The sequence below is a fragment of the Amblyomma americanum genome, chromosome 2 (genome assembly GCF_052857255.1).
Source record: "Amblyomma americanum isolate KBUSLIRL-KWMA chromosome 2, ASM5285725v1, whole genome shotgun sequence".
Taxonomy (NCBI): Eukaryota; Metazoa; Arthropoda; class Arachnida; order Ixodida; family Ixodidae; genus Amblyomma; species Amblyomma americanum.
The window spans coordinates 40,716,631-40,858,352 of NC_135498.1; the positions used below are offsets into that span (position 1 = coordinate 40,716,631).

General features: G+C 46.9%; 5 protein-coding genes, 2 long non-coding RNA genes, 6 other non-coding genes and 2 pseudogenes across 18 annotated transcripts in view; 9 read left to right on the forward strand and 6 right to left on the reverse strand.

The window, feature by feature from the left end:
- The first annotated feature begins 2,452 nt into the window (after positions 1 to 2,452).
- On the forward strand, positions 2,453 to 3,943 carry LOC144119641 (high-affinity choline transporter 1 pseudogene; annotated as a pseudogene). Its single transcript, XR_013312400.1, has 3 exons — positions 2,453 to 2,642; positions 3,240 to 3,347; positions 3,777 to 3,943. The product of XR_013312400.1 is annotated as a high-affinity choline transporter 1 pseudogene (transcript).
- A 1,315-nt stretch (positions 3,944 to 5,258) lies between these two features.
- LOC144118500 (high-affinity choline transporter 1-like) lies at positions 5,259 to 15,701 on the forward strand. The gene is made up of 5 exons (XM_077651423.1): positions 5,259 to 5,381; positions 6,161 to 6,290; positions 7,525 to 7,742; positions 9,311 to 9,509; positions 14,539 to 15,701. The coding sequence occupies exons 1-5, from the start codon at positions 5,352 to 5,354 to the stop codon at positions 15,348 to 15,350; spliced, it is 1,389 nt and encodes a 462-aa protein (XP_077507549.1). The 5' UTR covers positions 5,259 to 5,351; the 3' UTR covers positions 15,351 to 15,701.
- Positions 15,702 to 20,473: 4,772 nt separating this feature from the next.
- On the forward strand, positions 20,474 to 20,545 carry TRNAE-CUC (transfer RNA glutamic acid (anticodon CUC)). The gene has a single exon. It is a non-coding gene; the product is annotated as a tRNA-Glu (tRNA).
- A 6-nt stretch (positions 20,546 to 20,551) lies between these two features.
- On the forward strand, positions 20,552 to 20,623 carry TRNAQ-UUG (transfer RNA glutamine (anticodon UUG)). Its single transcript has one exon. It is a non-coding gene; the product is annotated as a tRNA-Gln (tRNA).
- A 1,385-nt stretch (positions 20,624 to 22,008) lies between these two features.
- LOC144118502 (high-affinity choline transporter 1-like) lies at positions 22,009 to 31,576 on the reverse strand. Its single transcript, XM_077651424.1, has 6 exons — positions 31,444 to 31,576; positions 28,285 to 28,434; positions 26,975 to 27,104; positions 25,231 to 25,448; positions 23,952 to 24,150; positions 22,009 to 23,577 (listed from the first exon to the last, which is right to left on the reverse strand). Exons 1-6 carry the CDS (start codon positions 31,558 to 31,560, stop codon positions 22,652 to 22,654), a joined length of 1,740 nt encoding a protein of 579 aa, XP_077507550.1. The 5' UTR covers positions 31,561 to 31,576; the 3' UTR covers positions 22,009 to 22,651.
- A 645-nt stretch (positions 31,577 to 32,221) lies between these two features.
- On the reverse strand, positions 32,222 to 33,845 carry LOC144119643 (high-affinity choline transporter 1 pseudogene; annotated as a pseudogene). The gene is made up of 3 exons (XR_013312401.1): positions 33,620 to 33,845; positions 32,900 to 33,007; positions 32,222 to 32,424 (listed from the first exon to the last, which is right to left on the reverse strand). The product of XR_013312401.1 is annotated as a high-affinity choline transporter 1 pseudogene (transcript).
- Positions 33,846 to 35,255: 1,410 nt separating this feature from the next.
- Positions 35,256 to 35,327, forward strand: TRNAE-CUC (transfer RNA glutamic acid (anticodon CUC)). Its single transcript has one exon. It is a non-coding gene; the product is annotated as a tRNA-Glu (tRNA).
- A 6-nt stretch (positions 35,328 to 35,333) lies between these two features.
- TRNAQ-UUG (transfer RNA glutamine (anticodon UUG)) lies at positions 35,334 to 35,405 on the forward strand. Its single transcript has one exon. It is a non-coding gene; the product is annotated as a tRNA-Gln (tRNA).
- Positions 35,406 to 37,028: 1,623 nt separating this feature from the next.
- On the reverse strand, positions 37,029 to 38,938 carry LOC144118503 (uncharacterized). The gene is made up of 2 exons (XR_013312040.1): positions 38,760 to 38,938; positions 37,029 to 37,222 (listed from the first exon to the last, which is right to left on the reverse strand). It is a non-coding gene; the product is annotated as an uncharacterized LOC144118503 (long non-coding RNA).
- A 14-nt stretch (positions 38,939 to 38,952) lies between these two features.
- LOC144119644 (uncharacterized) lies at positions 38,953 to 63,043 on the reverse strand. The gene is made up of 16 exons (XM_077652211.1): positions 62,927 to 63,043; positions 62,117 to 62,266; positions 58,491 to 58,793; positions 57,393 to 57,533; positions 56,630 to 56,730; positions 53,754 to 53,996; positions 52,453 to 52,615; positions 50,927 to 51,161; positions 49,486 to 49,546; positions 47,981 to 48,106; positions 46,663 to 46,767; positions 44,865 to 44,945; positions 42,618 to 42,695; positions 40,428 to 40,680; positions 39,141 to 39,299; positions 38,953 to 38,991 (listed from the first exon to the last, which is right to left on the reverse strand). Exons 1-16 carry the CDS (start codon positions 63,041 to 63,043, stop codon positions 38,953 to 38,955), a joined length of 2,355 nt encoding a protein of 784 aa, XP_077508337.1.
- A 15,995-nt stretch (positions 63,044 to 79,038) lies between these two features.
- Positions 79,039 to 79,110, forward strand: TRNAE-CUC (transfer RNA glutamic acid (anticodon CUC)). The gene has a single exon. It is a non-coding gene; the product is annotated as a tRNA-Glu (tRNA).
- Positions 79,111 to 79,116: 6 nt separating this feature from the next.
- Positions 79,117 to 79,188, forward strand: TRNAQ-UUG (transfer RNA glutamine (anticodon UUG)). Its single transcript has one exon. It is a non-coding gene; the product is annotated as a tRNA-Gln (tRNA).
- Positions 79,189 to 81,561: 2,373 nt separating this feature from the next.
- Fbxo42 (F-box protein 42) lies at positions 81,562 to 114,939 on the reverse strand. 4 transcript variants are annotated; one of them, XR_013312522.1, is made up of 14 exons: positions 114,708 to 114,939; positions 113,690 to 113,926; positions 109,445 to 109,548; positions 107,910 to 108,085; positions 101,481 to 101,577; positions 100,729 to 100,785; positions 99,954 to 100,079; positions 96,890 to 97,026; positions 95,741 to 95,913; positions 91,824 to 92,034; positions 89,535 to 89,742; positions 87,128 to 88,435; positions 85,856 to 86,305; positions 81,562 to 85,804 (listed from the first exon to the last, which is right to left on the reverse strand). XR_013312522.1 is itself a non-coding variant. In XM_077654019.1 (12 exons), exons 1-12 carry the CDS (start codon positions 114,832 to 114,834, stop codon positions 88,340 to 88,342), a joined length of 1,749 nt encoding a protein of 582 aa, XP_077510145.1. In that variant the 5' UTR covers positions 114,835 to 114,939; the 3' UTR covers positions 85,855 to 88,339. The 4 variants fall into 4 exon arrangements, 1 of the variants encoding a protein (XP_077510145.1); XR_013312521.1 differs by lacking the exon at positions 81,562 to 85,804 and having other exon boundaries at positions 85,855 to 86,305; XR_013312520.1 differs by lacking the exon at positions 81,562 to 85,804 and having other exon boundaries at positions 85,855 to 86,305; positions 86,853 to 88,435.
- An 835-nt stretch (positions 114,940 to 115,774) lies between these two features.
- Positions 115,775 to 117,331, forward strand: LOC144121078 (uncharacterized). The gene is made up of 2 exons (XR_013312523.1): positions 115,775 to 116,014; positions 116,826 to 117,331. It is a non-coding gene; the product is annotated as an uncharacterized LOC144121078 (long non-coding RNA).
- Positions 117,332 to 124,745: 7,414 nt separating this feature from the next.
- The window catches only part of Cpr (Cytochrome P450 reductase), a 38,425-nt gene continuing 21,448 nt past the window's right edge, over positions 124,746 to 141,722 (reverse strand). The window contains exons 7-15 of the mRNA XM_077654020.1: positions 137,870 to 137,994; positions 136,637 to 136,825; positions 135,911 to 136,024; positions 135,518 to 135,636; positions 134,913 to 135,094; positions 130,733 to 130,882; positions 129,237 to 129,501; positions 128,269 to 128,500; positions 124,746 to 128,122 (exon numbers count right to left, since the gene is read on the reverse strand). Coding sequence (XP_077510146.1) covers positions 127,978 to 128,122; positions 128,269 to 128,500; positions 129,237 to 129,501; positions 130,733 to 130,882; positions 134,913 to 135,094; positions 135,518 to 135,636; positions 135,911 to 136,024; positions 136,637 to 136,825; positions 137,870 to 137,994 — 1,521 coding nt within the window. The 3' untranslated portion in view covers positions 124,746 to 127,977. The remainder of the gene's footprint in view (positions 128,123 to 128,268; positions 128,501 to 129,236; positions 129,502 to 130,732; positions 130,883 to 134,912; positions 135,095 to 135,517; positions 135,637 to 135,910; positions 136,025 to 136,636; positions 136,826 to 137,869; positions 137,995 to 141,722) is intronic.

Here is a 141,722-nt window from a genome sequence, read left to right on the forward strand (position 1 = left end):
TCAAATTAATAGAAAAAATAGTGCACAGTCGCCTCACAAAACATGTTTATGACGTGAACGGTTTCAGTTCAGCCCAGATTGGCTTTCGTCGCGGATGATCTATATGGTCCGCGCATGGGGATCTAGAGAGTAGAATCCGGCTCTCGCTACGCAGAAGGTAAATTTCAGCCTTGGTGACTCTTGATGTAGCAAAGGCCTATGACAGCGTAGAACATACTATTTTACTTAACAGACTTGCTCTGTTACATCCTCCAACCTACAATTATGCGTGGATGTCTGAATTTCTGAAGGACAGATACTTTTACACAGAGGGAACCTTATGTTCTAATACATATTATCAATCAAGAAGTGTGCCGCAAGGATCGGTGCTATCCCCGCTCCTTTTTAATGTTTTGGTCAGTGGCATCCCCATTCGTCCTGATATAACAGTTTTTGTGCATGCAGATGACATAGCTTTTTTCGCCTCGGCCAGGGATATCCACTCCCTTTACCAGATTCTGCAGGGATATTTGGATGCTCTTGGAGTATGGTTGCACGTTATTAATTTATCTCTGAATGTCGACAAATGCGGCGTTTTGGTATTTCCTCCAGACACGCCTTTGCACATTTCATTAGTCCATCGCGCTAACCAGATTCCACAAGTGGAATCCGTTAAATACCTAGGTGTTACTAATCACCCAACATTAGATTGGAGCCTTCATATAAAGAACAATGTGTTTAAAGGAAAACGCGCTCTAGGCCGGCTGACAAGAATCGCCAACAAAAAGTTTGGGATGCGCCGCGACACATTATTGTTACTATGCAAAGCCTATGTAAGACCTATACTTGAATTTGGTAGCATTTTGTTCCCTGGTAGCCCAAACTATAAGATTCAACCCTGAATCTTACCGGAAAGGCGCGCTCTACTCTATGTCTTGGTCACCCACAATCAGTTTCAAACGCCCTGCTTTATCTGGAAGCCCGTATCCCTGATCTAAATTCCCGCTTTCAAATACTCATGGTGCGGACTTTCTTCAGGTCGTTGAACCCGATGACTGATGTCAGTACTCCTATTTTTGTGTTTCAGCCGGCCTTATTCTTTTCTCATCTTTGGCCACGGTATCAAATGCCACAAATTCCGTTAACGCAGAACCTTTTAACACCGATTGGTGTTGATCTCAGTTCTTTGCAGTGGGTTGATGACACGCCGGCAGCAGTGGAATTACATTTTGACCCCATCTTTTCATTTCATGCGAAACACCTCGCAAACATTCTAAACGGTCTTCTCTCTGATCATATAGAGGAATACCCCCATCATGCGGTGCTTTCTACCGATGCATCCGTCAGCTGCCAAAAAGCTGCAGTTGGCATCTTTTCGCAGGATTTGGCATGGAGCTATTCTGTCCGCATCGCAGATTATATTCCTATATTCTTTGAGGAATTGTTGGCTCTTTGAATGGCCCTGCACAAAATTTCATGTCATGTGTCTCACGTTATTATCCTCGCTGATTGTTTGTCAGTTTTAGTCTCCCTTGAAACTTCACAAAAAAAAAGATTTTTTGAGCCGTTCCCTGCGATTTTTTGTCCCATGCAACTTGAATTAAGGAAGTCCGTTTTGTCTGGGTCCCTGGCCATGCAGGTATTCATTTAAATGAGGTGGCTGATTACTTAGCAAGGTCGGTTCTTGACGGGTCAGTGACACATCCTGTCCCGAATTTCAGCCTGCTGGCGATTTCCAGGTTTCATCGGTTCCTACATATATCAGCCAGGTTACGAGATCCCTTACTAAATACCACTGACTATCAGCACTTAGCATATAATTGGAACATCCGTTCGTGTAAATCCAGGCTGTGTAAGGTAACAATGACGCGGTTGCGGTGCAGGATTCCAAGTTTGAATTTATATCTATGCAGTTGTGGGTTGGCACCGACGAACCTATGTGACGCATGTGGGAAAGTTGAATCTTTAGACCATTTTCTCCTCTACTGCCCAAGGTTCGCACTTCAGAGAAAGATTTACCTGGAGGTCCCTCTCTCCAGGTTAGGGCTCCCTTTATCTTTGCCAGTATTATTATCGTTTGGTGCGAACGCCAAGGGATTTGCATTGGGTTCTATTTGTGGGTTTCTCCACGATTACATAATTGCAACTGGTAGGTTGATGTGCTAATTCTTTTAAAGTTCTACGAGCTCTTCTCTTTTCACCAAAATGCTGTCTGTTATTTAACTGTCAATATTGTTCCGTTGTTTTTATTCATTGATTTTTCAAAATTCACGATTGGTGCTACAATTTTGTCATCATCTTCCATGGAAACTTCTTTGTTTATTCTACTACACCTTGGCCAATCCCCCCGCGTGGGTATGTGCCATGTACCTGGGGCGAAGAAGACGAAGAAGAAGAAGAAGAAGAAGAAGCGAGCAGCGCGCGACGACCCCACGAGAGGAGCGTGCCTTAACCACGTCGCCCCAGTGCTCCGATGGCCGTGAACACCGGGGCCGTGGCGCTCATCTACTGCTACTACGCGGCAGTGATGCTTCTGGCCTTCTGGTCACGCAGCAGAGAGCACTCCGACACCGAGCACGCTACGCGAACAGTCACCGAGGGCCACCGCAGGCATGAGGTCCATAAGAGCCTGCCACTTCTCCTGGGCGTTGGGTCCATGACCGGTGAGCCGACGGAGGAATGACGTAGCCGCTGTGCGGACGTGGTCCTAAGGCGCCTGCATGCCCACGCGTCCGATTGGGACGATGGCTACGGTTGTGTCGAGCCCGAGACGTCACTTTTTTCTCAAAGACTGCGTAAACCTCTGGTATGGACAGGAAGCCGGTAATTGTTGTCGAGGCCCGGTTAGGCCTAGTGGGCTGGATGCGAGGAGACTAGAAGGAGACGGCTCACTCCCACGAGTGACAGACAAGTGACTTTATTTGCACGCTAGCACGATCACACACAGGATACACATAGAGGGCGCTGCCCTACAGACCAGAGGTTGGAAGTCTTTTAGCGACCTCTGCATATGTGTTCCCGATGTAAGACTTCTGTGCTTCCCAGCTCTTCATGAAGGCGCCATGGCCCTTATAGCCGAAATGTGGCCTCTCGAACACTAAGGTGCCGAAAATTGAGACGGGCGGAAAATCTCTCGAGATTTATCGGCCTCTCCGGGCATAATAAGTGGCCACGATAACGGCATAGAAGTACCATGTCCCCCGCTCCGGCTTATGGATGACTTACAGATTATTTTTCTCCCCCTCTGTATTTCTGCCCAGCTACTTGGGTTGGAGGCGGCTACCTCAACGGAACAGCGGAAGCAGTGTTCAAGAACGGCATTCTGTACTGTCATACACCGCTGGGCTACGCAGTCAGTCTGGTTATAGGTAAGCGGGAAGTGTGCTTTGTGGACTGCGTCCGCCAAGGCATGAAGGGGCGGGGCGACTGCGTTTCGATGGAAGCAAAACTTAAAAAGGCGCCCCCGTGCTGTGCTATGTCAGCGCACGTTAAAGATCCCCAGGTGGTCGAAATTTTACCGGAGCCCTCCACTACGGCACCTCTTTCACTTTTTTCGTTCACTCCCACCGGTTCTACCGTTACCTCACGACGGGGCTGTGGTGTCCACCGTAAAGTAGGACAGTTGCAGCGCCTTTAGTTTCCTCAAAACCAATTTGCATTTCTGTCTCCTCTCAGAAGGGAATGTTTATCGCGCATTTCCTTTACTCATAGCCCGCCTTCCACTCCCGAGTGTGATGATGATAATGATGATATATGATGGTGTGTTGAGTGCCTTCATGCTCTTTTCTTTCCTTCAGGTGGAACTTTCTTCACTGACAAGATGCGCGCCCTGAAACCGGTGACCATGCTGGATCCATTCCAGCACCGCTACGGCCGCTGGATGGCGCTGCTGCTCTGCTTCCCAGCCGTCGCCGGAGAGGTCTTATGGACTGCTGCCGTACTGGCTGCGCTAGGTGAGGACTAGGGAGCCTACATGTCGCGCAGGTATGTAGGCTCCCTAGTGAGGACGGTTGGCTGGCGCCACCTTGTGAGCGCAACATGTGTTTGACTGCCGTCAAGTCACTATACGCAGTGCAGTTTTTCTTAGTTCTTGCAAGAAATTGTAGAGGGGAGCTCACTAGTTGTATATGGGCGCTCGGAGTTGCCGTGACCGAAAGAACCAGCGAGCTTTCGGCAGGCGAAGAAATCTGGAGCCTGTAAGGGGTCATAGTAATTAATGGCTTTGTAAACGGTGCGCATTCTTCGCCTCAATCACCGAATTGCAGCAGGCCTGATTGGCAAACTCCGTTATGATATCGTAACGAACGATATTTGGGCAGCCTTCTTCGTTCATAAAAAGCAGTGAGTGTAGCCTTGCTTTGCGCAGAATTATCGGGGGCGTCTGAATAATATGCTCAATGCTGCACTTCCGTGCTGTCACCCCGGAATATCCTCGTTTGTTGAAGTCAGTGACTCGCTCGCAGGCGACACGGCGGCTGTCATCTTGGAAGTGGAGATGCGTTTCTTCGTCGTGACCTCCGCTATGGTCGTCTTCTTCTACACCTCGATGGGCGGCTTCTACGCAGTCGCGCGCACTGACATTCTCCAGATACTCGCCACTGCCGTCTGTCTGGCAAGTGTCTTTCTTCACTGTAACCCAAGCAGCCCTTCAGCATGGCTGCAGCGCAAATGTGTACCGCACTACGGGCATCAAATGAAATGCGAACGGCAGGATTGATTGAGAACTTGCATTATTGATCAGTCATTCCTACAGCGCGGTGAATTCTCCGCAAAAAAATTTGACGCCGCGTTTGTATGTTTAAAAAAAGTTTCTCTAGTTTTTCTTTTTGTTTTTTTTTTCTGGCTCGCTTTGTTCCGAATTCCCAAGTTATTTCAAGCCGATGCACCGTAAATTGCTAAACCACCGGGGATCACTGCGGTGGTTTCGCAGAGTCGCCAAGTAAATGCGATCAAATCATAGTCCAGGCGCCTAGGAGGTTGACGCCTTAGACATTGCGCCATGACTGCTCCATGAATTATTGCGTTTTCTGGTTGTTAGTATCGTGTAACAAAATTTAAAAAAAAAGAGTTGCATGCTATCGATTATGACAGTTCAGCGTGATCTACTTATAGCAAAAAGCGCTGCTAGATTTGCAGGCTTCTTTGTGTCCTAGTTGCTTCTTCGGTCCCGACATAACCTTTGAGTCCACCAGTCGGTATAAATGCTAGGTGCAATGCTTCGCTAAGGCGAAGAGGCCCGCTTTTGTGCGCAGTGGATCTGCGTACCTGTGTGCCTGAGACACAAGGTTGTTGGCATTGTGGGCCCTCCGGACAACGATTGGATCGGAACCACGAGATCCGCCGATCTCAGCCCACTCCTCGACCTCTTCCTGATGACCGCTCTTGGAGGCATCCCCTGGCAGGTGAATGGATGGGTGAATGAATGTATATATGTGTCAAAAAATGAGCAAAATCTCATTCCTCCCCGCCGTTTTCTCTTCCATCAATATTCCACCGACCGATATGAGTGACTGATAGGACATAGCGCAGTCTTCGAAGACTGTGATAGGTAGAGGCACTACTATTTAATGCATCCAGGCTGGATTTGTTAATGTTGAAAGGAAAAAAATTAAACGCGGTTGAAACTATTTTTTGTGCCGGGATTCGCAGCCTGACAACGTCCTAGATAAGAAAAAGTCCAGACCAAACGTTGGCTTTCGAAGATGTTACTTCTCTTCCTGATATGCTTGTTTTTTTTTCTACAACAAAGAAAGAACCTTTAATGGTCAGCATGCTGAAACTCATGGCTGAATCCCCTCCTGGTGTGCGACGATATCCCTAGTCCAGCTTTTTCGGGTAATAATTTCGAAAATTGCAAAATTGTAGGACACTGTTATGGAAATATTGAAGGTAACAGTCCATTATCCTGATATGCAGCCAAATCTTTCTTTTAAAGTGTTTCCAGCGATCCCGTCGAACAGTTAAGACTGCCATAGAAAACCAAAGGGAACGCTTTTGCCGACAGGAAAAACTTTAATCGGGAAAAAATACAAGAGTGCCGTCAGGTGATCTGTGGATATATTGATTGTTACAGTGAAATCTTACATCATGTGCAAAAATTGCTCATAAACGGTTTTCCGCTCAAAAATGCTTTTGTCCAAAATTTGCCGGGTATGTTTCCCACGCTGCACTCGTGACGCAGGTGTACTTCCAGCGCGTGCTTAGCTGCCAAACTGACTTCGACGCCCGCATGCTCTCCTACCTGTCGGCCACGGGATGCATCTTCCTGGCCATCCCACCGGCCGTCATCGGCGCCGCAGCCAAGACTGCTAGTGAGTGCCTTCTGCGTCCACGTAAATGCGGCTGAGCGAAGATTTGCGCCCACATCTTCGCCTTTCGAGTGGGCGTTCGTGCGGCTCCACCCACCGACTGTTGCCTAGCTGAGAGGAGCTAACAATATTTCTCTCGGGTAAACAGCTGACTTGTACACACTCAGATTTCGCACAGGGGCGACATTTTTAGTCAGTTTTGTTTCGCAATACGTCTGGGCGGGGCACCTGCCAGATTTCGGCCAGAAATAACTGGATGCAGTCTGATGAAGATAACGCGTTGACCCCTTTCTTTCTTGTGCTGCGCAACCTTACTGCCTGGTAGATGTTCCCAACGGGACACTGTGGAAGACCCCGTTCAATTGGTTTCAATTGGTTTTCTTGCTCTTTCTGGCTATGCTGACGTTTGTCCAGCAATAAAAAATGAACTTCTCGGTGAGAAAATTTGATTTAAAAATTTTTCTGCCAGTCGATTCAAGCCTAGGACACCCTTACCGAAAAGGACGGGTCTCCAGCGTTTTCAAGTGAATGTCAATGCAGCTTAGCCTCCGGGATCCGTGCCAGAAAATAGATGTCGACGCACGCATTTTAGTTGTGAAATCGGCCGATGGCGGCGACACCTGTGTTTTTTTTCTAGCTTAAAAAAGGTCTTTTCGAGGAAAGTGGTCTCTGATTGGATCGCGGTACCCTGTCGATACCGGTTAACTTCAGTTTGTCGTCCCTTGAGGCACTAGGAGCATAAACTCACAAGGGTGCTTAAGCTGTAAAAGAGTTCGCTACCGCGAAGTTTGCACTATCCTGATGGACCACCCCTGCGTACTTTTTTTCCTCGGGCATGCCACACAGCGAGAACAATGACTGAGACGAGCAACTACTGGCAAGATCGTCTCGTAAATATGTGTGCTATTGACAGATCGCATTATAGCCCCTAATGCACAAATTGTATTCAGAAAGCATTGCTTTTTAATTGTGTTTGCTAGCAAAAAAGTGCCATTACTTTTATAATTAGCCGGCTTACATTCAGCGGGAAACAAAGCCACCAACATCAGCCCCGCCATGAGGCAGCCGTGAAAGTATTTTGCCTGAAAAATTATCGTTAAACTACGAATACCTTTGTCAAGGACAACAATTAAACGTGACGTTAAGCGAACATGATCAGAGCAGCGTGACCAGTCTCTGTACGAAAGCATCCGTGTGTATGTCTCGTAAAGCTTTTTCTATGCACGCTTTTTTTCAGACTTCACAGCAGCTGGCTACCTTGGACCGTACAATCTACGCACCCAGGACACAGTCAGAGTGCTGCCCTACTCCATATACTTTCTGACCTCGGGCCTGGTCTCCATCCTGGGCTTGCTCGGCATCACAGCGGCCATCATGTCCTCCGTGGACTCGTCCATGCTCAGCGCTTCCTTGCTGGTGACCAAGAACATCTACCAGGCCATTGTCCGGCCCACGGTAAGTGTTTTTAGACAGGTACACTCGTTAGAGGCAGGCGCAGATCTGGGGCCGTATTACAGAACTGTGAAATAGCAAAGCTGTCAAAAACGGCTCAATTAACCTCACTCTTGTTGGTAGGCGGTGGCCGGCGGCCATTTTTATTTTTTGCGTCATGGGTGGCTGCAGGCTACGTCATGGATGTGCCAGAAGTGGTGACGTTGCACACCTAATTATGCAGGCGCAAATTGACAGTTTTTTTGTAACAGCCTCAAGGCGGTCAATTTGACCGTTGCGTTTGTGACAGAAAATGGCGGCGGTGTATTGGATGATACGACTGAGGCGACTGTGCCGGCACGAGCAACGGCGAAGGAGGGCGCACGAAGACGCGTCTGACTTGCCGGACGAGCTGTTTCGACGCCTTTTTCAAAAAGACTGGAAAAGCAGACTGTGGAGTGGCTATGCGATGAACTCGCCGATGAACTGGGAGGTTTGCGTGCGAGCGCGCTGTCGGTGCGGCTGCAGGTGCTGTGTACACTGCGGTTCTTTGCTACCGGCGGCTTTCAAGCTGCCGTTGGTAACGAGGCGCACGTCGGCATCGCACAACCGATGGTAAGCAGATGCGTGCGGCAGGTGTTGGAGGCAATCTGCAAAGTTAGCGCGCAGAAGGGGTGGGTTCCCGCGGTCACCTCTGTGCCACAGCTACATATAAATAAAACACGCTTATATTGGCAAAACACTTTTTTTTTTCAGCAGATAGCACTTCGTGGTTGTCTTCTATTTCCCTAGGGAAAAGAAACAGATAACCACATATCACATACTGGAACACCTCGCCTTTTGGCATTTGTCATCGATCGAAAGAGCCGAACAACACAGACTTCAACAAGTTGTCTTCGTCGATTTCGTACCAAGCGCTCCTTGCAAGTTCGCTCGGTAGGCACTTAGCCTTCACTGCATTCGTTCCAATTTTTCTGAGCGCTTAGGTCAACCGCACAGTAGCTTGATTTCAGGCGCCGCGTAAAAAAAAAACAATAACACGGCGTGGAATCGGCTGCTTTCGTGCAAAGCGGCCTGACGTTTTACCGCTGTCAGCGCTTCCCCGCGGCAGCAAAAGTTACCCACCAGCAAATTTAATAGCACAACTTCTAACCCTTTTTTTGTTTTGCTTAATGTTTTCTAACATTAAACACAATGTTTTGGCAAAATAAAATATTAGTTGTTTTCATTGCCGCATATTTCATGTATTTTTTACAAAAATTTAGCAGACGGCCCCTCGCTGTGCAAATAAATGCTCTCTGGGCGCCGCCCTGCTGTAATTGGCTGATTCCTCGTTGCGTCACGCGGCGACGTGTCTTCGTTTCGTCCTTTTTACGTCCCTGCCAATAACTTTTGACAGAATTTGTCACAGTTCCGTAATACGGCCCCTGGTCGTGCGTGGATTGAGCTTGCACCCAGGGAGCATTTGAGTAAAAAAAAGGGGGGGGGGGGGGGCAAAATGGGCCGAGCGAGATACATGTTCACTCATAGCATGCAGCGTGATGATCAGCTGTTGTCCGTCATGGTGCGGTTCTTCCTTGTGCTTATTTCAGGCTTCTGATGCCGAAGTAGCCCTGGTCTTGCGCATGATGGTGTTCTTGATCGGGTCGTGGGCCACGTACCTGGCGCTGTCCGTGGAGTCCGTGTTCGAGGTGTGGTCGCTCTCTTCAGAAGTGGTCTACGTGTTGCTGTTCCCGCAGCTGCTGTGCCTGTTGTACTTCAAGCACAGCAACACGTACGGCTCATTGACCGGTAGGCGAAGACAGCTTGTAGATCTTGTAGAGCTTGCAGACGAGGTCCGGTGCACACAGCCTAGTATGCTGTCAGGAAAAGACTAAACTGCCGTGCTCTTGGCCGGTTTTGTAAATTTGTGCGAGTCGGACTTGACGCGTCGAAGTGTCGGTGTAATATTCTCGTAGTTCAAATAACAGCCGATTTGCACCGGTTGCGTATTTTGTGCAGTCTGAACAATTTTCCATTAAATCAAACTGCTTCACTATCCAGGCGATATTTTACTTGCATTGCCCCATTGTCTGTCATAAACTGTTTTGTTTCGCGCAGATTAGGTAGAATCGTGCTTGTTTTAAAATTTCACGTTAAACACGCGCTTGCTCGTCGATGGTTGGGCCCTCGAGGGAGTCAGTCTTTCGTTGCTGGACGGTGTAAAAGACGAGAGGCAACGAAGAAATCGCTGTCTGGCATTTGAAAACAGCTGGCTTGGATGCGTAGCGGTTCAGGTGGGCGCGGACTTTTTAGAGAAAAAAAATAACATCAACTGGTGACTTGTACAAGCAACGGGTGAATTACAGAAATAGAAGCGCATATTTTTTTTTTTTGCCTATGGCACTGCAGGTGAGAAGACTGGCCCTGTTTTGTCAGAAAGGGACTATCGCCAATTTTTATGTTGCCAGTGCTCACCTAAGGGGCCAGGACATCGAAAGGTAGCAAAAAAAATTTGAAATGAGGCTAGTGGTAAATGGAAATTGCACATGTGCCGTTCTAGAGACTGAAAGAGGAAAAGCGTGGAGAAAAGGACAAATACGTGCTGACATTCGTCTAACGGTGATGCTCCATATATGCGGACACTCACGCGGCGGCGTCAAGCGCTACCAGCGAGCGAGCTGAAGGTCAAGATGAGTGTCGAGGCGCCAGTCGGGCGCTCGATCTACAATATAGAGCCACTGCGCTCCAGCTGTATGTGCAGAATTACTCGCTGCGCATATTCTCACTTCCAGAGTTGCAGTCACCCAATGTAAGGTCAGAAGTCAAAGGTCAACAAATGAAGGTCATGGGTAAAGGGTTCGACATAATTGTACCACATATGGTCATATAAGGCTATCCTTGGTTGGAATGAAAGTCGTTCAAGGTTGTTGTGCTGCCGCCCACTTACTAGGAGATCCAAGGGGAGTTTACGAGAGTTTCTACTAAGCCGCAGTGCGCAGTCACCCAACGGAAGCAGACTTAACTCGTGAATCCGTGCGCGCCGGCTTGGTCATCGCCGCTACCGCCGCCGTAGAGAAAAAAATTGGCAGTGGCTTGGCTAACCCTGGAATTCAGCGAAAAGCAAGTACACTTGCTAAGCGTCTGAGGCTCGTCCATGGCCACTCCGCTACACGCTCGCTACAGCCGTTCTATATATACCCACACGACCACGCGTGATGGCACTCCCATCGGATGCCATCACGTGGCTTCACATCACCCCGTCGGATGTTCTTCGGAAGGTCAAAGGTCAAACCAAAGGTCACATAATGTCCGGTCTGAGGTGAAAGGTCAACTGAAGGTCATGGGTCAAGGGCTCGACACCATAACTGTACCACATATGATCATACACGGCTATCCTTGGTTGGGCTGAAGGTCTTTCAAGGTCGTTGTGCTGCCTACCCGAAGACTGCTTTACCTAGCGTAGTGAAGCTTTTCACTTTAAAAAATTTGCCCTGGCTATGAGACGGTCCCAACGCTATGAGACGGTCGTCGCCGCGCCGCCTCGTCGGTCTTTTTCGCCCACATAGAGCTCACTATTAATGCTAACATGCGGTAATAATGGTCCGTTAGAGTGGGAGAGTTTATAATAATGTTAGACGAACGGAGTCGATAGCATCTGGTAACCAGATGAAGTGATTAGGTTACGGAATTAGCTGGCGTACAGATCGCCTTTAGGGCTTTCTGTGGGCCTGGTTGATACATCACTACTAGGCAATGAAAGCCCAAACGTAGACACTAAAGTAACAAAAATAGCCGGAACATGAGCAATCCTTTATTACTCTCCTCTCTACGTGATGGCTGCACTTGCTCCCACTATCGTTAGCAGTACAGATGGCGCCACAGAAACTGGAGACATGTGAAGCCTTTGCCTCGTAGTGGAGTAATTGGGCGGCTGTTAATTGCTTTGGTGATGAATGCGGACTCACAAATGAGATAAGTTGAAGGCGCACCGTCCGTACTGACCTTTCTCGCATTCGAAATTCTCATGACCTTTTTCCACTGCGCAAGAGAGCATAAAATACGCTACTCTGCATGGCGATCCATAAAGCTCTTACTTTATACAGCAGAGCGAGCCCTCAGTTTTGGTTCATCAGTAATCTTCGTCGGTACATAGGCATGCCAGGAGCTTTGTGTATGTGCCTCGATTTCACCAACAACACAGAAGCCTCATCATATTGCGTTCAGAATGTCTTAGTGTTTGCAAGGCAAAGGGTATTTCATGGCATGGTATGGACCTCCTGCATGTTTGTAAACAAACGAGGTGGCGCTGCAGTCGCTAGCGAGCTCGTGGTAGGCAAAAGGTCGGGGAGTGGCGTCGCGGATAGGTGTGCGCGGGTTTTCAAGGCTTGTAGGCGCGTTTCCGGTTTCTGCGAATCACAGCAATAGTCGATGCTTCCAACTTAGTAATTTGTCGAAGTACACGAGCTCGCGTTGTCCACGTGCGGCCTATAAAGAGAAATAGTTTGCCACTGTGTATTGTATATATGGTTAGTAGTAAACATGTAGAAAGCGTTCCTGCCGTTTATTTACGCGCTAGGCATTGAACAAAACAAGTTTTGACACTCTGCACTAGCCGGAATGATTTTACTTCGGGACAGTAGTGAGGGGAAGTGCTGGCGTTGTTTCGCCGGAGCAGACATGCGCTCATCGTCTGCTGACATACGTACGTGTCGCGCTGCGCGAAAAGTGGGGACAGAGTCGTGTCCCCGATCTCCTGTCTCGCTTAGCGCTGTTTTTAGCCGCATGACCACGCACCAGCCAGGCCGACTTGTCCTCTTGTTAAGCTGGTCGATTTGGTGAAAATTTTTGATTTCTAGAATTATTTCCTTTCCTAGCCCTGAAGTCTAGTTTCGTGACGAAAAAGTATAGCAAAATATTGAGTACAAATTTATAAATTACGCTTTTTAGAAGTGTGGTCGTCAAAAATTGTGAGGTAATTTCTTTGATTTCAGTGCCGCATTTCTTTGACCAAAGCGAAAGCGAAGATGCCATAAACGAGGGAATAAACTTTAAGGTTCGTTTTCTGACCTCTCACATTTTCTGCGACTGGATCACTCACCTTCGTAATTCGCATGAAAATCAAATGATTCCATTTGTCGCAAACTATTCCTGAGACGTTGAGGAGCGTAATAAATCTCTCGATTTTTTCCCTACACGTGCAGTATTGTGTTAGTTATTTTTTGTAAGAAACGTTTTCATGTAACTATCCATGCATAAGTACTGATCATATAGAAAAACAACTAATCGCGTCATCATACAGAACAGGGCTTTATGCACACGCTGGCATAAAAAAAAAAACTGCGCACTATCTACTCAATTATTTGAGACCTAGCTTGGGGGGACTTGACGACGGTGTTAATTATAATTACCCAGAACTGCGCCAGGTATAGGTATAAAGAAAAGGAATGACTGAAACTAGCGTAGGAATTTCATATTTGCACCAAGTTTAGTTACATATCACATGCATGAATAACGAAAACACTTTTCATGCCGCGTCCCCTCAATCTCGCCACGTGTCTGTTAGTAGCACGCCTGCGGCTGCTTCTTTCCAAACAAGCTTCGCGATCATGTATTACCTCATGAAACATGACACATGCATGATGCAATGAAAAAGCATATGGCGTTTAGCACACTTAAGGTACGCTATTCTAAGCACACCAACGCGACCGCGCAAGATTGGCACAACTTACCAGACTTCTTTCTACTCGAACGAAATAATTACGTCGTCATATCAAGAAACAGTTTCAAGTAACTATTAAATGTCGCAAAACGCGCCATTTAAACATGGTGTGCTATTAACAAAAAAACGCATTCCTTGGGGGCGAGTGAACCTGTCGGCGCCCCGTACACTCCGGCTCAAGGTGATAAGTACGTGTGCAGCTACATGTCTTTTTTTTTCCTTGAGCAATTATCAGCCTACTATCCTGAAGTTCAGGTGAATGAACGCAGTAACTTGCATGCATTAAGTGCATTGAGTGGCAGTGCCTATCGACTCCCAGACATCGCGCTTTACTACCGTGGCCCAATGCCTGTTAGCCAGTTTCCGAATGCGGCATTTATGCGCGAGAAACCTATCGAGGCTAATTTAATATTTTTTATGCTACTACGCGGATCCAGCAGTGACGCAGCTGGTCAATATATGCTGCTTCTGCAGTGCACAGGCTTGAAGCAGCCGCCGGTAACTGCGGCAGCTGCGGTAGGCACGGGCAAGCGGAACCTGTTTTGCCTACCATGCGAAAGTCGCTGCTAACATCAGCGCCACCGCATTTTCGTGACGTCGCGGGGTGAAGGAGGTCCATATTATAGTATATGGGGTTGAACGCCCCCTATAGCTCTCTACGTGGAGCATTAAGTGGCGCCGCAGTGGAGTGCTCCAGTCGAATTTAGACAATGATTTTCTGCGCTGGCATCTCACAGCACACTCGGATGAGGGATTTGTTAAGTCATGCATGACAAAGAAGGTAGAGACATTGAAATAAGTTTTTTTTTTCTAGTGATGTCAGCGTAGCCACTCATCGCGGCGGCTGCGTTTTTATGGAGGAAAAACGCTAAGGCGCCCGTGTGCTGTGCGATGTCAGTGCACGTTAAAGATCCCCAGGTGGTCGAAATTATTCCGGAGCCCTCCACTACGGCACCTCCTTCTTCCTTCCTTTTTTCACTCCCTCCTTTATCCCTTCCCTTACGGCGCGATTGAGGTGTCCAACGATATATGAGACAGATACTGCGCCATTTTCTTTCCCCAAAAACCAACTAGAGGACGGTACGCCGCCTTTCCTTTAATATATGCCGACGATTCCAGCCTTCATCGTCGGCTGCTGCTTCCGTTGGCTGTTGGGCGAGCCGTCTCTCGGAGTGCCGATGAGCATCACGCTTCCACTCTACGACGAAGAGCGAGGCCAGGGGTTTCCTTTGCGGCTGACCTGCATGGCGTTCGGCGTGGCAACCATCGTGATCACCTCGTACGGCGCCACGACAGTCTTCGAGAACGGCTGGTTGCCGGCGCACTACGACGTCTTCCACTGCTGCCACCATAAACAGCACGGCAGGATTCACAGTGCAGTTGGAGCCTCCCACGTCCCGGACTCTGCACACGTCCCCGCAGCCGGCCCCGTCCAGAGTGAAGCTCCCAAAGCCGTTCCCGCACCGCAGGCACGGCGGTCAAGCCGAAGTCCCAGGAAAGACTCGAAAGCCGCTGCGGAGGACGAGGCTCCTGACCCGGGCGCCAAGGACGTTGTACCTACGGACCACAAGGCCAGCACAGCTTCCAGCAAGTCCACCGCCGTGGATGCGGAAAAGGCCAGAAAAGTCAGCGGGCAAGCGGACATGGGCAAACACAGGAGAATGGCCTCCCTGGCCTTGAAACACGAGTCCAAAGGAAGCACGAACGTCGATGTGACGTGGCATCCCATGAGAAATGTCAAGTCGGAGCACGAAGCCAAGGATGAGGTCAAAGTAGATGGAAGTCAGGCGAGTGGCAGCGGGTCATCCAGGAGCAGGCGTCACCTGTCCAGGAACCGGAGCAAAACCGAGACAGCGGCAGCAGGTGGCGCCTCGAACAGCATCGCAGCCGCCCCGGAGCCCGAAGACAAGGCGCGTAAGGAACGACGGTGAGAGGTTCCCCGATCGACCACGAGTGAGCCGCGAAGCGCGCCTGTTTGAAAACTTTCTCGTATTTTTAGTTTGCCCCCGTTTCTGCTGTTCAAAGGCAAAAGACGACTTCGATGACTGCTACCAAGTGCGGCTCTGTGCGTGTTCGGCTGCAACGCTGTGAAAGCTGCGCCACGTCTGTGCACGGCCCCATGCTGAGACGATCGGCGCGTTGTGCACACGTGGCGACTAATTTTCCCGTTCAGAAAATAATCCCGTGGACTGAATTTGTCGGCTATCCTGGTACTGACTTACGGTACCTGAAATGAAGAGCAGTGCCTATTTTTCTTCATATGCAATTTCGGATCCCTACATCAGACTCGCCCCCCCCCCCCCCCCCCCCATATTGCGCGTATCCGCTTTGACAGTGTTTTAAATGTGCGTGGTTTGAAGAGCCACATTGTGTCCTACAGTTCATATGCGTATGCCTCATTTGCGTACGGAAAAGGAGAGAGTTACTGTTCAGCGCTGATAGACTCTATGATGCTTACGTGGCTATCTTAAAATTCGACCACGAACGCTGTCTTACCTAGGCAATACATAGCTGCAGGGTGGTGTTGATTCTCGTGGTATTCATTACGATTACAGCACACCCATGAATTTTGAATACTTGGGCGCCTGAGTAAAGTATAACTGCCTTGCGGTAATCGTTTTTATTCGTTTTCAGCGAATACTGGTTTTCCCAGCATCGCTTCGCGTTCGTTTCTTGCACATCGGTGCCATTGTTACAGCGTTGTAAGGTTGTCTATTTAGGTGATTAATGCGCGACCGCTTTTTCTGGCCTCTAAGTGTCACTTGGAAAAGTGAGTTGCATCCTTAGAGGTCTTGTTGCACTGGCCCAAAGTCATCTATCCTCTCAAATTCAACAAACGCGTGCTTTCGTTCTCGTAACTGCCAGCCACTGAGTCTTGGCTGCCTGTGCTAACACCATATTCCTGACATCAAAGTTGAACAGAAATTGTTTAAATCTGAAAGTTTGCGTTTCGTGCATGTTGCCGCTATATGCGGCCTGGCTTGTCTATACCCAGACATTCGAAGATCTGCTGCCACCTGCTTGAAATCCGCTTATTCGATAACGCCATGATGTCGCACAGAAATACCATCAGCACGGGGGAAACTCCAGTTTACCGCCTCAAAACCAGCATTACAGATGCTGTGACTTCTCGCCAATCTCAATAACCCAAATATAAGTACTAAAATGAATCTGCCGCTTTCGGGGCAGATGCTATGGAAAGGAAAATGATAGGTGTAACGTCAAGAGACCGTAAGCAGGCAGAGTGGGTGAGGAAACAAGCACGGGTTAAAGGCACCCTAGAAGAAATCATGAGGAAGAAATTGGAATGGGCAGGGCATGTGATGCGAAGGCGAGATAACCACTGGTCCTTAAGGGTAACGGAGTGGATTCCAAGAGAAAGCAAGCATACCAGGGGGTGACACAAAGTAAGGGTGATTATTATTATTATTATTATTATTATTATTATTATTATTATTATTATTATTATTATTATTATTATTATTATTATTATTATTGCCTATGCATTGCCTGTATATTGTGAATATACGTTGAGTTGTACTGAGTACTACGAATATTATGCACAATAGGTATAGGGCCTCGAAACGGGAAAAGAAGATCGTAAACGGTAAGATTAGAGCTGCTCTACCTGTTCTGGCAGCAGCAGTCGCTGCACATGCTCCCATTCGCAGTTCTAGGCGTCTAAGAAACTCACAGAAATGCGCTACCGGAGAGTTCTGCAAATGTTTGAACACCCCACAACATAGCAGTCTTTTTTTTTTCTTTTGAACCGCATCGATGGCGAAGTCGTTAAGCATCTGCCTCGCATGCGGGAGGTGCGGGGTTCGATTTCCAGTGCCGCCGGGTACCCACCGGTGATACAATGGGTACAAGCTTTCCCCTGCTCTGGTGCTCGGCTTATTTAGGGTGAAATGCTTGGGAGACGGGTCTTTGACCCCACCTTGAGAAACCGAAATTACCTTGTGCCATGGCGCTCATTGGCCATAGATGCCCTTGCGCCATAAAAATCTATAATCGTTATCAGCAGCAGTCTTTTTTTTTTCACAGTTCAGACATCACACGGGACAAGAGCTCCGATCTATCGCGTTTAGCATTCACCGCCCACGCTCAACTGCGAGGAGAGCGGGCGTCGGTAGCGCGGCCCCTACCGCGCTTCGCATTGCAGACGACAGGCGGCGCCACCGGCGCAACTACCGCAATTCTAGGGGCGAGTAGCCGCAAATTTAAAAGCATGAGACGACACCTTAGGGCTTATCTTTCTTTCTTAGGGCTTATCTTCTCTGCAGTCATCGGTTCCGCAGCTTCCATAGCTTCCGAGTCAGGGGAAAAGATCACATTCTGTATCTGATTACCATTTGTATAATTGTTGATCCTTCAAAAGAAGGACGGACCTCTGCCTGGAGAAGAAAATTTTCGACAGGTACTGATGTCCTGGAAACAAAGTGATTCCTACAATAGGCAACTGCATGAAATGGCGGCAATTACAGAACTGCTCCAGCTATTGAACTACAAAAAGCAGTACAGAGAAATTTTCTGTGGACGATCTGCAAGTGTTTGAAGTATGATTGCGTTGTGTCAATTTGACCAGCAGCTATAGAGCTAGCCTATAATAGCGGTCATTTTTTATTTCTTTAGAGCGCCGGTTCTTAATAGATGGCCACAGGAGCGAAAAACCTGTGCTGAGGTCACGAGATTAACATTTCTTCTAAATGCTGCGGAAGCAGCTCTTTCTTTTAAGAGCTGCTCTTACTCATCACGTTTCGAGATTTCGTGGGGTCTGCTGCCACCCTGAGATCACCGCGCCATCTGTGGCGACAACTACTCATCATATTTTGAGATTTCGTGGGGTCTCGTACCACCTTGAGATCACAGCGCCATCTGTGGCAGCAGCTAGAAAACAGCACATCTCGCATTGAGACTTGCAGCGCCATCTACAATAGCATTGTAGAAACAACTACCTGCCGCGTGCCAATGATAACGTCCCTGTCCAATACGGTGGACAGAGGTGGAACTATGCGAGTATGACGTCAGGGGATGAAATGGCGCCATAGTTTCCGTTTCTCAAATCCAAGATGGCGGCCATTAAAATTGGTATTGCCTTCCCATCCCTTTCTCCCCTCACGCCCAAAAATATATCCTATAACGGGTCAGAAAACTGTCCCGTTACGGGACCGCTATGTATGTATGCATCTGTTCCGATATTCATACTCCGACAACAAGGGGCACCCATCCGGGGACAATTGTGTACCAAATTTGGTAGGCAAGTAAAACCCTATGGGTGGTGGTATAGAAATAAAACAACAATTAAATAACAGGTCAATGTTGCATACATGCAATTACTAATTTAAGCGTTACCATATCGCACCGCAAGCCGAATTCTAGGCCCACCTTGACCTCCCAATCAAAGCAAATTCCGTTTGGGACGTATCTTGAGGGGTTGCAACTAGTGACGCAAAACTATCGGAAAATTTGCTATCGATAGATTTTTGAAGATATCGATAGTGTAAAAAAACTATCGATAGTGTTATCGATAGCACTATCGATAGTGTGAAAAACTATTAATAGTACTATCGATAGTGGGACTATTAATAGTGCGACCATCAACAGTAAGACTATCGATAGTAAGGCTGTCGATAGAAACACTATTTATATTCTGCATTCGTTGCCCAGCGATAGTGCCTGAACATTTGCGATACCTTGTTGGTTTCACGGTTTTATGAGGCTTAATGCCCGAAAGAGACTCAAGCTATAAGAGGTGCGTTGTGCAGTTCTCCGAATGATTTCGACCAGCCGTCGCTTTTTAATGTGCAACGAAGAATGCAACAAGACGACGCAAGAAGAAGAACAAACGTTAATTGCTGCGGCCTCATGATAGCATGGCACATGCACTGTGCAAGCCTATAGGGCATTTTTCTTCTACACGCTGAGCTGTATACAAGTTAACCAATTTTAAAGACAACTGTCGGGGTAGTGAGAGCTTGCTAGAGTTAAAATAAAATGACTACCACTGGTAATTTAGATGCAAAAGCAGGGCAATTGATCTTAAAAGGTTGCTGGGACAGTTCGAAAGTACTATAGATAGTATTATCGATATTACTATCGACAGTAGTATCGTACTATCGATAGCACTATCGATACCACAATCGATAGTTTTGTTTAACGATCGATAGTTCGATAGTGACACATCTATCGATAGTCTTGCATCACTTGGTGCAAGTCGACAACGGGTAGATGTGCATCGTAACTTCTCTGATGGATGCCGCTAGGCGTCGATCGCTCCGCTAGGCGGCGTGCGTGCACGCGTAGCCGAGCATGGTGGCAATCCATGCCGTTTCAAAGGGTATTACATTTCGTTTCTCGAGACGAGCGGCGCATTATTCTTCGTTTTCTTCGTCTAGTAAACCGAGCAGCTAACGCTCGTTACTTGAACGTCTTCCAGATGGTGGCGGCCTTTTTTGTGCGGTTGATTGTTTAAAAAAAAAAACTTCGCAAAGTCAGGCAAGTACACCAAAAGTACCGTTTTATGCACTCCGTGTTTTACATGCTCCATAAGTATCAGCAATAGGTATTAACGGCGCATATCAGCGAAATGTAAATATACTACTCTTTCCAAAGAGCTAGAACTTTTCTTTAGAATTTCGGGAAGTTTTCATTCTTTCCACACATGGTATGTTTCCACTCAAACACAACTATAATTCGCGATTTATAATTTGCTTTGTTCTAGTAATGATCCTGTAATCACACCTCTTTTCCTAGTGTTTTCTTGTACACCATTTTCTTTATATTGGATTACTGATATTGTCTCTGTGCACTCCGTCCAATTTACTTTTATTTGTCATTACATCACGCTTGAATCACCCAAATCAGTGCAATGCAAAGCAGCCGTAGAGAAACAGCCACTGCCCCCCGCTCGCCGGCGCGCAACAGCTGCGAGGACCTTACGAGCGAGAGGCCCCGCTCGAATGACGTCACGCCGTCCCTGCGTGCAGCCTGGCTTCCAACGGCCGGACGCACCGACTGAGCGCTTAATTCTCCCGTCTCGACGACGAGTGTCTCCGGCGTGGTCTAGTGGCTAGGATACCTGGCTCTCACCCAGGAGGCCCGGGTTCGATTCCCCGCGTCGGAATAAGTCGGTCTCATGGTGTAATGGTCAGCACTCTGGACTTTGAATCCAGCGATCCGAGTTCGAGTCTCGGTGAGACCTTTGATTTATCCTAACCTTTTATTTAGTAACATGTGTGAAAGTATTATGCGATGCTGTAAGAAGCGTTTGATGTATTTTTCGCAATGGCGCGAGCATCTTGGCAAACATCCAAAACATATTGTGTATTGTTTTAGAGCTTTTAGAGCGATAACTCTACTAATGCAAAAGTCGATCCCCGTGTCGGTGCGATCCTTGTCCTTGACTAACCTTGATAAGCCAGCAAAGCGACAGCATAACAGGTGGGTATAACCTGGTCATCACGATTCACCTTGGCTCGGGTCATTTCCAAAATTTGACCTTGCCAGATTTGTACCAAAATCGATGTCCATCCATTATTTTGCGTGCCCAACACGATGTCGACTCCAAATCTGGCCCGGGTCATTTCCAAAAACTTGGCCCGGGCCGCCTCTGAAATTTGACCCTGTCCGATTTGGACCAAAATCGATGTCCAGCCATAACTGAGCATGCCCGGCACGATGACGACCTCCAAATTTGGCCCGGGCCATTGCCAAAATTTGACCTTGGCGATTGGGAATGTTTTCGAACTGCATTAGGTTTAACAAAGTTAAAACTGTATCGTGTACCATGTCTACCAAAGGTACATCATGGTGCCTCGTGTCCACGATGGTGGCTCGCCCTTTCACCCTTGGCCTCTGACCTACAATATCATTTTAAATGAGTACCGTCGAGGTGGCTCTACTGAGAGGTGACGTGACGTCAACGTATGGCGCGTATATAAACGCCGCTTAGCCGCTGTGGCCTTTAACACTCCTACTTTCAGCACGCGGCCGCGAGCGTGGCTCGGCTTGAGCCAGTAGGCAGGCCCGTGCCCTTTCCTTTTCTTTTTTCCTATCAGCAGCAGCAGCAGCATGCAGCAGCAGCAGCTGGCTCATTAACCATGGAAGAAGTGGAGTCGGCACAGTCTGTCTAGCCATGCCAGAGCTATCACTCATCCTTTGGGTTATTTTCGTTACGAACACTTGAACGCGAGGTGTCATAAAAACTCAAAATTCATCCACCACTATTACCTGCATTTACCTCTTTTGTGGTAAAAGGCAACGTTAATCAAAGACACGCAGCACTATGTTTCCAGACATTCATGTATTTCAGACCGCCATCGGCGGAGAGCAAATTCTGAGAGCGGAACCAGTTCCAAGTACAGCAGAAAATAATCCCAATCCGCAAGTCACAATGTTAAGCCTGGTGAAAAGTCTTACGAGAGGCACAACGGTTAGCCAAAAATTTATTTTTGCTAATAGAGTTCTGATGCAGTCACAGTAAAACGGGGCCTCACAATCTCGCACCTGCTATCGTTACAATTTGAACGGCTATCATTGCCGGGCACACCTGTTTCCACCCTGTTTCGAAGTTTTTTCGTTCTCCGGGGATGGCAAACGAATAGCGCTTATGACCTGCTATAACTATCAAAACGCCACAATTGGCAACAATGTGCAATGTTCAGCGTCCCATCTAATATTCCTTAATTTCTGTTCACCCAGAAATTAGCCACTTCATCCCTGCGTCCTAGTAGAGAGGGACATTAGTACCATTTTTTTCGCTGCGATGAAATTATAATTTTCTTTGAAAGCTGAACAAATTTAAATGCTCAACGCTTTCAAGAACAATTTAGACATAAATGAAGCAGCCTATTTCGAAGTATAATTGGAAGAAACATTACGCACTTAAACATGCAGCCTAATCTGGTACACGGGAAAGAAGGAAAGAAGAAAGGGAAGAGCGACGAAATGTAAAACGAAGAAACATTGATGTTCTATGCAAGCACCATGCAGGAGCTGGATGGTAGCAGGCGAAACGCCGTCGAGTGTCATATCAAAACATCCGGCCTCGTAACTGCTTTCCGAAAAACAAAATGCTCCGCTAGATTTAAAACTTGTCCGTACACAGCCGCTGTTCAGGTAGAGCCACGGCGATGAAGCGGAAGCACACACGTCGCACGTCAAAAAAATTGTGAAATTGTCTTACCGTGCTAGTCCACACAAAACGCAACAGAAAACAAACCATATCGCATCACGAAGTTAACTTCGTGGCTGACTCCTGAGCTGCCGAGGATTTCATTGCCTTTTCTCCCGAGTGCTGGTCGGTGGCGCCGCTTTGCGACGTGCCGCCTACTCCCGCTGCGGAGGTCTTGCTATGGCTCCTGGGCATGTGGCGCCTTTTCTTGGGCGTCTGGCTCACACTCGCCTGACTTCCCTCTGGCTTGACCTCAGCTTTCGCGTCGGGCGGGAGCTCCGATTTGGCGCTTGGCATGGGATGCCACGACAGGTCGGCCTTCGAGTCAGGCTTTGGCTCGAGTTGCAGACTTGCGGAACTGTGCCTCCTGCGCCTTCTCTCGGCAAAAGCGCCCTCCTGTACGGTCCTGCTCAAATCCCCGACGCTGGCGCTCCTCCGCTTGTTCATGTCCGCAACGGAGGAGGCTCTACGGTGTCTGCTCAAGTCCACTGCGCTGCCCCTCGTGGTCGTCATCTTGTCCCCGTTGCTGGACTTCCTGGACAGGCTGCTGGCCTTGCTGCTTGTGGACAAGGGGTCCCTGTTGTCCGCGTTTGGTGCCTCGTCCTCCATGCTTGCCTCTGAACCAATCCTCGAACTGTGGCTCGCCAGGCGTGTATGCGGCGCAGAACCGGTGACGGGAGCTTCGGCCTGAAGGGCAGAACCCATGACGTTCATAGCACTGGCGGCCTGGTACTCCCTGCTGTAGCGCCCGTGTTGGAAGCATCGGAACACGTCCTGGCGTTGTGGCAACCAGCCTTTTTCGAAGGTCTTCTCTGCGGCGTACGAGCCAAGCAGGATGATGACTACGCCGAAACCCATACTGACCAACCGCACGGGGAACCCCTGGCCCAGCTCTTCGTCGTACAACGGAAGCCTTACCATTACCGGCAAGCCCAGCGCCGGCACGCCAAATAACCATCGAAGGCAGCAGCCGACGATGAAGCCTGGAAGCGAGGAACACAGTTTATAACAGACGCTGTCTAGAATCATGTCGCATAATGTTGTTGTCTAGAGCCATGTCGCATAGGGACACTGCTCTGCTGGGCCAGTGCTGGCCTGCAACAAGCGCCACTAGTTGATACCCTAGCTCATGTAAACTCCCCACACGCATTAGGCTGCGCACAGTGCTCGCACTCCAATAGGCATCACAATGCCAAAACTATATGCCACAAACTCTTCTCACGCAATGTTGGCTCTCCGATCATTGCACCATTAACTGAAGCGTAAGGTCATAAAGACATGATGATCGTTAATTCAACAGATTACTGTAAGAGAACTGGTGGCGCGCCTCTGGTATCTTCCTGCTCTCTTTACCTACCCATGAGCGAGCCGTAGGCGTTGGTTTGATTGAAGTACAGTACACACAGCAGTTGGGGGAATAGCAGTACATAGACCGCGTCGGAGCAAAGCGACCACATCTCGAAGACAGACTGCACGGACAGCGCCAAGTATGTAGCCCAGGCCCCGATCAGGAACACCATCATGCGTAAGGTGAAGGCCACTTCGGCGTCAGAGGCCTGTAACAGACACGAGAATGGACCCTGAGAGTTAAGCTCCGGTCGACGACCATAGCTAAAAACAGCAGCACCGTGTCTGAACCTCGTACTGATCGTTTTGTTAGAAGCCAGTTGTGAGTAGTGCTGTAGCGTCAATGCTACACTAAAGGGAAGGGTAGGCCGCCAGACCTGGTGGCACTGCATCGATCTTTCATCTCTTTCGGTGCTAACACAGCAGCCAATGAAGCTATTTGTAGTACTGCCGTCCGCTTTCTCATGACCACTTCATGAATTAGACAACCCTGTTCAACCGCAACAGGGACATGTATAAACGAACGGATACTAATCTACTTCTCCGGATGCGATGCATATGTAAACAAAAACCAATTTATTCACATGCACTACACAGAGGGGTGGCTGAACAGTACGGCGAAGAGTGGCGACTGAAGCGCCCATAGTTAGGACGTCGACTTATCGGACTTGTCCACAATCACGTCTCTCCACTGGTGCTCAACTCTACAGCATTCGCTCATTACGGAAACTGCACCGAATTTCTGATGGAAGAGTTTCGGGAAAAAAACTCCTGATCCTATGATACCGCTAGACGCATCTAACTGCTCTGCTGGGTTTAAATGTATTTTGTGGATAAATATCTAGTGCGTTGATCTTAGCGCGCAGATTAAGCACTCGGGGAGTGGAGGAACAAGTGCATCGAATCAGTCGTGGCGTCCTAGTGAATAACTAATAAGGAGTCACGTTGTCAAAGTGGCTAATGTGCACCAGGCGGTGTATAGGATGTGGGCCAGTTTTCGTAGCATGCGAGCCCGTCTGCAGTTGTCTGGCGCCAGACTAATTGCCGTCTAATACCGCGCAAAGTGTACTCACGGGGAGTACACTTCAAACACTCTCAGGCACTCTTCAAAAGTGATTTTGCGCGCTTGACAGGAGTATAAATTTAGCCCTGTCCACTTCTCAAGACAGCCGTTTACTTTAACAAAGACCACACGCATCTCTGCCCATCATCTGAACCATCTAGAGGAGGCGATGTCTCAACATATGCCTGACCGCGCGTGACGAGTTGATTTGTTGTCACACGCGTACCATGGGCCGAACGACAGACTTGTAAATGTTCTTGGTCACCAGCAGGGAAGCGCTGAGCATGGAAGAGTCCACGGAGGACATGATGGCCGCTGTGATGCCCAGGAGGCCCAGGATGGAGACCAGACCAGAGGTCAGATAGCGGATGGAGAATGGCAGCACTCTGACGCTGTCCTTATCACGCAGATAATACGGCCCCCGGTAGCCAGCCGCTGTGAAGTCTGTGAAGTGTGAACGTATGAAAGAAAAACACGCACGCACGCAAGCACACACGTGAACTCAAGCACAATATCGTGCGCGCAGACCACAAAGCGCTAATGTTACGGATGCCATAATCATGAGCACTGTCGCAAACAGCGAGGCGGTCGTTGCTCAATCAGTAAGTATGATATCTAGAAGCGGAAACGTTCTTGACCGAAGTACACTTAGGGACGGCAGAGGTTTCGCGAGGATTTAAATTCATATTTTTGGTAACCGCACCCGTAGACGCGGGCGTCTCGGTTTTCGTGGAGCTAATAACAATGCACAGCAATGGGACCATGTTGATGTGTTGCATAGCCAAGTGGCAGCAACTGCACAATGCCTTTGGTGCTCCCTGTATAGATGGGGCATTTAATCTACACCACGTCCGGTAAACCACACTCAGCATCTCGGTAGATGTACAACATTAAATGCCAACACTTCGCGCAACTAATCGTGTCATCGTCACTATCGATTGCTCTTTCCTCGTATTCTCCAGTATTATTTTTTGGCCCACCAATACAACACTGTTGTCAGTCTTTTCCTAACTTTTTTTTTCATCTTTCGCGCCCACTTATATAACACTATCGATGGTGCACCTGGTACCAGAACATATCAGAAGACGTTACCTCTGCAAAACAAACAAACAAACAAACTATGAACGATTTATAGCGTGGCTAAGCCAAATGCGAATTAGGCGAGCTAGCACTTCGGTTTTCAGCTCGGTTTAATAATAATAATAATTGGTTTTTTGGGGAAAGGAAATGGCGCAGTATCTGTCTCATACATCTTTGGACACCTGAACCGCGCCGTAAGAGAAGGGATAAAGGAGGGAGTGAAAGAAGAAAGGAAGAAGGAGGTGCCGTAGTGGAGGGCTCCGGAATAATTTCGACCACCTGGGGATCTTTAACGTGCACTGACATCGCACAGCACACGGGCGCCTTAGCGTTTTTCAACTCGGTTTCGCTGTTTCGGTTTCACTGAAGGGGACAATTAAGCTCCTCCTGAAGGATATATGGCGCGATAGAAATAATGGGTTAATGCCCATATATGCGGATTTGGTCACCCTCTAATTAAGATTCATAGATACCCTGGAGTTCTCATACCACTCCTGGCGCAGAGGTGATACGCCACTGCCTTGCGATGGCAGGTACTCCCAGCGGTGGGTCTTGTGCGCCCAAGGTTGCTCTTCGAGAGCGACCAATCATTGATTCAACTGCCAGCTGCCACGGTGGGCAGTTTGCTCACAATACGGTGGGCAAGTTGTGGTGGCACCGCAAGGTCACGTGACCTAGGTGGCCCGCCTGCCTCTTATAGATTGCTCTCTGTGCACCACCTGCCAGAGTCATGCTCGTGATTTTTCACTCACAACGCCGACGACAGGCTTTCTGGCTATCGGGGCCTTTAAACACCATCGTGTTAAAATGACAAAGGCTAAACACACATCCAAGGTGCCGCCTTAGCGATATGCCTCAAAGCCAATACAGAGAGTACAGGAAGCACTTACTGGTACTTTTGGCTGCGGCACCAATGACGACCGGTGGGATGGCCATGGCGATGCATCCCAGAGCGGAAAGGTAGGAGAGCATGCGGGCGTCGAAGTCAGTCTCACAGCCAAGCACTCGGTGGAAGTACACCTGCGTCCCAAAGAGCGACAAGGCTCCTTACCCCGTGGAACCACCCTTTGTTATAACCGGTAAGCATTCCTTTGATGTGATGCACTATCATGAGCAATATGAGCAGGAACATAGGAGCATATGCCCGATAGCCTCGAACCCTACCTGTAGCGATTCGTGGCGCCGCTTTCAGAAACCGAGTGGAGAGGGAGGTGCGTTCTTCCATCAGAAGCAGGCAACGCAGCAGTACCCTTTCCACAGTGTTGCGAAAAGCGGCCGCCGTGCATCGCCACGTGCTGGGTGTGAGGCTATCTGCCACGCGATCCCGTGTTCCCGCTAATATTGCTCTTGATAGTACATGCGTTACGGTTTGTAGAAATCAGGTCACTCCCAGCAGTTTCTTAATTTCAAACAACGAAAAGTAAGGCATAAACGGAAAGACAGCTTCTTTGGAGGCGGAGCGCCTGACGTGGCATTTAAAGCTTAAAGTGTTCATCTCATGAGGAAATTCCTTAACGTGATATTCGAAGATAGGACACTCGAGGTTATTTAGCCAACCGGTGAAGTACCGACACTATTCTCTGGTACGGTACGGTGTGGTGTGGTACGGCGCATAGGGTTTAAGCTCCCAAAGCGACCTACAGGCTAAGAGAGACTCTGCAGTGCAGATTCGGAACGACAACGCTCGATCAATTTCATCTAAAGCTTCACTATACGAGTCTAGTTCTGCGGATGATGTCGATAGCTGTTTTCAGAAAGCAAAAAATAAGAAAAGACGCATTAACTGTCTCACTTTGCATGGGCACCTCAGACATGCCCTGAGTTAATGTATGAAGGAGGGAATGAAAAAAAAAAAGGAAGACAGAAAGAGCACCAGGGATTCTTGAAAACGTATTGATACCGCAAAGCACATGAGCGCCTCTTGCATTTCACCGCTAGAAAAACCCGGCCGCCGCGATCGGGATTTGATCCTGAGCGAGACCGTTATAAGGTACAGTCCGGGTTGGATTGGCTACATCTCTGGAGGAGCAGTGGTGAACTGTAGAGAACTATCGGCATCACGGTGGCCACGCTAGCTGCGCACACGTACAGTAAGCTTAGTGACGTGGGCCTATTCAAGCCAAAACTACTCTGCAAAAGAGCCCCCCCCCCCCCTCCTAGTTTTCTTTCCGGTCAACAGCAATAGCAATCGTTTGTTCACCTGCCACGGGATGCCACCGAGAGCTGTCATCAGGAAGCGGTCGAGAAGCGGGCTGACTTGGGGAAACCCGATGGTGCCGATCCAGTCGTTGAGCGGAGGACCCACCGTGCCAACAGCTTTGTGTATCAGACACGCAGGCACGCAGATCCACTGTGCGCACAAGAGGGTACGGGGGCAAGCATGTGTAAACCGATCAACGCAGAGCTTATGACGGGATAAGTGCAACAGAAAGAAAATGCGCCGAATCGCTAGAAACATTAACGTGCGGTGGAATACGCTCATAACACTACACAACGCCATTTTAAGAAAAGTGAGCCAGAATTGACAGTAATGCACCTATTGCGATAATTTCCGGCTCGGTGCCGAGCATCCGCACAACGCAACACCATCGATAAAGTTAATCTCTTACTCAGATTACCTAGTAGAAGATTCATTATAGTACAACTTGTCTGTGTTCTTTATACCCCGCCTTCTATACCGAACCTTTTCTGCATGACTGAGTCGTCGAGGCTGCGTTTGTGGCCGGATAAAAACTCCCGCTTTCTGCCTGAAGTAAAGATATCTCTCCGCGCCAAACGAAACTGAAGTCAATCGCTATTACGAGCTCTACAAAAAAAAAAAACCGACCACTCTAATATGTCTTCTTGTACCTGTTCCAAGGCTACGGCAGAGCTGGTCCGACGCCATTTCAATTACACCTGACCACTCGGGCTGAATTTAGATCCCAACATCATAAAGGCTGCGCTGCTTAGGACAAGTGGACCGTACCCACTCGCATTCGCACTGCATTGAGCATGGTATGTACCCGTACTACAGCACTTCTTGCTCTTCCCCTTTAACTTTCCGTCATGACCTCTGCTTCCCCCCTCCCCCCCCCCATTACGGCATGGTTGAAGTGTCGACCCTCGCGAGAGTTGGTGCACATTCTTTCCTCCCCATGACCCTTCGCACCGAGGGCACAGAGGAGCCGAAAGCAGCGTTAATTATTAATGTCAAGTATTATTAGAGGACAGGTTGCCACCTGCCATGGTAGGCAGATTATAATTATGTCACTAGGCTCTCAGCCCGTGACGCGTCACTCGTGACGGTCGTGATTTTTGCTTGCGTAGACTCTTATAACGCAAACTCATTAAAAGACCCAAGACCAGCGCTTGACATTGGTGTCGTGCAAGTCAACTGCTCCAAAAAATGGATACAGCCTTCGAGCTACTACGGGTGAGGGCGACGGTTCCTGCAGCTCTCACAGTGCTTATTGCTCGCTTGCGATAGACTACTAAACTTCGTGAATTCCAAAAGCGGTATCGTACGTGAACTGCATCGCCGAGACTTCGATCGACCACATGGCGTGCGTCCACTTACAAACCTTCCGGAATGGGATGAGGTCTGGATCACAGGCCTGAAGAGGAAAGGGAACGTGCAGGTACTCTAGAGCGAGCCTAGATCCTACATAGTGCTAAGAAAAAAAAACAGTGGAAGGACGCCTGTGTCCTGTGTCCCTCTGTGTCTACGTCCTTCCGCTGGTTCTTTTTTTTTCCTAAGAACTATGTACCAACTGGCCCAGCTCTCTACCCTACTAGATCCTACAACCTTGACACCGAAGGCGGCACCGTGGGTGCAATCGGACCCGTCTTGTCCCTTTTTTGTCGCCTGACAGACAGAACAAAGGAAACGAATCTTCTCTCGACGGAGACACAGACGCAGTGCTCCCAGAGAGATTCCCACGTAGCCTGCACAGACGCCTCCCACCAGCACACCATGAGCGGACGTTTCGTTATTCCGCCCAAGAGACTGTCTCCTCTCTCAGGGGAGATGATTTAGTCAGTAGCCACATCCAGTGGCTAAGAGGAGACACATACTGGCTGCTGGCAGCGCAGTGGTGCAGAAATTAAGCAATGCGCTACTGCCTTGCAATGGCAGGTGCTACCACTGGGGATGCTCGCGTGACGTGGGGTGCGAGGATCGCTCTGGTGTGTCTCGGGACTCAGTATGAGTTGGCTTTCGACCGTCCTATTGCCTGGTTAAGCCCGTCTTGTTCCATAACACAACAGCATCGCTCTCCCTATGATGTCACTAAGGGAGAGCGTGTTTCGGCTAGCACGGCGCGCCGCACCTGTTGCCATTCCGTAACAATTTACTCATCGCACTAATTGTGTCGGGAAGCCAGCGATGACGACGCGCAGGCAAGAAAGGCGTTAAGAGCTATCGCTGTAAAAAAAAAAGTCTGCACCTCTCTGCGAAAGAATAACCTTGGCGATCTTAAAATACCCTACACTGTCTCACCAGCCCGCATATCTCACCGCACACGTCATCCACTTCAAGTTTCCTGTACACGTGCCCGCCCGGCCACCCTTCCCGCTTAATTTTTTCCCCGCGCTGCATCAGCCTGGAACGACGTATGCAAAGACATCGTTGTCATCACGTCCTCATCCGCCGAACACATTGCAAATCACCTTTCGTCGTATTAACACTTGGTGATAGCAATGTATGTTCCCACGCCTTATGTAACAGCCGTCAACGGGTCTTTCAGGAAATAAGATGAAATGAAATGAAGAAACTCATCGGTGTCTCGCCTGCTATCTAGACACTTTCAAATGCTAATAATGTTGACAATGATTTTCTATGACGCAATGGCATCTGCGGCCAAAGAGCGCCATGGCACAAGGTAGATTTCATTGCACAAGGTGAAGTCAAAGACCCATTCCTCAGCATTTCACCCTAAAGAAGCCGAGCACCAGATCAGGGGAAAGCTTGTACCCCTTTTGTCGCCGGTGGGTACTCGGCGGCACTGGGATCGAACCCCGCACCTCCCGAATACGAGGCGGATGCTGGACCACTAGGTCACCACTGCGGTAAAACGCTAATGATGATAAAATCGGATAACTAAATCAGGTTTTAAATGCTAATAGCTGTTAAACTGTAAAAGCACAGCAAGCACCCAACTGTTTATGGTCTCTGCAAGGAACTAATGCGTCTTCGAGCAACTTATGCGTTATATTACTGCATGGCATTTAAAATACGTGACGTTGGAAATCGTCTTCACGCAAAAAAAGACTCGTAAATGCAGCGGGTCCTCAACGGCCTCGGAACGTGAACCATAGAGCAGCTGCTCTCCATCCGTCCCCGAACGACTCCTCGCACAAGCCTCAGCAGGGAACTTGCCAGACAGACGGCCGTGACAAATATCTGGAGGGCATCCGTGTACGTGACTGCGTCGAAGCCGCCCAGCGAGGTGTAGGCGAACACGAGCATCGCAGACGCCACCACGAAGAACCTCATGTTCACTTCCAAGATGGCAGCGGCAGTGTCACCTGCAAGCGGGGCTCGATATTGAGCAACTACCGGTTTGTCGGACGAGGCAGTGTGCAAGGGCGCTAATTGCGTAATTAAAATGCGCCGAAGCAGTCTTTCAATGTGCTGTGATTACGAAGCCATATAGAGAGCTAACACTGTTCAACATACTTCCTTCTAGGTCAAATATTTAGAAGAATCCCCTAAGGTGGAGCATGCATTTGTAATAAGGGAGTAATTACTCACTGGCATCCACCCAAACTCAGCCACACGGCTACAAACGAAGACTATACAGCTTCCACAGCTAAACATATAGAGCTAAACATTTGACCAACACTACACTCACTTAGAGTTACTGATCAATTCGCTCTCGCCCAACCGGTAATACGCCAGCTGTCCAGGTTAGCCCAGTTGGTAGAGCGACTGCTCTGGTGAAGAGGTGATCCCGGGTTTGAACTTCGCAACAAGGCGAATTTCTACGAAGTTTCTACCGAAGCTGTGTAGCTTTCCTTTGAAGCCCACGGCTGCTCTTGGGTTGATGTCAGTGATTTATTACAGACTTCCTTCCAAAGCACCGAACAACGCCACTCGTGAATATGTTCATTGCAGTTCTGCGCGCCCTACTGGGAACTTTCAGTAACAAATGACGTCACAGCAGTCTAACACCTTTAGCACACTGTGAAAAACCAGTCGCACCTAGAGCCGCCAGAACGGCGGCCGTCCAGAAGACTTCGCCAGCGACGGCTGGGATGCAGAGCAGCAGCGTCATCCAGCGGCCGTAGCGGTTTTGAAACGGGTCCAGCATGGTCACCGGTTTCAGGGCACGCATCTTGTGCGCGAAGAAAGTGCCGCCTGAAGAAACAAAGGCACAAGCATGCAGTCACATAATGTGTCATCCTTACTGTCATCGCAATCATGAGCACAGTCGATGGTCGGAAACCCACGGCCGACTGCGTTACGAAGACGCCTCCAAGTTCCAACTGAGAAGTCAAGACAGAAATCCTCTTTTTGATGTTACTTCATGGGACGGAGCGAATGAGCAATCTTCTCTTCTTCATAAGACAGGCAGGACAGGATTCTGTAAGGCATACGATTTCTGTGCAAGGACAGAATTCCTCGCGCTGATGCAACTTTGCACTTCCACGCAAGGCTGCTACAGTCTTACAGGGCATTGTTATGTCCAAGCGAAAGGCTGGGCCAGTTGGTCCAATGCACAAATTTAACAACAAGCGAAAAATAGTTTTTACTTATCTCCTGAACACTCGTGCTCGCATTATTAGACGTCACAGCGGATATGCGCTACACGCAGCGCACCGCGCTGGCTTACCTATGACCAGACTGACGGCGTAGCCCACCGGGGTATGGCAGTGCAGGATTCCGTTCTTGTATACCGCCTCCGCAGTTCCGTTGAGGTAGCCGCCACCAACCCAAGTAGCTGTACCACAAACACAGCCGTGAAAAAAAACGTGCCACTGAAGTGAAACACGAACGCAGAAAATTAAAAATCTGCAGTGGAATTGGTTGTGACGCTGCGCCATTTCAAAATACGGAACTGCCCTTCCGGAGTCCGCTCCAGCTACTTTTATTGGGTGCCCTGGAAGTTCGGCAACCCTTTCTCAAATGTTTTTCTATTCTCTCAGCGATTACGGAAAGCGCTCAGGGCATTAGAGGGTTCGGTACGAACGATGGTCGCTCGCGCGATGTGCCTGATTCTTAAACAGGCGAGAGGACACGAAACATTAAATTGTAGCGAAGAGAGTATTCACTACAACGCATAGCAAGGAGTAAAGAAGTCTTGCACAAGCGCAGCTGGTCTTCCAGCCGCTGGTCTATGCTTGGCACTTCTAGTTAGAGGGGTTACGCTATGGGATAACTGAACAGCAACGGGACAGATTTGGCCCTTCCCGTCAGCTTCACTGCTCTCCTTCGTATTCTCCCAGACCTACGCCTCCCAGAGCATCGCCCTGCTTTTGTACCAGGACCGCGACCAGCGCCGTTAAGCCTAAGGCGCCATGTCCCACAGCTGTCGCGTCGTGCATCTACTCACCAGTCATAGATCCTACGCCCAGGGCCAGCGGCAAGCTCCGGTTGGCCATTGCCAGCTTCAAGAAGAAGTTGGGGTCGTCGTGCTTGCGGCGGCTCTCCGTGCTGCTACGCGAGGTCTGCAAGTTGTCGCGCTCCGACTGGACCTTGTTGCGCGACCAGAAGCCCAGCAGCACCACGGCGGAATAGTAGCAGATGATCAGCACTACGGCCAAGGTGTTCGCCGCCATCTCGTCCTCACGGCGGCGTTACCGTCTTCCCTCGCGAGGCCGTCGCGTGATGCTCGCACACGTGCCAACTTCTTCCTCGCACTCGGAGCGTCCGTTCGCGTGTGCATATAATGGGAAATTTTAAGCGGCCGTGACTTAAAACCCAATCAAACTGAGCTACATGTTTCCAAATTCGTACGATCCTCACCGCGCCTTCTGTGGTGAGGTGGCTAAGTTATAACACATGATATGGGCATGCCAGAAGAATACAGCTATACCAAGTAATACTCTTGTATGGGCGAGTTGGTTCATCTTTGAATGGGTGCGTGCTTGCATGAAAAAGACGGGACACAACACACACGACATGTACAGAGCGCAACTTCCAACTAGTTTATTTTCGTAAAAGGCAGATAGAAGGCAGATTGTTTCGTCCCGTCTTCTTCGCGCAAGCACGTACCCTTTCAAAGCTATGCCAAGAATCAATAACACAACAACTGAAGGCTGGAAGGCGACGCTGTCCAGCTCACATTCGGAAGACCAGCTTTCGCTGGAGAACCGGGCAAGAGCGGCGGTAAAAGCCAATGGGCTCCCCGGAATGAGGGCCCACCCGCCTAAATGCGATTTCTTCTATGCATTAAACGTTTTCTCACTCACTCATGGCTGTGGCGAATTTTATGTTGATAATAATGTTCTCGCATGCATCCAAATGTATTAGAAGCAAGGTGAATGACAGAGAAGAAGTTTATACGTACGTTACGCGATGACGTCAAATAATTTTTTTCATTCACATTTTCGGCCCGCCGCGGTGGCTCAGTGGTTATGGTGCTTGGCTACTGACCCGAAACACGCGAGTTGGATCCCGGCAGCGTCGGTCGCATTTCGATAAAGGCAAAATTCCAGAGACCCGTGTACTGTGCGATGGCAGCGGACGTTAACGAACTCTTGGTGGAAATTTCCGGAGCCTTTCACTACGGCGTCCCTCATAGCCCGAGTCGTTTTCGGACTTCAAACCTCGTAAAACCAAACCATCTTCACATTTCTTAACGTTGCTTCCCAGTCGTTGTGGCGTGAACACTCCTTCTCTTGTCCCGTGTCTTTTGAGACTGGTTTTTTTCAAGTTACTATGAACCAACTGGACCGCATTTCAACCCTTCCCTTCAGTTCTTTCCTTTTCCTTCTGCATTATTCCAGAATTACCAAGAGCACCACTACGCAAAGCCTCCGCTGTGCGGCAAGACAGCGACTCGAAGGTCGTATATCTTTGTCACGACGATCGCTTCCCCCCGCTCGCCAGTGCACAACAGCTGCGAGCACGTTACGAGCGAGAGGTCCCGCTCGAATAACGTCACGCCGTCCGAGCGTGCAGCCTGGCTTCCAACGGCCGGACGCAGCGACTGAGCGCTTAATTCTCCCGTCTCGACGGCGAGTGTCTCCGGCGTGGTCTAGTGGCTAGGATACCTGGCTCTCACCCAGGAGGCCCGGGTTCGATTCCCGGCGTCGGAATAAGTCGGTCTCATGGTGTAATGGTCAGCACTCTGGACTTTGAATCCAGCGATCCGAGTTCGAGTCTCGGTGAGACCTTTTTTTTCCTCCCAGTTTTTTTTTCTTTAATTATCCGCCAGTTCTGTGGAAGTGATGATTTATACAAGGCTTTCTACTTTTCCGATGATATCTTGAATACTAACTCGCTGTAATTTGTGCGTGCGTTCGTGCTTGAATGCCCAAAGCATGGGGGAAAAGCAATCAGTATAATTTAAGCCCTTTAACCAGTTCGCATAAAACGCAGGAATTTTTTCATTTTTAGACTGTTCCTGAGATTTTTGTGGGGGACGCGCAAAATTCTCCAGAAATATTCCAGCGATGGCGAGAAGTGCATTCTATGTTTACATTGTTTTTATAACTTCATTAGTATGTCTTCTTATTGTGTCCGATCGTTACCCTAACTTTCTATAGTGTTTTCTATGTATTATATATTTTATGTAGTGCTCCTCCTCCCCCACGTAATATCCACCTTGAATGCTCTTTTGGAGTACATCCTTAGTGGGCGGCTTTCAAAAATTAAATAATGGCAACGCAGGTTGAGGGATGTACAGAGATTGTCTGTATTACGCTCTTTGCGCACATCCATCAACCTGCGTTGCCATTATTTAATTTTTGAAAGCCGCCCACTAAGGATGTTAATCTGTATTACGCTCTTTGCGCACATCCCTCAACCTGCGTTGCCATTATTTAATTTTTGAAAGCCGCCCACTAAGGATGTCATAGAGCAAAAGTAGAATTGGAGTGCCAATAGAAGACGTCATGCATTTTGTACAGTCAGTCTTGACATGCAAACAGGGCACCTTGAATTAATACATGGACTTTTATAAAAATTCGGTGGGAATTCATTTGATGATGATGACTATGGGCGTTTTTAACTATTGATGAATCGCGCATACCGTTATTCTACCGTTGCTTGTACTGGTCAATCGTAACATTTTCTCAGCAGAATGGAATGCCTTGCGTGAATAAGATGTTCTATGCTATTACCTTGAGCGTTTTTTCCTCTCGCATAAAGCTTTCTCCGTCCTTGTTTCCTGCATATGTACTATTTAGTTTGTCCTTTTCTGCCACTGTGAGTCAAAGTATTTAAACACTATGTCCACCTACCCCCCCCCCTTCTAAAAAAAAAGGACGCGCATAGTGTCCCGGAGAAGATTACCTACGGGATTTAGCAGTCTCAGAGCAATAACGGGGGCTAGTTGGTGGTTCACTCCACTGAAACCAAGCCGGATGGATACTTCAACACGTCAAACACAAAGAACGACAGAGAATACCTTGGCGGTAGGCTACTGAGTTGCCAATGGCACATTTTGGATTAATCTGATGAATGTAATGAGTATTGATAGTACTTTCAGGCTTGAAATAAATAACTGCCTTGCATGGAGATGCATGAAGTTACCGTTGCACTCAGTTACCGAACTGAAGCGGTGTGTTTATTATAGAAGACTTTCACGCTAAACAAAGCAATTTGGATCGTTTTCTTCATCATAACACCGGTATAAAAATATGCCATCATTTGGCAGGCAGGTTTCTTTAACTATTGATGAATCGCGCATACCGTCATTCTACCGTTGCTTGTACTGGTCAATCGTAACATCATTTTCTCAGCAGACTGAAATGTCTTGTGTGAATAAGATGCTTTATGATGAATACTTGGCCATGCTTTACCGACAGAGTGCACAGCGCAATAGTATATGCACTATACTTTCTTGATCGTTTCAGCGCAATATAAATGGCGGCAGTGTTTCGGTGCTGTTGAATTGCTTGGTGCTCTGTAAAACAAATTCTCCCGTGGTGTTCATCGAGAGCAGGATGCTGGCCACCACCACGGTCTTGACGAAGGCGCCAGTCAGGATCTGTGGAAAGAAGGAAAGGACTGCGTGAACACATGGGAAACACTCGATGCCATATTCTGCAGAAATGCATGCATTCAGCGCAGCGGTGGCCGACTGGTTAAGCATCCGCCTCGCATGCGGGAGGTGCGGGGTTCGATACACAGCGCCGCCGGGTACCCACCGGCGATACAATGGGTACGAGCTTTCATTTGGCCTGGTGCTCGGCTTATCAGGAGTGAAATGCTTGGAAAATGGGTATTTGACCCCCACCTTGCGTAATGGAAAATACCATGTGCCATGGCTCCCTTTGGCCATAGATGCCCTTGCGCCATAAAAATCCATAGTCATCATCATCAAATGCATTCCCACCGAATTTTTATAAAAGTCCATGTATTAATTCAAGGTGCTCTGTTTACTTCATATAGAACTCCTTTCCGTTTCAAGCCTACCCTACTGAAACGTCCCTATGAGTCACTCGTGCGGAATTATGGGAATATGGAGTCCATATGATGGGGAAAGTACATGGACATCAGTACGTTTTCTGCAGGAGTCTATAAACATTCCATAAAATTTCCATAAAGCTTCCATAAAAAAGGGCATGACGTCATATGGAGTCCGTAAATTTCTATGCGCACTTTCGATAAAGACTATATACTGACGCCACACACTCCATTCTGACTCCATATAATCCACATAGAAATTTATGGAATTATGGGACTCGCCTTATGGAAACTTTCAGTACGGTATGTGCATGGATACCAATAGATGAGCTATATCCCCCCCCCCCCCCCCTACGCGGCCACGTATGCAATGTATAAGCCATGTACTGTACGCGGCGTACGCTTTTAAACGCTTGGTCTTTATTGTTAGCCAGTTGAGCTTTGCGGTACGGGCACAAATCCAGGTGGCGTGTGGGTCCCTAGTGAATTTTCTGCATTAAAAAAAATATTTTTGCATGTGTCGACAAACATCCTGCATTCATTCGGCATTAGGCAGTTTGCATCTCGACACAGTTGCGCCCTTCCCACTACTTCTTCAGCTCTGTGCTTCTGCCCAGGGATGACATCATCATCAGCCTGGCTACGCCCACTGCAGGGCAAAGGCCTCTCCCATGTCTCTCCAATTAACCAAGTCCTGTGCCACCTGCGGCCACCGTATCCCCGCAAACTTCTTAATCTCATCCAACCACGTAACTTTCTGCCTCCCCCTGCTACGCTTGCCTTCTCTTGGAATCTACTCCGTTACCCTTAAGGACCAGCGGTTATCTTGCCTTCGCATCACATGCCCTGCCCAAGCCCATTTCTTCCTCTTGATTTCGACTAGGATGTCATTAACCCGAGTTTGTTCCCTCACCCACTCTGCCCGCTTCCGGTCTCGACGCTACAGCGATCATTTTTCTTTCCATAGCTCGCTGCGCTGTCATTAACTTCAGCTGAACCCAGGAATGTGACACGTTCTGAAGGCACTCTGGCAACACTGTCGGGTACAGATGATGGCTGTGGTGGCGAGAGAGCACGAGCGGCCCACAGTGCGGATGTAAATAAGAACTGCCTCTCACCAACTGCTTTCGCGTGACTGGCGCCATGTCGTGCAGCATGACGAGCGGCAGCGAGACGGGCATGATGGTGTTCACCGAGGCGCCCACCGCCACGGGCAAGCCGAAGTACAACGCGTCGTGCTCCGTGTCCACAGACTGCAAAGGAACGCGTCGATGGTGGCTCACTACGTAGTCATGTCGTCACAGGTACGAATCAAGCCTCGTGCACCGGACAGGCCGTATTTGGGACACACTATTCAAGTCATCGGAAAGGAAAAACAGCAACTATAGATTAAATTTCCTGGACTGTGCACAAACTCGGCCGCAAGTAAGCGCTTTTGCATGCGGTCGTAGCGCCACCGCTGTTTCAGCACCGCATGAGCGGATAGTGCGTATACTCACGAGGTTGGCGACCATGGGCAGGATGGCGTCGCAGAGCGCAGCCGCGTTCATGAACTCGGCCATGACCGATGAGACGACGGTGAGCAGCACCTGCTTAGCCAGATCCGACTGCTGGCTCCAGAACTGGGGGCTGAACGCCACCTTGGCCATGCCCGTCGTCTGCAGCATTGAAAGGGGCGTGCGCAGAGTGTCGCGTGTATAAGTCAGAGCACGGCGGTGGTGTTCCGGTCCAAGAACGATATACTGTCCGTTGAATTAAGGGCGTCGGTTCAATCATAGACTACTTGTTAGTGAAAAAAATTGCAAAGCAGAGAATGTGACACCATTTCATCAAATTTCGAGTTGGTTGACTTAATGGCACTCCACCACTCACTACTCACTCATCATGAAGTTCACGATTAATTTTGATGTATACTTTTTCTGATATGAATGAAATTATTCGAAATCACACCCTCCAAGTGGCTGTTCCAGGGGCGTTCTACCTGCTAATACTCACTACATATTACATTAGTTTCTGCAGACCGGTGCAGCCACAGCGGCGGCTGAATAGCTTTGGTGTATGGCCCCTGTGCTCTTAAGTCTTGGCTTGCAGACTAATCCGTGCTACGCCTGAAATATTCGACTGAATGAAAGCAGCAGGATGCCAATCTATCTCACGTACTCTGGGCTTGCCCTCGGGACTCCCCTCCGCGAGGTTTGCAGCTCTCGAATCCAGACCAGTGGGAGGCCTCACACACAAATCCGGGTTGTGACAAGAGCCCTAGAAGTCGCCGAATGCCGTGGGCTCATGGCCACTTGATGGGGCTATAACCCCGCACCATCTGCTACTCTGGTCGATGAAAATAAAGTTTATCCTCCTCCTCCTTTACGCAGTGGTGTTACTCTCGTTGCACTTTCTCAACAGTGCTGTCATAGAGGTCCGTGCATTCTTCGAGGCTATCATCTAGGCTTGCAAATACATGTTCGTTCATCCGTTGTCCAGGTGAGCTTAGACCTGTGCTGGTGAGGTGGGCTTCCACTCAAGCTCATGTATTACAGGGTTGTTTGCATAAAGGACGCTGACCCCTTTTACTGCATTCGGTGTCCGCACAGGAGCGCAGTGCAAGCACAGGTGCAGAACAAGATCAGACTAACCATTGCCCAGGTGCAATGGTGCGTGCGTTTTAATGTATCTCGAGCTTTAAAACAGCCACGTACATCGTTAAAGAAACTCGTGGGGCTAAAATAAATCTGCAGCCAGGTAGGTTTAAGGTAGACATATGTCTGCCCGAAGAGTGAAGGCTTCACCTGAGCCACGCGAGTGATGACCGATGCGGCGCCGTAGATGACGATGACGCTCCAGGGCAGCCTGGTGGTGAGCGCGGCAATCCCGCTGGCCGCCCTGTCCCGCCCGAAGTCCGGCGCCTCGTCTCCGTCCACGTCCACGTTGGCCAGGAACTGCTTCGGGGTCGTCTTGCTCGCCGGCCGCGCCCCGGACAGCCCCGTCAGCGCCGTCGACGCGAGCAGCACGATGCCACCCAAGAAGCAGGTGGGGAGGTCCCTGAGCGACAACCGTCGACGCTGAGGCTTTTTCTTCTTAGGCGCGCGAAGCATGGGCGTACATTTGCAGTCAACTCTTGCCCATAGCAAAGTTTATTACCCGTCGAATTATGAATACCGATGCTTTGATAGCTAATTTCGACATCTATTGTAATAAATCAAACTGCTTGAAATTAAAGTAAGCCACAAGTCACTGAAACATAAGAAAAAAATATGGGAATGTTTCTTTTTTGTGGTGGTGCGATTAGTAAAGAAAAGTAGTGCGTGATCTGTTGAGATACAAGATAATGGTACAGTAATTATAAGAAACGATAAAATTTCGCTGTGAACATTATCGCTTCGCCAACGGACGTCGCCTGTAAGTACGGTCACTATGTTGTATTGCTCAGGCAAAGGTAGGGAGGTCCACAGGGATCTGAATCCCCGACCTCCGTACGTCGCTCTACCACTGCAAGCGGCGCCGCATATGGTAGAGCACTGCATTCATTGCCGCCGGTGGAACTTCCACGTTTCACGTAATACAGTGTCCTACCGCATTCTGTGCCCTGCACGCGGCATGCGCAGGTCATGGGTTCAAATACCGCCAGAATTTGGCAGTGTATCTCTATATCCTTCTTCTGCCTGGACAGAAGAGTGGCTGCACTTACTGACATCCGACGCCCGACGATCAAGCGATAGTGTTTACGATTAATTTTTTTTTTGTTTTCTTCGCTCATACTGTGTGTAGCCGAAAAGAAAGCGCCGTTATCGTTAGCCGAATCTCACAAGAGGAGCAGAAAGCCGTCTCATAGTTTTAAGTTATCCCTTTCCTAAGCCAACCACTGCTACCGAAACACTATACAATTCACCTTCATTCTGCCAGACTGAATCTGTCGCACGGGCCTACGGCTTCCTTCGCTTTGCATGCATTAAGTTCGTAGAAAAGGAAAGAGATTATCTGTCATAAGTTCGGTCCAGGCCGATTTCATCCTGATAATGAGAGCTAGCTGGGCTATCGCAAATGTGCCTTTGCTGCAAGGACAACTACGAAAGCGCTGACTCGACACTATAATCAAGGACACGGTCGTAAACAGAGCGATCATGTGAAAGCGCTGCTTATTTTTTCGCACGTCATGCGTATCACGTGAACCAGACATTGATATAGCCCAACGAAGTATCCCTGTTTTCCATTCTATGTATATAAACGCATAAAAGTTGGGAAATAGTGACGCCCCCTAATATTTAATAGCACCCCAACGTTTCGGGACCAGCACGGTTTCTTCTTCAGGGGCGACTGAGATATGAGCGAGCAGTAAAGGGAACGGCCTTCGCTTCTTTGCTGTCATTTGAGGAAGGACATTCGCATACGACTATCCAATCTATAGACTATCCAAAGACTCTTGTCTACAAAGCCAATAGGCTTTCTGTAGACAAATCTTATATACTAGTCAAAAGGCAATACAAACGCTATAGGCAGTCTATAGACAATTTACAGACTTATGGCCATACACGATTGGTATACTTTAGTCTATAGACAGTCTACAGACTATGAATAGACAAAAGGAAATATCTATAAGAAGGTAATAGTGTCTATAAGAAGTGTATAGACAGGCTATAGACCGTTTTTTTATAAGAGCGGGAACCTGTTTACAGTCGCCTTTGTGAGCTGGGTGTGCCACGACTGGGTGTGACGTCTCTTGAAGGACCAAAAAGTAAGCCTGTCTCCGCCACTCTAACTCTCTGTAATATTGGTTAGTGTCAGTATCTCTCAACTATCAAATTTGAAACCCGACCAGATGGACTTCCGTCGAGGATGTTCGCGTTCAAACGTACAAAAGCACATTATGATAGACAGGCTCAATACTTTTGCCCCCAAAAACTGCTTCCTAAAGACTATAACGTATATTGTGCGCTTCGCCTGAAGCATGAAAGCTACAAAAAAAAATCAATTCCACTCACTGTCTGTGTATGTATCTACACCACAGTATGATCCCAGAGTAGCCGGCCCAGGAGAGCAAAATCAATCGTTCGAAGTGCCTGCACAGAAAATAACAGATGTTCAGTGCACTCAAGCACTCTTAGTTCACCCACTTACCCCTCTGCTCACAAGTGAACAAGACAACTTGGTCGCTGTCAGTTCGTGACCCATGTCTAAAGCAATTACCGTTATTTATCGCAGCAAAGACCTAATAGAACGTCCCGTGAAGTTTGCCCTGATGAATCAGTAAGGTAAATACGCATTAGCACAACTGCAGAAAAAAACAATTGTCAAAGGGTGCCCACTAAGTTCATCATAAACATCATCATCAGCCTGACTACGTCCACCGCGGGACAAAGGCCTCTCCCATATCTCTGCAATTAACCCTGTCCTGTGCCAGCTGCCGCCACCTTATCCCCGCAAACTTATTTATCTCATCTACTCACCACACTTACTGCTGCACCCTGATAAGCTTTGGCTTCTCTTGGTATCCAGTTTGTTGCCTTTGAAGCAAATGTTTAACAATGATGAAAAAAATTGGATCACATAAACGCTTTGCAACATCAGGCAATAGAACCTATTTACTGATTTAAGAGAGGGCTTTATTGGGCAAGTCCGTCAATCATGATGAACAAAGGGTACAGCGCACATACAAACCATGTTTGTATCTGCAAACCATGTTTGTATGAGCACAGCACCCCTTTTTCATCCTACTTACAGATGTAAGACACTCAGCCTCAAAATATTGCAAGCGACCAGCGAGAAAACACTGCCACAAAAACATATAAAATAGAAAGCACTAGCAAATTCTGTCATTAGAGAGAAACTTCTTGAGGAAGGAGTGAAGCACGCAAGGAAATTTTATGTTCTAGTCAATATTATTCTTAGATTAAGGTATGATAATTTCAAAGTTTTTCGAGCACTGGCAGAAAAAACTAGGGGCCAAGTTCATGTAATAGTGTGCGAGCGAAGAAACGCAAGTTTTTAAAACGGCATTTTGTTAATAACTTGATACATTAAGAAGTAAACATGGTAAATCACAAGTGCGCGAGAGCCAACTCTTGAAAACCGTTCTGGGACTTCAGACATGTTTTGCGCACATTCCCAAACAAATTCATTAGTGAATACGTGAAAAAACGCGCGGCAAGTGAACATAGAAGTCTTAAGGGGAAGAATTGTATGTACGCGCACAAAGATGGGTTACTTGCCATAAAGCACCTAAGCGGGCATTATATGTTGCGTTAGCTAGGTGCTTTTGTTCAAATGGAAGAGCTCGCCGTTGTCCAGCACCGCGCTTCGACCTACTGATCAGATTTCGCTCCAAATAGTGAATAGTCTGAAACGCTGCAACTAATACTTGTTATTTAACTATTCGTGGCACCATGCTAATGGACACAATGTCTTCAAAACCGCTTAAAGTGATATTGAGGAGATTTGACGAAATCTACTTCTCTTTTGCAATATTTAAGTACGCAGTTTTGTGGCTACTTAACGAGTTCAAATGTTTTAAATAAAAATATAATGTTTTTAAAAACAATAACAAATCTGCCCCACAGAAATTTATTGCTGTCCCATTGATGTGAACTACAAACAGTGATTACCAAGTGTGAAGAAGTTTTTTATGTGTATTTGAAAACAATGACAAATAAATGTGTTATATTAACTGTCAGTCAGATATTCAACAATACAGAAATCAAGGCAATTTAGACAATTTTCATGAACATCAATCTCGAAACCAGAATAGCTCCTCTGCCGTTCTGTTAAAATCTACGCTATTGTGTACGTAATAAAAAAAATTGCTCTCGGGTACAAAATCGCTCTACGATCTTGCACATCCAAAATGCCTACGGTTGAAACTGGCTTCCCATAGTCGCTTCTCGGAGCATTAGAAATATTTAGAACTTAATGTCATGGGGTACCGTAGCCACAAGTATAGGGCCAAGACTAAAACGCTGCTGACAAATGATATCTATCGATTCATGAGTTCCCCGCTAATGCAAGAAAGATGCATATATTCTCTTAACACCTTTGCATTTTAGTTAGCTAAAACGTTTCTGCGCTCAATAAAAATGTTCAACTCTTAAATTCAAATCGCTGTTTCTTTCTTTTCTGTAATAAAAGCCTTTAGGTTGACCGCATATCCAGAGCGACGCTTACGTTAAACTGACCTCTACGAGAGCGGGTTAAGCGTTGGATAACGAGTTAAAAAAATAGAAACTTGAACTTGCTCGTATCTCTTGAGTTGGCTGAGCTTCAGCTTGGCGTAAGAGCGGACCACGTCCTCCGACTGCGCACTGAAGTGGTTCTCGCTGGAAATGAGGAAGAAAAAAGTGCACAAGAAGGGACATTAAACAACTATCGCCTGCAAAATTTGTATTCTTTTGCATCCGATTCGATGACACAGAAATAACTGGCAAGCGTAACGTAGCAAGGTGCCGACAACGAGTGCAGCTGAACTGAGTAGGCCAGCAACAGGTTTAATTCTTTGTCCTGTCGATGCCTTGACTTCCCCGCAGCCCTTGGAATTTAGCACCGTTGTATCAAATTTATAAATAGAAAAGGAATGTACTGGCCTGTAAGGGCAACTGCACCACTTTTTTTATAATTCTGCGATATTCAAGGATTCAAATCTATATAGGCTGTAGTTAAAGCATGCCAAGTGTTTTTGCGCTAACATTTAAGAGTGACGTAATTGACGATTGAGTTTTAGGCTTCTTCTCAAAGCACCCAAGAAGTGCGGGCAAGTTCAGCGTGACGTCACGGAAGGCAAGATTTCAAATTACCGTTAACCAATCCCTGCCATTTAATGTTGCCAAATAACTATTGGTGGGTTTTCTTTGCCTTCAGTGGCGTTGGTTTTTTCTCTTCAAAGCAAGCTTTCATGCGTTGAAAATGTGCAGGTACATTCGATGACGTCATCATGCACCCCCCAAGCTTGAATGCCATCGCGATTTTAATCGGCGATTACATCACCATTTCAAATGTTAGCCCAAAAGAACTTCGCATGCCTTACTTGCAAGTTTCACAAATTCGACCCTTAAAAGCTCGTCGATTTCTAAAACTTATGCAGTTGCCCTTCTGCAGCATGAAGCGGCTTCTCTGGGAGACAAACATAGGCAAGCCATAAAAGTAGTAGCCCGTCATTTTGAACACATTAACCGCAGCCTCTGAAAACGTGGTAGGCTTGCTAGCCAACGCTACGTCCATGGCCTGCGATGAGCGATCGGAATGCAAATAGATGCAAGGGAGGCAAGTAAATGCATTAGAACACCGTAGCACCGCTGAACCGCCACTAGAGTGCCTATGCATACCTACGATAATTAAGGTGCATTCTTTTGGGTTACTATGTATTTTCTTAATTCCCTCCAGAAAATTGGGGAAAAAAATAGGAAAATTAGAAAATTGTTTTTTGAGGAAAGGAAATGGCGCAGTAATTGTCTCACACATCTCGCTGGAAACTCGAACCGCGCCGTAGGGGAAGGGATAAAGGAGGAAGTGAAATAACAAAGAGAAAAAGGTGCCGTAGTGGAGGGCTCCGAAATAATTTCGACCACCTGGGGATTTTAACGTGCACTGACATTGCACAGCACACGGGCGCCATTTTTGAGTTTCGCCTCTACCGAAACGCGGCCGCCGTGGACGGGTTAGAACCCGGGAACTCCAGCCCAATAGTAATTCGCTTCAGCTTTCGTAGCATAATGCACTAAATATTCTACAACGTGCACTGACAGTGATTGCTAATGTTGGTTCTAGTTAACTTGACCGTATACGTTGTTATAGGTCGTTTAAATTCTTTGAGACGGCCCCGTGGGATATTTCTTACTTCGGCTCCCTTCAGTATATAGCACCTCTCAGTAAACTTGAAACATTGAACGACATACGGCTTGAAATCCTGATCTTTGCAACTTTGTTGTTGCACTGCCTACTGCCTACGTTGTGTGCCCTGGAGCGTGGAGCCCGCTTCTTGCAAACAGGCACTCGCAAGTGAGCCTGACGACGCACGGTGATCTCTCCACACATACTCACTGGGCCTGCAGACTGCCGTAGTAAACGCAGACAGAGGATAGCGCCGAAGCTGCCAGCGACGCCGGAAGCGTGATCAACATCCAGCTCCAGAACGACAGAGACGTGCTGCGACATCGGCACGTTGCACGAAAACACTTTTTTTTTAATGCAGAAACGAACGTCGAAATTTTACATTGCTTCGCCGAGTGGGTTATTTTTTATTTATACTGAGTTAGCACACAGCATGCCTTCTGCGTATACCGGGCAGCTGGCTAACTGACTTTGCTTTGAGAAATATCTTCCGAAACGCTGTTCGTTTCAGCACATGAACATTTTATAATCTTTTCAGGAAAGAAACAAACACAATACTGACATTTGTAGAGTCACGCGGTACATGATATGTGCACTTGTATAGCCTTCGTCATCGGTTGACCATAACAAGTTTAAGGCGGCCCCTAAACTATACATGTTTCGAAATTTGGTTCGAGGGCACGCGGTTTAGTCCGCTTTCAGTTGTATTACGTCCGCGAGATCTTCACGCCTTGGTGCGAACCACATCCAATATACTTAGGGAGGGAGGTTTTGATCCTGCTTTTGATGCAGATGAATCCTTCTGTGACATTTGGGGCAGTACGTGGGTGGAGGAAGGATACAAAGCACTTGTTTGCTGTGGGGAACGCGTGAGCGACGTCGTTCAAGGTATATCTGCCTTTAGCCAGCGACGAAGAATACCAGTGCTCTACGCAGTTAAATGCTAGCAATAAGGAGATGCTTTTCCCATCATCAACAGAAGCGTGCAATTACCAATTTTTCCAAGTCCTTTTCTGCAATTTTTCCAAGTTCTTTTCTTTTTTAACCATTACAAGAAGAATGGACACGAGGCTAGTTGGAGCAGCATGTTTCGAAGGGTGAAGCCAGCCTCAAAAATAAATAAATAAACGCTGCACAAAACACAGAAGAACACGAAACAGGTCCAGTGCTCGTCCTCTTTGTAGTAATATTAGTAAATCTGTCGTAATAAAAAACTTCACTTCCGAATTACGTGATCACTGACCACGTGGTTGCTGATGACGAAATCACGTAGAAGTCACGTGACGTGCTGTCGTCGTTCACATGCGTATGTGAACCACTGATGAATGCCCCACGTGTAACTGCCGTTGTTACTGCTAAATTCTCTCTTCACGTTTTTTTTTGTTTACACGTAAGTCTCACGAACACCGCTGACACTAAGACTCGTAGTGAATTAATGCTCTTTCAACCGTTTTCCGGTGAACTAAAGGCGCCAAGTTTACGGTGACATATGACTTCATCGAAGACGCGGGGTTGCCAAGCAACGCACCTGCCCATGTTCGCGGCGATGGCTTCGGCAGCTGGCGTGAACCAGTAGCTGGCGATGCTGCCGGCAACGCTGGTCATGTTGCCGCACACGCACAGGGCTGCCAGAAAGTCCTCGCTGCGCCGGAGACTGCACAGAGGCATTCCGACAATGAGATAATACGAGCACACACAAAATGCTCCAAGCGGGCTTCTCCACAAGCTGGATATTTTTGTGGGGAAGCCAATGAGCGGGTAAGCAACCTCCGGCCACTCAAATTAATTCGGACTCGAAGAAAACCGAAGATTTCTTTGACTTATACGAAGTTCGAATTAGAAGAAACTTTTTTAATACACTAATACATTACATAGCTGGTTTCCCTTTGCAGTACACATGCGTTACATATCGGACATCGCATTACGCGTATGTACAGACTAAGCCAATGGCATAGACATGCACTTTAATATTAACGGGTGCATTTACTTTAAGCGATACGCAGCTGGCAACACAAGTAATCCACAGGTGCGAGAAATGTACTAGATTGTGACTGGAAAAATTTGCGAACTTCTGTTAGGCCAACAAAACGTCTCGCGAGAAAGAATTAAGTCACAAAGTATGAATTACGGTGGTACGACGCCACGAGTCAGCACCACGTTTCTCTGAACGTTAATCCGATCGAAGTTAAGTTAATAAATCCTCAAATTTGCGACGTAGTGTTGTGGAAATGTAACTCGCGCCAAGGTACGAGCGTCTCTATGGCTCGGCAGATAGCGGGCGCTTCACTTATCTAACAACTGCTCTGTTATATTAGGGTATCAGTATATTAGGGTAAATGTGGAGCAAAATAAGGAAGGGCCAAATTTGCCTAAGCATATAAGGTCTTGCCCGTCACGCTCTTGTGAGCCATGTTTTTCTGGTGTGCGAATTTTATCAAGAAGTAAAGACACAAAAGCCAGGGAATTAATTGAAGCATTTTTTATTGCTAAGAAAAGAAGCATGTGCGTCAGCGACACGTCCATATCGTTGTATAGGGCAGAGAACGATTTTTTCACGCGTTCGCTGTCATATCAGATTGGAACATGATAGTATTTCTTGCGTGTCAGCTGGTATATATATGTTTGTCGTGCCTTCGAATAAATTAGTTGTGAGTGGCGCTCCGTCCCGTTTATCTACCTTGTGGTCTGTCTGTTTTCGCGCCTGTAATCCAAAGATGTACCAACTTGCCCAGCAAGACGTTCTTTTAATTATAACTAGATTCCCCGCGACCCCGTAGTTGTCCGTATAACCCATGGATTATGTCACTCATTGTTCGTGCCAGAAACAGGTCACGTGACTTATTGTCAGTGAGACAGATGACTCATTAAAACCTGTTACACGTACGCCATGTCGATTCAAAGTGGCAGAGCTCGGCCGTTGAGTTCATGGTTCTAGAAGTGACTGCTGTAACCACAACCATTGCCTAACGACTGCTTGCCTACTAACGACTGCTTTGGCCTGTTGCGCGCCATCTGCCAAAACGTGTCTCTCACCGCTTTTCCTCGTGATCCTCGTTGTCTTCATCACCAGGAGCGGCGGAAATGAAAGAAGACACTGAAAGGAGAAGAGAGGATAAGAGTTACGAGTGGCAAACGCAATTCGACATTCTCTGTAGTTTTATCGTGGGAGGAAAATTTTCCAAGCGAGCCCCTGTCAACAGCCGCAGGTCTGTGACCGTTACACGTGTTAAGCACTCGAACCGTCGAACCTCGCGGCTAGACACAATTGCCCCAACGATACTCTATGCCACTTTTGTGCACTGGCATATGAACCCCATGTCCACGCGCCCACCTCTGACGGCACATTTTGCCACCTGCCAAGTTTGGTACACGGAAGAGCCAGCTGTGACCTGACACCTGCTACGGTTAGCAGGTGACAAAATGATAAGAGAGAGATCCCCCTCTCCTCTGAAAGAGACCGCAAGGTGGCTGCCATAGGAAGAACTGAGTCACCTGCCAAGTTTGGTACACGGAAGAGCCAGCTGTGACCTGACACCTGCTACGGTTGGCAGATGACAAAATGATAAGAGAGAAATCCCCCTCTCCTCTGGAAGAGACCGCAAGGTGGCTGCCATAGGAAGAACTGAGTCACCTGCCCAGTTTGGTACACGGAAGAGCCAGCTGTGACCTGACACCTGCTACGGTTGACAGGTGACAAAATGGTAAGAGAAATTCCACTCTCCTCTTCTAGAGAAGAGGAGGAAGAGACCGCAAGGTGGCTGCCATAGGAAGAACTGAGTCATCTGCCAAGTTTGGTACACGGAAGAGCGAGCTGTGACCTGACACCTGCTACGGCTAGCAGGTGACAAAATGGTAAGAGAGAAATCCCCCTCTCCTCTTCTAGGGGAAGAGGAGGAAGAGACCGCAAGGTGGCTGCCATAGAAAGAACTGAGTCACCTGCCAAGTTTGGTACACGGAAGAGCCAGCTGTTACCTGACACCTGCTACGGTTGGCACATGACAAAATGGTTAGAAAGACATCTCATTCTCCTGTTCTAATGAAGAGGAGGAAGAGACCGCAAGGTGGCTGCCATAGGAAGAACTGAGTCACCTGCCAAGTTTGGCACACGGAAGATCCAGCTGTAACCTGACACCTGCTACGTATGGTAGACAGAAATTCCCTCTCCACTTGTATGGTATGCGTGGCAGTGCAGGTAGCCCACAAGGAGGTTCTTAAGCTATCGCATTGTCGCAGCTAGTGCTATGTACGTTAACCTTGAAGTGAACATACATACCATCGTTGGCTTAATTCTTCAAAGCTTATATGCGTTGTTGCTCTGTAATCATTTTTTTAACCTTTCGTTTGTAGTTCGTTAATCCTAACTGTTAAGTGAAAAGTGATGAATGGTTAACGAGGGTGTATTTTGCGTGTTGGATGATTCAGTTCGTGTACTCTGTATAGGCAAGCGAAAGCCACGTGCGACTTCGGTGCTCACGGGCGTTGGAGATGCTCGAGCGCTCTTCGGCACGAAACCGCTGGCCAGCTGCGGTGTGATGCTTGGGCGAGCCGGCGCCCGGCACCGAGGGCTGGTTCGGGTAGCGGATGGAAAAACGGCGACCCTGCAGGCGGGGCCCACCGGTGTCCGAAGTCGGGTCGGGGGCCAGGCCGGCGGCCATCGAGACACGCCGCTGGAGGTGCTGCTGCGACCCGGGCGGTCGGGGCGTCGAGGCCTGCGCGCCAAGCCGAGATTCGCTAAACTCATCTGGCGCTGATGGTCATGAAGATCATGATTTTATGTGGCCCAACGGCATCTGTGGCCAAAGAGCGCCATGACACAAGGTTTTTTCGTCTTCTCAAGGTGGGCTCAAAGACCCATTTTTCAAGCATTTCACTCCTGATAATCCGAGCACCAGGCCAGGGTAAAAGCTTTACCCATTATATCAGCGGTGGGTACCAGGCGGCACTGGGGATCGAACCTCGCACCTCACGCATGCGAGGAGGATGCTCAAACCGCTATAGGCTACCGCTAACTTCTCACTTTTTGCCACCCCTGCTACACTTTCCTTGCCTTGGAATCCACTCCGTTACCCTGAACGGCCATCGGTTATCTTGCCTTCGCATTACTTGTGCTGCCCAAGCCCACTTCTATTTCTTAATTTCATATCCTCGCACGTGCCAGTCGCTACACATCAGTCGTGACCATGGTGGTCGTGACGGTCGCTCGGCGGTGACAGCGAAGCTGCCGACTCCTCGGCGCTGAGACTCTTTTGCCAGACCCGCCGCTTCAGCCCTCAAACACATCGCACGCTGTGTGGGGTTGAGGTCACTGAATGCAGGCCGCAATTCTTTGCGAGAACTTCGTTGTCGGCATCGGGAACGGGATCCATCGTAACGTTGGTGCAAACGTAAACGAAGCGATGACGGCTAATAGAGGCCTTCAACATCCGGCCGGCAGTAGTTTTCATTTCGGCTGCTGCTTGGCGGGAGCGCAGCGCTCGCTTCCGTTCCGCCGCTTTGCGTCACTCTGGTCCTATTCCATCATCAGAGAGTCCAGAGTTTGAATCGCAGCGGCGGGAAAAAATTTTTTCAATTTCGAATCCAAATCTCTTAGCAATTAATGCACCTTAGGCTGCAGCACAAGCGGCCACAACGCCACAAAACACCGAACTATCAGATTTTACTAACAAAAATTTTTTTATAGCGCTGTCCTCAGTGTCCCTTTAAGCATGGCGCATCATAGTTCATCTTTTTCTTCATGTGGCCTCTATCCTAGCGCTAACTCCATCTTACGAGTAACCTTACATACCAGCCATTTCTTGCGATAAGATGACCAATCAAGCTCCGGTATGTTGTGCGGTGCCGTATTGAGGTGAGCCTTCAGTAAATGTGGCGCCATCTGTCGCAGTTGGTAGTCAACATATTGTGACACCTGTTTGCAGTATTCCGCGCAAGTAACGCGTCTAGGCTTTCAAACCTCTCTTCCGTTGTCACTGGGGTTACTGCGGCGTCTTTTTCACCTACCTGGCCCGAAAATTCGCTCGGCGAGTCAATCCGGCACACGCCGAAATTGGCGCCCGCTCCAACGCCGACGACAATCGGTTCTACTGACACCCCGGTTCCCGGGCCAACGTGCTTGCCTGTTGCTGCCTCTCCGGACGTTACCGACGCCGAAGAGTGCGCCGCCCTGCACGGCGAATAAAACGCACCCCTGCTGGGAAGAGCGCTTCCTGAAATAGGGTGCTCGTAAAAGTTCGCTGGTCACATTCTGAACGTAGCAGAAACAAGAAGTTCAGTTTTCATATACTAGTGTCTTGTTTGTTACTAGATGGCTTGCATGTGATGTCAGGACACCATGATGGCGCACTACGCTTATAGCTTCCACCAAGTTAACTGCATACGTGTGCTAGACATAGAGAACTGGCTTTCGCTCTGCCCTTGGTCCTTTAATATGGCGGCAAACGCGAGACTGGTGCAAGACATAAAAGAGAAAATGTTCTGTCCCACGTCAACAGGAAATGAAATGTGGAGGAATGCCACGAAAAAGCAGCGAAACGACGTAATCATGGGTACCACAATGATAGATGAACAGTCATCGGAAAAGTCTTCAAGCCACAAAATTTGCTTTTGAGTCGTGTATCGGAGCACTTGTGCATCCATTCAGCTTCGAATACCGATAGACGAGTAGGACCATAGTTCTCAACTTTCAAGACCTTTTCTGTCGGAGTCTGTTGGTGGCGCGAGCCAGCTTTCCACGGAGGTAGTCCTTAAAAGGGCTCTGAAATGCCTTCCGAGGAGAGCACATTAACTGACTTAATCACTGCACTGTGTTGCCATGAAAACCAGAGCCAAATAATACTCTTCTACACGCAGCAGACGACCCACAATCACGCTTCGAAGTTGGCGAGCCCTTCCCGGCGACTTTCATTCTCGCACCCTCCTTCGTCCCGCGCATCTGCGTAGACAGGGTGAGAGGTGGCCATTGGTTAGATTCTTTCAGACGTCAGGCAGCTGCCGTGGCCGCGGCCAATAAGCCGCTTAGCTCCGGAGGGGGCGGGAAGCTTCGCTCCCAGAGGGGGGTCGGCGAAGCAGCGCCTACCTTCCGGCGTGCAAAAAGTGACGAGAGGAGAGGGAAAGGCGTGAAGACGCTGTAATGCAAATTTTAACTACAGATAACTCAGCTTCTACAGAGCGCTTTTAAAAAAATCCTTGCTGGACACTGTTCGTGAAGCAGCGTGCTTCAATATCCCAGGCATGCCGCAACTTTATTAGAGCCCCCTTCACAGCCCCTTTAAGCGAGATAGACCCGGACGGTGCGCATATACCTGGCGAATGTGGACCTGCTGCTGGTGGGTTCCTCCGTTGGCGGCGCCAGGGGAGCGATGCGGCTGGGCGGTGGCGGCATGTCGGGCTGCATGCGCCGGCGCTCGCTGTACTCGAACACGAGCGGCTTGTCGGCGAACGATTGGCGCCGACGCTTGGCGCGGATCAGCTTGCCCTCGGGGGGCTTGCTGCCCTCCGCCAGGGGCACCTTCTCGTCGGCCGGATTGTCGGCAAACCGGGGACCGCTTTCGCAATAAAGCAAATTCGGTTACCCTCTCTTTTATCATCACCACCCTAACTATATTTCAATGCGTCCATTGCAGCACACAGGGCTCACTGACGTCCAATTAACACTTTTTTTTTCATCAGCTTAAGCCATCCTTTCTCCGTGAATTTCAAAGTCTCATCTACTCTGCGCTGCCACGCTTGGCTTCTCTTGGAATCCACTTCATTAAACTTAGCTACCATTGGATATCCCATCTCCGGATAGCATTTCTCGTAAATGTTAATTTCGGCTTCCGCATTTCCCTGTCCCTTACCATTACACCTATTTTCTTTCCTGTCTTGCTGCCCTGTCCTCAGTTTAATTTCAAGACGTTTCGTTAGCCCTCAAGCCCTTCAATATTGTAGCACAAATTTACCTATACTGTGGACGTAGTCATGTAATCATTTACTTTATGGTTTACTATAGCGGCACACAAAGGCGATCTTTGTTGCCGCATTTTGCCTCTGTTCCAGTACAGTACTGATGTAATGTCGAAAATGCAATAATAAAAAAAAACTACGCTGGTTTTCACCTGCCTCGTGGGTGGTGGCTCAAAAAATAGTTACAAGTACTCCGGCTGAAAAAGTGCGGACATATCGGAGCGTATATTGCTTAGAAACGCTCTCCAGTCTTTACTCGCCAAGGGTGCTCCACGAAGTATCCTTAAGCACTCTGACCCCTTTCGTAGTGTAATAATAATAATAATTAGTTTTTGGGGAAAGGAAATGGCGCAGTATCTGTATCATATATCGTTGGACACCTGAACCGCGCCGTAAGGGAAGGGACAAGGGAGGGAGTGAAGCAAGAAAGGAAGAAAGAGGTGCCGTAGTGGAGGGCTCCGGAATAATTTCGACCACCTGGGGATCTTTAACGTGGACTGGCATCGCACAGCACACGGGCGCCTTAGCGTTTTTCCTCCATAAAAACGCAGCCGCCGCGGTCGGGTTCGAACCCGGGAACTCCGGATCAGTAGTCGAGCGCCCTAGCCACTGAGCCACCGCGGCGGGTTTTCGTAGTGCAGCCAGCGTTGCTTTGAGGGTGCATTCACAGAACGGTCGCCTTGTTCGCAAATGTCACAGTGGACGTCTATTCACTGCTCTTTATTCAACATTACGCATCTCTATGTTACTTGTGACGAGAGTATGACTGGCGTTCCTATAAGCACTGCTCCCTGTTTCGGTTGCTCACGAAACCGTGAGGTTGAAGTTGCAACTGCCACTGCACTGAGCAATTCACTCCTTATCTTCGTTTACGCTAGCCGGGCAATTTAAGTTCTGCAAACTGCATGTGTGCTATGCTGTGAAAGACGCTGTATTAAAAAGCTTCGCATTAGTTTTTGATCATCCGCGGTTCCCTACCTTGCACTAGCATCACACAGCCGCTGCCATGACTATCGGGCAGCTAACTCAAAAGTCGGACACAATAGCCAGTGAGGCACAGCGCTGGGATTTTGGTTGACGGCAGATCACCTTCATAGTGCAAAAGGCGTTCGACCATGAATGAAAAAAAAAAGAAGTAATTGTTTGCACCATTTCACGTTCCAAACAGTTACTTCTGCCAGCCAAGCCCGTAAAAGAAGAAAGCATCCGAAGTTCGCCTTTCACGACAGCAACATTGAGCCCGCTGTCACTTAGGCGACTGGTACAGCTGTTTTTCGTCATCAAATAAACAGTAGGATTTACAAACCGTGGTATATGACGTTTCATTTTTTTTTACATTATGCAAACAGATACTAACCTAGAAAGAAATAGAAACCCTGGAATGCCCATGTAGGAGCTCAGTGCCGTAAAAATTTAGCAAAATTAATTTCTTTATGGCTTAAGCCCGTCAGAAGAAAAGAAATGGCGGTGGTTTAGCTCTGGTTAAACCTGGAGTGACGCGATAGCTACAGCTGACCGAGTGGAACTTGCTCATTTGAATTTGTAAGTCAGTCTTTCGCCGCTCCGTTTCGCTGGACGTTCCTTCATCTTCGTCCCACTTGACATGGCGCATGCGCACAGCTGTGGCAGTTCGGTTTCGCCGGCACGCCGCGCCTCCGGCAGCAGCAGCTGCTCCGCACTACGTGGATGGTCACGTGGCCAACCACGTGTCGAACCACGTGATCAGCCACGGCGCCACGACGCCGGCAGCTGCTCCGCACCACGTGACCAACCATGTGACAGCGTGGTGGCGCCGCCGCGCTGAAGGCTCGAAATGCTACCGTAATGTTGCTATCGCTACAAAACTCTCAGGCTGGTTACCGCTGTGTGACGCGAGAATTAGCAACAGCCGCTTGGAGTGATGAATATGACTGCCTATTCATTGCTCCTTGTTCCCTGCTGGAGAGATTGTGACGTCGCGTTCGGCAATCGCAAAGTATTGCGCTGCCAATCCGCGCTGTAATGACGTCATGTGTGACGTCGTGGCATGCTGACCAATAAGCGTTCCGCGGTGTTACGCCGCAGGACCGAGAAAGGTGCCGTTAACAGTTGTCGCTGTAAAAATTCCTCAACAATGCTATCGGCTGTAGTGAGGTCGAATAAACTCAGTATACCGGCCTTTTTAGAGTTTTCGAGAGACGTAGAGGAGTGCAGAGCCTCTCAGCATAGAGGGCAGCAACTTGGAACTGCTTACGTGGGCGTGAGTGCTCCGAGGGGGTCCGCGTTCAGGAGCGCCGCTTTCGAGGCAGACTTGAGGATGGACGCCTTCTGCTTCAGCGCCGACGCTCTCGAGCTCTGCACACCCGAATGGAACAGGAGACAAGAGTTCTTGCTTCTCTATACGCATTTTTAATTGCCATCTTCATTGTTGTCTCAAAATTACTGCGATGGTTATTGCATAAAGATGGAGCGGAGAACAATGACTGAAAGGAATGAAATTATCAGGAATAAAATTCATGCGCACAAAGAAGGACTGGTGGAAGTAAAAAAGAAAGATTACCCAGGGTAGACATTTCCAGACGTGCCTTATTAGAAAACACGCGCAAGTATTACTTAATAATATGGCCGGTGAAAAAGCGCTCAAATTTCGGACAGTGAGGATAATTAGCCTTACATTTAGGAATCACCCTTTCCGGTCGTTCAGGGCCGACGTAAGAAGATTGGCCTCAAGCACTTCAGTAAGGGGTATTCTTAGTTTTTATTGTCCCCACTGAATTTTTATTTCTTGAAAAGTTGGCCAAGACACGCCGAAATCTGCGCAGGTATGATGGTGGGTTTTTCAGTCTCACATACCGATGACGATGAAAACAAAAAGACAAAATAGGCAAGCACCGCGACACCAGGCTCTGTTGAGCTAACGGTCTCAAACCTGTTTTGAACTTCAACGTTTTGTGGTTCGGATGGAGTGCATACTATCCTACCCATGTTAGGAGACAGTGTTGGCGTTCCAGGTCTACCTTGGCGTCAGGGCTTTCGGCGCCGCCGTGTCTCTCGTCGTCGTCGTCCCAGCACTCGATCGAGTCCCTGTCAACCAGGCCTGCCCGGTGGCGCTTCCACAGGGCCAGGGCCAGCTCCTCGTACAGAATCAACGTGTCCACCTAAGCATGAAGCCGCCAAAAAGTTTTTTTTTAAATGGTTCTATGGATCAAAGCAGGAAACTGGCAACATAATCATTTTGTAGTTCAAAGACTTTTTCACAGAAAGTACAAGAAAAGACTAGTACATTCCAGCACTGGGATCCCAACCCACGACCTGCTCACCTCGCGTACGGTGCACTACCAAAGTGAGCTATGGCAGCTGCTGTCTATCATATTTTCAAGCAGACGCTTGTGGTTCTCCAGCGGAAGGCAACACACCCACACTCGAAAGTTGAAGTTGATGAAGTCAGACGTCACTGAAAGCAATTAAAGCATAAGCATAGGTGTTCCTATTTTTTGCTATTGTTGTTAGGCTGTTGATGAAAGGAAATCAGCGTTCAATTAACGGATGAAAAATGATTGTGAAGTGCAGAAAAAGCAACCACATATGGTTAGTTAGTGGGATCTAATCTCACGACCTCAGTATTTCGTGTATGGTGTTCTACCAACTGAGCTATGGCGGCGGATGTGCAATCTTCTACTTTCAAGGGTATATATGTTGCGTGAATCTAACCTTCAGAGTGTTCACCAGCGCCATCCTCTTCCATAGCGGCGGACATAAAATGTCCCATAATAGCGGAAGTGTCACGTACTTGGAACGTGGAAGAACGGAGAGGGCGGCTGCAGTGCGAGAACTCTAGCATAGTTAATGACACCAAGGAAGCAAAGGGGAATGTAGCAATTTTTTTTAATTTGGAATGTTGATGAAAGGGGAAATTGTCAGTGTATTAACTTTATGGCTGAGAGATAATTGATTAGAAAGTGAAATAAAAAACAACCACAAGACACCGATGGGATTCGAACACACGACTAAATACCCCAACCTGAAAAAATGGAACCATTCCAATATGTTTTCCTTAAGCCGTGGTAAAAACAGCGCAGCGACGACAGACACAGAGAAGACAGAAGAAGACGCACCTGGCGCGAGCGGCCCGCGGCTTCTTCCGCAGCGTGGCGCTCGAGGCATCGCTGCGTGTCCTGAAGGCCCTCGTCGCGCACAAACTTGCAGACCCGCTCCACGAGGCAGGTGACGACCACGGCGACCAGGCTTTGCGGCAGCACGAGCGACGCCACGAACGTGGCCGCCGTGAGCAGCACCAGCAAGGGCCTCACGCGGCCCCCGAAGTGGCCCACCAGGGCGTAGCTGAGACGCCCCACGGTGGCCGTCTCGTCGCCCGCTAGCACCAGCCACAGCAGCAGCACGGCCGTCAGCACATCCACCTGCCGCGAGAGGGCCCCATGCGCCATTTGCCTTTGCCACCATTTGCCTTTCTTTTTTCAAGCAAGGAGAATGGATTAGACAGTCATTACCGGGACTAATGTACGCGGATGATATAGTGGAGAAAATAAATAAAAAGGATGAGCTGAAAAACTCCTTGCTCTGTTTATTTTTATGTACTAGTTGGGGGACTTCGCCGACGAAGTTTCCAAAAGTTCGCTATGGCACGAAGTGCACTCATGCCCATTGACGCCTGAAAACTAACTTGCCAGTAAACACGCCAAGTGTTTACTGGAAAGTTGGTTTTCAGGCGTCAATGGGCATGGGTGCACTTCATGCCATAGCGAACCTAATACGGAATATACAACGCCAAAACTGTCGGCGTTCATGGTGGTGGTGGAAACTTTATTAGACACTGGGGAGTTTAGGACACGCAGGTCCTTGGGCCCCCGCACGGCCCCATTGCACTCAAACGTTCATGTCCCGGAGGCTCATGACGCTGGCAACCCAAACTGTGGCGATGGCTCGCTTGGCAGGGTCCTCGGAGCGCAGTAGGGTACCCCATGCAGTGGGTCTCCCGGCGTTCATTGTGTTCATTGGCGCTGACATTGCCAACGTTCGAGACTCCGATGATTTTGAGAAAAGGAAGGGCGCATAACATACGCAGATCATATAGTGCTTATGGCTGACAACAAGGAAGATTTGCAGAAGTTGATAGACATTTGTGGTACAGAGGGAGATAGATTAGGTTTCAAGTTTAGTAAGGAAAAATCTGCAGTCATGATATTTAATGATGAGGGCGGCGAGCGTAGAATACAGGAGTTCACGCTAGAAGTAGTGGATGGGTAAAAGTGTCTTGGGGTGTGGATAAATAACGGTGCTGAATATCTGACAGAGCCTGAAAAATATGTAATGAATAAAGCTAGTAGGAATGCAGCTGTCACGAAAAATAGGGCACTGTGGAATTACAATAGGTATGAAGTGGTAAGAGGGGTCTGGAAAGTGGTGATGGTTCTTAGTCTGACTTTCGGCAATGCTGTCCTGTGCATGAGACCAGATGTTCAAGCAAGGTTAGAAACCAAACAACGCGACGTAGGGAGGCTAGCTTTGGGAGCACATGGCAATACACCAAATCAGGGGGTACAGGGTGATATGGGATGGGCGTCGTTCGAGAGCAGAGAAGCTAGCAGTAAGATAGCAGTTGAGGAGCGATTGAGAAAAATGGGGGAAAAGCGGTGGGCTAGGAAAGTTTTCAGGTACCTGCACATAAGGAATGTTGACACGAAATGGAGAAAACGAACTAGAAATTTGACAAGCAAATACCAATATCCGAATAAAAATGAAAAAAAGACGTTCTGCTTTCTATGTGTTCCCGAGTTCCCCGTTTATCTTGCATTTAACAAGCTCAAGAAAACTACATGTCCGAGGGTGCTCAAGTAACTCGTAATAGACGATATGCGAAACTGCTTGGCGGTCTGGCCACACCGCGCCCACAGCTTCCGGTTTCCATCTTGGTTCGGTCGAGCTGGTGCGTCATTTACTATGCGTACTTTCAGATACCCGTGTAGCTTGCACCGTTCACCTTTTTACCAAATGTAGGTTATTTTACTCAGCGCCAGCATGCTCCTATGGCGTCCTCAGCTTCGCTTGAAATTTGGTGCTGATGATGGCAAATCGGCGCAGTAAAAGTGGGTTGGAAAGTCGAACCCTGTGTTGCTGTTGCGCATTTCAGTACCGGCTCAAGTGTCGCGCATTATCATCGCTATTTTATTTGCAAGTGGCGGCAAATTCATCCGCGAGGGTAGCGAGCGGTTAATTTGCTCTAAATGCGCAAATTCGTTGACCAACGTCTGCGGCACTGCGAACTATCATGCGCGCTGACGCTAGCAGCTGGGTGCACTGCGATACAATTGTACAAGTCTCTCGGTCAGCTGCGTACTGCCATTCCCTTAACTGCAATGTGCAATGCATATCCGATATTTTCAACTGTTTCAAAGCCGTTGCTAGCGTTGATTCAACCAGATGTACGCCTCGTTGAAACTGCGTCATGGAGTGAATATTCAGTTCATATTAACAAGTGGGTATCCTGAAGAAAAAAAAAACACATTCACACCTCAGCTTTTATACGCAGAGTGTATCACATCACAAAGGTGCATTAACGCGCATAACATGTGCGGGGGCGGTCGCACGGCATTAAAGGAAAACAGTGCTTGGGACCTTGCAACAGCTCCACGGCCGAGAGAGCTTTCTAGCTCTTCTAAAGGCAATCGAACTCGAGAAAACTCAAGTTAACACTTCGAAAAGTATACAGTAATCGGCGTATGGTTCTCTGACTGCACTTAGTTCTCCACGGCACAAACAATCGAGGTTCGCACGCGTAGATGAAGCGCACTTAGTGCCCATGGCCACGATTTGCCGGCAAATTAATGAACGCGCTTCTTCGCGACTGGACTACATGATTGCGCAAAACAGGCCTAGGGCAGCTGAAAAAATTCGCCTCCTCTATTACGTTGTTGAAGCACGCGTCGATATGTTCACGTCCGACTGACTATGCGCTATCGAAGAGTTAGTAAATGCACGAAATCTACTCTTAATTCTTATCAGAGAGAACAGGGAGTCTGATCCGTGGCCTAGTTTGAACGCAAAACACCTGTAAAGCTTTATGAAAAGTCAGCGCGGAAAGCGAGAGGTCTGCACTGGTCAGCGTGCTTATGTGATAGCTCGCGTGGCATTTGGTGGTTATTAAACGTTGGCATAGAGTTAGAAAAAATCAAAAAGCGAGATGCTGAAACGTACCCATGGTTCCCGCGCGCATTGCATGTCCTTGCAGAGCGCACAACGCAGCGCAACAGTGCATCGGCATTTCACATTTCAAAAGGAGCGCCGTGGTAGCCAGACGCAGAGCAACGGTTTCGTTTTTTCTACCGAACCAACATGGCGGGCCTAGTTCTCTAAGCGCCAAGAGATGGCGCCGCGCATTTCGCATATCGCCTATTGCCTGCGTAAAAACCGGTAGTATTTTATAGACGGGCTGCTCTTTTTTTTTAGCAGAGACCAAGATAATGGTTACGACTTTTCACTGAGCGAAGAGGCAGTGCCTTAGAAAGTGCTGTCGGATGAGTCGCGTGCAAAACGCTCCAGCAATAAGAGGCAGACAACAAAAGCTAAAATTGGACCACAGCTGATAACCTTTCAGGTGATGTGCTCATGTGCACTGGGTTGGTCCGTACGGCTCTACTTATGAGCGAGCGTCGCAGCTGGAACCTGGCAGCTACGGCAAGACGTCGCTTTGTTTAGGTGAGGAGAGGAGTAGGTAGGAACGTACCGAGAAGTAGTTGGAGGCGACCTGCTCGTGTCCCATGATTCCCAGCAGGGGCAGCGCGACGGCCGGCAGGAAGGCTAGCACCGCCTTGGGCATGGCGCGTAGCTGCCACCAGCACATCATCAGCAGGACGCAGTAGAAGCACTTGCTTTCCTGCGTTCGAGAAATACGCAGTTATCAAACAGCCCCTGCACCCTGTTACGTTTCGCCTACGACGCGCGGTATAGCCGGCGCGGATGCAACGGACGCCGGGGCTTCGTTTCAAAGTGGCGGTCATTTTGGGCCCGTTCAGTGCTGCCGTAACGCCTCCCGCCAAGCGCGTCCAGGCAGGTTTCAATGCCACGTGTCTTCGTGTGTGCGTGTGTGTGTGTGTGCATGTTGGTGCCCACGCTTGTCAAAGCGCGGCAGCCGGGGAGAGGAGCTCCCCAACTGGGAGGCGAGGAGGTCTGACCGGCGCCGGCCCGGCGGACGCGCCCGTCACGTCTGGACATGTCCGTGCGTCGCCGTGTTGTGCGACTCATCCCAAGCCGTTCCTTCTTGCCCTCGACTCCGAGGGTATAAAAAGCCGCTGCCCCGGACGCCAAGGGACTTCGATTTCTTCCTTCGAGTAACGTGGTCGCCCTGACCGGCTGCTATTTTGCGATGCCAGAATAAACAAGTTGTTCTGTTGCCAGTCGACTCATCCTTTGCCGGGACCTTCGGATGTTTCCAGCTTTGCCCCAGGCCGCCAGGCCAACGCTACCCTTGGGGCTTGCAACCCATTTGCAACAACCCAGAGTGGTGCTACCGTCTATCGCGATGATTGCGACGGACCTTTGTTCCAGGGTACAGCACGGGGCATAGGTAGAAGGGCAGCAGGTAGCTCAGCAGTCCAGAAGTCTGGCGCTCGTGCGGTTCTGGTTTGTCGTACCCGCTCCAACGCCATCTCATCTCTGCGTAGTCAGCGGTAGAGAGCGGCGACGATTAAACGATGGCCAGTGAACTGCACTGGTTCAGTGATTGAAAATGCGGAACTCAAACTTCGGTCGTTCCACCCTTTGCTGCTGGCTGCTGCCAGGAATATAACTTGTTTGGATGCTTTGACTTGGTCATATTTGTTAAACCATTCAACAAATATCAGACACTCATATATAACCCTTGAAATTGGAATGGCGACACGGTTGTGAAAGGCACCAAGACATATCGCTCTCCTACGGTTAGGTACCCTCCCCAACCCAAGCTACATATCTAAATTCATAAATAAGGATATCAATCCCTCCTGCCACATTTACTGTAAGAAGGATAATTTCGACCATGTGATCTGGGCGTGCCAAGTCCCTCAGCCTCCTCCAGAACTCTTTCCTGATACCTCCAAAAGAAGCATGGGATAAGCTAAGGCCCAGCGATGACCCCGACGCTCAGTCCAAGGCCGTCGAATGGGCTGGCGTCGCCAAAGGTCTCCACGGCCTGCGGCACGCTACCTAACGTGCCTTAATCCCCCACGGTTATGCGCAATAAAGTTTTGTCAGCCTCAGGCAACGGGTGGAACGAGTAATTCACTCTACAGAGGAAAGTATTTCTGCACGCTTCTCCGCAAATCTTGCGAGAGAGGTACCGTACATTTAGTCTTATCACAAGGAAGTGCATCTTTCTTCTAATAAGATACAAGCACGTGGGAGGAAAGGACTGCATGCGTTGGGGCCGTGGGATTCAAATTGTTGAAATATAGGCCCGGTCTCATTGTCAGAGGTGTTGCGATCTTGATACTGAAGCAAGGTTCTTCAGTATATGACAGGATTTATTTCAAGCACGAACAGCTGGCTTCGCACTGTCACATAAGCCTTGGGCGCCCACCAGTTCTTTCGCTCACAGTGCACAGGCCCAATGAATATTCTCACATTAAAACAAACGTAAAAGGATACTTCAGCGGTTTATAATCGACGTCACGCAGCAGTTTAAGGCAGCCAGAGTACGATTTTGCTTTGGCAATGCGGTGTGTACTTTTCGACGACTTTAGTGATTCCTCACACAGCTTTCCAGGAAGGCAAGCGTCAACCAGTTTTTAGTGATTGCGTAAAACATAAATACGTCTTTTAGCCCAAAGGGCGCCGCGGTCGCTCATTGGTTATGGCGCTCGGCTAATAATAATAATTGGTTTTGGGGGGAAAGGAAATGGCGCAGTATCGGTCTCATATATCGTTGTACACCTGAACCGCGCCGTAAGGGAAGGGATAAGGAAGGGAGTGAAAGAAGAGAGGAAGAAGGTGGTGCCGTAGTGGAGGGCTCCGGCATAATTTCGACCACCTGGGGATCTTTAACGTGCACTGACATCGCACAGCACACAGGCGCCTTAGCGTTTTTCCTCCATAAAAACGCAGCCGCCGCGGTCGGGTTCGAACCCGCGCTCGGCTGCTGATCCGAAAAAACGCGGGTTCGATCCCGGTAGCGGCGGTTGAATTTCGATGAAGGCGAAATTCTGGAGGCCCGTGTACTGTGCGATGTCAGTGCGCGTTAAAGAACCTCGGGCGGTGGAAGTTTCCGGAGCCCTCCACTGCGGCGTCCCTCATAGTCTGAATTGGTTTGGCACGTTAAACCCGCATAAACAGGCCTTCTAGCCCAGGATACCTACAACGACACTTTACAACACATCTTTACAAAGACACAGGGGCCTTGTGCGGGGTAAACGTGATCCCTAAGACAAGACAACGTGATCTCCAGAGCGTTTACTGACTGAAGTGAGCGTGGCTTCCCGTGGCCCAGTTAGGCCACGCCCACTTGGGTTATGCGATAGGGTCCCCGGCGTGGCTCACCGTTGAGGGATATGCGGCTGCACTCCCTGCTCCGTCTCCCCATGGAAGGCTACGCTTTCGGACTGAGTGGTGAGCAGCGAGTGACGTCAGCCCGAGGTCTACCGTGCCCGACGGGGTGCGCTGAACTGTTCTACGCTGCTTGCGGAGCGTCGCTCGTTGATAAGCGGCCACAGCGCGGGCGAGGTGCGCGAGTCTCTTCTTCCTTGTGCTCGAGGCGCTTCGTTGTTGTTGTTGTTGTTGTTAGCCTATCAAAAGATGGCACATACCCACACTGGGGGATCGGCCAAGAATCGGGTGGCTATTCACCTGAACGCAGTTAATAAAAAGGAAAAGCGCGTGGGAGCGCAACACCGGTGAATTCTTCCTCAAGAACAGAAAATGGATAAGAGTTTTGATTTCAGTATTATAGGAATAATAATAAAGATAGGGATTGAATAATAATGATTAAGTCAAAATGTAATAATTGATAGAAAAGAAAAATTTTGGTACACTTAGCAAGGCAGTCGGTGAGATTCTATCAGGAAATTTAGAACAGCAGTACAAACAGATCTGTGGCTGAACCCAAATGTGGTGGCGCCAAATGATAGCAAGAGTGGGCTGCTCAAACTAAGGCCAAGATGCTGCAAGGGTTCCTCCAGCAACCTGTTTTTCAGAGAGTTGAATCGGCGACAATACAGCCAAAAATGTTCAATAGATTCAGGCTCACGGCAAAATGCACAAAGGGGAGAGAGCGCCAAACCCGACTTGTGTAAATAGAAATTTAGAGGGGGGATGCGGCAGCGCAGCCTCGTCAGTGATACTTCAAGCTGCCGAGAGCAACAAATTTTCCTGTTCCAATAATATTTAAGGTGCTCATAATCCGCCGATGTTAAAAGTGATGTGTCTTGCGTGCTTAAAAACGCACGTCGCCGAAATCTAGATGCTGTAATATAGGCTGTAGCCGGGATGATTGGCAACACGGGGCCGCTGAGCGAAGCCTTTGCGAGATTATCAGCAATCTCATGGTGCGTGCTGTTCGTGATGATGACGATGATGGTGTTATCACGGCCAGACCCTTGAAAAGGACGCCAGCTTAGACAGTCTTGCATATTAGCGCTAGTCAAGAAACATGGACAGGACTTAGGGATTAAATAACGAATGATCTGGGTGCGCAGCATTGTCCTGTGTTAATTTATTCCGAAGTCCTGCGCATGTTTCTCGAATAGCGCGAGGACGCAACACTGATGTACTACATGTGGTTTTGGTTCCGGTTTGAGTTTAGTGGATTGTCTTGTGACTTGTCTGTCTAGGTGTGCACTTTGTATTTGGCTATAGAGGTGCCATGTGACTGAAGGGTATAAATATTGGTCTTGGTCTTTACTAATGGGTATAAATATTGCTATTATTACGGGGGGGGGGGGGATAGCTTTCGCCCCCAACACATAGGCGACGAGGATGGAATTTCGTTACGGACTAATAGGATATAAGAAGGATCGTCCAGCTGCAAATATTTTCAAGGGCAACCCAAAAAATAATGTCAAGTGGCTCCTTTAAGATCGCACGCATTAGTGGACGCGTTTTTTTTTTAAATTGTACAAGGTGGCGTCTCATCAGAACCTGCGTGCGAGGTCATAGTTCTGGAATCCATACCCATCGGCAGAAATTACAGGCAAACGAACTTAATTCAAGGCATAATGGACCGACAACAAGAAGGAAAGTGCTAAGCGCGGAGTTGTTCCGTGGGGGGAACCAAAAGGATTTGGGAAAATCATCGTGCAAGTGTACGGCGACGGTGTCCTCTTCCCGACGGGGAGGGAGCACATGGCGGCTTGAGCGCAACGCATTTCGCGGCGAGGCCTAACGGAACCGAGCCTCCTTGAAGCTACCCAGTAGGTGAGAAACTTCTTTCGTCAGAAAGAAGGAATATTGCATTGTTTTTTTTGCAAATGGCTCATGAGACTACGATACCGAGATTCAACGTGCAGGCCGGCCCAGGGTCCCATGAACACAATGATTTCAGAAATGCCAAATATACCTGTGGCTAAAAGGTGTCACACGAATGTCACCAAAACATAAAAGTTCGCTTCTCATTTACCACCTCGATGATGAGGGCAGTCGCATTAATTTTGCACGGAAGTCTGCTCAGCCAGCCGTAACGACAAAAAACGCAACGGGCTAGGACTCTCCGAATGAATATCATGCTGCGGTGGCTTTCTTAAAACAAGAATTTGTCCCTTTGTCAAATGTCGGCCTCCTTATAATGGCAGATATTTCAGAGAAGACGACAAGAACCGGGAGAAACAGTCTCCGAGTATGTTGCAGCTCTCCGGGACTTAGTGAACGGCGTGTAACTCTTCCGCGTCCGAAGAAATGCTACGCGACCAGTTTGTAACCGGAGTCGCCTCCCTGCGAGTCCAGGAAAGACTTTTGCTAGAAGAATCCACCTTGACGTTTTCGATAGCTGTTCACATCGTGACGACTCAGCTGAACAGACAGCTTCAGACGCTCGGGAGTTCGACGCGATGGTACAGTCTGTTCAGACCATCCCGGCGTAACTTCATAACCAGCCACATTTTCCACGACAACGGCGAAGACCATCTAGACAGCAACAAGCGACAAGGCAGTGCTACCGGTGGCGTACAGATGGCGTCCAGCAACCACCAGGTGACATGCCACGGAGCTTTCGAGGCACGGAAATATCGCATTCATAGGATTTTTTTTTACAAGTGTCTTTCACGCAACAACAGTTTGCGTAGAAAAACTCTTTGGGGACGCCCAGTAACAGTCTCCGGAAAGTGTGTGAGTGTGTGTGCTCACTCGAATGTGTAACGATTCTTCGATGGACTTGTTACCGAAACCTGTGGGGCTACGTGCGAACCTGTGTTCGCCAATTAAACTTTTCTCATTAACGGGCAGGCAACTTTTTATCAAGGCGCGCTAGGTCCAGTGCCCTTGACATCTCTGTGATTTCAGAGCACCTGTCGTGCTAGGGCCTTTGCTTTTTCTAATCTATATTAATGATTTACCTGCCTGTGTAACATCTAGACTTCGCCTTTTCGCTGATGACTGCGTAATTTACCGTAACATTACTACAGACAGTGACCGCCAATCTCTACAATCTGACCTGAAAGCAGTAAGCTCTTGGTGCTCATCATGGTTAATGGCAATAAACGTTTCTAAAACTAAACTAATATCTTTCACTCGCCGTACAGCTCGCATTCCAACCACTTATATTCTAAATGACAATACTGTGGAACTAACATCAACATACAAGTACCTTGGGGTGCACCTTCAGTTTGACCTAACATGGCATCACCATATCGATCTCACCCTAGCATCTGCTAACCGCTCACTTGGTTTTCTTAAACGTAACCTCAGATACGCCCCTATACACGTTAAAAAGCTTGCTTATATAACTCTAATACGCCCTAAAATCGAATATGCTGCGGCCATTTGGGACCCTATTCAAGCCTACGTTATCACTAACATTGAATCCTTGCAGAACCGTGCTGTTCGTTTCATATTTTCAGACTACTCACCCTTCACAAGCCTTTCAGCATTAAAAAAACGTGCCGAACTGGAAGATTTGTCATATCGCCGTAAACTTGCTCGCTTAACCCTTTTCCATAAGCTTTATCACCACCCATCCCTTCGCCGTGATTTGTTTCAGTCACCTGATGCTCTCTTTCCACGCCGTGATCATTCTTTCAAAGTTAAACGCGTAAACTGTCATTCATCGTCTTATGCCAATTCATTTATTCCCCGTACTATCACTGAATGGAATAGTTTGCCATCTGTCATCGCCACAGAAACTGACAATAAAAAATTCCAAGAGCTTCTTCGCTGTGACGGAAATGTGTAAATGTTTGCTGTTTTTGTTAGTGTTCAATTTTTCTTTGTGTGATGCCTTATGTTTTAATTAGCGTTTTTACTTACGATTGTACCCCCCCCCCCCCCCTATGTAATACCCTCTTCTGGAGGGCCTTTAGGGGTAACTTGAATAAATAAATAAATAAAATAACAACTTGTTCTGTGTACATAGAATTTTATGGTAGCGGTTCCCTACCAACGTATATTGAGGTTGTGGTGCTTTTGTGACTTCCCAGTAGCGTGAAGTACGCCGCACGTATTGGGATGTTTTCGCTGACACTGTCGAGAAACTGGAGCTCCCACATCTAGACTACGAAAACCTCATTGATGCAGTAAGTAGCACGCGCTAAAAAATCGAGCACTAAGGTTATGACTATCCCGAAAATGTGCTCAACTGTTGACGCTGAATATGAGCGACTTCGCGCAATTCGCCGTACAGCGGGGAGACGAGCGCGTAAGACACGCTTTCCAGAGACGGCATCAGCGTTGCTAGGCATGCGCAAGAACACGTTCACCGTCATTTGGACAGTCTGGCAAGATTGCAGTGGAGACCCTTTTGCGCGAAGCTAGATCCTTGTTGCCCTTACCAGCTGTGTCAACGGCAGCGAAGCAGAGCGGTCTACGACCATTGTTGTATTCCTTGACGTGAAAGGTGCTTTCGAGAACGTCACGCGTGAGGTGATCCTTTAAACCTTACAATAAAATGGCATTGATGGACTGTGACTAGTTGTGTGACTATCTTCATGAAAGATCGATTTACATGTCAACGAGTGGAGGCAGCACAGGCCTGCATCAAATATCTCGCTCGCGGAGTTACTCGGGAAAAGATTTTAAGTCCTACCCCGTTCAATACCTCTCTTGTTGGTTTGGACAAATGCTTTCCACTTACAGTTGAAATCTTCCTCCACGCAGGTGACACCTGTGTGTGGTCCTCCGGACGCAACAGGCACATTGTGCATGCACGACATTGGACAATAGGCTTTACTGAATAATTTTTGAGCAAGCGGGGTCTCGTCCTGTTCCCAGATAAGTGCGCAGCAATTACATTTTCGAGATGCGATCTTTCGCGCTACATGGTGAAAGTTGCTGGCACCTCAATACCATATGTCACAAGCCAGAAATTTCTAGGCGTGGCCTTTGGCAAGTCCCTCTCGTGGTCTTCTTATGTACAACAGGCTAAAGAACCAAACTTTGTTCGCACGCCTATATCTCACGTATGCCCTCGAATACCAGAAGAGGCCGCTCTGCACATTCATTACTGCGGCTGTGTGGCACGCTCTGTGAAGGCCTTCTGCGCTATAGACTACCAGCTCTTATTTATTTATTTATTTATTTATTTATTTATTTATTTATTTATTTATTTATTTATTTATTTAGAACATACTGCAGGCCTACAGTAGGCCCAAGCAGGAGGGGCGAGTACATAATATATGCAAAAAGAACAGGTTTAGCAAAATTGAAAAAATGTTAAATACAAGTTGTAACACAAAATACAGCAATAAATACAAGGCTCAGATGCAAAATACAAAAAGTGAACGAAAAAAACGGCTCTCAAATTAAATGCTGTGAAGAAAACATTGAGTCAAAAGAATCAGCTCTGGTTAAGAGATCTGGCGAACACCTGTTCCACTCCTCAATGGTGCGTGGAAAAAATGAGTATTTAAAGGCGTTAATCCTAGCACTGTAAGGGGTTAATGATTGTGTATGATGATTTCGTGTTTGGCGCGTAGTGTTAGGTTTAAGGAATGGGTCTGCATTCATAGACAGTTTATGGTTTTTTAGTAAGAAAAGTAGTTTCAGTCTTTGAATTTTCCGGCGCAGCTGTAATGTTTCAATACCGTGAGTTTGCATGAGGGTCGTTGGTGAGTCAGTTACACGATACTTTGAAAAAATAAAACGGACGGCTTTGCGTTGAATCATTTCAAGGGCCTCGATGTTACGTTTAGTGTAGGGATCCCAGACGGTGCACGCATATTCTAGTGATGGCCTTATTATTGAAAAGTAGGTTAATTTTTTAAGTTCAGGTGGGGCAAGTTTTAGTTTATGTCTAAGAAAGCAGAGTTTACGAAAGGCTGAGGAGCATACGTTTGATACATGTTTATTCCAGCTAAGGTTTTTCGTTATTGTAACTCCTAGATACTTGTACTCGCTGACTTCGGTCAGAAGGTGAGATGAAATATTGTAAGGAAATGAGAAGGAAGCCTTTTTGTTAGTTATCGTCATGTATACTGTTTTCTCTAAATTTAGCTTCATGTCCCATTTATTACACCATGTATGTATGTTCTGAAGATTGGAGTTTAGTAAAACTTGATTATCTTGGCAAGTAATTTGGTGAAATAAAACGCAGTCATCTGCAAATAATCTAATTTGAACAGGGGTAGTTATAACGTTAGTAATGTCATTGATATATATCAAAAAGAGGAGAGGTCCGAGGACGCTTCCCTGTGGGACGCCTGAAGTGACCGGCAGGTGGTTTGAATAGCAATCATCAATACAAACAAATTGTGTGCGGTGAGAAAGGTATGAGGAAATCCAACGAATTATGAAATTAGGAAGACCAATAAGTTCAAGTTTGTAAATTAGTTTGGCATGAGAAATAACATCAAAGGCTTTGCTGAAGTCTAAAAAAATAACATCCGTTTGACCAGCGCTATTTAGTACACTTGCAAAAGTATGAATGACAGAAGTTAGCTGAGTGACAGTGGAAAAGCCTTTTCGAAAGCCTTTTCAGGGTATCTCGCAAACTGACATCAAACTCCTCGAAGCCACGCAAGCAAAAGCTTTGATAATCTGCCTCGGCCTTTCCAAGAACACTTCCGCAGTAGGTACTCTAGCAGAAAGCGGACGTCTCTCTCCAACATTGCTGCTAACCCAGAAGCTGCTTCGTGCCCACGTGCGGTTTGTGGCGCGTGAACCTGGCCATCCCACTGTATAGCGTATGTGCATTAACGAAGTCTCTGATCTTCTCTCATCGCAGTGTCAACGCGCTGTCACGTCATCCTCACCACCCTGGAAGTTTGCTGCATGGCAAATCGTGACGACTGTACCTGGCATTAGAGCCGCCGCGGTGGCGGAGTGGTTATGGCGCTCGGCTGCTGGCCCGAAAGACGCGGGTTCGATCCCGGCCACGGCGGTCGAATTTCGATGGAGGCGAAATTCTAGAGGCCCGTGTACTGTGCGATGTCAGTGCACGTTAAAGAACCCCAGGTGGTCGAAATTCCCGGAGCCCTTCACTACGGCGTCCCTCATAGCCTGAGTAGCATTGGGACGTTAAACCCCATAAACCAAAACAAACCGTAACTGGCATTAAGAGCAAAAACAGCACTCCCACTTAAATACTATGCGCTTGAGCACAATTCTGGATGCTACAGTGCACACTGCCACATCTACACTGATGGCTGTGTGACGCCCGTCACATCAGCAGTTAGCGTCTGGATACCATCAACGCGCACCACAATTTCGGCGACGTTCAGTCACCGCACTGGCTGCTCTGGCTGCTCTGCGAGCAGCTTTTGCTTATATTCTGCAGCAACCCACAAAAGTGTGGGCTATATTCACTGAATGTCGCGCTGCACTACAATCGTTAAGGTCATCGCGCATTCAGGAACAGCTAGTCGTCGACTTGAACAGGCTGCACACTGAGGCCTGCGAGCTATGTCAGAGTGTTGTGCTGCAGCGGTTGCCCGCTCACTGCGGCCTCGCAGGCAGCTATCATGCTGACGGCGCAGCGAAAGCGGCGCATGGCGATACACCGAGGGTGCTGCTGCCCATTCCATTTTCTTGTAGTGATGGCGCCAAACTTGTGGCTGTTGAATCCTGGCGGACACAGCGCTCTTTGTTGTGTGGTACGCATTATTTTAGAGTGTTTTCTTCACTAATCCTTGCTATTCGCCTCATTAATGAAGACAAGATTGCATGAATTAGTACCAGCCTTCGCGCTTGTTTGTGTTTTCTTTTCCCTGGTCCCTTACCTATTTCAAGCAGGGTCGACTCGTGAGAACGGTTGGCTACGTGTTAAAGAAATTAAACTCCGTTTTCTAGCTTTATTCTAATACAATGAAGTCCTTCAACGCCTCACCGGAAACAGCACTGTATTTGCGCCCAGCGCAAAGCCGAGTGCATAGACGCGATATAAAGGAGAAATAAGAGTATAGCTGCTCACTAGCATACACCCAAGCGTAGAAATACGGCTACACAGAAGAGCTATGCAGTTTTCACAGAAACTTCGTTGCTCAAGAAAAATTTGGCCTGGTCCGGTGACCGAACCCCGGACCATTAACTGTCCGAGACAGTTGCTGTATAAACCAGGACTGCTAGCTGATGGGTAGGACGTAGTCCAGTAGATCAAAAGCTCTGAGTGCGAACGGTGTTAGTAAAATGTGTTTAGGGGAATCCTCCAAGGCTGAGTGCATTTGAAACAAGGGAGTGATCACTCATTAACATTCCTTTCTTTTGCACTGGGAAGAGGAGGTTCTAAAGAATGCGATGCGCGATTATCAACTCAAAATGCTCAAAAAACCCTCGGAGTTGCCCTTTAAGACCCCTTCTCCTAGCCCCCTGTTCATTCTGCGGAATCAAGTACTCTCCAGTTGTATTCTCTGTGACGTACTGGGCTGCATTGTTTTGGAGAACACCATATGCGTTCTTATGGGTGATATGTAAATCCTCTGTATCGCCTCTTTGAAGCTTGTTTTCTTTGGAAGCCTTTGACTCCCACCCATTCTCTGGCTTGCGACCGGCGAAAGCTGGACACCAAACGACGACCCCCTTTTGTCACTTGTTGGCTCGTTTCTGGTTTAGTTTTCATCGCCGAGTCGGGGGCTCAGTGGACGGAACTGAGCGTCCCTGCTTGCTGTGCGGCGGTCATAGTAGGGACTTTTAGAATAGGGGGACCTTATCGATTAGAGGGATTGGGGAATAGCGGGGTACCGGTGCCTTCGAGCTAAACATTGAAGCTCCTCGTGTTATTGTCCTGCACATGCGCACTGGCGCCCGCCTTTCCCCAATCCTCTTAATAATTGTGAAAGTCACTCGTGAATTGGCGCCGGAACAGTTTCCGCACGTGGCTCCTGCTTCATACGGACGCGACTACACCGCAGCCATTACCGCAGCTGCTTGCTCCTCTCGCCCTACATAACACCACGACCAGATATTAGCATCTTCACGAGGGCGAGCCCTCGTGAGGGCCTCCTCACTCTCACCTCATGAGGATTTCACTCAGTGAGGTGAGGGTGAGGGAGGATGAGCGCATGAAAATTCTTGAGGAGGAGGGCGAGGGAGGGAAGACATGGTGAGGGGAGGGCGAGGGAGGAAAGAAATGATGAGGTTAGGGTGAGGGAGGGCAAAATACATTGTCTGCAGGGCGAGTGGGGCGGCCTGCACCGTACTCCGGGCTAATATTTTTTTCTGTGCAGCCCGTTATGAATGCCCGTTTTAAAACACTATTTCTTAGGGTGAAGGTTCCTGGGGAAGACGTAGTTTCTGCAGTCTAGAGGTACGCGAGGGGAACGCAAAAGGCGGGGAGCCGCAAGTCTTAACCGCCTCCGCGATGTACTACACCGCTGTGAATACTATCCGGCAAAAAAACGCTCGTCTAACTCAAAAATCTTGTTTTTTTTTTTAGAAACTGTGTAAATACTTAGTGAAACACCCTTTATAGTGCGATAACAAGGGGCCACTGGCCGGGCCGTGTGGGTGGCTGCCGGTCCAGTGGGAACCATGGTACCGCAGTAAACATTTTCATTAACTGCCCCGATTCTGTCATATTATCAGCGTGTAGAGTAAAACATGGAAAAATTATACCTAGTAAGGCTGTTTAATTCTCAAGTTCTAAGCCTTGTTTCCCGGAACGAAGTCCAATTTCAGCTCAGTGAGGTTTCAAGGAATCGGCTGCAGCGGAAAAAATGCTTCTGCGAAATTCCACTGTCAAATCAAAGCCAGTTGGCGGCGTGGGTGTGCAATTTTTTAATTCACACTGTGAGAGCAGTTCAGTATACAGTCGTATCTTCTTTCTACTTTCGCTGGAATTGCGGTATAGGAAAGCGGTGCCGCAAAGTGGTGGGCAAAGCCAACCATAATAGATATCCTTACCATGAAAATAAAGCAGCAGCCTAACAACCTTGGTCTCAATCATATTACGCTTGGCCTTGCTTTGTACGATGTGCTAAAAAAGAAAAACTTGTACTGCTGTCGAAATAACTGGAACATTTCTTGGTTTAGTTCTGTCCGTGGTGAGACGTGTGACAACGTAATCGCGCTCCTGATTTTATGAACCACATTTCTTGCAGGCATGGTATATAGGGAATTGACACTCAGCGTTTGGGTAATGCGTAGACGTGCAAGCAAAAATGTCACGGGCACTTTAGCCGGGGGTTAACCACAAATTATCGTGCCCTAGCACCATCAGATGTGGTTTTTCATGATTTATCTTGACTTTCTACTCTTTTGCTTGACCTGAACTGGCTTACTTTTGTTGATATATGATATGATGTAAGTCTGCGTGATATTGCATCATTTTAGACATGTACTGCGGTAGACTGGTCATTCTCTGCATTCACAGATCTCTGGGCGACCTCATTCCGCTCCTGAGCAGAGGTGCTACGCGCTACTGCCCTGCGATGGCAGGTGCTGCCATTCGTGGGGCTTGAGACCCATGTTGACCCTGAGGAATCTCTCGCGAGTAATCATTAATTGAACTGCCACGGTGGGCAGCTTGCGATGACGTCACAACGTCGCGTGACCAAGGTGGCCCACGTGGTAGAAGCAGGCTCCTGACAGACAGACAACCGCTTTTCGACGGAGCGGAAGCGCTAGGGCACTACAATGGCAACTACAGGAATCGTTTACTCCAGACTCGGAGAGTTAGTGAATACCATCAATCAGCCCAAATTATGCATTTTAGCCACCCGTTCGATTTTCAAGAGGCCTGAATAATGTTCTATTTTAAGCAGCAGCAGCATAAGAGCATCAATGCAGCGGAAGGCCGGCGTCGCAATCGGTGAAGACACTAAAGAAATAAAAAAAAAACTTCATAGCTGAGGGAGACGAAGTCCGAACCCTCGGCGGCGCTAAATAATCAGTTCCGCTGGGCGCCACTTCTGACCACTACGTCATCGCCACAGCTTTTCTTAAAGCATGGTATTTATTACATTGAAAATATTTCCTATTTACAATAATATATTTACAAAGGTTTTAGGAAAGTACACGAAACACATCGCAAATAAATTAGCCGATGCTGAGGCAGCGATCGAATATCGTGCGTTAAGACACATAACATAGGTCCCCGGTTCGAACCCCTGCCGCCAGATAGACCCTAACTTAACTAGTAAATTTATGCTGCACGAAACGCCAAATCGTACGCCACCACCCCAAAAACTCTGTGACAAGCGGTTGAGCCGCAATGGTCATATGAAGATTCCTAAAGATGTGGAATTGGGGGTACCTAGGTTGCCGGTTCGAATTCCTGCCCCTAGCTAGATTCTAATTTAACTAGTAAGTTTATGCTGTACAAAACGCAGAATCGTATGACGCCACTCGGCACATTCTGCGGCGAACAGTTGGCCCACAAATTTTACTCGAATGTCGAGATCATGTGGCCCGACCTAACGCATATTCATATTGCTCACAGCGCAACGAAGATGGCACGAAGGACGAAGGAAAATACGTACGGGGTACATATACCGGATCGACATAGTTTAATTTTGAGTTGGAGGGGTGTGCGAATATTAGGAAATTTCGAATACCGAATCGAATATCCCCGCATTCGATTATTCGAACGAAAAACTGGAACCATACATGCCGCATTATCATGCTGCCGCGACCGGTATGCTCTTGATGGAGGGTTCAGCTCCACGGTGCGATCAGTTCGCGTGGCGGTGTTCGTAATCCTCATACGTGGCCTCAGAGATTAGACGAGGCAGCAGGGCCCAGGCAGATTCAGCAAAGCCAACCTTAATGCCCGACCTCGGAGGCCATGCCTCATACATAATACCTCGCCCATCTCATGCACTACGATGTGGCGCTAGTTTATTATCTTCTATTAAGAAGAGCAAAATGAACTTTTTCTATGCGCATAACATGTCAGTGACAAAGTTAATACACTTAATTTGTGTTGCGAACCTCCAGATTGTGATCAATGTTGCTTCTTCTAAAAGGTAAGCTATATAACAGCGAAGGCAGAGCGTCGCTGTTCACGATTTCTCATTGAATATTCGCACCAGTAGCGAATATTCTTCATATTATTTAAAATATTTGTATTCGATTCGGCTCCCTCATTATTCGATTCGTATTCGATTCGGTTTTCAGCCAAACTATCCGTATGCGATTCGGTAGCAGCGCTACACCACTCGTATTCGATTCGGTCTGGATAAAGTACTATTCGCACAGCCCTATTGAGTTGTGGTGCTCGGGCATCACGCTGCCGCCTGTTATTATTTTGTTCCGTTATGTAACCACCTCGTTTACTATGGCAACCACTGAGTTGCGGTTTGCGTTATAACGCATAACGGTGAGACCCGAAACGCGAGAAGTAGAACTTAACGCTCTAAAGGACAGAACAAGATATGGCTGAGCCCATCAAGAGGGAGTGCCACTCCGGTTTGAAGTCGGCCGGTTCATACAATTCATTCAGATGAACAATCAGTTGGGAGAAATCAAATCTTATCATCCTGCCTCAAACGAACTGCCGAGCTCACGAGCGGTGCTTGTAATGTCGTCGTCTTCGTCACGTACCCGCGTTTACGCGTGCTAAAATGCCGGTCTCTCACGCTGTAGTTAGAAAGCGTGGTCTTCGTGATCTTTTATCCGTGCGCATGAAAGCGTCATCAGACGACCACGCAGCAAACCGCACGAAATGGCGGGAGATTAGAAGCAGTCATGTTCAGAAGACCCAGTGATGTCAGATGTCATCGGGTTGTGGTAATTAAGTGACCTACAAAATTTCTTTGTTGTGAGTCTATTATGGGTTTAGCACTTATTGTAATCGTCGTGGTAAACGCTACTGCATTGCTTTCTAAATATTCTTGGCCTACACTGGTTTTTGTACACACTCATATCAACCCTTTGACTCATTTTTGCAGTCCATATAGATAACAATGAAATGTTATAAGAGCCTGCAGGGCACACATATGCATTCAGTGCGTGACAAAACTAAGGGCAGACTGATATTTTGGGGTTCAGCTCGTAAATGCCTCGGTTTTGTCTCACGTTTTAGCTCAAACAACACATATGTCCACGCACCCACACAACAATATAAGCTTCTGCCTCTCGTCCAATAGTGCCTTTAGGGCTTGTCTTATATGTTTATTACTCAGTAATATAGCCAGAAGTTGCCATCTACAAAAATAACTCGAGTTTTAAAACGACTGTTACTGAGGTGAGGGTGAGGGAGGGCCGATGATGTGAGGGCGAGGGAGGGCGAGCAAAGTTTTCTATGTGAGGGTGAGGGGGGGCCGGATAAGTTTTCAAAATGGGAGCGAAGGTGAAGGAGGACCATGGATTCAAAAGTGAGGTTGAGGGAGGAAAAGTGAAAATGAGGGCATTTGCCCACCTCTGACCACAACCGACTCGGCGGCGCTGCGGGCTAGCTCTTAATTAGGGTGCCCCGATGCCAGCGCCGCACAGAGGCACCCTAGCTCTTAATTGTCCAGTCCGCCGGCGACCGCGTTCGCTTCGGCTCTCGCCGCTTCCTCTCCCATCGGCGCACCTTCGCTCCACCTCTTTTGACTCGGCTTCGATACTCACGCTCGCCTAGCCTTAATTCGTCACTTTCTCTAAAAGCGTGGCTCAGTGGCTAAGGTGCTCGGCTGCTGACCTGAAAGACACGGGCTCGATCCCGGCCGCGGCGGTCGCATTTCAATGGAGGCGAAATGCTAAGAGGCCCGTGTGCTGTGCGATGTCAGTGCACGTTAAAGCACCCCAGGTGGTCGAAATTTCCGGAGCCCTCCACTACGGCGTCCCTCATAGCCCGAGTAACTTTGGGACGTTAAACCAACATAAACCATCTCCTTTCTTTCGCATTGGGACGTTAAACCAACATAAACCATCTCCTTTCTTTCGCATTCGCACAGCGCAAAGCCTCCGCTGTGCGGCAAGACAGCGACTCGAAGGTCGTATATCATTGTCACGACAATCGCTTCCCCCCGCTCGCCAGTGCACAACAGCTGCGAGGAACTTACGAGCGAGAGGCCCCGCTCGAATGACGTCACGCCGTCCATGCGTGCAGTCTGGCTTCCAACGGCCGGACGCAGCGACCGAGCGCTTAATTCTCCCGTCTCGACGGCGAGTGTCTCCGGCGTGGTCTAGTGGCTAGGATACCTGGCTCTCACCCAGGAGGCCCGGGTTCGATTCCCGGCGTCGGAATAAGTCGGTCTCATGGTGTAATGGTCAGCACTCTGGACTTTGAATCCAGCGATCCGAGTTCGAGTCTCGGTGAGACCTTGCTTTTTTTTTTTTTTAGCATTATGTGAGGAAGTCTTACCAGTACCATTGCCTGAAAGTTGCTCTCTGGTCTTCAGGTTATAATGAGCAACTAGCATCATTAATTTAAATAAGGATTAATTTAATAAGGCTCATTGTCAGACTACACGGAACAAGGCAGGGACCTGCGCAAGAGCTACTGTTAAAAGGGGGGAAGAGCGGGTGAATTAGTGAGGTATAGCTTAGCATGTCTGTTTGACTTGAGCAGAAATGTCGAGTGCATGACCAAACTACATCATAAAACAACTATTACGTGATCTCAACTCTAGGCGTGACGTCGCTGTCACAGCTCGTTTGTTGTCCTCCTGAAACCTACTCTACATTGGAGAAGAAATTGAATTATTTACTGGGTGCAGGCGAATTCCACAGAAGTGATCATATATTTTTAATATGGCCAACACAAAACCATTAAATTAGCCGCGGTTTAACTTCGTTTAAATCGATGTGTGATGTGCGAAAGCGTGGTGACGTAAATTATGACCCACTAGCAGCACCGTAGCAATTAACGAGATGGTGTTAAGTCTCAAAGCTGTGAACTGGTTTTTCGGGGGTGACCCGGGCCAAAATTTGGAAATGATTCGGGCCACATTTGGAGGTCGCCATCGTGTCGGGCACGATCAGTTATGGTTGGATATCGATTTTGGTCCAAATCAGCCATGGGCAAATTTCGAGGTGGGCCGGGCCAAATTTTGGCCATGGCCCGGACCAAATTTGGAGGTCGCCATCAAACGGGCACGCTCAGTTAAGGTTGAGCATCGATTTTGGTCCAAGGTCGAATTTCGGGAGTGGCCATGGCCAAATTTTGGAAATGACCCGGGCCAAATTTGGATGTAGCCATCGTGTCGGGCATGCTCAATTATGGCTGGAAATCGATTTTGGTCCAAATCGGCCAAGGTCAAATTTCGGGTGTGGCACGGTCCAGTTCTTGCCGCTAGATGTCACAGTTGCTGTGGCAATGAGCGATGCGCAAGATTTCTGCTCGGCTCTGACGATAGTACGAGAACGGAAAGCATACAGCAAAAAACTCAGTGTCCCCACAATTTTAAAACGAATCTTAGGCCTGTACCCGCCGCGGTGGCTCAGTGGTTAGGGCGCTCGACTACTGATCCGGAGTTCCCGGGTTCGAACCCGACCGCGGCGGCTGTTTTTATGGACGCAAAACGCCAAGGCACCCGTGCGCTGTGCGATGTCAGTGCACGTTAAAGATCCCCAGGTGGTCGAAATTATTCCGGAGCCCTCCACTACGGCACCTCTTTCTTCTTTCACTCCCTCCTTTATCCCTTCCCTCACGATACAGTTCGAGTGTCCAACGATGTATATCGATGTAGATATTGCGCCATTTCCTTTCCCCAAAAACCAATCATTATCATTAATCTTAGGCCTGTGCGATTATTCGATAATTTCGAAAAATCCGTCGAATATTATAGTATTCGATTCGATCCGAATGTTTGCAATTTGAAATCTCGGAAGTATTCGTCTCGAGAAAATGTTTCTGGAACTCTCGCTTCATGGGGTTTCAGTCCAGCGGTCCTTCTCCGGGATGGCACCGCGGCGCATGCGCAACCAAAGCCCCGACTCCACGCCGCGCGCCTACGCTACTGCGCGTATGCCGGAGCCGGTCTGCGCACGCGCGAGCAGGCGGAAGCGCGGCGCTCAGATCTGGACCGATCCCGTTACGCTAAATCTTCCGAGGCGTTAACGAGTCCGAGCTGACCGCAAGCGCGGCAGTCGCTCCTCTGCGCGTGAAATTGCGGCTCAAGCGGGACGCCGCGAGCACGCTGGCCGAGCGTAGTGTTCCTGTATATGCTCCCGCAGCATATACAGGAACACTAGCCGAGCGGTGCATACGATTAGCAGGTGTTCACGGAGTAGTCGCTTAAAAGTAACAGCTATGCAACGAGTCAACGACGCAATCGCAATTAAGGCGAGCAGTCAGGGGTCTCATAAATAGGTCGCACACTCTACAAATATGTCGGCTCTACATGTTAGTCGACTCCCCCCGATTTCCGATGGCCATTTTTGCAGGACATTGACACGGCTTCGATGAGTGTGGCAAAGCTTCTATGCATCCTCTCTTTTTCGTGTAATGGACTTGTGTGTTAAAAAACATGATTTTGAAAATGCCAATTGAGCCGTTCCAACTTTTTGTGCGACAGAAGTATACAAAATATTCGCTTCAAAATTATTCGAGATTGCCTCAAATTCGCTTTGCACCGAGAAAAAAAAACGCTTTTCCCACATGCCTAAAAACGATGCTTTTGTGGGTTCCAAGTCAAATGTGCTGCCATTCCAGTGATGCCACTCAAATTAAGGGGGAATAGATGACAACAGCTGTACATTTAACCTTTTATTTGGATTTGTTAGTCAACATTCCTTGTGCACTTCAATGCCCAATGTTTCATACAGCTTGTGCGCATCTCAAGAGAGTGAATGGTAGCTTACAATGGCAAAAAATGCTACAGGATTTCACCACCATGGCAAGGACAAAATTCTTGAAAAATGCTTCATTCTGGTCAGGAACTGGCCAAGCCTAAACGTCTAAAATAACACTATATGACAACACCATCAAAAGCAGTGCTTGGTTAATCCAATGACATTTGGTTAATATGTTATAACTCAGATGTTAAACCTCAAAGCAAATCACCAGAGCTTGAGAATTTGTCACAGTCTGATGTCAATAAGCACCACAGGAGTCTATAAAGTGCAGACCTATCACACAACAAAAATCTTCCAAGATTTCAGTGTAGGAAGCCTTAAACGAAATAAAATTTTCAGAGGAAATTTACACGTCAACCAATGTTCACAATCTGGATAATTTTACACAAGCAATACCCTTGGAAGGAGAGAAAATTTCATGTCTCTAGGTGTTCAGCGTTGTTCACTGGCTGACTATGCCAGCATACACTACTACAACCAAAGTAAGGTATGTGTGCCACATGCTATGCAGTACAATTGTTAAACACAGCATTAACAATCTATGACAAAATAGTATCCAGCAAAACCATGAGCTGCCCTTACGAATGAAAAGAAGGAAAGGTTTCCTACCTGCAGCTTTCAAGCAATTTCCTGAGAAACTTTATTACTTATTCCTTTTCTTTTTCCAAAACCCTGACTGACCAAGTTAGCCTAATAACATTATCACCTCCGAATTCTAAAAAAGAAATCATCACTGCACACCCATGAGCTTTGCATGTTCTCTTTCACATGCAACACACCTGTTGGCAAGCATCACCATTTCATTATAGTTGTTACCCAAACGAAACTGGCAGTGAGGTTCAGCAAAAGGAACAATGGAGAGATAGTCACTGGTGTGCATTCATCAACGACACACCCATCGAGAACACCCTTCAAGTGCTGCCGCATACACCACCTGCAGAAACTAAGCCATAATAAAATTAAATGTGGCTACAACAAAGCTGTTCTGATAGGTCGGCTAGTTGGAATGTCTTTTCAAGTCTGAGCACTGAACAGCAGAGATAGTGCTCTGCCTTATTTTCCAGTCTGTATAGAATGTTATTCTTTGTTGGTTCTTCTAATCCACATTTTTCATAACAGGCTTTCACAGCAGATGCAGTCGTGTCCCATATTCATAGCTCTGTGATATCTCGATATATATCAATATCTCAACATGACATCTCCCTGAGTGTAATTGTAATGTGAAGTCACAACTTTGGTCTGGTCGCTCATGTTCATTAAGCACCTAGCATTGCTACTTTTTCTAGGATATTCTAAAGCTTTGGAACCGTTTAGATGGCCAAAACATTATTTAATTTTAAACCAACATAGTGACTGCAGCAGTGATCTGGCAGTACAGAATTCACGTTGCACGCATCAGGCATGCAAGCATGGTTCGAATCCTAGCAATGCTGGTAAAACACATTTTTCTAATGGGTACAAGTTTTCCTCAGCATGGCACTCGGCTTTTCATGGGAAGAAACATTCAATAACAGTGTCACCCATTCATAGATAGAAGTGTTGCACAGCAGTGGCTAATTCACCCTATGAGAAGCAAATGAGCATACTGGATAGCTTCTACCCAATAAAAAAACTATTGAATCACCTGCAGCACTGGGTATGAACACAGTACCCATGTACATCACTGAATGCTCTTCCACTAGGCCACCTACCTTTGCAAAAGCAAGGTCTACCTTTTCAGCTGAATGACAGAACCCTATCAAGCCCATGTATTAACAAAACACAAGCTGCAAAATGCAGGCTGCATCTATGGCACTGAGTCTCGGAAGAACCACATACTGATGTGGGACTCTGTCAAAGCAAAAGTGAACGCTACAAAACTCTTATGTGGAGCCTCAACGCTTCATGGGTGTAGCAATGCGAGACTAAATATACAACACCACTCATGAAAGGTAGATATCATCTGAGCGCTTTTGCGTTTATGCTTTTGGCAGGTTGCAAGAAAAGAAAGATAATATCCAAACAATATCCACTCAACACACTGCATGGTGAGTCAAAAAGGAAAGCCACCACCTTTTCTCAGTCATTGAGGAAGGCCTAAAGCAAGATGCGCTTTACTGTTGAGGAAGTAGACACACCGTGCAGGCTGTCTCTTTAACAATACACTTCCGCAATGATATTATGCAGAGCCTCATGCTGCTGGGCTCGTCAACTTATTTCACCCCCTAAACACTGCCGCAGGCCACCCCATAGTAACAACAGTCTAGTGACAATTGAACGCCATAGGCATATAAATAATCCATTACAAGAATACAAATTTCCGAACTAGCTGACATTCACACCGTAATTAAACGCAACCCTGAATCTCAAACTGCAATGCTAGGCCTAATGCCCCAACGTGACAACCCAGCCACTTAGCACCTCAAAATGATGAATTCGGCAGGCACATAGGCCTCACAAGCGATTCACGCCATAGACAAAGCGGATATAGGCAGTGATGAAAAAACACTGCAAGCAGTGCCCAAACTCAGCTCGGCTGGCAACGCATTGAGCATACCATGCAAAAAAAAAAAAAAGATGTCATGCAACAAAATCTACGACCACTAGACTTATCTGAACATTACAAATAAATGTTGAGCACTTATCAAGTTCTCCACAAGCGGGCTCAACTTATGCAACAAGTAAATGGAAGATTTCATTGTATATACAACAGCAGCTTTGCTCGAGAACACCATTTTTGTGCCATGTCACCGCATTTTACGCAGTGACCAACAGGCTTCATGTCAAACAGTCAGTCACACTACATTTGAACTCTCATATTTACACACAACCAGCATCAAATACCAGTTACAATATTTTCTAAGCTTCTATTAGTCACACATGTGCTGGATATTTTTGTTAGCAGGCATGAATTTCATATTTACCAGCATTCTACTGCAATAGAAGCACGGAGAAGAAAAGCTGCCCAAAATGTTATACAGTCTGCTTTCGTTAATTTTGACTTGAAGGGGAACAAACACTTGTTTGAATTCAGCAGAGTTTGAAATAAGAAGCATCTTTTTTTTTATTATGATTGATGTAGATGAGACTAAAGCATCAATCTGAACAAACAGGAAGATCGAGTTAAACAAGCTTGAATTAACTATTGCAGTGATGAAAGAAGTGCACACAAATAATAAAATGCAGGCCTGCAGTGTCAGTAAGAAAAATGAAAAGCCCAATATGAGCAAGCATTGAGCAACCAAAGGTACACTAAACAAGAAGGTGGAGATCTACACATGCTGGTGGCGAACAAAGGATGGTGGTAGGTTCCTCGACGTAGAGCAAAAAATTTCAGCAAGGGGAACCGCCACACTGGTTCAGTGGTTAAGGTGCTTGTCTACTGAGGCCGGAGTACCTGGGTTCCAACTCGAGCAATCTCCTGCTGTGCCATTTCAGTGCTTGTCAAAGATCCCCAGGTGGTCCAAATTATTACCCCCCCCCCCCCCCTCTTTCTTCCTTTCTTCTTCCACTCCCTCCTTTATCCCTTCCCCTACCCCCCAGTACAGGTGTCCACCAGTGAGACAGTTAGTGCGTCATTTCCTTTCCTCAAAACCAAAAACCAAATTGAACTGTCTCCCTATGTTCAAAGAAGTCTCCTCGAAACTTTGGCACTAGAGCAACAATTTGCTCTTCCACAACCTTGCTTTGAAGTTTGCCTTGTCTACTGGAAGTTCTATGCCAAGTACACTGATGTGGGTCATAAAGTAAATTTAATTCTGCTTCACCAAGCGCCTGTTCAGAAGAAAGGCCAACCAGCCCGTTCAGTCCTCCTATTTTTCTCAATAATTAAACAAGATCCAATAAGATTTTGTAAGCTCTGCAGTTTCTGAAACTAGCATAGTGTAGTTTAGGTAAGCACATCAGGTACAAAAAGAACTGCCATGTTTAACTGCTGTGCGACACACACACAGCAAGTGCACTGTTGCTCCCCACTCATATACATACAAAGGCAATGCCACCAATGTGAAGCCGTATACCTTTTACATGCTTGCTCGCAGAGAGACTTCAGATTGCACATGCTGACTTATTTAGAGCCAGCTGCAAACATTATGAATCAAGGGAACTGTGAAATTGAATTCTTTTTTTAGCACTAGTCTCCAGCATTCAGGTTTTCTTTTTTCTTTTCTTCTTGCAACTCCCATTTTCTGTGACATTCGGCAGCTAACTGCACCCAGGTATCACGTACAATTGTGCAAAAGTAATATGCAATCAAAACACCAGCTCACCAGTAATACTAAATACACACCTTGAAGACCACTAATGGAGTGAGAGATGTTATTCAAATTCAACCACAAAAGCATACAAATGACTGTTTCAAGCTGGTGCATTAACAGTACCAGCAGGTGGTGATTTCTCGCGTTGGTGTTTTACTGCCTAGTTATGCAGCCAAGCACATTCTTCGAGGCACGCAGGACGCAGCAACTCCACTTCCAATTCATGCAAATGTAAAACATAGGGACACTTATACACACACCAGGATATACATTAAAAAAACTTCAAAACAAAGCCCTAGCAGAGCAGAAAACAAATTGTGCTTTCAGGTTTCAGCTAAGCTGAAGGAGAGAGGTAGCGACCTGGTGTTCTTTCCAACTATGTAAAGCTGGCAACTCAAAATCACAGGCTGGACAAGGATGTTTCACTCGCATAAGGCTAGTGATAGACCCACACGTGTGCAAGCCCTTCTTAAAGCATAATATACATTCGAAACATAATTGTGCGTTCAAGCATGCCTAGTTGTGGTGCCTTTTTCAAGAGGAAGAAGTTCTCAAGAACATTTTTCATCTCAAGTTTTTCATACGACCACAATTACAAGAAATATTACTCTCCCATGCCACGTTACCTTCCATGCCACGTGTTCTTTCCAACTATGTAAAGCTGGCAACTCAAAATCACAGGCTGGACAAGGATGTTTCACTCGCATAAGGCTAGTGATAGACCCACATGTGTGCAAGCCCTTCTTAAAGCATAATATACATTCGAAACATAATTGTGCGTTCAAGCATGCCTAGTTGTGGTGCCTTTTTCAAGAGGAAGAAGTTCTCAAGAACATTTTTCATCTCAAGTTTTTCATACGACCACAATTACAAGAAATATTACTCTCCCATGCCACGTTGCCTTCCATGCCACGTGTTCTTTCCAACTATGTAAAGCTGGCAACTCAAAATCACAGGCTGGACAAGGATGTTTCACTCGCATAAGGCTAGTGATAGACCCACACGTGTGCAAGCCCTTCTTAAAGCATAATATACATTCGAAACATAATTGTGCGTTCAAGCATGCCTAGTTGTGGTGCCTTTTTCAAGAGGAAGAAGTTCTCAAGAACATTTTTCATCTCAAGTTTTTCATACGACCACAATTACAAGAAATATTACTCTCCCATGCCACGTTACCTTCCATGCCACGTGTTCTTTCCAACTATGTAAAGCTGGCAACTCAAAATCACAGGCTGGACAAGGATGTTTCACTCGCATAAGGCTAGTGATAGACCCACACGTGTGCAAGCCCTTCTTAAAGCATAATATACATTCGAAACATAATTGTGCGTTCAAGCATGCCTAGTTGTGGTGCCTTTTTCAAGAGGAAGAAGTTCTCAAGAACATTTTTCATCTCAAGTTTTTCATACGACCACAATTACAAGAAATATTACTCTCCCATGCCACGTTACCTGCACCTTTTCATAGATTAACAGTGAGCCAAGTCAGTGAAAAAGCCGGTAAGAACCTTTTCTGTATTTTTGTTCATTGAAAGTCAGATCAGAACTAAACCTTCAGAGGAGCACGCGCAAAAGATGCGTTAAGTTTCACTAAGCTAAGTGCCCAGCAATGTGGTGAATTAAATTTTTATATACATATACAGAAATTTCGTATGCATGTACAGGAAATACGAGAGCAGAAATTAAGCTACCTGATTTCACAATACACAGTAACACAAGCTATTTCCAAGTAAACGTTAGGCATAACACAATCACGGGCCTATTAGGATTTGTCTACCTTGAAGATGTAAAAACTGTTGCACAAGTGAGCCCATGCAATTATTAGAAAACAATCACGCAAAGTCCATTTCCTAGACGACATAACACTCACTTAATGTACATCAGACTTCGTTCAAAGCAACAGTTGATGGTCACTTCAGTACAGAACAGTCCGTGTAATTGCTATAAAATAACTTGCCATGCAAAATCTATTTCCTTGATGGCATACTGCTCACCAAATATACAGCAGACTTCTTACTAAAAGGCTGCTTACGATCGCTTCAGTCCCGAATCAAAGCCCAAAAAAACACGCAACACATTCACTGGCTTGTGACAACAGTGTGCAACAAACACCACAATAGTTACTCCTAACCGCTCTTAATTGCAGCGAGCAAGGCCTTGCAACTTGACTAATATAAAACATGCACAGTTCATCTCACTAACAGAGTTCGTAAAGCTGCAAAATCTCTGGAATTAAATTTTCACCTCCCTCCCTGAAATGCAATGCAAGCACGGCAGGCCTTCAATGCAATGAAAAAACACAGAAACAAACAGTAAAACGACGACCAGAACAACAGGAGGCATCAGAAGTGCCAACCTCGAGAAACTGCATGCAAAGCACACTCCTAGAAAGAGGGAGGGCCTTCAGCAGCCCTAGCAGGTGACACAGAGCAGGAATAGTGCTCAGATGACGTCCCTCTTGGATGTGATGAAGTGGAGAGAGCTCGAGACAACTTCAGAAGTGGCGTCCGTGTCCTCCTGCCTGTTCACGAGGTCCTTCTGCACATGTTCGTGAGTGCAGACAGTGAAATATCAAGTTAGGAAAACATTTACTGTCAAATCCCGTTACAAAGAACAGGTAAAAAAATCGTGAAATATAGTTTGATACAACGAAAATTTGGAAAATTCATAAGGCACCTACTGGAAGAGACCTCTTCCAATTTTTAGTTGTGTTCGAAGACACACATGGTGATTGCGGACGCTACAAAAAACCGAGCACCAAATGCCAGCTAGGGTGGCTTCCCTGCATTACAGCAGTGTTGCATGAAAAATGGGGCACCACAGTGAAAGCAATCTCTGTTTTCACCACCTCCAAGTCAGTCGACATGAGCATGGGATGGCTACTGGAACAATACGACCAACCATGCTGCTGGTGCCGGGGCGCTATCCTCGGGTGCAGAAGACCCAGATGGGTGCCAACCATCTGGCTGCCAGCAGTTCATGCAGGTTTATGGCGCTGCTGGCAAGTGCGAGATAAAGCTTTGTGAACGCGATGTGAATGCTTGCTGCACCACCAAAGTCACTCGTACAGTGATCAAAAGCCAGCCACCTATCATCCGAGCATGCAAACCTTGGTGCTTGGCAGTTCGATATAGTAACCATTTTATGGTCAACCGTGTTCAACATATAAAGTTGGAATTGCATGTGTTCGTTGAAATTATTTAGGAACAGCTCGATATAGCCTATATTTCGTAATATCTGTGCTTGTTATACCGAGATTTGCAGGTACCACAACTTTGTGAGCTAATCCCAGCAACACTAAACTACTAGAAAAAAATTCCTCCGATTGTGGATTTCAGTACTGCCTTTTCTAACAGTCTAATTTAATTTTTAAATAGTATAATTTAATGTTTAAATAGTTCTTCAATAACTCAACCAGCCTAGCTATCAGTTTGCCTCCTCCCTCCCTGAAAACTATTATTTTAATATCGGGGGGGATGGAATGGCAATCAGAAAAAGACATGATGCTCCCTCTAGTTCCTCGCATCATCGATAGAATCGCAGGTGGCCTGCACTCTGGTTCCTTCAGCAGGCAAAGCAACTACAGCAATGCAGTTCTGCTGACCCAGGCAACGACTGCCAGAAAAGCAAAGCTCACCTGAATGCCACCAAAGAGAATGAGCTCGCCCCGCCCCAGCACCAGTGAGTACAGGATCACTTCCTCCACCATGGAGGATGCAGTGGCCTGTGGCTGCAGCGGTAGCCACGCTGCTTTTGCCTCTTGAGCCACCTGGCTGACGTCTAGCACATAAAGCCGCATGGGGCATACCACCACAGTCGGCCTCTTCCGTGCCGGCGCAGATGTCCTGGGCAGGGCAAGGAGACACCCGATTTGGTTTCGTGCAAGAAATGCTCACAGGCAACATTTAAAGCGCTTCGAAAAGCCAGAGTAAAGAAAACGACACTTGCAGCACTGCAGTACTGGAAATTAGTCTATTATATAGCCATCACCAGGCTGGCTCAGTGGTTATGATGCTCGGCTGCTGACCCGAAAGACGCGGGTTCGATCACTGCCGCGGCGGTCGAATTTCGATGGAGGCGAAATTCTAGAGGCTCGTGTATGTACTGTGTGATGTCAGTGCACGTTAACGAACCCCTGGTGGTGGAAATTTCCAGAGCACTTCACTACGGCGTCCCTCATAGCCCGAGTCACCTTGGGACGTTATATGGCCACGTCATACAAGATTCTGTACAGCATAGTGAAGCAAGCAGTACGGGGAGTGCAAACAACGTATAGACTCCTGGCTCGCTCAATTCCATTCACTTTTTCTTTTCTTCATGACACCACAGAGCTGCACATGTGAAGAAGCTCGAACAAAAGTGTAGCAGCGAAATCACATGCAACAAGGAGAAGATTGTCTATGTATTGCTAGAAGCCACCACTGATCTCCACTAGGTGGTTGGATGCCGCATTCCTGCTCTCCGAAGTGGGCACAAGTGAAGAGACCGGAATTTGGATGGCATGTCCCGGAAGTTCGATGTCTGCTGTGTATTTCAATGCAAAAAGTCATGTTTTTCGCCCTTCCGTCCTCAGTTAATTGCGTTGTTTTCATGTAAAGTCTACGGTAATATCCAAGTAATAAGCAAGCTCAACACGAGAAGTGCGCACAATGTTTCGGGAACCCTATAATTTCAGAGAAACGGAAGAAAACTGGCATGCACGTCTCACGCTGCCACGGCAAAGGGTTATGTGCATTCAACACTCTGTTCTTATCTGGTTCTTGTCTTCCGAGCATAACTAGGACAAGTAGTGGAATGACGATGAGTCTAGGTCATCCTAAAAAAAATTTTCGTGTAGCAAAGAACAGACGAATGATGGAGCGGATATCCTGACACTCAAAGAGCCACTTGTTATAGAGCTGCCACAGTTTCAGTTTCGGGTTGGTAGCGGACGATGTCTCTTCTCATCGATGGCAGATGATGTTTATCGCTTTAGGTTGTCATTTACCTTCCAGGCGTGCTTTTAAGCTAACTCCAGCCATGTTTCATCTACACAGCGCGAGAGAAATGACTGACGAGAAAGATGAATGCAGCAGCGCATGTGACAAGCGCCGTTAGAAGTAAACTGCACCGAGCATCACGAATAAAAGCCCATTTCAGCATAATCTGCTACAGTACGAAACAGTACTTGATACACACCGTCAAAAAAGCGGTACCATATATATTTTAAAAGCGCTAATGTGAAACATCAGAACACCATCGGCACCTCAGCAAATAGTGGCCTCACCCTCGATCTGGTTATTTGGTCTAAACATAATTCGGTAAAATGGTGACAGCAAAGTCGGCTGCGTGGTGAATGTTCCCACCTATTCTTTCTTAACTTTATCCCCCATTGATGGTATAACTTGGGCTTAGAGCGCGACAACGTGCATCACAACAAAGAGCAGAGCTGGCAACGCTAGCACAACGGGACGACACAGAGCTGAGCAGACGAGGCTCCGTACGTGCTGTGTGTAGCGACGTTCTGTCGTCTGCTAGTGTCGTCCCATAGGGATGCAATGGACCATTATTTTTTAAACGTCTTTCCCGAAGACTTCGCTGCTCTCCTCATGCAGTTGACGGCGCAACAGGTAGGCATTGTCATGAAAAAAGACGAGAACGTCGAAAAGACAAAATGCTAAGTGGAAAACTAAAATTAAAACTGAAAAACTGTGCTGAGATCCGATTTCGTGCACTGCCAAAGGCTGACTTCCGGGACATGCCACCCAACTTCCGGTGGCTTCACTTTTGGGCGCCCGATGCGGCTTCCAGCCCCCTAGTGGTGATCAGTGGAAGCCATTATGATACCTTTCATGCTTACACCTTCTTTCAGCAATGGGACTGGGGAATGAAAATCTTTGCTCTTGAGTCAATGAGCAAAGACATATTCGGAGCAAGAGGTACTTACCCTCCAGCTCTGAGCGCCTTGAGCCTCTGTTCCATTCGGTCCAGCAGCTCCAGCTGCCTCTGCCGGTTATGACGTGCATTGGGGCGCACCGACGGCCGAGTGCTGCCAACCGTGGACAGTGCCGTCTTCTTGGAGGACCACCTGCGCGAAACCTCGTCGCCCATTTCGTCTTCCTCATCGCAGCTTGAACTGCTGGTCACTGCAGATGAGCCTGCATGTGAGACACAAAAACAGGCTTACTGACCCTGTCGCTGCAATATGAAAAAGTAACGGCTGCCTACTAAATTGTGCCAAGTCAGTTGCCAAAACTAAAGAAGAGAAGAGTGCTTGGCATCCCACTTTTGAATGCACAGAAAATATATGCTGATCATCAATGCTTGGTAAAGAGCAAGAGGAGGAGACACACCATTGCAGAGCTACGAAGCCCAAAATTTCGTATTATTTCAACCTTGGCATTGTGTAAAGATTGCAAACAAACAGGGAAACTAGAACACACAAATAAAGATATGGCACTAACATACACTTTCATTTTTGCACTTAAATGTTCTTTTTCTGCCGTCAATTCCACACGACAATAAAGCAACTGGTGCATATGCACATTGCAGTGAACTAGAATATACAGTGTAACAGGCAGGGGTCTCCGCGTGACCCCAGCAACGTTATGAGGAGCGGCCTGCTTTCAACAAAGTTTGATCACAGCGCCAGCAGAAACAGGTGGTTTCAGCTCAGTGTTCAAGCGACTGCAAGCGATAATTTTTTTTTCTTTTTCGCCTAAATCACTGTTGGGCCACTGGCTGCAGGAGCTAAAAGAACTATTTCGTCCTTCTATGCCCCACGCACACGGTGCAAGCCAGTTACCAATTCTGTTCGCAGACAAGCTCAGCAAGGCATAGAAATGCAGTCAAGAGCGGGTGATTCCGGTGCCGTCACTTTGGCCACCATTATGGGAGTCAAGGACTCCAAAGCTACTATTTGGTGCACACTGCACTGTCTCTTCCAAGTACAATGTACCTATACAAAGTTCAGTGTCAGCCTTAGCCGAAAATAACATGACAGGCCAGCAAAAGTGTCAAATCATTTGCATTTCACAAGAGAATGGAACAATGCACATCTAACTCAATAATTCTGTTCAAAAGGACCTCTGCTAACAAGCTACTTGTAAAAATTCCCCTGTATAACTGCCTTAGCAAGTGAAGTTGTCAAACGGCAGTTACAATGATCCCTATCTTCGATAAAATGTTGGCTAAAATATGGCATACCGGTATCATACACACAGTCAGGTGTGCAAGGTTTTTACATTTCACCTCAACTTTTTTATATATACTCTACTGCAGAAACATTGTACGACACAAAAAAAGGGCAGAGGTAATGTTGCTGCTTGCATCACTTGCACAAATACAACATAGCCCAACATGGCTTAAAAAAACACGGCTTTATGGAGCCCCTGAATGAGTCATCAAGTGAGTTTCTGAAAAGGCAGAGCAGACAGGAGAGTGCTGCACATTTTGTCACAGACAAGAATACGGAAATTTTAGAATTCCATGTTCCACGAATCTGGGTGAATGTGGAACAAAGGTGCTCCTGCCCCTATCTAAAAGGGGCACACACGTGTGTGCACCATATTAACCCGAGCAACAGCACTTCCCCATTGCTGCATGGGAACAGCAAGACTCGGTGCATGCATGCTGCGTTCCAATGTTACCAGCTACTTCCATCAAGACGGACACAGTATTCCCTGGTACTTTATCTTTATTTCTTCTTTTTATTAATTTCGAAAGGCCTGTGGGGAAGCAAGGCCACAACAGGCTGGCCTGAAGACACCAGCACTGCTGCAAAGGTTGCCAGCAGCTGAAGCTTTGTAGCAGCTCCTGAACCACAGCTCTGACTGGAAGCTCTCACCTTCCCAAGAAATAAACCCACTGGTATCATCTCTTTGTATATGTTCAATTGAGAAAAAAAAAAAAAACACCTAAACTCGTTACCCTTCTCCAGTGCAGCTTCATCTGTGACCACATTCATCTCGAACGCATTCTTCTGGACAATAGCTCAGAAGAATGAATGCTCAGCTTCTGAGCAATGGGAGCAGAACTCTGTTCTTCTCCCAATGAGGTCTCTAGAGGGCACGTTATTAGCCAGCGAGCGAATGTGGGTGTTTTCGTCATGGCAATGGTAGCAGCTACACTATTTTCGTTACAGATAGTCACATATACACCTACTACTATGCAAAAATAAACTACCCTGTATCACGCCAAGAACACTGCCAATGCACCACAAGGCACATAGCTCCTCAGGTGTAAATTAATATCCAAAGGGAGCAAAGTGCTAAAATTTTATTATTTTATTAAAAAGCATGCAAACACTGCACAGAAAAAATTCCCATGCTCCCGGATGCTTATTTATGCATCTGTCAAGACCTCATATCTACACATCATGACTTAACACTGGTGTCAGTGTCTCAATTATACTGCATTTCACTCATTCCTGCCACAGGAACTCATCATGTAAACGAATTAACACATACTAAGCCTTTTAACGCACTGATCCTTGCAACACAAAAAAAAAATAATGGCTGGCGTTAAACATGGCTTGAACCTAGTTATATGAGTGAAAGCTCTGTTAAGCATGGTCTCCACTGTCTCAAACTAAATTTCAAGGGTCAAGGTCAATGTCAAGGTCAGGTACCGAATGGTCATATGATCGCGTGCTCAGACATCGCGTGCTCAAACTACCATAGCCTGGGCATACCACCACGCAATTAAGTTCGGTTTGACCTTGTGAGACACTGAAGGTCACTGTCTCATCGGTATCGAAATCAGAAGTTATTCCCCGAAGAGTAGAGCTCTCGCTCTAAAAAAGAAAATAGGCTCTAACCAGTGCCATAACAGAGTTAGCATAAAACGCAGAGGCATCCACCTGGAGAACGATTTTTTGCGGAAATTTCACAGGCCTGGCTTAAAATTCTGTGAACTTTTTTGCACATGTCGGCATTTTATTACAGTGTCCACATTTGTGCACACTCCGCCTTCTGTATCAGGATTTGACGGTATTCAGGGCATATTTGAAAATGTGCACACAGTGCCTGAAGGGGATAATGTCATTCGTCTCAATGCATCCCCCTAAAGTTACCGTACACAGCCGCGTATAAGTCAGCATTGTTTTTCTAAAAACAGCCAACCAAAACCAAGGGCTGTCTAACTATACACGGAGTTGACCTACTTGCAGGGTCTAAAGTAGTTTTGGCCGAGCGATGGGTGGCATGTGCCTCATGCAGAATGTATGGAGCTTCATGCGTCCAAAAAGGAATTGTTAACTCGCATGGAAATTGGTTGCGCCACGAAAATTTAAACTACGCGCCATTTACCCAAACCATTGATGCTGGCAGTCACACTCTCTGACTAGCAGTAAACAGCTCAAGAGAAAACTTCTGGTAACCTCTGGAGCACGCGTCGCACTGGAATCTGAAACTAAAGGATCATTGGTGTTTCAGTGGTTCAGTCTGCCACTAGCCAGCTGCCCGCACACAAGTTTGCAAGGCAGGATGTGGCGCTGTTATTGCCTTGGATATGCATTTCCCTTCCGACTGCTGGTCTTGAGATTGCACCATTACACTTTTTTTTTAATTTGAGCTATGGACGCTGCAATAACATCCCACAGAGGGTGGGAGAGGGGCTTTGACTTATATTTGGAGTCAAGTTTTTTTCAGTCAGCAATGGCTGCGGGTTGGTGGATTGACTTCTATAGTGGGAGTCGAGTTACGGTACGGTAATATCAGCATGCTTAAGCAAAGCAGTGTGGCTTTCAGAACTACAGGCACGGCATGGATATCAAAAGCCACACATATGAACAGCAATTGGGGTAAAGTTGATCTAATGTAGTCTCTCCAGAGCAAGTTCCAACACTTTTGCAAAGGTTCTCACCAGGGAGAGCAAAATCTGACTGGCCCTGGTGTAGAGCGATGGGCTGGCAAGACAACGAAGATGAGGTAGACGGTGAGGAGGACACAGAAGAAGGCGGAGACTCGAGAGGCCTTTTGAGAACCCCCCGTGTCCCATTCACGCACACATCTCGCTGGCTATCGCTTGGCTGAGGCCTGGAAGCATGGAGGGAAAAGCAAGCCACACAATGCACATGCGCACCAAGAAGTGAATTTTCTGACGAAAACTGATAGCAAAAATAAAAACTAATAAAATAATAAATAAAAATAATAGATATACAAAAGAATTTGCAAATGAACAAACAATCAGAAAAAAATGGGGGAAGACAGCCGGTGACAAGAGTTAAGACAACGCAACGGACAAGAAAGGAAATCTCAGCTTCAATAATATATACTGAACGAAAAAGAAGACTTTGAAACCGTATCTGATTATGCTTCAGCACAACCTTGCAGCTCCACAAAAGTTAAAAGGAACAAACTATGCAAAGCTTGCTGGTTTCAAGGAAGTGTAGCAGGAGTGCTTGCAAATATAATCTGAAATGACAATGCCCCATGTAGCATGTAGCCAAATGGAGTAATTGCCAAGCCATTAAAATGTCATTAACAAGCCATATTTCATTAACCAGTTCAATAAGCTTTGGTTACAGCGTTCACCTTCCCAATACAGTAGAATCTCAAAGATACTGCATTTTACTCCTGCCTGCAACCTGACATCTGCAAATTTTGCATGTGCTACTCAGGGAGGTACACTAAAGAATCGCATGCGATCAAACTATTAAGAGCTATGGAATCCCCTATGTACACGCAGCTTAGAAATGTAAAATACTGTTCATTTTAACCTCCCTTTAGTACAACTCACCAAAGAAGCTTGCCCTTATATCATCTTCTACTTGCAAAGGATAGAAATCGGCCGTTAATGAAAGTGCAGCAGTGCCACCTACTTCTTAGCTAAGAGTGTTGTCTAAATAGTGGCAGCTCCTTCCACTGAAGGTACTACTATGCGCCAAACAAACATTACTACCATGAGCTCGTACAGGTGTGATGACTAATGTTCTGCAACATGATGTTTGTTAGCAGGAAGTAGCACTGAGAAATGAAGGCAAATCAAGTGAAAGCAGCTGAATGTCCCTACCTGGCCGGCTGTTCGGGGCTTGGAGGGACCCATACTCGATGCGTTGGTCGCACTCTCAACATGCCGCCCGGATGCAGACCAGCAGGCGTCGCATACGCTCGCTGAGACTTACTCAGGACTACCACCCGATCATCAACCTACGTCATGAACAGCCAAGCCTCGTGAGCAATAAGCACTGGTCAACGAGACAACACAAAATTTTTAAATGACTGCGAGGTTTGATTTCTTTGAGGACTTAGAAATGGGAAGGAAGGTTTGAGAAGGAAGTCATAACAAGCACAGTCAAGAACATGCTTTCCGTTAAACTTGATGAATGCAGCGGTGAGTCAAAAGTGGAGCACTTTCAAACATGGGCATCAGCATGATCAAATAGCACTTGATGACACCGCTAGAATTCTGAGATGTTCAGTGAGCAATGCCAGCTCCAGAGATTGGCCTGCTCCTAAAGGTTAATCTGAGGTGCCTGCAAGGAGGCAACCAAGACAGATTTGTGAGCCTGTGTGACCTGTGAATTGTGCAGGAACCGTGCCAGACTGATACAGCACAGGCCGCTTATAACGCATACCGCGGGAGTCGGGAAAATCCGCATTATAAATAGCACTGCACTGTAACCAAAATGCAACCTTTCCATGCATTCGCATTTTCAGAATGGCCAGCCTACCTTTCAAAGTGCACCTGACAACGCATCAGACGCACAACACTGCAATCACAGGCAACAAAGAAGTTTATTTGATCTTTTTGTCGAAGCGTTGTAATGAATGAAAGAACAACATTATTTTAGTCTGGTGCTGCGATTTAACTACGTTGCTAAAGGCTTCATCTTCAAAAACAGTGAGGCACTTGAGCGCTCGCTCGCTGAGGTTTCTCTGAGTGTAGCAGAGGCACAGTTTGTTGCAACCGTCGAGCGTGTCTTTGCACGAAACTTCTGCTGCACTTTCCCTCACTTCGTCAGGCTCATCCTCGGATAGAGGCTCATCGTGACCGCGCACCTCTGCCATGATGTCCTCATCTCTGTAACGGCTACCTCACACACAATGCCGTCGGGGTCGGCGACGACGACGAGCTTATCTCGTGCCGGTCCTCGAAACGCTGAATACAACCGCTCAATGGGTTAAAACCATCATGCCTCAAAATGTTTGCAAGGCACCTGGCCTTGGCTTGCAACATCGAGCCGCTCACAGGAATTCCCTGTGCCTGGACCTCACGAAACCAAGTAAAACAAAGCGGCGACATCTTCGTACTTTGACACACGAATCCGCTTCCTTGCAAGCAAAGCGGAGTCTTCCTGCAGCTGTTGTCACAACTTGTCCCTCTTCTTCCAAACGGCGGACACAGTAGCATTGGTAACACGGTACTTTTTTGCCACCGTAGCCTTTTTCGAACTGCTCTCGACGTGCCTCACAATGCACTGCTTGGTTTCGAGAGCTTGCCGTTTCCTGGCTTTGGGAGGTGCAGACACCATCGGAACTGAAGACAGCCGAGGCTGGTAGACTTGCTCACATTGTCAGCTGACTTGCCTACGTTGTCAACTTTTCGCTACAAGCGACGACACATATTGCGCTCATGGGCTCAGACGTGACAAGACGCTGCCGCACGCGCGAGTGGTATGAGCAGCGCTTGCAGCGTCATGCTATGCGGCTGCGGCCGCCGCTCCAGCATGCTCGTCTGGCCGTGCCATCACGTGCTTCCCAGTTTTGTCCAATCAGTGTGCCCAGCGGAGTTGCATCGGAGAGTGAGGAAAAACGCACGCTTTGGGACTTTCTTCTATCCTCTCCTGCCTTCAGCCTTGCACTGAACCACGCTGACAACGCTGCCCCGCCCCGCCTGTTGCCCTCTTCTTTTCAATCTGGGAAGCACGCTTCTCGTGCCCGGCTGTACTCACGGGCCCGCGCCGGTACGCGGGCCCCCAGGCTTGCAAGAAACCGCACTATACGTGGTTACGCGCTGCCGCGTATTAAGCGGTATGCCAATACATATAACTCCATGGGAAGCGAAGCAGTTGTCACAAAAAGCCGCATATAATGCGGTCCTGCATTATAAGCGGTTACGTTATAAATGGTCTGAGCTGTACTTATAACACAAAGACATGCACAAAGAACGGCAGACAGACAAGGCATGCGCATATCTTGCATTCTAAGCTACAGTCTGGTGCAGTTTCTTCACAATGAACTATCTATTAGTTCCTGTTATTGCCTTGCTAGCAGTTTTCCCATGTAATCATCAGCTCGGGATGCCTGGGAACCCAGCTACAAGAAAAAATACTTGGAATGGTTCACATTAAAAAGTGAAATTGGTCACGTTTAGGTGATCGGTTTGAGAGGTGTAGTATAAATATACTTATTTGTGCATGCTGGAGCAAATAACGTTCCCTAAGTTAGTAGGTTAATAAAAACTTTGTTAAAGAAAAAATAAGGAAAAAATTTCAGCGCAGCAGTAGTCCAAAGGGACAAAGCTCCACAGCATGCTCTCAAGATCACCACTTAACAACGGAGACAAAGTCAACAACACACACAGCTGAGGCCACCGAAGTATGAGACTGCTGTCCTGAAAGCCTCCCTTACGAATTAGAATTAGTATATAATTCAAGTACTGCAAAGCTCATATTTGTACACTCTGTGTCATTTTGGAGACAGTGATCGATGTCAGTTCCTGCACGCATAGGCGCGTGTTTTTGTCCATTTTCTTGCCAATCATTACGTATGTGTCCGGACATTTCCCTTCGGTATTTGTTTTGCATTTCACTACGTGCACTCCTACTAGAAAAGCAGCCTAATCCAATGCCCTCTGAGATTTAACTTTTCTTTCATTCAGCGGTTTCACTCGAGTGCAATTGCACACTTGAAAATAAATTCTTAATTTCCTAACAGCAAAAGGCAGACTGAATTGTTGCACCATAATCCCACCATAACAGTAACCCCATAATAATAAGTTATTACCTCCTTTTTTTTTTTCGTTATGCTGCCAGGCTTGGCACAAGGTGTTCACGCAATCATTCACACTGTACTCATTAAAAACGCTAAAGAATCAAGGCATGATGCTCCCAGAATTCGCATGTGTTTCTAACCTTGCAGGCAGGATGGAATGAGAGCTGGGGCGCTGCATGCTCTCGGTTTGTTACCATGACCTCCTTCCAGATCCAAGGCCTTTCAGAGTCATCCGAAATTTCTAGAAGCCAGACATCATTCAGAAGCTGCAGGAGGAGAGAAAACAAGAAAAAATGTTCTCAGCAACACACTGAGGAAACTCACAACTGCCACAGGGCACGAGGTCAGTGTGATAGTTTTTTTCCAGCTACATCTAATTCAGCATGCTGCAAATTAATAGCAACAATCATTATGGTCCTAGAAGCAGCCAAAGGAAGAAAACACTTGTGTGCAAAAGAAAGATTAAAGGAATCAAAACTCTAGTTTGACAGAAGGATTAATCTATACAGCAGTTTATATGAAGATGCTAATGTGCACCTGATCCATCAGATCAGCACACAGAAGGCTAGCATCACAATGGCACCTTAAAAGCAAGCACTACATGTCACAGAATTTTTCCAGCCCAGTGCACCCAGGGCTGCAGCAGGAGCACACACACCTCTTGATGAGGTGGATGCATTGATATCATGCTTCAGTAGCCGAATACTTCCTCCTCCTTTTTAATCCAAAAACAAGCAAGTGGCCGCAGTAATCCCTGCCTTTCCGTAAGTGGCTGCACCCACACCGTTCACAGGCGCTTCGGCTTGGGAGTTTCCGTGACAGATCATACACAACTAGTACTCACACATATACCATCCCTATCCTTATCTGCCACTCTGCCACACACACCACAAGCACAGCCTTGCACATACATACCATGTTTGGACCACCACAGCCTCCAACAATGAGCATATGTGTGTCATCCAGGGAAATCTGAAATAATACAACATTGTGGTTGAGCGTTCATGACACCAATGCTCTACGCAGGCACAAGCTCATCAAATCAAGTAAGGATTATTAAGTGCGGCTTAGTGAGTAGTCAATGCATACTCTACAGAACAGTGCAGTGAAGTCTGTCTAAAGCTTTCAAATGCAGTTCTGCTAATATAAAAACAATGCCAGAACCTTTTTTTTTTAGTGGAAAGGATCATCCCATGCAAAAATTACTAGAAAAAAAATTGCCTTTTAACGAATTCTGTCAGCAGCCTGACTAGGAATGAGCAAATAGGCTGATGCACAACAGCACAGCACCAACAACCAATGCTACCCGTTTCCAAACATTTGACCGGCATGATGTTTTTACCCTGTAAAGTATTTACACCGAGATTTTTGGATGTTTATAACAATTCCAGTTGTTTTAATATTATTATTCAATATTAGGTTACTCAACTATAAAAGATATCTCCAATGCCATCCAAGAATCTTTAACTGCAATGCATGAAACCTCAAAGATTCAAACAGCATTTGCTTCAAATGCAATTATAAGTGGCCATGCAAAAGTTCTCAACAAGATAAATGGTCATCGAATCAATAACCACTGAAAATGCATGCACAATGGGCGTACAAGGCAGCAAGTGCATTCCAATGCAGCGCAAAAAAAAATTGCCATAAAAAAGATAGTAACTCACCTGAGAGTGACCATAACGTGGCCAGGGCTTTGGTGATGTTGTGTTCTGCTTGGACCACATGTAACTCTGTAGGTCCAACACCCAGACATCATTGGAACTGCAAGCGCACCCGAAGGACAGGCCAGGGCTTACGGGATTTCAGCGACCCTCTCAAACGGGCACAACACTACACTCTGCCACAAAACAGGGCATAGACATAAGATATAGGAAGAAAAAATTTATTGCGCACAAGTAATACACACTGCTTGACTGCACGGAAATACATTCAAATGTTATCATAACAAAGCCTACAGAACCCTGAATATCTCATTACATACCTCTAGCAAGTGGAGGTGTTTACAGGAAACAGCCAACGATTTTTTTTTTTTTCCACTTCGAGCATAATATCCACACTGTCGAATTAACAATGTCAAGGCTCACGAGCGTGCTCGTTCCCGAGATCCTGACAATGACACAAGAAGAAGCTACAAAGAACCAAATGCTGCTTTTGCCACCCGGACTGTCACCATTCCCATCTCCCCCACTCAAACGTTGTCACTGCCTGCAGGGTCAGTATTGCCGCCCGAATTTTCTTGTCCTTCAGAAATAGTGACAAGGTTGACACACCAGTTTTTTACCATCCACCTTGTTCTTTTCTTTTCGTCCACTATGGACAGTAGTGATAAGTACGCCTTTCTCGTTGCTGCCATTCTTAAGTTTCCCAAGTTTGCCTGCATTCACTGCAACAGGCCAGACATGCTGGGACAAACAGAAAGTCGGAGCCAAAATATGCAGGAAGCAACGTCGAAGAAGAAAGAAGATGAGTGAAGCTGAAATCAACAAATTTATTCAGGTGTGTGCGCCATGCCTGCATATGATGCAAGAGGACGTGATGACATTATGCAGACGGAGTATTGGTTAGAGCATGTTTTAACGTGATAGCATTAGGGTTCATGTCATGAACAAAATCCACCGTCCAATTTTATGGAATTCGCTGACTGATCGAGAGAGGTCACGTGATCTTGTGACATCATCATAACCTTTCCTGATAGGACACGCTGTTTGGCCGAGAAAGGTCACTTCAACTTGTGACATCCACAAATCGGTTGTTATCGCTCATTTTGACCACAACGCAAGAGTTTGCACAAAATTTCCCCAACTGCTGCAAGACAGAGTTGGTTTCAAATTGGCCGCACCAAAGAATGCCGTCTCTAAAAGTTGCAACACCTGCATAGACTTGGCCTTCCATAGCAATAACAGAATTGTGGAAGTAAATTATACGACTTGCCACTTCATTGACCATAAAGCCATGCTCGTAGCGCTCCAAGAAGAAGAAATCATGACCAAAGCGACTCCAATGAATGGGATTTCGAGACCGGATATGCATAAAAATACAGAAAAGAACCACTCAAAAGAATTGGATATATATGAATTAAGTGCTTGAATTTAACAAAGGATGTAAAAAAATCCAGATAAAAATAAAAAAAGTGAAATATGCAAATGTCGGCACCGTCACAACATAGCGGATACCTGCTACTGCAGCTTGCAGTCCAAGTATGGCGGTTGATGGAACAACACTTGCAAAGAATTTGACACAAACACATACAGAAGTTTCCACAGAAGCTGTGACAAATGTGAAGTTTAATGCTTTGACTAATGTGAAGTTTAATGCTTTCGCATTCCGCTCTTAAGGTGACTTAACGGTTCGCATAGTATTTGGGGACTTGGAGAAGTGCTGGCTGACTGGCTGACAGGTGCTTAATAGAATAGCACATTATCAACGTTGTTGGATATGGGTGGGGACCGGAGTCGCGCTCAGGTGGCATGGTCAAGATGATGCCTGCTCCCACTTCCACCAGGACAGGACTGCCGACGAGTGAAAAGAGTTGGGTGATGGGAGAACGATTACGAGTGGGTTTATTTACATTTTTACAAGCGTAAAGATCAAGAGTGGGATTCTCCTGACTGCACACGCTGTCGAGTTTTATAGCGTTCCTCTTCCCTAAATTCCCTCGGTTGAGGGCGCCCTCACCAGGGTGGCAGTGGCCTGAAAGTTTCACTTGTTCGCACAAACTCACACCACCACGCATATGGACACGCCCCCATCACACGTTGAGCCCGAGAGAGAGGAGGATCCCGTCGAGGTAACGTTGACTGCGGTAGGTGATGCCATCTAGCCAGCCGAAGGTTCCCACGTGCTGCCGACACCTGTTCATCAGAGGACAACTGACGCGCAACGACGGAATGCAAGGTTGGGAAGGGAGGCCGAAAGTGCTCCTGTCCTTAGAGATGCTTGCAAAAGTTGGGGATAATGACCATCAGCCTGCCGTAGTGCTCACAACGCCGAAGAGCCACCAGAAACGAGGCCCTTTTGTCCCCACACATAGTCACGGCGATTGGGGAAGATAACAGCCGCTAGCTCGTCGCAGCGGCGTTGAAGACCTCAGAAAGGGGTTCGGTTGTGCTCAAATCAAACTTCAGCCCTCCGCTCTTTTGGGTCCCACACTCCGACTGGGCAAAACCTCGGTCAGAGTGTTATGTTACCTTACGAATGTGTGCTCATGAGTAGGTGTGTCATTAGAAAAGAACAGGAAAAAAAATGTTAAATTAAAAAAAGTAAAATAAAAAGAAATTTAAAAAATGCTTCCTCATTCAAAGCATGTAAGCAGTTTTAAGTGCCCTCTGTAATTTTTTAGTTTATCATGTATTTTAACGATACTCGATACTCAAAAAAATAAAATGTGGTGCTAATTTTGAGGGAGCTGCGAGTCATACTTTGGAACGGCGGTGCTTGCTCAGGCAGTAGCACATTAAAAAGTGCAATTAGAGAGAGACGATGCCAATGCCGTTGACTCTGTCAGTCTTTTTCCTTCCCATGTTCGCTGCATGGCAGATGGTGACGTATACTTTGCACTTCAGCTCACCCGGTGGTGGAAGAGACGAGGGGCTCATTGCTGTGGCAAAAACCACACCACCACACCACTTCATCCCTATTTCAGGCTGCGATGGCTGCCAACAGAAACTGACAACTCTCACGGTCATTGCTCAGGAGCTTACAGAATATTTGTTTGCTTTGTCAGCACAATAAAGGTCACGCACGGGTCAATCGGATCATCAGTGCTGGCAGCGCCAAATGCATCAGCTGAAGCATCCCTTTCGTTTGGAGAAACAAGTGCTACAACAAGCCGTAGTTCTCAAGAGTTCTCAATGAAACTTGAGTTTCTTAACTATACCTCGAGGATCCTTGAGTTGATGTGGCTATATGTTTCACTTTTATCCATTGATAAAAGCCACCGTCACAAAATAAAACATGGCAATGTGCTCGTATGCTCCTGTAGAAAGGCTTTTTCCATTTGCTTCGCTTACAGCATAGCCACAGCGCGGGGCTCTTTCGGACTGGCGGTTTGAGCAAATGCTGTTACTTAACACCGTTAAGTAAAAGTAACATCTAAATAACAGAGACTAGCAAGATATGTTCTGCCAAATAAAAACTTTGAGCCTGTTTATATTTTAATCTTCTCCTTTCAACTTTAAACGCAGAATGTTCAACATCAAACGTCTGTTAAACAAACTGCTTGGAAAAAAACTGTTCAGTTTTCCCAAGCGCATGGAGCTTCTGCCTTATAGCACAGGTCAAAGGCATAAGTAACTTGGTGAATACTGCAGTAAGAAACGAAGAGCATCAGAAAAAGTCTCCACTTTATTCTTATGTAGTAAAGTGCTTCACACCTGTTCGCATGTAAAAAAAAAGGCTTTTCTAGGCCACTTACAGAAGTGATAGTTTCAATGTCACCATAGCTTCAGCCCATTGCTTAAGTTCTAACGAAGCCAGCTGCACCGATTATGGAGCTTAAAGAAATCCATGCGGCTGGATTCGTCAAAACCATTTCACAAACAGTGCACTATATCAAGTACACTGAAGATTCCAAAAATCATGGAGAAATTTCTGAACTTAGCTAATCATATTGCCAGCTTTATTAATACTGGCGATTTCAGTGATATATCGATGTATCGACAATACGGCATCAAGTGTCTGTATCGGAAATCAATTTCGGTTCTGCATCTTGTATCGTTATCGGGAATATAATTTTTGATGGTATCGGGTATCAGTATCGAAGATACGTTTCTGAAGTATCATGCCCAGCCCTGCTGCACACCTATTATAAAGCGACTGGAAACACATTGGTTACCCTACTAAGCAGGTTAATTCATCAAAAAAATTATATTGCAGCAATGGAATCTTACAATATGATTAAGATTATTTAAATTATTATATTATATATTATATATATACATTTATAAGAGAGTAAATTCACCCTGCTGTGTTGCCTCCTTCGGCACACACACCATTGGCTTAGTAACGACATTTAATGTAAAGGCTCATGACAGCTGAAAAAGTGGAACACAAAATGTGTTTATAAGAGAGTAAATTCACCCTGCTGTGTTGCCTCCTTCGGCACACACACCATTAGCTTAGTAACGACATTTAATGTAAAGGCTCATGACAGCTGAAAAAGTGGAACACAAAATGTGTCCTCTTAAAGGGGCTGCGAAACACTGCTTGAACGGATGCCGGTTTCACTTCAGATGGATTCTTTATGTCGCACAGATGCTGAATCAAAAAGAATTACAAGAATCGATGCAAAGGAACGGGAGATATTGAATGAAGATATTTCAAAATACAAGCAAACAAAATGCTGCCCTCAACTCGATTTTCGAGCAGCTTCCCATTCCCATTTTACTCTCCCAATGACGACACTAAGTGCAACCAATTAAAACAGCCTATCTGAGCACGTAGCGGAAGTTTGCACTCCATGGTTGCCTGGTCCCTGTAACTCGTTCTTGCCAAGGCTGGCAGCGCCGTTTGCACGGCTGCAACAACAACCATGTGAATGCCCAGCTGACCCAGCGATGCTTCATCGTCACGCCGATGGCGCAGAAGGGAACACTGATAAGTGATGTTCCCTGAGTTATGGATCCAAACACGATCCGAACTGAAACTGAATCCGAACTCGAGCGCGAGACACTGTGACGGTGTGACGGCCTGCGCAAGATATCAGACACATTTAGCATAGCGCATACCGCTACTGCTTACCGCCTACCATCGCTCGTCGCTCCTAGCGCGCTGGTTGGTCACGGCGAGCAAGGAGCGCACGCTGTTGACGGGCACATGGTGCCATCTGGTGCCGCCGCCCGGCGATCCTCCACAAGCTGACGATGCGCACTGCTAAATGTGAACCGAACGGCTTTTTTCTTTGCATCCTTCCTTGGGACCGAAACGAACGTTGTGCAATGGCTCGATCAGATCGATTCCGCAAAGCCGTTCTCAGATACATACAGAGTAGCCATAAGTGTTATGTGCTAGGTCGTAGGATGTTTACAGAGAAGCGCAAAATCCTTCGATGCGAAAAGTAGCAAGAGCCTCTGGTGGTGTATTTTTGTTTTACTTGCTTTATAGCGCTTTTATCTAAGGCAAACAAGTTGGTTTTGCTGATGTAATATAAAACACAAAAACTTGACAAAACGAATTTCTAGTTATTAACCCAATTTGAAGTATATTTACTGTTTGTCCAATCATAAAGCTCCCGCTAAGTGATGTCATATCCACTGCTAAAAACCGCCACTGTATGGTGCCACTGACAGCATCATGAATTTGTTTTTGCGAGCTAATTAAAATATTCAAAACCGGAGCACACGCAGTACGACCGATGCTAATAGCATCACTATAACTCATTCTATGCAACCAAGAGGCAGAACAATGCACTGATTATGTGTTTCGGGGCCCCTTTAACATATTCAAGTTGCGGAAGCATGATGGTTTGACATCAAGGTCAAACTAAATATCATGATTAACGCATCAATCTTGTCTTTTTGATAACACAAAAACTTGCTGTAACACAACCGCCCCAATGGAAGTATGCTCGACAATGTTCTTTAGCACCTGAGGGGAGTAAATCGCGACTACCATGCAGGCATGGCCACGGAGCTACTGCCTTATAGTCCCCAAAGAAATACCCGCACCGCGGTGCAGCAGTCGGCAGAGAATTGCCGCACTGGAGAACGGCTCTGAATTCTGGTCTATATTGGTTAATAAAAATTATTGCAACACGCGCAGTGAAGTTCATCGCAACAATGAGCAACTAACTGATGTTCAACGAACAATCTCGAAGTTAAATATTGCCACCCCTTGGTTGACACATACAAAAATTTCTTTCCTCCTCAAGAATGCCCCAAGTTGTCCTTTCTCAAGTTTTGTACAAGCAACAGGGGGCAGCACTAGTTTCTGAATGCCAATCGAGAGTTTCCTGTCAATACTTTACTGCCCTGGACACGAAAGAAAAGCTGGGAAAACTCGGCAAGTCCCAAATGAACAGAGCAGCGTTCGATGAAAGTCACCAAGTCACCACTTTCGTGTCGCCCGTAAGCATGCATCTGGAGTACCCCACGCACCTGGAAAAGGGCCCCACGGAGTTGGCGCAGTGCAGTCCACCAAAGACCACCATGAGGTGGCCCTGCATGGTGGCCGAGTGACCTGCCATGGAGGGACAACCACCGACCGTGCTAACCTGAGTCCACCGGTTGGCACTGCAATTGTAAACATGCAGGTGGCGGAAGATACGCCATGCCTGCAGGGCAGATTGAGTATTAGAGGTATGCATGAACACATCACACAGAAGAAGAATGTTAGAAGAGCAGCCAGCAACCATCTCTAACTGAAGTCTGTCAGCACTAATGCCATTTAATAGGAAACCTAGAATGCTGACAACAAAAGGCACAAGTGCAAAGGTTTTCCAGGGACTGATTAACATTAGTCACCAAGTCTAGGCACCAGAAAAGCATTTTAAGTATACTATACGTATGCTGATTTAGTATACAGCACGTAGATAAAAGCACCAGCGCTGTAGACATCATGCTTGTTAATATTTTGTTATATTTCAAGGAAAAGGAAAATGTCATGAAATTATTACTGACACCATGACTAGCAGCAACTTTCAAAAGCCACAACATACATTCTTTAGCCATTCAAATAAACCACATCCTGACTAGTACCACAAATGACAATTTGTTACCCCTAAGGTCGGCCTGGTTTTGTGCATTGTCAAATTTGGTATGCAATATGGGCGTGGCAAAACTTCTCTTGCACACAGAAGTTAGACACCAGGCTTTCAGTTTCTGCATACTGAAAATGCAGCTACCACTAATAAGCTAGAGCTACAGAAATAGTGCCAGTAAAATCATTTACTAAATGTACTGTTGTGCTACATTAAGTGCAGTCACAAAATGCTCAGCTATTGCCAAGCACACAAACCTTCCAGTAGACACATCAAAAGTGCTACACAGAGGAAAAGAGGCTATGCTGAGCCACAAAGAAAAGTTACTCAATCTCCCTAACCATACCGCACAATACACGATCATAACTGCAAAAATAAAGAAGTGAAATGTAGAAATGAACAGTGCAAAGGGTGCCTAGAAAATTCAATGACAACTGGAACACATGGAACGTTGCCACCATAAAGCTAAACTGCGATTATTACTGAAACATGACATTACTGTCAGCCCAATTACAAAATTTAATTCTAACTAGAGATCATGAAAAACATGCACCATTATGCTGACTAAGGCCAAACGTCTGGCTACAATAAGGTCAAAACCGGGGCAAATGCTTCCATGGAAATGCAGTTCTCCATGCTACGCACTTTCAGTGCTGTTGTTATGCAGCCTATCTGCACACAAGCAGATACTGCTTGCAGCATCATATCACTCCTATCCTTTATTAAAATGTTCTCCATAGAAAATTATACTTGAAAATCCTAGCTAATTAAACTGGTTTAAGAAACAAGTTCCCAGTTGATACCAGCTGGAATCAAGAGGGAACTTGAACCTTGAATTAGTTTGACCAGTTGGGATTTTTACCTACTCAATAGTAGCCGTGCCACTTGGAAACCATCGCACAAGACTGTCTAAGGCCAAAGAAAATAACATGCCTGATGCAATGGGTATGGAGATGTGTGCGTCCAGCCACCAAAAAGCAGCAGGTTTTCCTTGTACGACACGAGGGATGCGCATGCTTTTGGTGGTGGGTAGGTACCTGGAAACAGACCAATCACAAGAACTGTGATATTAGGTTCAGGCCAGGCATTCCAGAAGACTTGCCTTGACATTAAGTCTGCAATGAAATACATGAAATCCCTTCTGGGCACGTGCTTCTGAGTAATACATTACAATAAATGAGGAGGTACTCATGCTAAACCACAGCTCCCTTCTTAACCATGGAAAGTTTTAGGCCTAATGGCAAGCTTGTCAAAGAAAGAATAATAGCTAAAGGAAATGCAGAGACGCTAATTGAACTCTGGTCCAACTGCTACCCTAACACACCACATGGGGAAGGGGAACGAGGATGAAATGAAGAGAGAAAAAAGCACAGAAAGAATGCCTATACTGTGCACTCAAAAAAGTATGCATACTGACTGCGTATGCATACACGCAGACAAGCAGACTGTGAGACCCGTATATATCAAGTAGTGCAACAGAAGTTAGTATGTAGCTTTTGGTGCCACCGGTCAATATTTACAGATTTGAATAGCTAGCAACAGCAAACGCAGCACTAGCTGCACCCTGAATATGTTCACATAAGCCATATTCATTGAAGTTCAGAACTCATTCAGCGCAGCATTTTTTCCTCTTTTGTTTCTCCCCCATTTTTTAAAATGCTATGAGAGTAGTTCTTAGCGACTGCAACTAACTAGCTTGCATTTCTGCCTTAAGGGGGGTGCGGCAAATAAAATGCCTAATTTGGGCAAATTTTTTTTATTTGTTTTTTTCGTAAACCTCAGGTCTTCATGTGTTTCATGGCATTAGTGAAATATGCAGTACAGATTTAGCAAATGAGGTTTTTTTTTTTGCTGCGTGGTTGTTGAAAATTAGTGAACGAATCGCACTTCTGATGGTCCCAATGCATCATGAATTCCAGGGGTTTCTGATGGCGGAGCACCATCATCTTAATATCACCATGATGAGAAGAGATCAGAAGATTGGAGCTTCCATTTGTTGCAATGTCGCATTTCTCTGACCAAAAGCAATAACATACGAGGCAATAAACGAGGCAAATGAGAGAGTAAGCAGGGGTTGATTTTCTCAGTTTCCACGTTTCCTGCGATTGCTATCACTCATTTCCTTTGGAATTTAGTAACAAATGAAAGTACAAAGTTTCTGTTTTTTGCACATAAATCCTGAGACGTTTAGGTGTATAATAAAGCTCTTGATTTTTCTATGTAGATGAGCAATATTCTCTGTTATTTTTGGAAGAAACATTTTTATGTAAATATACATGCTGGAGTTTTTACTTTTATTGCAATGAGTACTGAACAATAAAAAAAAAGAAGTGCTTTATTGCACAGAACAGGGTTTATAAACATACCGACAAAAAAAACTTGCACACTTTCTAACAAGTTATTTAACGAAGAGGGGATGACTTAAAGAGTGTGTTAAAGGGCAGGTGAAGAGGTTTTAGAATTCGACGAGTTTGCAAAGTATTTTTGTGCTAGGAATTGAAATGGTGACGTAATCGCTGAATAAATCTGCATTGGTGGCCAGGCTTCTCTGCAGTGTGCAGCAATGGGCAGAGGCCGCAACGATGACGTCACATAAGGCGGCGCTGAGTTTCCAGCTAATAAATGGTTGTTTCAAGGAAGTAAACCAATGCCGCCGATGGTGAAGCCCACGAAGCATTGTATAGTGGTGCTGGAAGGCTCACTGCAGCTCATGGGAAAAGGTAGCGGACATCTAAAATTTCGGCAACAATGACGTCATGACAAGTTTCTCTGCACTTCTCCAACGTAGCGAGGAGAAGCCTATCATTGCAGTTTTAATCGGCGATTACGTCACTATTTTAAATGCTGGCGAAAAAATACTTGGCATGCTTTACCTTGAAGCTTCATAGATTTGATTTCTTGAAGAACCTCAAATTCTCAAAAAACCATTTCACCTTCCTTTCAATCTCCCGCCGCGGTGGCTCAGTGGTTAGGGCGCTCGACTACTGATCCGGAGTTCCCGGGTTCGAACCCGACTGCGGCGGCTGCGTTTTTATGGAGGAAAAACGCTGAGGCGTGTGCTGTGCGATGTCCGTGCACGTTAAAGATCCCCAGGTGGTCGAAATTATTCCGGAGCCCTCCACTACGGCACCTCTCTCTTCCTTTCTTCTTTCACTCCCTCCTTTACCCTTCCCTTACGGCGCGGTTCAGGTGGATATATGAGACAGATACTGCGCCATTTCCTTTCCCCCAAAAACCAATTATTATTTCAATCGTAATTATTCAACAACTATATCGGCTAGCTTTATATCAAACACAATTCTGAAATCAGCATAAAAAGTTACATATCTGTGCCATATTCAGTTATATTTCAATCCTAAATAGCGGAAACAGTTTTAATTGCCCCCCCCCCCCCCAAAAAAAAAAAACATGGCAACAGAAGTGATGGCATGCATATGTGCCACCACTCGCTGTTTTTCATCAGAGTAATGCTTCCTGCATAACTCATAGGCAGTTCTTAGGAAGGAAGTGCGATAAAAGACGACGATAAAAGAAAGACACAAGTGCTTGTGTTGGCACTTTTCTTCACAATTCCTTCCAAAGATGAGCAATGTCTAACTTGCCTAACCCTCCATCTGTCTCGTGGAGAATTAGCATTTATTGGAGCATAGGGGTCTGCAACAGGAGACTAAGATACCCTTCACATTTACTTTATTTCTTAACACTGGCAAATCTGAATGTAAAATTGTCCTTATGTGCACCCACATTTAGAAAGTCAGTGAGAAAGAGGTGTTCACGATCATGCTGAACCCTTTCCTGTGCAGGTGTTTTGTAAATATGAACGCATACCAATATGATGCCCCACAACAAGCCTGAAATGAATCTTTGCTCAATGTAAAAGTTCACCACTCATAAATATTAAAAAAACAAACACAACAAACACTGTGTCCTTTTTAAAAACTTTCTTGCTAAAAAAGAAATATGTTTGTAAAATTCGCCATTTGCGAGAGTAAAGGTGTCTTTCAGAAAAAAAACCCATAAACCAACAAAAAAAGAACACAAAGCACCATAAACAGGGGTGCACGAGGATAAGAAAAGTAACTTCATTAAGCATCAGGAAAAGGAGGACCTCGTCACTCATTTTCTTGATGCTTTATAGATTTTTTGTTAAGTCACACTGGCAGGAATTCTAAAGCCCGAAAAAAATTTCTGGACCACAGGTATGGTAAAAAATATGAACACACTTGATGCCTGGGTATCAAATGTATCAAATGTGGCACAGGCTTACTTGACCTGCACAATGTATGAAAAAAGTTCTTGCATCACCGACTCAGCATTTTCAAGGCAATGGTGCATATCTATAAAACTGAACTTGGATATAAGCAAGGTGTGCTGCCCCGCCCCACATAATTCCTTGTGGCTACAACGACACAAAAATTTTAAGCGAAGATTTTGACCCAGTCGCATATGAGCACCTTTCACAAGGCGCTAAGACTGAACACAATTTAGGACAACATTAATTTAATGATTGTGTGGATGGTCACCCACGCAAGACCAACTTAGGTGAGGCAGTTTCTGACATAGACATTAATTATGTCAGAAACTACATCTATGACAAAAGGTTAACTCAAAACACAATGCCAAGACATTTGCTGATGAACACTAGTGTCAGGAACTGGCCAGCTGCTTGTGGCTAGTCCAGGACTGTGTGTGGCACATTCCACAGGGGACAAGAATCTCGCACCAATAATCTCAACACACACTCAGGCCTCCATCCCACCTCCTTCAATGACTGGCTCCCTAACCTAGCCCCACATTTGACTGCTTCAAGCTCCTCAGCAATGTACACGGATAAGGCATAGCAGATAGTCAGCATCAAACAGCCCTAAAAGCGTGGAGTGTGTGTGGGGGGGGGGGGGGGGGGGCTACTGGAACTGAAACAAAATGTATGATCTCTTTCTCTGGCACACGTGGTGCATAAGTATGTGAGTCATCAGCTCTGTATGCCCTGGCATTTGGTAATGTTGCAGTGAAGCCGCAGCATTCTTTACAGTCGAAACCTGTACAAATCGTGACATAACTATTCATTGCAGGCATAGGAGCTTGAGGTTTTATGCTGCGATTACTAGGTCAGTAATACAAAAAAAAAAAAAAGAATTGTAGCTCAGTGCATATCTTTAATACTGGGGAACCGCTCACCCATTGTCAGCGGCCGAATCCACCTTCTGGTCGCTAGGTCAAGGCGCCACAGGTCGTTGAAAGTCGTGTTAGCTGTGGTGCAACCACCGAAAACATACATCGAGTCCCCAAGCACACAGGCACTGTGCGAATACCGCTTGGAAATCGTCGGCCCCGACTCGCTTGGTTTCTGGCACCAAATGACATTTTGCAGTGACACGGAACTGAGAAAGTCCCTGCGAATTTTTCGTTCTGCCGCTGGAAAGAAGGGAAAAAAAAATCTTCATACACGTCAGTCCAGGCACTATGCAAGAAAAATTACGTTGATCCCTCCAAATTGTGAAATGTAACAGCTCCGTCCCATTGTTTGTTTCCCAGAAAAAAAAAAATATAACACCGAGCTGACCTTTTTAATAGTGCGCATTGATAGGAACAAATTTCTGCCGGTCTTTTGCAAGCGTTGAGCTTGGGAGCAACATTAATTTGCACAAATATTGCGCCGCTGATTTTGCGACGCAGATGCCGGGTCACAAAAACAAGTCTGGAACTCAATGTACCCCTGAAGAATAAGCGCGAATCAATAGAGGAACAAAGCTTCTAACATAGGATGAACCTAGATGCATAAATTCACTAGCTTCCAATAAATAATACCGAGTACATGTATCCTAACGCCAAAAAGGCGTCGCACGCAAATGACCGGTTAAACATTTCAGCAAATAGGTTCACCATAATGTTTAAACGAGGTCTGTTCACAAATATACTCGCTTCATTGCCATCAAAACGACGACAGAAGAAAACTCTAGAGATAACGGCGTTTTTACTTTTGAGGAAAAAAAGGCAATCTAACGTGTTTACGGAAGAGGCTCAAGACTACTCTAGTGTTCAAGTAGTTCAATCATCGAAGCCAAAGCGAATATGGTTAAAGCTGCGCTAAAAACACAGAATATAACTCGGAGGAGAAAAGACGTCCGCATTCGTAAACACGGGATAATCGCTCGGTAAACAGACAAGGTGGAAACCAAAAATATAGCAGACTTACATTTGGCGTGCGCGTACCAAGCTTTGCTGACTAGTCTGCAGGATTTAAAGTCTCTGTACGGCGAAAGGTGGCAGAATATATACTCTAACACAACATCTGGCAGGTCATCGATGCATGCTGCGCTCATCTTGTAAATTAAAAGCCGCAAATTTTGATAATCCGATTGTATACCATCCCGAACGGTACACAGATGAAAGCACCCCGACCAGAGACGAGGGAAAGGGCAGGAACCAAAGCAGGAAATAGAAACCTGCGTGGAGAGCAAACCTTCTAAGTGGCTACAAGTGAAGTTACAGCAGGGCGCAGCCATCTTAAAATCCTAATGCCATCCACACACTTTATGCTCCTACTAACGCATGTTTAAAAAGCTAGTTATAGTGTGTGGTGCATGGCCGTAGTTTTCTAAACATAGCAAAGAAACGTAGACATTTTTTTTTATACACACATAGAGCGGCGTACGGCCCATGCACAGTGGACCTATGGTGCGTTACGTAGTCGTACGGTAGGGTGCAGAGATCAGTGGCAGGGTGAAGCAAAACGCCTCCCCTCGCCGAAGAGGGCGCTGAGAGAGAGCTCTGTGGAAAACAGGGATGCTGACGAAATCGGCACTGTGAACATACCGGACCTTTAAACAGGAAATCGCCAAAGAAAATATCTATGATAATTGTAGGGGAAGCTCTTTGTTGTTTGAGGCCAGGACTGGAGTTTTGCGGACTAAGACGCATAGAGTCACGTACCACGAGATAGACACGTTGTGCATTGCGTGCGGAGTGGAGCAGGAAACGGCTGAACACTTGATACTTTTCTGTAAAGGCCTTCACCCTACAGTGGAAAGCAGCGGGGCTGACTTACCCAAGGCATTGGGGTTTAGGGATAGTGAAAAGAAAGTAGATTTTAAGAGGGTAGAAGTAACCAAGCGAAGGTTATACGATTGGTGGCTAAAAGCAAGACAGGAGTAAAATTTCATAAGACATGGCTAGGTGGCTTCAGCCACCGCCCGATTTAAAGGGTTCAGCCGTATTCATCCATCAATCCATCGATTTTAGTTTCGATACCTGAGCGCCGCCATGTTTCTTTTACCCAGCGTCGCCTACCGCTGACGCCATCATGGGCTGATAATCTGCAGCCCGTGGGCTGCAGCGTGTGGTTTCTGGCATTGTCATCCGCCCGTTTTATTCCTGCCAAGCCTAAAAATGGTGCGTGGGGGTTCACCTCGTGTTAATCCTCGTGTGTGCTGTGCCATTAGCACCTGCAACAACCAACGGGAGCAAGCGACCATGCTTCGACGGAGCGAACAATCAGCATCGGTGAGTGTCATGCTCGCAGTTCACACGTGTAGTTTTTGTCGTTGGTTACCTGTAGGGCAAACGTGGCACAGTGTTGCATGTTGGAAAAACGAAAGCGAAATGTGCTGAAACTCAAGACCGCATAGATCAATCGAATATCTCGTTTTTCGTGGAGCACAGTTTCTAATTAACGCTTGCGCTGCCTGCTTGGACATGGCGAGTGTGACAATTTAGATGCAGAGCTTACGACTGAGTACTCCGTTCACAAACTGAACATTCGGGAGACAACAGCGAGCTCTGTGACCGAAACGAATCCACGTCTGATCATTGCAGTGTTTAATTGTTTGCGGTGATACGCGCGATAAAATTGAAATTCGCTTCCTCCTGCCGCTCGCGTAGGGCTGTTCATGCTACGAGAGTTACAAGCCAGTTAACTGAAAGCAACACGCATTCTTGCCTACTCTGCTCCCGCCAGTACTCGCTGGCCCACAAATACCAGAAAATGTGTAATTACACGGACTGAAATGTTGGTGCACTAATGGAACGCTATTACCGCTTATCGACAGGCCGAATATCCGCGCCTGTGTTGAGAATTCCAATCTCAGTCGGGTAGGGGCACTGCTCAAGTGCTCATGCATAGTGGATTTTCTTACAGTGCATTCGATGTGATTTCCCGTGCATGCCGTATGTTCTTTCTTCTTACGTTGCCTTGGCTGCATTTTTGAATGCTCACTTTGCAGTTCAGTTAAAGTTCGTGTTGCCGCTATCATTCATGCCATTGTTCAAATAAAATTATTATTTTTGTACTAACAGCATGTTTTTTTTTTTTCAGGTGGCGATTGATGCCCACAAGCTTCCGATATTCGTGAACATGTGGGGTGGCGAAACGAAGTTGTGGCCACATTTGCGAAGTCCTTACATCGTGTACTGCTGAGTTAAAACAGCTTTGCCAAGACCATACAAAAGCTTGACCTCTTAAAATTATGTACAGGGTATAGTTTAAAATTGGCAAACCAAGCGCTGTGCTTCGTTCCGCGCCCGATATTAAGCACGGGCAATGGGTTTGCTTCTGTCTGCATTTCATTCACAAAATTCGCTGATGCATAAGCTTGTTAATTGTTGGCGCAAGCATTTTCCGTTCGTCAACTACGTCCACTACCAATGCAACTTGGGGCCAGCGGGAAAGCGGTGAAGAAACAGATATCGTAGATACGCTGAGACCTTAATCCATACCAGGTACGTGCGTACATACATGCGGCTTTTTTTTTACTTCCGTCGACTATTGCCGCAACCGGCAATAAAACATTGATGTCCAGAGGACGTTGGCTTTCCGTACAACATTGCTGCTTTTGTTGTACAGACGCAAACACGCGCTTAACCGGTGGCTAACCAGCCGAACGTTGCTCTGGGCGACGGATTATCAGTCCAGGGGAGGATGGCAACAATGGGGTGTCGCGCAGCACACGTGTTTGAGAATATTTCTCCCTCTCCTGCCCGCTCCTCGTAAAATGGTGGTGCTGGCCGGGCAGTAGTAGCAGCAGGAAAGGCTCTGCAAGTGCCCATGCCCATGCCCATGCGTTTTCGCGCTTCACTGCTGGGGTTCTAGATCCAAGTTCTGCATCTGTTGACAAGCTCCATTCATTCTGTCGCACCTGAGCGCGTGGGAAAACCAAACTAATGAAATGAAAGGCTTTTATAAGCTAGTCGACAGCTACAGGAGTGCGTGTGACACTGTCTAGCGTGTTGTCACTGTTGAAGTACCTAATTAGAACGTGTAGGTTTCAGTTACCTGATGACAAGCAGAGTGAGCCAGGATCCAGCAGGGCATCTTATCAGAAGTGTGCGCCAGTCTTGGTTTTGGCTGCAATACCCATATCCAGTGCCTGAGCAGACGTTCATACTGGAATCTGCCTTGCATTTAACAACCTTTCCCACTCAGTTTCTATGGTAAACCTCGAGCTTGGCATCCTCATTGCCATTTTGTACGCAGATGCTGGCCAGCAAAGCAGTCCCAGTGGCCCTCAGGAGCTTGATAGAATTCTAGATGCAGATGTAAATGCAGCAGAGGCAGTGCTTAATTCTGAAAATACCGCCATACCATTGCACTTGCACTGTGGCATCAAGTGACAGGCGGCTAATATTCTAATGTAGAAGCTTGGGCGTGTTGGTGGTGGATCACGTGGTCATGGTGAGAAAATTTGTTTTTTTTTTTATATTTGATGGCTCTGCTATGTGTAAGGTAGACCATCACTAGCTATGTAACATACAGCTTTCTATCGTAGCATGTAAACTTGATTTTGGGTTGGTTAGCTTGAATAGTAGGGGTGTGCGAATATTGAAATTTTCGAATACGAATCGAATACGAATATGAAGAAAAAATGGCTTCCAATATCGAATCAAATATCTGGTCAGCGCAAAAAATAAATTCAGAAAAGATAACCAAGCAAAAATTGTTGCTGATATTTTTTTCAAAATAGTGTATGGCGTTTTCAACTGAAATAAAACTAGACTGCCTGAGCACCGCATAAAAAAAAACATGATGTGCACAAAAATGTATACTACTTTATTGAACTGCATAACAGTATCCAACCTGTAATGTGGTCAGGCAAAATGCAATCCATAACATGACAAGACTGGAAACAAAAATAACATGATGGCTAGTAAAACCTCATTAAATCGGAGTTCGAAGAGCCGACAAATGCCCAGGTTATTTGAAGGTCGATTTATAAAATGCCCCGCGGCCCCTGAAAAAAAAAAAATTGCGAAAACGCTGTAGTCTTATGAGGCGGCTCTATCGTGCAAACACCTGTAATCCCGTGACGAGCACAGAGTTTCGGCGTGCTGGAAGACATCGCGAGATAGGAACGCGCATTGACGTCGGAATGGCGAGACTGTTTCTAAAAAAGAAAAAGAAATGACGAGCGACATGTCAGTCAGCGTCTGAAAGCTGCACGGTGCTGAGATTGGGCTACTGGCGAATGCGCGGGCCGACAGTTGCCATTGCAACGGGCGAGTGGCCAAGCTCAGAAACCAAAACTATGCGGCCACGTTATTTTTTTGACCTAGTGACAGGAGCCCTCCGAACATTGTCACGCCTGCCGTTAGGCCCACTTAAGAGGTGCATGGGTTACAGTGCACCATGCAATACGGGGAATTTTTACAGGATCGCTTGCCCTGTTGTGACACCTCGACTCGCCCCTTTGGGAGCCTCGCGCGAAATTCCGCAAGCAGGCTTTCCTGCATAGCGTAGTTGACCAAAACAAGATGGCGGTGGTCACGCTCAGAGAGTTAAGGCGACAGAACGAATGCCATGGGTGTGGGCATTAATTAGATAACATATTACGGAAGGATAACAAAATAGATGCGCTTTTGTGTTGCAATTATTAGAAGCAGGTGGCCCCCCATGTTCGCAGCACGCGTGGTATGTGGGAAAGCCCACTTGCGGAACTGCGCACAAGGTCAAGCCTAGCGGCATCGGATTGCGATCGGTCCACGCGATAAACGATGGAGAAGAAAGAGAACAGGGCCTATATATTGTTTTCCTGGAGCTTTAAACTCTATATTCAGATAATTTGCCCAGATATTGCGCTTTTGCAACAATCAGATTTACGAAAGTCGGCGCGGTATACGATCGCTGCCGAGTATTCGGGAATTTTCGAATATTCGGAAATTCACCAATATCATTTCTCGATTACGAATATGAACCGAATATGAAACATACTCGATTCGTATCCGAAATTTCAAATATTTGCACACCCCTATTGAATAGTACTTCCCAAGGCAAAGCAACAGCAGTTTTCCTGTCCGAAAACATTGAAAAAAAGGACCACAATTAGATTTTATCGCACAAAGCAGATTTAAGTTTTTGGATAGTGGAATGAATCACCGGCCTGTGAAGAATTGTCTGGTCAGACTTTTATCAAAAGCTGAAAACAAGGCCTGTGAAATACCAAGCGGCACTGGGTATTGAACCCAGCACCGTCCACATGCAAGGCACATGCTCAAATTTCTAGGCCACTGCCTGGCAATTACTAGGTAGTCTTAAAATTTTATATTAGGGTAATTGATAACTCAAGCAATGTACTTTTTTGAAGGAAAATAAATTTGTACCACTCCCTTTAATAGAGTAACTTACATGAACATTTCACTTCTTGTCAAAGACATGTAGACGTTGTGGCAGTAGTGGTGGTGTTGTTAAGGGCCACACAAGATTGGCCTAGCGTTTAAAATTGCAGAATTGGTGCACCTGTATTAAATAATCTATAAACAAATCAACTCCTAGCTCTGCTCTGTCATAGAAAGAACTATTAGGTTATGCTTGTGGAAATGTCAACAATAGCCTCATCACATAAAATTATTTACTTCTCTTCCTCTGAAATCAAATACATATTGATCCATTAGAAATGCCACAGAGTAGCTTTAGTACTGCATGGGACCCTTGTTTTGTGGAAAGTGAATTCACGAGACTATATAGTTAATCTTTAGGAAGTATGTAATGGAACAAGCACGAAAATAACGTGATAACATAAGTGCTTTTTCACAACTGTATTATGTTATTGACAAATGCAGTTTTGGATATCCCAAGAAAGCAGCAAGACAATAAGAAGAAAGCAAGAAATACAAGGAAGCTCATAAATCCATATTATGCTTATAAAATTAAATCCTAAAAAAATGAGAAAAACCCTTGCACATGAGTAGATGCAAGGTAGTCAAGCTCTCTTCTGTATCATTTAATCAAGGGCTGACTGACAGAATTTTCATGCTAAATAGAAAGCTTTGATTTCACGGGTGCACTAATGATTGTTTGGATGAAATGCTTGCCGCAAAGATAATTGGTTGAAAATTTACATTTTGACAACACACTGACATAAGTGATGGCCTGAAAGTTGACAGTGATCTATGATGTCCTCTTACTTTCACATTAAAGCAATGCCATGTATGACTAACATTACGTTCACCACATTTCAAAGGGCATATGATATCGCTCCAGTTTGCAAGGCACAAACTTGTACTCGGGCTTGATTTTGAATTCATTGCTGTTTTTTTTTTATGTATTATTAGTTGTGATCTCGCAAGTCCACAGGCCATAGAAAGCTTGATTGAGGGAGATAATATTGCACCCACATCAGACCACCTTGCCACATTCCTAACTGAATGAAGACATGCTTCATGTTGTCAAGTAGCCATGCATGCATATTTAGCCGAGAGCGCTTTGTGTGTTGTGTTTGGTTTTACCACACGTAAGTGACTGGCTTATGCCACAGTGCCAAATACGAGAATAGAAGTCTGTTTTTATCATTGAAAAAATTTTTCCACTCTATATTTTGTGCAGATTCAGGCATGTTATATCAGGCCCCATTCCTTCCTGAGAGCACGTTTAGTATGTTTAGAGATTAGGAGGCTTTCTTTTTTCGCGTGTTCATGTGTGATAAGAACGTCAGTTTTTTATTGAATGTTATGCCCAGAAATTTATGTTCTTGTTTTATTGCTAGCATGGTTGAAGTGTAGGGTGGGGTCATTCTCACTCTTGAGTGAGAAAAGAACTGCTACTGTTAGGAGGAGGTTAAACCCATTTCTGTCTGCCTTGTGATTCGTGGAAGACCCTGCTCCAGGTAGTGAATGCAACTGAATCTCACATGCACCTTTGTTAGTAAGGTCATCAGTGCACAGAGGTCAGACGAAGCAGCAAGCTTCATCCAGAGCTGATCTGTGAGAGGAAAGACCACAGCCACACCAAGGACCTCGCAAAGTATTCCTGAGCAAGCTGATGTGACCACTGCTGGCAAACTGGGCTGGCAACATCAATCTGAAAGTGAAAAGGATTGCACTTGCACATAAACCTCTCTCGAGGAAAGTTCTTCACTTGCAAAATTTCCAGGAAATATATGCAAACCGGTGTTACCCTCCGTAGTTCAGAACGGCGACTGCTGTTAAGTCCCGAAAAATCAAGCGTCACATGCACTGGAGTTACTTTGCCTGCAGGCTCTGCAGAAACAGGCAGCCTTTCGTCCTCATCATTTTGAGCAGTTTTTTTCCTTTCTTCGATCATGAACCAACTAGCCCACAAGAACGTTCTCATAAACGATGCATCGCAACTATGCAGCCATGCAATGTCAATTCAGTTCTGAAAATAAAGTACCATTGGAAGCTCCAGAACATAAATTGGCCCAAAAATCACAAAAAACAAGTTACGAAAAGGTGTGGTACTTGACGAATTCACAATATATTATAATTTCTGTGACGATGGGGCAATATTAACGTTATGGAGTGCCCGTACTGTGGCTGTAGGTGTCGTGCTGACCTGTACCACCTAGTTCGGCATTGTTCAGAGTTCCGCAAGGGACACGACGATGTTTGGAGTTATTAGCGATCAAAAAATTCCTCCCAGCATCCAGCGCTCTTATGACTTTTCCATCCCCTTTTTCTGCAGTGCTGGAGGTTTGCCGGTGCTAGCGACTATATATAGGCGGCGCTGCAATATGGTGCTTGCACGTGGGATGACACCGAACCACTTACAGACACAGTACACGTCATTTGAGCGGTGGGAGGTGATGCTGACGAGGGATCCTATCGAGGACCAAAGAGCCCTCATAAAACAGGTCCGTCTGACAGCTCAAGCCAGTGGAGCCCTGGAATGAGGTCCCCACCCACAAGCCTCAAGAAACATTCCTCTGATTTTATTAAAGTTTAGCTACCTTGCACATGACTACAATACGTGGCGTCACGGGCGCCATCATAGTGAACCACGCACAGCTATCATGGTTAAGGCCAGACCACGCGGCTATAAGCAAATTATATAAGCGGAGGAAGAGGTGAAGGAAAGGTAGGGAGGTGAACCGGAAGAAGAAACAGGTTTGCTACCCTGCATTGAGGAAAGGGATGCAGGGATTAAAGGTGAAGGAGAGAATTGGGAGTAACAGGAAAATTAAGTCAGTATGCAAAGTTGGTAAGCATTCAGTGAAGTCACAGGCTATGCTGCAGGCCCGTCGCTCTCAAGAAGTGGAGCAGTGCCTGGGAGGCCTTCACCGCGGACGATCGGCGCAGCCAGTGGCCCAGAATTCACCTCCCGTCAGCGGGGGTGGATCTAGGCGCTCCAATGCATGGCAGAGAGACTACTGGCACTGTATATGCAGAGCAGATTATAGGAACCTGCAGTTTCTTTCTGTGCTGCTGGTTAGACGTCAACATAACAGCTTTTCACTTTATATTTTCTCGTTTTCGGGCACCTAACTCGGTTGACTTTAGGCTTGCACGGCCCGTTTTTTTCACTGTTCCATCACCAATATTGCCGCCTGCCCTTTGAAACACACACTGAATGAATCCATTCTACTGCTGCCTTGCTTGCCTCTAAAATAAGTGTACTAGGCTACATTACTGTAGATTTTTACATCCGAAAGCTGAGAGAACAAGTTGAGGCACACCACAGTGAAGGGCTCCAGATAAATTCTGACCTATGGTTTTTGACCGGACTGAAAATTGTATTGTATCAATTTTTCTGCACTTTACCTCCATCAGAATGCAGCCCTTGCAACCAAAGTAAAACCGGCTACCCTGTGCTCAGTACAAGTTGGGCTAGTTGGTTGAAGCCTATATGTAGGATTTGGACTTGTCAGTTTAAACCGAGGTGGCGCAACATTTAAGCAGTGCAGTTGTGCATTTTTAAGTAATGAGTATGGAATCAACTAGCATAGTGCTGTTCACTGTTACTTGGTTAAGCAGGTACCTCAATTTCATGCAAGGACACCAGAAATGATGCATAAGTGTCAATAAAAAGTGCCTGTTCTGGCTACTACGACAGTTAAGTGGCAGTTCTCTCACCATCGTCAGCACATAGACCACGTGATGCCCTGCCATCTCTAGCAAACTTTCAGAAATTAACATCCACTGGAATTTTGGTTGAAGGTTCCATCATCTACCTTCCATTACTATTTTTATTAGTGATAGCACTTCCTTCTGCAAGCATAGCCATATGCGTTTTACCCTTAATGACCATTTGTGCATTACACAGGCAAATCAAGTTCCGAAGCTGACAAAAAAAACAACATAACTATAAGTGAGTTCTCAATGCACATGTATCATTATATAACCGAAAAAAAAAAAAAACCAGTAACATACCCTTAGAAAATATCCCCCCCCCCCCCCCCCAAAAAAAAAACGTTCTGAAATAAATGCTGAAACCAGATTGCCAAATTTAAAAAATATACGACCAAAAAGGCCAACTTCTATGTGGAACAGGGCAAGGAACAGCAGCAAAGGTATTGTTAGCCTCATTTCTCACGCTTTTTTATTAATCTTTGCAATTTTGGTCTTGACTGTTATTTGAGTCCTGTTATGTGTTCCATAACTAGCAGCATCAAATGACAAGCATTGACTATTACAAACCTCCACTGTGCACAACTAGCACAGGCTCTACCATCAAATGTAAGGTAGCAGGGTCCGCCACCACTCATTTTCTGGTTAAGATTACATGCTACAGAAAATAAACAAGCTGATTGTCAACACCTTTTCTCTCTTCTCTACCCATTTTCCAGCCTTATTCGCACTTCCAAAGATGGTCATCATTAATGCGCATTACAGCAAACCATTTTGGCTGTGGATTACAGCCAAATGAACCCATTTCACTTTCACTCCAGAAGCAAATTTTCAACTAATTTGCACATTGGCCAACACGTAGTAGAACCGAATCTTGCTCAAGAAATGACAACTGTCACGCAATGAATGGTTTGGTGAAGGAATGTCAGAAGAAAGAGCATTGTAAATGGAAGCATGGGCTTTATTTAAACAATGTACCAGACCAAATTTAAAATATATTTCTCCCTAAAAACATTTTGTACATGATAGCAAATATAAAATTCAAAAAAAATTTAATATTGCGATGTCAGCATGAAAGACCAAAAACACAACAGGTAGGTTTCTTAAAGCCATTCAGGTCTTCAAAGAAAAAAAAATACAAAAATACATCTCTCTAAAAAATGCCTCACTTCTAGGAGCCAAAAAACATTTGGCAACAACAATTACACACACCAGTAGACACAAGCAGTGAACCACAAACTCTACCATGGTACACCACGCGGGACAGTTAAACCCGAGGCACGTTTCAGGACATGGCCGCCGGCAGCAAGTACAACTGTATGTGTGAAGTATCTAAGGCACTTTGAAATGGAAGCGCCTCGCTGCCCAGGAAGCATGCAGCCTCAGTCACTGTTACTAAAAACTGAGTCAGCGTCCACTCAGAAATGTGTATAGCACGAAATGGAGGATGGTGCCATGCACTTTGGACCAAAAACTTATGCATCACACTTTCTCCAGTCTAAAGTACGAAACTCCAGCTGATTAGTCTTGCAGTTCACAGTAAAGGAGTGACTGTACAATATTACAGCTCCTCTTGGCCAGCACACTAATGAATGCAGAATTTTCAGTACACAATGCAGCTTTCTTCGGAGGAGGGGTGACAACCAAACCTGCTCAAAAATATCTCGCCGTGTGGCCTGGCTCATTCTTTACTTCTGAACACAGGCTTGCATTGACACAAGAGGACACCACAGGCTTCACATGCTCAAAGCTGCATTGCTCTTCGGACAAAGGCAGAGCATCTAAGTTTCAAAACACTCAACGCACAAAAGCTGCACTAGAAATGCCCGATGTGCATAAAGCAGCCTGTGCTTCTTGTCCTTACACATTTCCCAAGGCCTGCACAGCAGTGGAATAAATATCAAATTGCGACAAAGAAATGTGTGCGCTTGCAAAGGAAGTCACATGCACCACGCCCCTTCCTCATCTCTGATACGACAGTCGAGATGAGGATGTCGACGCTGTTCCTTTCATTATGCGGCATGTTCAAGAGGTTGCATAACTCTACAAAGCTGGTCAGGTAGATGTACACTTATAATGAGCAGCAAAAAAAAAAAAGAGGGACTTTGTTAATAGGTTCGTTAACAAATAAACAAACACACCAGGACAACAACAGATGCACATCTCGGAGAGCACTGCAGTTTCACGTCACAACCACTCGAGGTCGCAGTCTCAACACCACATGAACAAAAGAGCTTCACCAAAAGCGAAATCAGGTAAAAAGACAGGCTGCCCCACAACCGCAGTTATCTGCCAAAGATTTGCACCTTACGAATCGCAGTGCTCTAGTTCAGAGGAAGTATAGGTTTAAAAGAAGATCAAATAATCCCTAACAATGATGTAATGACCGACATATTTGTTATGATAATCGTATAATTTTTAAACCCTGAACACTTCAGTGACAAGTGTCATGTTTACCCTAGCTTGCCACATTCATTAGTGGACTGTAAATGTTGCAAAAAATTTTGAGTACAAATCAACCATTTTTTATTTGATTTAATTTTGTTTGCAAATGTAATACTATGAGAATGAATGCGATCCCTCTGATATTTAGAAACAAGAAATTTTCAGTAAGCTGTTGACACCTGAAAGCATTCTTTCACTTTCACTACTCGGACAGTATTAATATTTATAGTTCTTTTCAAAGAACTAAGGCACCTTGCAGAGAACTGGCATATGTACCACAAATTCCTAGCACTGCATCCATCAGGCTCCTTGCACCATGTACTACTGCGCTATATTCGCAAACAAAATTGAGACAATAAAAAAAGCATGTAAAGCATTCCTATCCCAAAACAGCAATAACTCCGAGAACGATGAAATTACATAAGCAACATCTACTTTGCTTAGCAAACTATTCAGTGGCAAACACTATGCAGGTTAATAAACTAAATGAAAGCTACTGACTCTTACTTTGCACATGCCCTGGTGTATGCTACTTTGTTCAACTTGCAGATACACCCACACGTAAGCCTGACACATTACAAGTAACATAGAAAAAAATTGTATCTGTCAAGCACCTACCTAAACAGGTAAGTCAAAAATTCGTGATAAAAGCAAACAGTTTTAAACGTTATTGAGCAGCGGTTCTAAGCACAAGAAGAATGCTGAAGAATTGCCTCTAAAAGCATAAAACATGCACGTGATGGCAAATAAAAAATCAAACCTTCGCAATTCTTATGCTTGGCATATGGCAATACACAGGCCCAGGGTAAATTCCTGAATTTTTAAGCAAAGTCGCAGTTCACATGTTGAACATTATCTACAGTTTATGCCAATGAAGTAAAAAAACTCTGCACACTTTGTGACAAACCAAATGCATCTTACTCCTTTGTTCCAATGCTCTCACGGTCAAATCACCGAAACTACCTACATTACCGTAGAATTGAACAATACTACTAAAATGGCAGAAGATCATTAGGCTGTGTAAACGCAACTTTGTTCGAATGTCGCGACATCAGGAGCACACACACACCCACACTTTACAAGCAAGCAATAATGGAATGCTATGATTATTTGCATGTCTCGGCTATGCTTTCGAGCAGGCCAGTATATTTTGTCACTGACACTTGAAAAGCTTTTTGATACCAGCAAACTACAGGCAACAAAAACCTTTTTGACAGAAATAGGACCGCAAAGAGAGAGACAGAGAGACCCAACAATGCATGAAAGCAGCAAACGAGACACAAAGAAAGCGACTCGCCAGGACGGCAAAGCGGAAGCACAAACACCACGAAGCCAAGAGACAATGGGACACGACCAGCGTGGGACCGGGAATGTGTGCGTGAAACTGGGGTGGGCTCGCGGGCGTGCCACTGCTGCTGCTGCTGCCAGAGCCATGTGGTCGGACAGTGCGGAGTGCCGGTGGTCTCGTCTTGCGAACTGACTACCAATGCCACTGAGAGCCACTGAGTAGTGGGCAGGGGGGAGAGAGACTGTGGCCCCCGGTCACTGTACCATAATCACCGTCGCTGTCGTCATCACCACCACAGCATCCCAGGATGTGTGCACAGTCTCCAGGTGGCGAGGAACGAGCCTCGTGGTGAGCAGGGCACGACAGCAGTGGCGGTGGCGACAATGGGCACGCCCTGCTCCGCCTGGTAATGACTTGCTAGGGTCACCGCCACACGGCATCAACTCCAGACGTCAGCCGAGTAGCGCCGCTGCGACTCCATGCGCTTGAGGTAGGCCACTGCCTCATCTTTCGTCATGTTCCCGTTATCCCGAAAGATCTCTAGCAGGATCTCGTGCACGTCCCGCGCCATGTTGCGTGCATCTCTGCAGGAAAGGGAGACAGGAGGTAATTAGAATTCAATTTAAAAGAGGTAACAATTAAGCTCTTAACCAAAATTGTGTTGATATGTTGCCACAACAAAGCTTCGCTGCAAACCTGGCACACAGTATAGAGGGCAATTGCTGCTCACCCGCAAATGTAGAAGTGGCCATCCTTGCGGCCAATGAGGTCCCAGACCTCATCCTTGTTCTGACGCAGCAGATGTGTCACATACACCTTGTGTGGCTGGTCACGTGAGAAGGCCAGGTAGAGCTTGGTCAGTGTCCCGTTGGCCAGGTACTCCTCCAGCTCCTCCTGGTACAGGTAGTCCTCCTCCTTTTTGCGGCAGCCAAAGTACAACACTGCCTCACCCACAGGCTTGCCTGCATCACCCATCCATGGATAGACAACACAACTGAGGCACCTCCATGAAAATGCATGCCACCCATCATGACTAGCATGAAACAAACAAACAAATTAGGCATAGCAGCCCACACAATGAGAGGCAACTGTAACAAGCTGCACAAAAGCACACCACATTATGTAGGTGCGGTGGTTACTTACGCCGGTGCTTCCTGGGGAGAAAAAAAAAGTTCAAAAGTTTTTACAAAAAGACAGACTCAAATTATAAAGTACACCAACAACGTGCGTGTGCACCTTCTATTCATAAGTGAAGCATAAAAAATAATAAGTACATAACTCACAGCATTTATCTTCCAAATGAAAACTCAGTTCCTAATGCGCAACGCATGAGGTCAACAGAAGTTGAACAAACGCAAGAGGTATGGTTCTATTGCTACAGCACCTTGTCAACAGAGTATCAGAGCTGCTAATTAATGTAAAAACCCCCAAGCACCACAGTTTCAGACAGCAATTCAGCCTTTATGCCTTTGCAAAGTCCATTTGCGATGTTATTCGCTCTCATGTAATCTTCACGATTCGACCAGAAGACAAAAAATACAGCAACCACATTTGCTCATGCACAGGTGAACTTTTTTTCTAAAAATTGTGCTCTCCGAACCTGGAGGCCTGGCTACAAGCGATGAAAAGTAGCGAATAAATGATTTCAATGCTTAATAAATAAGGAAGGAGATAGAGAAAACAAGAGGTAGCACTCACCTTCTCGGCGAAGGAAATCCCTCTCCTGGATGAAGCCCCGGAATGGTGCCAGGCCTGTGCCGGGCCCTACCATGATGATGGGAACTTGAGGCCGCGAAGGCAGCTTGAACTGCGATCGCCGCACATACACAGGCAGCGTGGGCTGAGTGCCATTGTCGGGCCGCTTGTGCGCTAGCCAGCCTGTTGCCACACCGTGGTTGATGCGCTTGGTCGGCGTCTCATATTCCACCTTCACCGCTGTCATGTGGATGCTGTCAGGGTACACCTGTGCAACAGCGCAGTAATGTTTCTCTTTAGACAGCAGCTCCAACCAACAAAACTTCAGAAGAATGAAAGCCCAGCTTTTGACACCTCCAGTTGCACGGCCCTGTCAAGATGCATTACTAAGTGCCTAGAGGTGTCCCACAACTCACCTGTCAGCCACTGCTCGAGCCTTTCAGTCCCCCGTTGCCAGAACCTTTCAGTAACCCGTTGCCCAATCCTTTCAGTCCCAAGTTGCCAGAGACTTTCAGTCCCCCACTGTACGAGTCTTTCAGTCCCCCAATGCCCAAGCCTTTCTGTCCCTCACTGCCCAAGCCTTTCAGTCCCTCACTGCCCAAGGCTTTCAGTCCCTCACTGCCCAAGGCTTTCAGTCCCCAACTGCTCGAGCCTTTCACTGCCCTATTACCTGAGACTTCTAAAAATGCAAAATGGCATTCTTCTGGGCTAATTGGTATGACCATCTGCGGGCCAGCGTAAACTTTGGGATGCAGGGACGTAGAGAGACACACTGAAACAGTGAACACAGCGCTGACTAGCAGCTTTTAATGACAAAGAGTAAAACGGGTGGAAATATACACAGTGGGTAGAGGCGGAGAAAAAGATGGAGAGAGGGCAAAGCGCATGGCAAATGGGTCCGCAACAAAAGCAAAAAATAAAAACAAAACCTTGGAAATGATGACGGAACAGCCGTCAACGAGAATGCAAATCAGTGAAACCAGACAATCTGAGGCCGCATCACTATTCTGTGCGCACATGTGCTGAGAACCGACAGATGACCGAAAATCAGTCCTGAGAGCAGTCGCAACGTAAGATCTAGGCCACAAGACCAGACACTGAAAGAACCAAGCTGCACAAAGCTATCTTGTCAGGGTGTACTTTCTTTTGTGGAAGCACTTTATACACTTTCCCTCTCCTTGACAGTGCCACAAAGATACCCTGCGAGTGCCGTAGCGCAGGGTTGCCGGGGTTCACGGTCTTGTTAAAGTTGTCTTAACTGAAGCATGCCAACCAACCAAATGGTCTCAAATTGTTCATCTTGTATGAGAATTTGTCTTAGCCGAGTTCGTCTTAATGGTAGTCCACTATTTATTTGTTTACAGACTCTCAAATGCCCCATCAAATGAGATTTTACATGAGAGGAAAGCAAGAACGACATCACAAATGTACGGCAACCAAAGACAAGCATATGATCAGTGCATCAGGTGCAACTGTAATTTAAGAACGTCAAGTTCTACCTTTGGTGACGATGAAATGGAGTAGTATCGCGCTTGCAGTCTGGGCATGAGCTCTAGCAGGTGGTCCAGTGGAGGGCGCGTTGACGGCAGGTCCTCCAGGATGTGCACAACGCTGCGGCAGTCATTGAGCACCCACTGCTTGTACAGGCTCTGTAAAAAGACAATGACCCCTCATTAATAATTATGTAACAGTTTGCACAGCACTACCAAGTCCGACCATACCGCTCTCAGATACCGTATTTACTCGAATGTAACGCAACCACGATTGTAACATGAGGGTCAACTTTTCGGGCGTGAAAAGGGGAAAAAAACTACAATTGTAACACGAGGGTAGACTTCGGCCGTGCAACAGAGAAACCGAAAGAACCCGAATGTGACGCGAGGAACCGACATCACACAGTTCTCAGGGTCAAAGACAACTTTATTGAAATACAAGCCAAACAGACATTCCTCTACACCCTCATCCTCACGGCAGTTGTCGCCGTCACTCTCATCATCACAGCTTGACTCTTCTTTGTCATTAGCTGCCTCCCACAGCAGGTCGTCCTCGCTTCCGTCTAGGGCATTTGAAATTGAGCATTTCTTAAATGCGCGGTAGCCCAAATCATGAGGCAGCCTGTACCAGGCTGCTGAAACCCAGTAGGCAATGGTAACGCGCTTGGGCATTTCAGCCTACCTGCAGGTGTTGTTGTTGATCCGCTTTCAATCCACTCCCAGTATAATTGTCGCAAGCGATCCTTGAAGGGCTTGTTCATGCAAACGTCCAGAGACTGGAGAATGGAGGTCATGCCACCAAGTATAACAACGAGATGCATTCGGTCATGCTGTAGCTTTTGTTTGACGCCGGGTGTCAGGTGACCTCGGAAAGAGTCCAGAACCAATATTGCTTCCGGATGCAGCAATGCGCCTGACCTTCGGTTCCACACGCTTTGAATCCAATCTATGTCAAGATTAGAGTCCATTCAACCTTTTTCGTGACAGCGCACGATAATGTCTTTCGGGAAAGTTTCCTTCGGGATCGTCTTCCGGCAAAAATGATGGAGGGAACTTGCGGCCGTCAGCCAAACATGCCTGCATAATGGTAATCCGATTTTTTTCGTTGCCTGTGCTTCTAAGGCGAACTTCATGCTCACCAGACTTGTGCACTGTTCTGGACATAGGCATGTCCAGATACACGGTGGTCTGGTCGGCATTGCCGATATGTCCAAGTGGCATGTTGGTGGAGCGACGAAGATCGATGACGTAGCGCTGGAACTCTCGAAGTTTTGATTCGAAGTCCCCGGGCAGCTTCTGGCAAATAGAAGTCGTGCGTCAAAGGGAGAATCCGGCCCTTCGCATAAACTTCTGCATCCAGCCTCGTGATGCCTTAAACTGGTTTTGGGTCAAACCCGTGTCCCGCGCAAGCTCCTGTGCTTTGCACTGAAACATTTCAGTGCTTACTCCAAGTAGTTGGGAACGTTGCTCACTAATGAACTCTGCAAGGCGACGCTCCAACTCCGGGAAGCGGCCTTTCTTGGGCCCCCGAGAGCTTTTTCGCAGGCTGTTGCAGTTAAACAGTTCCTCGCAATGTTTCCTCCATCCCCTGATCGTCGATTCGTTGACATCCAGACGTCTTGCAGCCGCTGAATTTCCCACTTTCTCAGCAAGCAGAATAGCGTTCGCTTGAAGCCAGCTGTATACTGAGCGCATGAGCACACCATTCCGCTTGAAGACAACTCGACCAATTGATGGGGATAGGCCTAAGACTCGAAGCACGGAACGCACAACTACACGCACTGGCACCAAACACGAGAAAGAGCGAACAAAGCACGCTGCTCCATGCCCTGCTGCCTGTTAGTCATGTAGCCACGTTGTTGCACCAGTTGCAAGGATTAACAGACAGATGGCGGTGGGATCGCTCGCTCCTTTGCTGGCGTCTTGGCGGCAATTGCGAGCGCTCGGTGCCTCCGAGATGGCTGTTTCATTTTGCAGTCATGGAGGCCACACAACCTTGCTACAGGTTGCGAACATTCGTCAAGAGGTAGCGCCCTCTCATCGCGCCAGTGACTCTAGCTGGCGTCGACTCTTGTTGGCTTGTTCTCACTGGCGTCGTTTTGTCCTAGTAGTTGTGACCTGTGGTTCGCGTACTGGTTGACCGGCGAGTTGGAGTGTGTGATTTCGAATGACCAGTATGATCAACGCAGACATTTGACACATGAAATGATTTTAATAGTGCGTGTTTGGTGCTCTTCATAGCGTTTTTAAACCTAGTATCCGTTTGTAATGCGGGGGGTGACATTTCCTTTCTACTTTCGGTAAAAAAATTCTCGTTACATTCGAGTAAGTACTGTAATGATCTTCAGCTCCACGTACGACTCCCGAATGTGTACATGAATGTGTGTGTTAGACGCTGCCAGGTAGAATTGGCACCCCCTATTTGTGGTTCAAAAGGCACTTCCAAGTTTTTGTCATGCTGGAGGTGATTTTTGATTTGAGACTGTTTAACTGAGCACAAGCTGCCTGCAAACTCCATAAATTTCCAGAGCTAAGTTTAGCCAGATATGCTTAAACATAAATTAGCAGTTCTACACTGCTTGAAAAACTGAGTGAGAACTTTTCCATTAACGATGTTAACGGTTTCTTTTGTACCCTTTACCAAATTACCAATTTCATGGACACAACAGCCACGTAACTAAAAAGCTTCACATAGACATATGTACCATGTTTACATGATTGTAAGTCGACCTATTTTTTTTAAATCTGATAATCCGAACTGGGAGGGGTCGAGAAACGAAAACAAGTAAAGGCGAGAAAAATGAGATATCAGGCATGCTACAGCATGGTTGCATTTTTGCTGCACGGCTTCGTCGCATCGCTCTTGATGCTGGCCTTGAGCAGCTGCTATGTCAATGCGCAGAACTGGCATGCCCTCCCCGCACGCGCGGGCGCTGCCTAATGGCTGCTACCGATAAGCAGCAAACTGGCACACCACACGTGGCTGCTGACTGCGCTTGCTGATAAGCGGCGGCGGCGGCCCGATAACGCAATTACGTTCTACGGGAAGCTCTAGCGTCCAACAAGTTTTTTTTTTTACTTTCAAATGCACGCTCGGCGCTCAAGGGAGCGTTGATATTTGATGGAAGGGCCGCTGTTCCAATTGAGGCGGCACCTCCACTCGGAACGGCAGTGGTGCCTGGGAGTGTCGCTAGCCGACGGAAGAGCCGACGCCATTCACGCGTAGTTTCTCTTCGGCTCTGACCAACGTTTTCTAAAAACGTTGGCTCTGACGCATTTGACTACTGCCGACCGCGTTTCACAAGTTTTTAATGTAGTACTTCATCCGTCATCATTTGTGCTCCAGGTCCAGCAAGCGACCGGCGCTCGTTCACGGCTACATTCAAGATGGCTGCCATTTTTTGCGCTGAAGAAATGAACAGCCGCGCGCCGGGCCACAAGTTCGACGTTCGCAACGGGTGATACAGGTGTGGCAGCTGCAGTGAGGAAAATTTTCAGCTGTTCCACGCGATGTCGTGATGTGGCTGTTTGCGAAGTGCAGGATTTCGCTGGACCACGTCGTTAGAACGATGTGCTGTGGGACCGCAGTAGCGATCACGACGGCAGCGCTAGTGAGGACGATGGCACAAGTGTGGACGAGTAGTCCAGTGAATAATACATTTTCATTTTGAATGTGCCCGCGGGCACGGCGGCCGATAGCGGTTGGTGATAAACGGCGGCCGCTGGATAATGCTATCAAGTCAGAGGCATCAAATATCTCTCCCTTATAATTTTGCCTTGTGATAAGCTTTTCCTTTAGAGAACAAGAAAAGTTTTAATGACCGACTGTATACCCTTGTCATGCAGGAACAGTGTGTGGCAGTCATGAATGTGGGTGAAGCCTCACAGCAGACCTAAAGCTATGTCAAATTACAGTGCGGCCAAACCAAAACAGCATTTTTTTATGCACTGGCATTACAAATACCATGATACTTCAGCAGCTTAACAAACAGCAAGACCTGAAATCTCATTGTGCACTTTGCCAGTTCCTTGCAATGAGAGAAGAGTGCAAGTGCCTGATCCTGGCAATTGGGCACTGTCATGTGCTACCAAATTTCCTTACCAAATTTTACACCTAATTAAGCAAGCATGTAAAAAGCAGAACAGGGCGGAATAAATGGCTCACAGTGCCTTCATGCAAGCTTACCTTCCCTTCGTCAGAAGAAGAGCTCATGAGCTTCAGCTTCTTTTTATCCTCCTCATCACTGGCGTACTCGGAAATCTCCTTCAAGACGTGTGTCCTAGGTGGAGTGGTGATGTCCACATAGTAAAGCAGAGCTGTTCTGTAGCTACATGGGCATGGGAATGGATGCTTCTTGGAGCTGTCCTCTGCAGTGAAGAATACACAGGTTTAGCAACAAATGTGACCAGTAGATCTGAACAGTGCAAACTGTTCCCTCACACCAGAAGTCACTACTCTTACTGAGCAGTGGCTGGTGAGTAGCCAAGAGATATGGTGCTATGCATGACAAATGAAAAATGACCGTCTGGAATATTTAAACGCCAATTTAAGTTTGCCAATGTTGAATTAACATGTTCTACTGACATAAAGGCTATTTCCACGGAAAACAAGGCTTTTATAAGCTTTAACATGCTTCGCAGCAGGTTCGGCTTTCCCTGGCCGGAGTGAAAAACTGCACTTGTCAAGAGCCCTTCACAAGGTAAGATAGCATTCCGAATGCCAAGAAATTGACAAGTAAGGTTGCTTGCAACAGTGGAATGCAGCAGAGATTATGTTAGTGGTTTGCATACCATCAAGATTTTTGAGTGTGATGATGGTGTCCAAGTCCACCTTCAGCATTTTCCCCAGGTTCTCCACAATGGCCATGTCGTTCATTGGGTAAACCGCCACGTGGTCACCGGCATCATACCTTTGAGAAAAAGCACACCGCACAGGCTTGAAAAAAACCGAGCCAAAATTTGGGTCAGCAGGCAGTAGTAGTGTTCAACTTGCAAGTGTACTTTGTAGGCTTATACAAGCCACAAGCACCTTTCGTTTGCCTCACTTAATGTCAACTCTTTTAAAAACTAACCAGCTTGTAAATTTCAGTCATGTGTATGAATGTAAGGAAAAGATGCCTGGTGAACATGACGATGGAAGCAGGCAGTCTGAACTTAAGTCTAATGCTGGAAGGGAAGACTTACCTCATCTTTGAGCCAGCAATGCTTATCTCGATGTGCATGCATGAACGAGAGCCCTTGTACAGTTCCTTGTGGACTCGGACAGGCGCCAGGAATGGGTTCTTTGCATCAAAAGGCCTGCACAAAACCAGCAAAGAGAAAAGCAGGTTAATGATGGATGAACTGAACACAGGGCAACTCACATTACAGGTCCACAGTCTTAATGACACACAGTAGTCTATTTAAACACACAAAAAAATCTCTCTGCACTAATATCAGGCATACTGCTGCTTGCTGACACAACTGGCCAACCTTAATGTTCCAACAGAAGCAGCTACAAAAAAGAAAAAGAACTGTTAGAGATCTAAACATGAATATATTGTCATAAAATAATAGAAATATAAGCAGAACATGATTTCAAATGACAGACTGGTTGATTTACTGTCACAGAAATGATGGAATGCATCGTCTGAATCTCTCACAGTTTGTCTCTTGCATTAGAAGCCACTTGTTAAAGGTGGCATAAATTGAGGCCAGAGATGAAAGGTCATACCACTTAAAAAAAATCACTGAAACATAACTGAGACGCAATGTAACGTTGTTGCTTCATTAATACTAAAGAATTCAAGTCCCTTTAAACATTGATCAGTGAAAGGGACTCGTCTACCACTAATATGATAAATTCTTGACGTTAGCCTTGCATAAAAACAGAAGACCGCCATGCAGCACTGATGCTGGGAATCAACTTGCATTTTCTGGGTTGCATAAGAATTGAGGCGCGCTATCTCTCCGTGGAAGACCTTCTCATCGGGTAGGTCAGTGTGAACGATGAGCTGGTACTGGCGCAGGTTGATGTCTTCACCAGAGGTCTCCAGGTGGAAGTTCTCGCACACAGCATTCCAGAAGCGCTCCTTCCAGGTGACAAAGTCTTCCTCAATGCTGCGCACCAAGAAGAGGCAAGTGACCAACTGCACATGCCTACGCCATGTCACGCACAAACTCCACGGAAAAACAGACTGCAAGCAGGGGGCGTTGCATTCCCTGTCATGCTGGCAGCACGAAGAGTGTAACAAGCAATGCAGCAAGTTTTCCAGCGATGACCCACGCAATCTTCGTGCAATTCCTCTAAATCAACAAATCAAAAAAGCGTGGAAAAGTTGGGCTGCCAGGGATAGTGACAGCTCCTTTTAACGTCACTATGATACGCAATCTGTGCGGGTATACATGTCTCAGACATCAGCCTGTTAATCTAAGCTACCAGCAAGGCTGACCCTAAAAAAAGAAGTGATCTAGTTCAATGCTGGTTCGAGAAGCATTGAGCCACTGTTCCCTGAAAGAAATAGCACATTGTACCATGGGCAAATTGAGTTAAAAAGAACTGGCGAACGTTTACACTATGCTATATGATGAGAGAGAGAGCTACATGTTTGAAGAAAAAAATCTGTAAGTACAAGGAACCCCCCTCACACCCCTCAATGCTGCGCCTCTACATTTCCGGTCACCCTCACCACACTGCCACAACTGGCACTCCCTCCTGCTGTGCCCTGTTATAGATCCTCGCCCCCTGTTCCGAACCTCTACAGCACAGTGCTTCCATCTCGCTCCTGCCTCTCCACCCCACAATTCCTTACTGCGCAGACGTCTACATGAATGTTGCAGATTCCAACATTCCTCCCATTAACTGCTACTGCTATAAAACCAGGAAAGGCATACCACTCCACCAGAGAAAACGGCCACAAGAAAACAATGCACCGCTGTATCGCTGTCCAGAAAATACTTTCCTCTTGAAAGCAACTCCCCCCTCCCAGTACTTCCAGCCCACGCCATTTAACACTGCCAGTACATACTAACATTCCTCAAAAGACAGCCTAAGATGCTGCAAAAGGCCCCTCAATGCCAGCATCTCATGGCGAAAAAAACCACAGAGGGCCGTCATAAGTCATTACAACACAAGCTAAAAAAAAAAAGAAACAAAGCACTCACTTTGCATCGTCATCCCCTAGGCCCAGTTCAAAGACACGGGTGGCACCCAGTTCCTCCATCCGTTTGTCAACATACTTCCCCATGGCATTGAAGTGCTCGTAGGTCTTGTTGCCCAATGCGAATACCTGCGTGAAAAACATACAAAATTGAGTCCCTTGAACACAGCAACACCTGCACACATCTGAATGCGGCAGAAAACAATGTGCACTGTTCTGAGCATCTGGTCAAAATTTGGACACCCTGAATTATTTCTGCTGAAAAGGTTACAGGAACCAAGCACTGCAAAGAATGAGCCAAGCAGGCAGAGTAAGAAAATACAACACTGAAGATATTTTTTTAGGCATGTTGGCGGTCGGCAGGTTCATGTCGATAGGCCGAGAGAGAGTCCGGCCGCATAGTTTCTTTTTCAGAGCTTCATCGCCAGTCGTCGACAACGCTCTGTGACGGCAGCTATCAGCTGCACATATCAGCGAGCCAGCCAAGCCGCACACTAATTGGTACAATGACTGCTTCGTTGCTGCTCGTTGTTTTTCAAAGGCATCACGCCGCTCCGGCGCAAATGCCCGCTTCCCTCGCTTCTATCCGCGTGGTATTTCCGTTCTTCCAGCACGCCGTAACTCCGCGCTCCTCACGTGCTGTTCACAGTTTGTATGGTGAAGCCTACCCATGTGCGACGACACACGCGAAGAGGCTCCAGAACTACATTTCGGACGCTGAAAGAAGCCGTGGAGACCGTTACCGTTGTGGAGCAGTTCTGCTTCCGCTACTCCTGATAGTGTGCATGAATTAGAACATTTGATGGAACAGCGAGAAATCGTTGTTGTCGCGCAGTTTTTGTCGTAAAATGAGACAATTGCCCAGGTTCCCACAAAATAAATTTCGCTTTCACGCGAACGGTTTTTGGCAGTTTTGGGAGGCCATTCGAAAATTCGACATTCGGATAATTCGGACGTTTTTTCAACTCGGCAAATAAGCAGAGCTGCATCTTAATACCTGAACTGGTTCCCCTCAAGTTATAACCTTGACTTGAGTTCAGACCTTAACTTTGGGCTCTTTACTGGTCTCAACAGCTGTGCAATAATGGACGATACAGTTGCACATTTCATCTATACACTGCTGTGGTTACATACTAGTTGTCATAGATACTGTCACAAAATATCACAAATAGGTTGCAGAACCAAATGGGCTAGGCACAGGCCACAAGCAGTCAAGCAGTGTCCCAGCTGCAAGAGCACGTGCGTCTCACTTCTTCGTCCTCAAGCCGCCGCCCGGGGACACCTGGCGGCATTATTCCGACTAGGAGGTAGGTCCGGTCACCGTTGCTGGAGTTTTTCTTGTACAGTACGCCATTGCAAATGCAAAAAGAGGACAAGTGGCGGGAAAAGTGTCGAGGTACGTTGGAAGCATGGCCCTCCAGATGATCCATGACAGAACGCAGGTCAGCGTCACCATGCTGCCTTGCCACCAAGTCCAAACTGCTGATCACGCCTAGGAAACGATTGTCATCCTCTGCACAGTCATCAGCTTGCTCGACGGGTGCGCGTGAAAGCGTGTTGGCGTCTTCGTGTTTACGTCCGGACTTATAGGCAAGGCAATTGTGTAATCAAATTCTTGAAAGCGAAGGCTCCAGCATGCTAGGCGGCCTGATGGGTCCCGGAGATTGGTAAGCCAGCACAAGGAATGGTGGTCGGTGACCACTTTGAAATGACGACCATAGATATAAGGCCGAAATTTCATTGCGGCCCAGAAGACAGCGAGGCACTCCTTTTCCGAGGTGGTGGAGTAGATTTCGGTGCGCGAAAGTGTGCGACTTGCACATGCGATCACACGTTCCACGCCTTCTTGATGTTGAACGAGGACGGCACCAAGCCCGATGTTGCTAGCGTCGGTGTGTATCTCGGTAGCCTCCTCATCGAAGTGAGCCAGCACAGGGGTAGTGTGCAGCCGTTGGCGCAGCTCTGTGAAAGCAGCCTGTTGCTCAGCAGTCCAGACGGGTGAGGGGTTCAGCGATCTTGGAGAAGTCGGCGATAAAACGGCGGTAGTAGGCGCACAAACCCAAGAAGCGCTTGAGCGTTTTCTTTGTAGTAGGACGGGGAAACTTGGCTACGGCGGCAGTTTTCTCGGGATCGGGTCGTACGCCATCGGCGCTCATAACATGGCCGAGAAACTTGAGCTCTTTGTAGCCAAAGAGGCATTTCTCGGGTTTAAGTGTCAAGTTGGCTAACCGCAGAGCATCCAACAAGGTCCGCAGGCATTCAAGGTGTTGGTCGAAGGTTTCTGAAAACACCACCACGTCATCTAGATAAACTAAACAGGTTCGCCATTTGAGGCCAGCCAGGACAGTATCCATCATGCGCTGAAATGTCGCTGGCCCAGAGCAAAGGCCGAAGGGCAACACCTTAAATTCATATAGGCCGTCGGGAGTGATGAAGGCAGTTTTTTCGCGGTCACGTTCATCAATTTCAATCTGCAAATCCAATATCCGCTCTTTAGGTCGATCGAATAAAAATACTTGGCGCGGCGAAGTCTGTCGAGTGAGTCATCAATGCGGGGAAGCGGGTAGTCGTCCTTTTTAGTTAAGGCGTTCACCTTACGGTAACCAACGCAAAAGCGCACTGTCCCATCCTTCTTCTTAACAAGTACGACAGGCGACGACCAAGGGCTCTTAGAGGGCTGAATAATGTCGTCTGTAAGCATCTCCTTCACCTGCATTTGGATGGCGTCGCGTTCCTTTGGGGAAATGCGGTACAGCTGCTGTCGTATGGGGAGAGCGTCATCGGAAGTGATGATCCTATGCTTCGTGATCGTCGTTTGCCGCACTTTCGAGGAGGATGTGAAGCAGGTTTTGTACTGGAGCAGAAGGGCACGGAGGTCGCGCTGTTGAGTCGCTGTGAGCCCGGAGCTAATATCTATGCGATCCAGGGACGTGTCCGAACGCTCTATGGCCTCGGACGCAAAGCACTCAGTAACATCGGCCAATTGGTTGGCCCACGCAACAGCAGTAGCCCGGAAAAGGTGACGAGGTTCGTTCGTAAAATTAATAATCAGGAGTTCCGACTGACCGTTACGGAGGTGAACAACGCTTCGAGCCAAGCAAATGCCATGTGTCAGAAGCAATGAAAGGCTGCCCTCGGCGAATGCAGGTCCATCATGTAGCCCATCATTGCATTCGACGCTTGCAAAAACACTGGAGCGCGACGGCATCAAGACACTTTCAGTGGAAATACGAAGGGCGGAGCTGCGTTGACGGACGTCAAAGGTGTCGTCGGCTTTCGCTGTAGAAAACGTAACGGTTCTGTGCCGCAGGTCGATAACAGCACCATTCTCACGGAGAAAATCTATGCCCAAAATCAGGTCACGAGAACAGTCGCGGAGCACCAGGCAGCTAACTATGAACGTCGAGTTGCTGATCTGGACCCTAGCCGTGCACTGTCCAGCAGTTTGATCCATGGTCGTTCTCACTGTAACCACATTGGCCGAAGGGGTACCACCGTTCGAAACTGGGCCTTCGCCCGTGAGGGGCGCAGCGGGGTTTATGGAGCTTCTCCCAAGCGGACACCCCTAAAGAAAGCCGGGCACCAGGCCGGGGGCCGCTTGTACCCATTTTTACCGGTGGGTGTCCAACGGTGGGTTTCGAACCAACCACCTCCCGCAGCCGTGACGGGCACCCAACCCACTGGGCCACGGCTGCGGCCCCCCCGCCGTCCGGATCTGCAAGCCAGAGCAAGGAGTTGTAATTTCTTTAGAAGAGCTGCCAATTTGCCACTGATAATTGAAAACTACGCTCCTGTGTCCACCAACGCTTCTAATGCTGTGACCATCGAGAAGCACGGGTATGTCGAGGGAGAAGCGG

Bases quoted from the DNA above. Each gene is read 5' to 3' on its own strand.
- LOC144118500 (XM_077651423.1), top strand. From the start codon at position 5,352: ATGACCGCTCTTGGAGGCATCCCCTGGCAG. The intron at 6,291-7,524 runs GTGAGTGCCTTC...GCTTTTTTTCAG, and splicing joins CGCCGCAGCCAAGACTGCTA to ACTTCACAGCAGCTGGCTAC. The intron at 9,510-14,538 runs GTAGGCGAAGAC...CGACGATTCCAG, and splicing joins CACGTACGGCTCATTGACCG to CCTTCATCGTCGGCTGCTGC.
- LOC144118502 (XM_077651424.1), bottom strand. From the start codon at position 31,560: ATGAGGTTCTTCGTGGTGGCGTCTGCGATGCTCGTGTTCGCCTACACC. The intron at 28,435-31,443 runs GCAAGTTCCCTG...TTGTGCGCACAG, and splicing joins TTGTCACGGCCGTCTGTCTG to TGGATCTGCGTGCCTGCGTG. The intron at 24,151-25,230 runs GTACGCGTGTGA...TGTCTGTTACAG, and splicing joins AGTCTGTCGTTCGGCCCATG to GCCTCTGACGCCGAAGTGGC.
- LOC144119644 (XM_077652211.1), bottom strand. From the start codon at position 63,043: ATGAGATGGCGTTGGAGCGGGTACGACAAACCAGAACCGCACGAGCGC. The intron at 57,534-58,490 runs GTGCGTCTTCTT...CTTCATGCTTAG, and splicing joins CCGCGGGCCGCTCGCGCCAG to GTGGACACGTTGATTCTGTA. The intron at 46,768-47,980 runs GTGCGTTGCTTG...CCGATGTCGCAG, and splicing joins ATCGCCGCGAACATGGGCAG to CACGTCTCTGTCGTTCTGGA.
- Fbxo42 (XM_077654019.1), bottom strand. From the start codon at position 114,834: ATGAGCGCAGCATGCATCGATGACCTGCCAGATGTTGTGTTAGAGTAT. The intron at 113,927-114,707 runs GTAAGTCTGCTA...CCTTCTTTCCAG, and splicing joins TTGGTACGCGCACGCCAAAT to CGGCAGAACGAAAAATTCGC. The intron at 109,549-113,689 runs GTGAGCGGTTCC...GTCTGTTTCCAG, and splicing joins GATTCGGCCGCTGACAATGG to GTACCTACCCACCACCAAAA.